Source organism: Rhamphochromis longiceps, linkage group LG1 (genome assembly GCF_057381845.1).
Source record: "Rhamphochromis longiceps isolate RC_006_pf linkage group LG1, R_longiceps_female_GT1.1, whole genome shotgun sequence".
NCBI lineage: Eukaryota > Metazoa > Chordata > Actinopteri > Cichliformes > Cichlidae > Rhamphochromis > Rhamphochromis longiceps.
Window position 1 is genome coordinate 33,271,116 of NC_140557.1, and position 144,179 is coordinate 33,415,294.

The 144,179-nt window shown below is 39.7% G+C and overlaps 6 protein-coding genes across 6 annotated transcripts; 1 reads left to right on the plus strand and 5 right to left on the minus strand.

Moving 5' to 3' along the window:
• Positions 1-1,956: 1,956 nt before the first annotated feature.
• On the minus strand, positions 1,957-14,548 carry apip (APAF1 interacting protein). Its single transcript, XM_085407583.1, has 8 exons — positions 14,462-14,548; positions 11,913-11,981; positions 10,574-10,674; positions 8,162-8,210; positions 7,951-8,068; positions 7,059-7,194; positions 4,824-4,991; positions 1,957-2,629 (listed from the first exon to the last, which is right to left on the minus strand). Exons 2-8 carry the CDS (start codon positions 11,976-11,978, stop codon positions 2,530-2,532), a joined length of 738 nt encoding a protein of 245 aa, XP_085263709.1. The 5' UTR covers positions 11,979-11,981; positions 14,462-14,548; the 3' UTR covers positions 1,957-2,529.
• Positions 14,549-25,388: 10,840 nt separating this feature from the next.
• On the plus strand, positions 25,389-30,296 carry cd44a (CD44 molecule (IN blood group) a). Its single transcript, XM_085407596.1, has 5 exons — positions 25,389-25,625; positions 26,915-27,706; positions 27,800-27,862; positions 27,952-28,030; positions 28,120-30,296. The coding sequence occupies exons 1-5, from the start codon at positions 25,553-25,555 to the stop codon at positions 28,295-28,297; spliced, it is 1,185 nt and encodes a 394-aa protein (XP_085263722.1). The 5' UTR covers positions 25,389-25,552; the 3' UTR covers positions 28,298-30,296.
• Positions 30,297-31,053: 757 nt separating this feature from the next.
• slc1a2a (solute carrier family 1 member 2a) lies at positions 31,054-53,184 on the minus strand. The gene is made up of 11 exons (XM_085412119.1): positions 53,021-53,184; positions 42,505-42,644; positions 40,623-40,775; positions 38,598-38,848; positions 38,394-38,502; positions 37,664-37,790; positions 36,484-36,717; positions 35,570-35,764; positions 34,998-35,132; positions 32,307-32,517; positions 31,054-31,398 (listed from the first exon to the last, which is right to left on the minus strand). Exons 1-11 carry the CDS (start codon positions 53,044-53,046, stop codon positions 31,327-31,329), a joined length of 1,653 nt encoding a protein of 550 aa, XP_085268245.1. The 5' UTR covers positions 53,047-53,184; the 3' UTR covers positions 31,054-31,326.
• A 3,455-nt stretch (positions 53,185-56,639) lies between these two features.
• pamr1a (peptidase domain containing associated with muscle regeneration 1a) lies at positions 56,640-73,693 on the minus strand. Its single transcript, XM_085412144.1, has 11 exons — positions 73,609-73,693; positions 72,322-72,492; positions 72,027-72,152; positions 68,857-68,971; positions 68,119-68,336; positions 60,909-61,106; positions 60,594-60,788; positions 60,272-60,338; positions 59,340-59,605; positions 57,923-58,263; positions 56,640-57,345 (listed from the first exon to the last, which is right to left on the minus strand). The coding sequence occupies exons 1-11, from the start codon at positions 73,691-73,693 to the stop codon at positions 56,770-56,772; spliced, it is 2,358 nt and encodes a 785-aa protein (XP_085268270.1). The 3' UTR covers positions 56,640-56,769.
• Positions 73,694-88,780: 15,087 nt separating this feature from the next.
• slc35c1 (solute carrier family 35 member C1) lies at positions 88,781-93,333 on the minus strand. Its single transcript, XM_085407607.1, has 2 exons — positions 92,685-93,333; positions 88,781-91,188 (listed from the first exon to the last, which is right to left on the minus strand). Exons 1-2 carry the CDS (start codon positions 93,331-93,333, stop codon positions 90,608-90,610), a joined length of 1,230 nt encoding a protein of 409 aa, XP_085263733.1. The 3' UTR covers positions 88,781-90,607.
• A 25,859-nt stretch (positions 93,334-119,192) lies between these two features.
• On the minus strand, positions 119,193-120,843 carry LOC146679053 (uncharacterized). The gene is made up of 4 exons (XM_085406661.1): positions 120,697-120,843; positions 120,270-120,552; positions 119,760-120,142; positions 119,193-119,205 (listed from the first exon to the last, which is right to left on the minus strand). Exons 1-4 carry the CDS (start codon positions 120,786-120,788, stop codon positions 119,193-119,195), a joined length of 771 nt encoding a protein of 256 aa, XP_085262787.1. The 5' UTR covers positions 120,789-120,843.
• Positions 120,844-144,179: the final 23,336 nt, after the last annotated feature.

Genomic DNA, 144,179 nt, shown 5'->3' on the forward strand with positions numbered 1-144,179 from the left:
GACCCATGGAAAATGAAATTGAATATTTCACCACTGAGACCTCTAAATACTTGTTTAAAGAAAAAAACCATCAGCAGTTATGATGTGCATTTTGATGTCAAAAATGTTAAATGCCACAAGTGAGATATTGCCTCAGGAGCAGTTGACTGTACCGGCTGGCTGTGATGAATCAACAATCAATACGATAACCTGTGTGAAGCTTAATCTGAAGATAATCTATCCCAATTTTAGCAAAGATTGAAAAGAATTTGACCAATGACTTTGACCCTTTGCTTAGACACTATAGCACTTGGATCTAGAGGTGTTAAGAGACTTCAGAAAAGAATGGGTACCTACACAGCTATGCTGCTTGGCCACCAATAAACTTTTTGAGGGAATTCAAACTGAACCAGTGAGCAAAAACAATCAATTATCTGAGCTTGTTTGATTGAAAGCTTAAAGGTTTCAAGGGTTTGTGCCTTCAGCCATTTAGAGCCAGTACCCCTCAAAAGCCGGTCTTTGTATAAAAGTGGTTCCTCAACAGTTATTGCAAACTTTTTTGTAATGTAATGTCATTTTAGGCCAAGATTCAAGAGAAACACACACAAAAAAGGCTTCAAACAGCACAGTAGCACCAAGATCCAATAAGCCCTCATCTTCACCCTTCAATTACATCCTTGAAAATGGAGCTGATGACACTCCAGTACTTTTGCTATTTAAGGCCTTTTAATACACTTTATAGACAATTAAAAGGTAAATTATTAAATACTAAAACAAATACTCGCTTTGGGACAGAGGTCTTCTTCAGAAGAGATGCCATGATTTGATAACAGAACGTAAAATGTTTGCAATCCAATTTTTTTTTTTTAAAAATACCTTGCCTTTGCATTTTATTAAACCTAAATGGCCTTTCCTCCCAATACGTATTAGAGTACAAGATCATCCTGGTCACTTACAATACCAGTAGTTCTCTGCTCCTGATCTCTCGGGGACAAGTTCATACTTCATCCTAATCCCTCTTCACCATCAAAAATAAACCTGTATGTGTTTAACTTTGTATTTGTGAGTCAGGTGTCTGTACCCACTCAGCCCCACTTCAGCGTGGTTTAATGTGCCACAGCAACCCCCTGAGCTCTAATATCATCTGAGTCTTTCTTCATATTCTATTCTTAATGCGTCTGTTGCTGCTGAACTTTTCAGGCTGACAGGCGATAAATATTAATAGGAATGCATAATGGAATGAATATTGGGAATTATAATATACATAATATTAGGATGAGCAGTCTGAGTCTATCAAAATGATATTGTCAGATTTCAGTCCAACTTTCACATTGCTTTATACTTTTGAGTTTTTAAATGCGAATGATTTTTTATTTATTTTTTTTTTTATAGATAAAAATCACTGAACAGCAGCTGCATAGAAAGAAAGAAGTAAAAATCAGAGAACTCATTTCCGTTGAGACATTGTGTCTCTGACATTGTGAGCTTCAGAATGTCATTTTCTGTGTTACAGGCTGGTGTTCGGTCTCTTTTGCAAATGAGCTTACCAGAGATCCTCATTAATCAGTTTGGGGGGGGGGGCGGTGTCTTGGCAGCGTTGGTGCAACACAAAAGAATATTTTTGTTTATGTTTTCTGTACATTTCTTGTTTTCACCAATTTTAAATAAGCCTGCGGCACATTTGACAGTGTTCTGTTTTGAATGAGTGTAGCGGTGGAAACAATGGGATAGTGGCAGCAGAGGGAGCTTGTTAAAAGAACAACAGCTCTGGCTTTCATGAGAAATGAGTATGCCGACGACTGAAGTCATGCTGTGCGAGGATCCGCAGACGCCGTGAGATGCCTGCACACAAATGCACATGCCTGTTCCTGGAATGGTGGTGTGAGAGCGAAACAACGTCCACGGGTACAGAAAGAGTTCTTTCATCCAACATGTGGTCACTTTTGGTAAACAGTGTTTGAGAAAAATGAGCAGCCATTTCTGTCTATGCTGTATTTTTTATAGGTTAAAGATGTGCTTTATTTACATATACAGAACGTCAGGTGTCTCCCTGGGCTTGCATTGAAAAATTAACATGAGAAAGATCGTGTTTTAGAAAGGAAAACTGGATTTTATTTAACTATAGCCGAAAACTTAAGAAACAGAAAACCTACACTTATTTTACACAATTACACATTTTATTGGCTTTTTTTTTCTTTTCTAAATCGATTGAAGCAGTCAGTGAAATGCAGCGTGATGTTCATGCCTGGCATACACCGAGACCTTGATTTCAGTCCAGTCAGACTTGAATAGAGAAACATTTGAACCTAAGGACATTGATTTGACAGCTGCTCACTCATGAGTTGTCCCACAGTGCTTCACAGTGTTCCTTCAGATTCTTCCAGATCGCAGGCATTCAATCTCCTTCAACCCTGAATCTACCCTTACCATCAAATTTCATCAAATTTGAAGCAGGCTGGCATGAAAGGCAAATGATTACAATCTGCTCTCCTGATTGAACTCCACTAACCTTTCTGCCACAAATGTCTCTTTGAAAAGCACCATCAAATATCAAACTATTCCTTTTTCTTCCATCGGAAGGGCTGAGGGGTCCAGTCCACATTGCTTCATCTGGACTGCAACGTCAAACAGGTAGTCGTAGCATTCGCACCTGGAAAACACAGGAAAGATGCAACAGAAATTATTAAAACTAATATGCTTTTGCAAGATTATGACACAAAATAAATAAATAAAGCCATAAGCAGAGATGGTCTGACCTTTGCACGTTAGTAGAGGGGATTTGTGCAGTCAGGTAAAAGTCTTAAGTCCTGGAGTCTAAGTGGGTGTTGTACAAATTAGTTGCTTATCACGTCATGTAACCACTAGGTGGCGTTTTAGAGCACCCGCTATTTATATTTTACTGTATATCAAATGTAGAACAAACAATGAACATTTGTATCTCTGATAATGTTTATCACATAATGCCAAATTCCTGTTGAGAACAGGTGAAACTATATCAGTGAATATTGACATTGACAAAATTTGCCATGCTGCCACAGACATGCCCTGCAACAAAACCTCGAAATTTTTACAAGTTAGCATAACAAAAGCTTTTAGATTAAACTAACCAAAGAACAAGTATATAAGATTCAATCAAAATGGGGTGTTATTGTGTTTATTCTGTCACACAGGCCTAGAGAATGGTCAGCAACCATTTGGCAACCAGTCAGGAGGGAAAAGTGTTCATCACCCAGCTGGTTGCATACTGGTTGTTGGGAACAGTGATCAAAGGGGAGGTTTGGACACTAGCATGTGGCTATGGTCACCACTAGATTGGTTGGAATATGCCAACTTGTCGGCAAACAAACAGCTTGCCAAGCAGTATTGAAACTGTTGAAAAATGTGATGAACTGGAAACCGAGAACGTTCACCTTGAAAGTGAAAGTCCATCATGCTCCATCAATTTGGAAAACATTCCCTTGTACTCAGAAAAAAGTCAGTGTCTTGCATGCAAACTATAGCCGACTGCAGGAACTTCTAAAATAATCAGAAACCAATCTTTGAGACAGATTTCACCTGATGAAAGCCAGCAACCACTTGGGAGTACACATTTTTCGTTAGCAACCAGAGGTTGGCAGAGGGTTGCCTTTGTGACTGTGGTCTGAAAATGGCAAAAACCTGTTAAATTCAAAGTAGTGAACTTCCTGTTATATTGAGGCAGTGGTTTCAAAAATATTTCCTTTTTCAAAGCCATTCTTCATGATGCCGGGGCATGGCGTTAAATGAAAATGCAAATTTTTCATCATAAAGCATCATCTAGATCTGAAGGCTCTTCTGAGTAAGCTGGTAACTGTGCAGGGGCGGGTCTAGCAAAGTGTTGGCAGGGGTCCATGTAGGGCATTAAAAGGGAAAGGGGGGCACAAGGAAATACTTTCTTATTCTCATTTAAAATGTCTCACTTTTAAAAAAATAATTATCTGAGTCTTACAACAAACGATTGATAGATTGATACATTTATACCATCAGAACAGTGTACATCACAGTCACAACAGTGTTTGTTTTCATTCAAAGGCTTTATGATTTTTCCTATAATGGCAGGCCGGTCTCTAGTCAAAATGCCCGGGACGATTTTTTTTGTCCCAGTCCAGCTCTGTATGCAGCTCATCTGCAGTCTGGTGTTACCTACATCTTCCTATTCAGAAGGCAGAATTTCTGAGTTCTGAGTACAATCGAAAGCACCACGACTGCAGTTTTTTGTGTTGCATGTAAAAAGCGAGGATAGAATGGCTAGGATAAAATCAGGCGTGGGATTTCTCTCGTGGAAATGTGCACATTATTTTTTCCTTTCTATTGGTAGGTGGCACAGTGCACTTGTGGCAAGTAAGCAAGCTAGAAGACTGGCAATCTTGCTGGGTATCCAGTTACGGAAGCAACACATTAACAAGAGAATTCTGAGTTAAACCAAAGTTACTTTCCCTAGTAACTAGTTACTCTGAAAGTAACGAGTAACTTGAAGTAACTGAGTTACTTTTGATAGAAGTAACTAGTAATGTAACTAAGTTACTAATTTAAAGTAACTTACCCAACACTGCTCATTAGTGATATGTAGATATGTTCGGGCTATCTTTTCATTAACCACAAGAGGTTTTGGACTGATTGGACAACGTATGTATGACTTACAACAACTTAAAATTTCATGGTGAAAGACAACCCTAATGGAAACTCCAAATCTTAACAATTCACCTTCTACGGAAAGTTTGACAAACTATACTAGAAATGTCAAAAACTTCATCAAAAGTCTTGTTTTGCATATCTTATCATGTTTATAGCAACAAGTGGAATAGTGCAGTGAAATAAATGCTCACATAGTCTTCGCTTTTTCCCACGACTCGCCCCACACATAGACACCATGCCTGCGGACAAGAACTGCACATGAATCTGGGTATTCTTCCATTGCCCGAGCCATCCGGTCTTTCAAGTCCTTCTCCTCTGGTGTATTTTCAATAATCGGCACAACCAGGAAGTCATCATACCTGTGTAAACATGACAAATGACACAAAGGCTGATAACTGCTAAAGTTGTTCCTTTTCACCCTTTTCCCACCAGAGTACAGTCAGATACATGCTCTATATGCTTGTTCTCGGAGGCTGACACTGCCATCAGCTTGCCAGAATCTTTGATTGGGTGGCAATCAAAAGGAGGCAACACAGTGAGGGTAAATCAAGCTTTGAACTTAAAATAGTTGAGCATGAACCCTGTGAGGAGTTGCTGTTTCTCTTATTTGCATTTTATAACCAGGTTTTAGACTGCTGATTAAACAAAACAACCTCAGACCTGTGCAGCATGTTAAAAGCTAAACAGTTCATCATTTAATATAATCTGCTGCCACCCTATTTCAACAGGGTTTAACCATGGTGCCAAAATTTCCTTCATTCATTCAGCTGTGTGGTTAGATAGCTATCAGTACATAACAATGAACACTGCATAAAAGGTTTCCTGACCAACATCAGGGTTATTGGGAAAGAGATGGCAATAAACATGGGCAAGATGATGATGTATAAATAGCCAACATATTAAAAAAAAAAAAAAAAAAAAAAAAAAAAAAAAAAAACCCTCTTCAGCACATACTGCGGTTATGCTTTTCTTAACCCCAACCAAAACAATAAACCAAACATGTTTCCACGGAAAGCTCGCTGAACTACTAGGCAAATGCTGGAAATTTCTACTGCCAGATTGAAAGTACACGAGCTTGTGCCAAAACCCTGCCTCGACTTAATCATTCTCGTTGGACAGGTTTCCACTTCATTTACCGTAATTGTTCTCAGCTCATGAGTTTGTTTGGGATACGTTGGATAACATAAAAATAAATAGTCTATACCAGGGGTCGGCAACCTGCGACTCTTTAGTCCTTCTATTGCGGCTCCGCGTGGTTTGGGAAAATAAATTACAAGTACTTAGCTGAAGTGTATTTTTTGTGTTAGTTCTTTTTAAACTTGTAGTTCTAAATTGGAAGATTATTGTGATTTTGAAATATAAAAATAAAATTATATTTTATTATTTTTCGTCGCTCAAAATAAGTGTCACACTCGCGGAAGCCGGTATACACGCTGAAACGCCATGCATTTACAGAGACTTTCAACCCCAGGTTGGCCAATTATGCACTGCAGACCACGCCCCGCCACACACATTTACCAGGTAAAATAAATATAAGTAAATAATATTTATGCAGAATTTTACAAATATTTATTTTTCATTTTTTAGTAAATGGCCTGTATTTGTATAGCGCTTTACTAGTCCCTAAAGACCCCAAAGCGCTTTACACATTCAGTCATCCACCCATTCACACACTGGTGATGCAAACTACACTGTAGCCACAGCGCACTGACAGAGGCGAGGCTGCCGGACACTGGCGCCACCGGGCCCTCTGACCACCACCAGTAAGCAACGGGTGAAGTGTCTTGCCCAAGTGTCTTGCCCAACGACCGAGACTGTCGGAGCCGGGGCTCCAACCGGCAACCTTCTGATTACAAGACGAACTGCCAACTCTTGAGCCACGATCGCCCCGTTGCATAGTAGCATAGTGCTTTATTCCGATATAAGGGTGGCGGCTCACAGCAGTTTTTGTTTGCTGGATCATTTTAGTTCAGCTGGGTGTCTTTCCTTTTTGTTATATTTCTTTAAGAGTTCAAAATGTGTTCGTTACATAAATAAAATGTAATTTTCTCTGTAGCACTTCATGGATTTCATAAGCAACACACTTTAGTTGTTCACAAAAAGCATAAAGGTAAAAAACAATACATACAGTGTTATCTTCATTTTAGATGTCAAAAAGTATTTGCAGCTCCCAGTGTTTTCCTTTGCATAGAAACCGGGTCCAAATGGCTCTTTGGGTGTTCAAGGTTGCTGACCCCTGGTCTATACGTAGCCTCAAGTTTAACATATCTAGTGTCAACCACTTCATTCAAGTTTGTGTTTCTACTCCTTTTCCGTGACCATATTTGCATAACAACTTTGTTACACCATGAGAAAATAAATAAATAAATAAATAAATGCTTAGAAGCTCGTTGGACTTCACTAATCCTTGCTGCTTGATTACATACCGATAGTTTGTGCCTGAGGTGCCCTTACGAATCCCCTTGATCATCTCCTGGTGTGTTATCCTGAACTCTTTGCCAGGATAGAGCAGCGTTGCCATGACAGCAGCCTTCGAGTGGGTGTGTATAACTGCCTGTGCCCCTGTATTTTAGCAAAGGAAGAGGAGATTTTGATGTGTGAGTGTTGTCTATTGGTACAGTCTTTCGCAAACGATAATTTAAAATAAAATAAAAAGTTGTACCCTTCCCCTAACAATGACCTCAAGTTAAACTATGCTTAAGTTACAACTTAAACTGTAATAGTTTTATGTTGTGGATCTCTTTTAAAGTTATTATAGGGTAGGCTATTTCATTAAAGGTTGGCTTCTTATTACAATTCCTTTATTAAATACTGCTTTCATGAGTCTGAGCTTGTCTGCTTGCTAATAAAATCTGTTCCATATGGAAGACATTTATTTTGTAGACAATCTTGTGCTCGTCAATTCACATTTAATCTCTAAAAGAGAAACCTTTCTGGGTATAAAAACAAACAAACAAAAGGAAACTTGACTTAAAATAAATAAAAACAGAACAAACTTCTTGAGAGTTTATGGTTTTCTACAATTGAATTTTGTTTCCATGACAAAACGGTGTACCCACTTAAGTGAACATAATCACAGCATTTAGTACATGAATCAGGAGCATGCACCACTCCCACATTTCATTTAGCTTTTTAAATTAGAAAACATCTGTAATTAAAGAAGTCTTTTCTTTTTTCTGTGTGCTGTACTAAATCATCACTCAGACTAAAAGAACTGCTTCATTTAAAAGATCACTTACAGATCTTTTTCTTTTTTTAATTGGTGTATGCAAATAGTGGCTAACGTGGGTGGTAAGCATTGTGCTAAGAGCGACTAACCTCTCATAGTATAGGCGTTCATAAAAAGTGGTGTGCACTGGCTCTTCTTCAATGTCTTCCAGGCAGGAGGACAGCTGATGTCCCTCTCCTCCATGTCACAAACAAACATATCTTCTGGCTGAAGAACAGAGTTTCAAAACTGTTGATCACTCACATCAATCTGCTCTCTATTGGGCAGAACAAAGTTTCACACCACTTACAGTCTCCTCACCTGGATTCTCTCTTTCTGAACACCTGATGGTGCAATGTAGATCTGGTCTCTGTAAGTTTTACAGCAAATACAGTTAATATCATGAGGATAACGTAGTACATCCTTCTGATGTGAACCTAGAAGTTATTTCTTCATAACTCCATGAGAAACTAAGGGTTTCCACGTCAGAAAAAAAAAAACTAGTAACTTAAATTTAGAAGGTATTGCATGGCGGCTCAAAATTTGACGTTACTTTTCCATGTTCATAATTCCATCAATTTTGGCACAATCTCCAACACCACTGGCTCAAATGCAGCCCTGAACCAAGACACAGCCTCCACTGTGTTTTACAGATGGCAGAAGACAATGCTGTAGCTGTCCCCATGCATTTTTAGTCCACTTCCTGTATACCACAGCCTTTTTTTCTCCACCCTTTCCCTTTCTTAAGAACCATTTCTGACGAGTCTTCTGCAAACACTAGATGGACCAACTGAGGGCTAGAGGCATCTCCAAGTTCCTGCATCAAGTCTTTGCTTTTCCTATTTCCTAAGGACATGACTCAAAAAAAATGTTTATCTGCTGAATATCATCTGCTTGCATTTTTAAGCCAGCTGCTTCTTTTGTCCTTTACTTGTCCAGTTTACTCAAATTTTTTAAATGACACTGCGCACCATGTGGACATACGTTTTCACTTAATAGCTTTTTTAAGAAATCACGTCACTGGTGCAAAATCACTTTATATTGTACCATCTTTTGTAGATTCACCTAAAGAAATTGGAACAAATGATTTCCAAGACGTACAAGAAAGTCTGTCTCTTGGAATCAAACTATATCCAAGGACAAAAAATATGAAAAGGGGTGGTTCAAGACTTTTGCAATCCAATTTCACTTTTTTCTTTTTCCACCAGTTAAACACAAAGTTGGCTCAGAGTTTGGCCGTTCAGCTGGAGCACTTTATTGCTCTGCCTTTCCATTTACTTGGAACCGTCTTTGAACTGCAGTGTAAATATCACAACTGTTATGTGTGTAAATATCATGTGACATTTCCCTAATACAGCATTCTCTTTGTTAGAAAACCTGGTATTCTATAGCCTTGTTCACAAGACCTGATGGAACAAAGCCTGGAGTGAAATGCAAACAAATGCAAGTGGCAGTGTTAAATAGAGAAACTCAGCTGATTCCCTCAAAATCTCTGAAACAACCTTTCTTTTTGCTTAAATGTTTTGTGCCTTGACATTTCCCAATAGAGTCTAGTAGATGGAACCATTGTTCCCGTCTTTATCTAGCAACAAACATTTCCAGATAGAGGAGTAGCTTATTGATTTTGAGTGCAAGTTTCGGTGAGGCTGCCTCAGGCTGTGAGTCATTTCTGAGTCAAACCAAAGCAGCTGTGAAGAGGAGGGTGGGGGGCAGGAGAAAAAGGCAGAAGAGCTTAAAATTCAGCCCTGCGCTTACAGCAAACAAAAAAACCCCGAACAACAACACACTTTTGTGTAAAACAACACTACTGCATAATGTATTCTGGCTGCCTGATCGATTCAACATTAGGTCCAATACATATGATTTGTGTTGTTTGGTGATATTTTCTTTTTATCATCACAAAATGCACTGAGGTGATAAATGTCATGGCCGTAAATTACCACGGCATACTCCATCTGTAATGACACAAGCCTGCGTCAAATGTGTCCTATTTTTTTTTGGCGGGCGGGCGGGCGGGGGGGGGGGGGGGGGGGGGGGGTATGATGTTAAAAATAAAAAAAAAAAGTCAAACTGAAAGATAGTTATTCTGTCAAACTGCAGGCTTTTTGAGGAATGATCCAAAGTGGAGCTTACAACTGCTCATTTTCTATTTGAATCTAAAGGTATAATCATTCAACAAGATGGAAAACTCTCCCTCAAATCATTTTAGAGTTGCCAGTGTGCATGAAGCTGTGGCTGAATGGTTATCTGGCTTCACTGGAAGTTTCATCAAGTTACCTTGCTGGCTTAAATAAATGTCTGCCATTCCACTCTTCAAAGAGATTTGCTAATGGGAGGTGCTTTCTTTGTAGCTGCCTTCCAAGACAACATAGTTCAAAGATGCTTGTAATAACCTGTCAAAGCCTACGGTTTGAATTCTGTTTCATTACAGCAAAACTACGGCCTTCTGCTTTTAACCTAGATTCACACACACTGTCAAAACTAATATAACAAACTCCCTATTAGCCTCACCGAATCCTGAATCACTGCCATGCACACACATCCACCAACAAAAAATATTTTTTGGCATCTTCGGCGTTTCCAAAGACATTCGTATTAACGGTGTGCCAATCAGTAATTTTAACAGGAAATATCCTTCACAGATGAGCAACAGAGGATAAGCCTCAACATTTCCAATATTTCACAATGCTCTGCATTGTAAGTTGAAAAAAAATTAAAAATTTACATACGAACCCTTGTTTCAGACTTATCCCTCCACCCGTCCCAGTCACCCATCCCAGCTGGTAGAAGAGCCGACATAACTCAGGAATGAGGACACGTGGATGGTCCTTGTCCTGTAACAGACGCAAAAGTGTAACTTGAGTAACAACAGTTGAACACGTTGCGTCAGCCAGCGTCAAGAAAAGTAAAAACTCATGCACTGCATTTTAAACTTTGAACGCTACAACATTTACACGGCGAACTTCAGTGTCTGCTGATACTTAAAATTGAACGGTATTTGCACATAAAGATAAAATTAACTAGATATTCACAGATAGGGTGGTTAAGAGCCAGATACTTTTTTCCCCACCTCAATATGAAGCTTTGTTTCCCCGGCACAAAAGAATAAATAAATACCAATTAAATTACAACTACCAGTAGCCTATTTGCTTTTAATGTTATACCAAGATACAATCACTTTTTATTGTAGCAAATCAAGGTTTAGTAATGTGGCAACTACATTAACAGTGGAATTTATGTCTGTAAGCAGTACTTCAAATTGCCATAGCAACAGTTCATAGAAAATTATTTGCATATAAAGACCAAAAATGAAAGTCCTCTTTTTTGACAGCTTTACAACCATATCAATCATGGCAGTTCATACATTAACCTTATTAGAAAAATGACATAAAAATCAGGCTTACAGCATTTTATATATCCATAATGTACATTATATAGATTTAGTTTACGAAGACAAACGTTTTCACCGATTCTTTTAACTACAGCACCCTTCGAACCCTCAGCTGGGCCAATAGATTTTAAACGCGCACATCATTAAGCCGTCTACCTCACTAACATCACGCATGAAGCTCAGCTGTAAAGTTACAACCAACAAACTACTCTCTGCATTGTCACTGGAATTCAGTGAGTGATGCAGAAATATAAATGTGACTGAAACTTGATTCTAAATCTGCTGCCAAGTCTCTTGTACTCTGGAATTGTAGCTACTAAAACACACAGTGCAACACCTAGAAAACCGACACAATCAACTCCTTTTATTAGCCCGTGGGTGAGTCATTTTTCAAACTAATTCAGTTAATACATCCTAAGCTCCAAGGTGTGACTGTTGTATTAGCAAGGATAACACAAAGTGCATCAAAATAATTAACTTCAATTAAAATGTTTATTATTTTATTTTATAATTTTTAGCAGCATTAACTTCCTGTCTTTTGCATTTTACTGTAACAGTTTTCAAATTCTCACAAGTTTTTAATCACCATCTCGCTTAAGAAAGGCATTTAGAAGACTTCAGTTTATACAAATACCTTAACATAAATAAATAAAAATCTCTCATGTCACGCACTACACTTGCCTGCTTTTCAGTGGTCTCTTGACCTGCATCTTGAAAGTCATCGCCGGTGCCGCAAAAAGACGACATCTCCTGTCAAAACAGTTAACGGCATTTAAAAGATGTGTCATAATGTCAACAGAAACTGGGCAACGTAATCGGTAACACTTTATTTGGTGGAAGGAGGAAGAGCGAAGTGATTTAAGGTCAAAAGGGAAAAGGATCAAGGAGGAAGAAGAAAGAATTACAGTTGGACTAATTTCCCTTATTCTTTATTCTCCCACATGTCAGTTTCCAAGAACTGACATGTGGTTTCCTTTGATCAATCTTAGATGCTGAGTAACATGTAAAAGGTTATGCTCCAGCTTGAAATCCCTTGAAAACACATTGTTAAATGTATTTTCCTATTATGCAAGCATTTAGGCTCTTTTCTTTCATTAAGACATAAATTTTCCATGCCTCACTAGATTCAGAACCAAATACAATGATTTATATTGCATTTCAGCACAGGCGAGTGAGAGCAGCATGGCACTGGCATTAATAAATAGAAAGCACTATCATTAGTTTCACGATGAAGTGCGAAGGAGTTTCTTTTATTTGGAGACACATCGTCAATGAGGAAATGAAAAGCAATCAGCAAAGCAGACCATGACAGACAGTCTTTCATATTTACAGCTTCCCATGGTCACACCGTCTGCACGGGCATTAAGCACTGCGTGAACGGTTTGTTTTATTTGTGACTGCCTTTACTTTTAATGGATGATTTTTTTTTTTTTTTTTTAAAGGAACTTCTTAGCAAATCTTTTGCTAAATATTAACACCCAACTAAAACAAATTAACACACTGGTTTAACATAGTTGCATAACCTAACTGTAACTGATGTCTGCAAGCTACAGCTATCCAGAAATGGCTGAAGTTGAATGTTGGATGAATTTCGCAGTGTGGATCACACTAATTACAGTTAACTGTTTCCTTTATTCTGCAGTACAGCACTAAAAGTCCATCTGTCCTGTATTTTTTTTCCTTTTTTTTTTTTTAATTTTTAATTAAAAAAAAAAAAAAAAAAAAAAAAAAAAAAAAATTAAAATGGCCAAAAGTTGCTTTCTGTCTTTGCTTCCTACATTTTCACATGGAAAGGTAAATTTATGTCACAGACATTCAAGAAAGAGATAAATAATAAACCTTTATTTCAAGTAAATATATAAGGGATAGGGATTTGTTTGTTTTTTTCCTCCATAGGGGACTTTTACATAATGAGGTGCTTGTTTATTCAAACATTCTTCTATATCACATTATTGAAATACCACAAAAAACACACAGATTCCTATTAAAGACTGTAACAAACTCATTCCACACTGCACAACGAGGAGCTTTGTTTTATGGCTTATCTGAGATTCTAACTGCACTGAAAGAAAGACATAGCGGTAAATAACATAATATACATACATGTTTCTAGCATTTGCGATTCAACGTGCAGTAAAACTTTTGGCTTGCATAGCAGGTAGTTACGTACCGGTCTACTATTACAGAGGGGAAAAGCCTATTTTATGCCACATGCCAAACACTGGCAGTACAATTACTTAAAGGTTGTTGTAAATGTGCAATTCCAGTTTGAGAAATAAATAAATAAATAAATACATATATTTATGGAAAATAAAACACAAAAGGATAAACCTTTAATATATTTTCTATCAGCCTTGTCATTCATTTCTGATATGCAGATTTTCACATCAAATATTAACTAATCCATTATATTCAAGACGTTTATCGTCATATACACCGCAAAACACAAGTGGTTACGCAGAACAATGAAATTCTTACTTTGCAGGTTCCCTTCACACAACTAAATAACAACTAACTAAAATGAAGAATAAACTTAACCCTGAGCATAGAGCATATATAACCACGGCGTACTTTTCAGTTCAGTTTCTAAAATCATACATACTGTCAATATAAATGCAGTTAAAGAACATACGTGGACTTCACATTTCACCTCAAGCATTACCCTGTGCACCACAACTACACAGGTGACTTTTCGGTTTGTGTTGCAGTTTCCAATGAAATACAGGCTGCTTGCTAACCTACATAATATATATTGTCAAGTCGAACATATACCATTTGCTACACTGTGATGAAAACAATAAAATCTGATTTATCCGAGTCAGTTTACACCGACAGGAATAATTAGACAGCGCTGCTGTGCAAAACATAGCTTTGATGTTAACTTTGACAAGTGACAGCACATATGAAAGTCTTCTTCTTCGAGGAAACATATGTTATCGCAATGCTCACAACTCAGCATTCAGTGTGAGAAGATGCTCGTTCATCTCAAACAAGGGAGGATTAGGGGAGTTCATCAACTAAGTTCCTGAGGCTGAGCTCAGTCTGGTTGCACGAAAAGTTTGCAGTTGTACCATTTGTGCTAATAGCTATGGCTAACATGTAGCAGTGACGATAGCTTCGAAAAATGGTTCCCGAAGCGTGAAGTCTCGTCGTCAAACGTTAAAACAACGACTCGTTTACCTCGACTCTGTAAGATCAGTAAAATAAAAGTGTAAAATACACCCACTTACTGGACTTTTGGTGCTAAATCAGTCTGTGTGCGATATCAGCGTTCGGACGTCATCAATACGCGACGTGCACAAGCGCGCGTGCAAATACACAACACCGGATGTGATGGCTCATAAACTTTGGCATTTAAACATTTTCGCAGAGCCATCTGCGTTATACGAGCAGGGGGGAATAAAATAAAACAAAACAAAAAGTATTAACCCTTTATGGGGCACTAGTTGAAATGTATATGTAAATTGTCAATTCTAACTCTAGGCTTGTTTTTTTCTTCACTTGTGCGACTTTTTTCAAAACTGTTTATTTTTATGCTGTAAATCAGGCCCAGTGAAGTTACTATATATGGTTACTCACTAATTTAGGGCGCACTTCTTTTTTTCAAAATAGTGTGTATATAAAAACTATAGGAAGAAACAAATATTTGAAGGAATATGTCTTTATGGACACTTTTTTCTTGACTGACACGTTTGCTTTTCACATATCAAAATGCAGCCCTGTCTAGTTACAGACAAAATCTTCACAAATTGCAATAACGTCCAATAAGATATTGTGGCTAAGCATGTATACGTTTTTTCAAAGGTTTATGTTAATTTAAGTTTATTCCCTGAACTGAGTATGCCTGTATATATAAATATAAAGTAGGCAGCTGCAACAGAAAAATTACACACTTTTAAGTCAATTTAAGTGTAAAAATTACACTGCTGTAAGGTCAAAACAAAAAAAATCACACATTTCACTATTTCTGGCTAGAGAATTTTCATAAATGAGTTAAATTTCTCAATGGATCACTGTACACTGATATACAAAGTTGTGACTATAACATTTAGTATGCATCCAATGCATTGTCAAGTATTGTCCTATATCTATCATAGGTTGTTTTGCTTACCAATGTAAGCTTTTTGTGGTAGTAGGAAGGGGTGAGAACCCCATTTGGAATGGGGCATTAAATTAAACCCATAAAAAGTAGAGTAACCATGCCAATGCACCGACATAACAGTTATTAGTCCACACCAGAATATCAAAGTGCAGTTTAATTCATTCAGCACATTTGTACCGGAATCTTTACTATACTATGCTGTGTATAATGTAGTATAATATATAATATGGATATATGGATAATATGGATAACAACTAAGCAAAGATGTGCAAGAATGAAACAATTTTTTTTTTAAATTACATATTGGTATAAAGACTATACTACATAACAAGGTATATCTGTAATAGTGTGCAGCCCTACAGAGCTGTGAAAATGCAGTGCAAGTCAGGACAGCATCCACAAACATTAGATGTTATGTTGAAAGAAATCTTCTGCCAAAACGTGGGGAACACTTGATTTATGTTGTTGGTCGTTGCTGTTGTTGTTTGGAGACTGTTGAGAGGTGGGGGTTCTCATGTGCAATCCTGCCATCTATACTGTTCTCCGATAAACCCACAGTATCATCAACCCAGGCGATTTTCAGAGAAAATGTATTCATAACAGCATGTTTTTTTCTTAGCGCAACGGAGAGGGAGTGAAAGAGACATGTACTGCTTTATGTAATAACTTTGTTATTGTTCATTACCAATAGCAGGGGTGTTGAACTCCAGGCCTCGAGTGCGGGTGTCCTGCAGGTTTTAGATATCACCCTGGGTCAACACACCTGAATCAAATGATCATCTAAAACCTGCAAGACACCAGCACTCGAGGCCTGGAATTGCCTACCCCTGCCTATAGCATCGTTGTCAGCTATATGGTTTGCCTGTTCAGACTATACAGCATCTGCTACCCTTAAATGCACAACAGTGCCTGTGTTTTACCTGAAGTCAGAAACTTACAGATTATTTCATAAGAATTTGTGCGCCTAGTCTGAACACGCTATCTGTTGGCTTGAAGCCTTTCCACACAGGCACTCCTCCCTCAGTTCATCCTTCTATCTTGTTGAACTCACTCAAAATCCTATTGTGTATGGGGAAGAGAGACTTCAAAGAGCCCTGTGGGCACTCTGTGAAAGTTCCCACATTGGTCACTTTTTAATCTGTCAGACATCAATGAGGGTTTTCCTCTAGCTGAGGTAAGTGGAGCAGTAGGATTTGTGCAACTGTTACCTAAAAATGGCCAAATAATAAATACATAGATAAATGCTCTAAATGCCATTAGCTAGATATTTGATGATCTTTCCTAAACTGACCCAAAATATACAAAATTTATACACTGAGACTTTCCTGGGTCAAATATGATCCATATTCATTCAGATGGATTTTAGAACCATCACCATGGAAAAAAGGTGGCAATAGGGAAGCTTGAAAATGCAAAACTACACATGCCATGTCTGTGAGTATCTTTTTATCCAGCAGTGGTGACAGAGTTCACTGTCATGGAGTATAGGAGTGATGATATATGATCATGTATTATGTCATAAGGAACAGATGTACACTGTATTGCCAAAAGTATTCACTCACCTATCCAAATCACTGGTAGTGTTCCAGTCACTTTCGTGGCCACAGTATTTTAATGGGAACGAAATATCTAACAATAATATTATAGTATAATATAATATTGCCAAGCAAGCTAGAAATGTATTTGAACAACAAGGAAAACAGAATTCCAACTTAATTAAACCAAAAGGATAACATGTAAATATGATAGGATAAAAAAAAACTTGTTCTGGGAATTTATTTTACATTATAACCAAGTATAATCTTTTTTCTTTTTCTTTTTTTTTGACTGAGGGAATTGTTTATACGCTGGCATAATTCCTCCATGTTAAACAAGATAAAAACATGATTACTGTGCTATGCTACTTATGCATAGAAATGTATTCTATGCATAAGTAGCTTTTCATTTTCATTAACCTAATCCTATATATGACCAAGCAACAGTAAAGTCAGACTATCCAGTAGGGTTTATTTTTTATTTATATTTTTTAATAAAGCAGAAAGCCTGTGAAAGAAAAAAAGAATCAATGGATCAACTTGACTTTTGTGACATATATGAACAAGCACTCATTGCTTGTTTGCTTTAAAGCAGTACTTCTTCATAAGGTGAAATAAACTAATATACAAAATTAACTTTTTGTTTATGGTCATTTAAGATTTGGTTGCCTAGTTGTGAAGTATGATGCAATTAAATGCTCCTACCGTTCCTATATTAAAGTAAGCACAGATGTTCTAATAATCCACCTCTGGGTTTTGGAGCAGTGTTGTTATGCTATTATAAACAGAGAAGCAAAGGAAACAGTTTAAGTCATTTTTAATAAAATCATCAATCAATCACAAAAAGTGATTGCTTGCGTTGCTTTTAAGTTGGAGTATAACCACAATGCAACCAGCGATGCGTGAAAAAATGCAAAAAAATGTGTCACAAACGAGTTGACTGATTACACCATCTGATTATTTACAAACTCTCACCAGTTCTCTGAGGATGAGTGCAGTAAGCCAGCGTTGTAACGTGATTGGAGACAGGTTCCTTCCCGCCAGGTGGGAGCAAACGTGGCTGCCCAGAGGCTGAGCGAATTGCATGCTCAACCTTTGGTTGAGCCATTGGTTGCTTGCACTACTTCCACGTGGTTGCCAGATGTGAAAAAGTGCAAACCAATCATTAAGATGATGCCACCTATTTTTACTCTTGTGTGACTTTGCCACGAATAGCAGAGTTTTAGACAGTATCATACACAACATGTATTTAATCATTAGCATGTCTCTTTATAAGAAGTACTTTCACTCGTTCTTTTTCCAAAAGGGTCATCACAGTGGCATAAACTTTACACCAAATGTTCCTGATGCTGTTTTCCCAATTCCCAGGTTTGGGTCTCTGTCCATAATCAAACAAAGGCTCGTTCACTCGTAAAGCAAATGTGTTAACCACTACACCACAGAGCCATAGTGTTTGTATGCTTTACTGAAAAGCATTGCTTAAAAACATAATCTGTCCTGTCTTTAAAGGGAAAAAATGATAATCTCTTACAAGAAAATACATATGATGAAAACACCTCAATAGTTTTTAGGGAATTCTGCTGATTAAGAAAACATGAGGAAAAATCTCTGCCGCATTTTAAAAAGCCTGAGCCAGTGGAGCAGAGGTTTGGAAACAGGGTTCCTACGTGAGACCATAATAAACAAGCTTTTTACACCAAGATCGAAATATCTTTCAAATGCAGATAAATAAAGCAGCAAAAGAGCAGACAACTTCAGATTTGTCCAGACTTGGCTCCCTCACCAAGTTATGAGAATCTGAAAATTTCATCACGCATGGCCCCCGCAGTCTTTGCAGTGCAAAAAGAATATTAGAATAAAACACAGTTTGCCAATAAACCTCATACCAACTGTGAAGCATGGTGTTAGAAATTCTATGAGTTGGAGTCTCTTTGATTTCACACAAACTCCTGGCAATGTTGGGACAATCAGTTGAGGATCTTGTCAGCAGCTGTCCTTTCTCACATGTAGCTCACAGCTCACAGATAGTCTGCTTTACACGCCTGGATAGAACCCGCAGGAGGCAGGACACATGACGCCCACTCGCTCGCTGTGAATTCACTAAATGGACAATTACCTGGACTATTTTTACATGGGTTCAATTAGACATCACACAGACTTTGAAGTTGTGAGCTGGCGAGGGGAAAGACCGTTTAATGTCTGAACCAACTGAGTCTGACATTTGCATTCTAACATACAGCTCTGCTGGGTAATGTCTGTGGTTTCAGGTACTGGTCCGTCAATGATTCATCTATAAATTAGGCCTCATATCAAAGAGAGCTTGAAGATAATGCGAGGCCATATTTTTAAAGTATTTGACTGGAGCTTTCAGCAGAATAATGATCCTGAGCACACCAGCAACCAAGCTACAACAAGAAACATTTTTGAATCACACTGAAATGTTGTGGGATATTTAAAACCTTTAGTACATGCAAGAAAAGAAAAGAAAAAAAGGGAAGGAGGAATGGCTGAAGATGTCAAAGTCAAAGGTCATATTAAAGATCTATAAGATAGTATGTTTGTTAAAGGGCCTGTCTCTTGATTTTATTTATTTATTAACCCTTTAAAACCGGTCAGAGTGGGCACGCTCCGTTTTGCATAACTATTTTTAAATCCCGGTAGCACTGCAACCACGTGAGCTAGCGCAATAAATTTTTTTGCATATGAAACCGGAGGAGTTGTACTTACATCTTATGCCATCAGCTTGTCCTCGGTCACGGTTTCCTTCCACATATAGCTTTGCTAAAACTGCATAAAAAGCGCTTGCAGCAACAAAAACATAATATTCCAGAAACTCGCTTTGCCGATCCGATCAGCTGTTCATAACACTTCCTACATCCATCAGCATGAACTATCGCACGTCCGCCATGACCTGCCCGGAACCGGAAGTGACGTCATTTTCGCGGAAATGTAGTTTTTTACCATCAAGGCCTCATGAGCCTATACTGGTGTTTTTAAAAGTTATGTTTGACTTTATGACTTTCTGTGTCGTTTCTGGGATGCTTAGGACTCATATTGCACTGCTGGAAATAGTTTATTTTGATGCATATGCTGCTTTTTTGCAAATTTGCACTATAATATTTATTTTCGTTTTTCCTGCAGTGTATAGAAATTGGTGTATTTCAAAAATAAAACTATGAAGACACTCAAAATAAATTTCCTGTGGTGGGAAACTAGTTTGTGCAACTTTTTTGTATGTACAGTTTTGAGGGATACGCCTCTTAAATTTCTCTAACTAGAAATATATGTTAAAAAACAAAAACGATTTTCAATTTTTTTGTAGTTTATTGCACTTTTTTGCAATTTATGTAATTACTATGCACTTAATGCATGCATATTATTAAAATTTAGGCTGTAATGGTTGTATTGATGTATAGCAACTTGAAATGCTCCCAAAAATGGCTCTACAACATGTAAAAATATAATATAAGCTCTGGCGGACTTGGTTCTATGGTCTTAAGGGGTTAATCAAATATTCCTTTTGGTGTACCGACAGTAACAAAGTGGACTGGCTGTTTGTTTGTGCAGTTTCCATGATGTGATGACTTTTCCCATGTTACTTTACAACTTAAAGGAGCGGCACCCTACCTGCAATTTTTTTGTTTCATGCCAGGTAATGTTTTATCACATGTTCAGTGAAGCACATAGTCGGCCAATTGCATGTTCAGCACAAAAAAATAAAAATAAAAATGCCTGCCTAAACAGAAACAAAAACACCATTTAGTAATTTAGAACAGGTTATATACATGTTCCTTTTTCTGAAACATTTCTGTACGTCCCTACCTAAATAAAACTACTGGCTGGTTGATAAGGAAGAAAATTATTTGGCAGAGTCCCATTCTATCTGCCCTCCAGTTAAACTGCTTTCCTTCTTGTTGCTTCCAGGCAATATGGGGCATCTCTGAGGTTGGAATGTCATCCAGATAGGGTCACAACTCATAACTGTGTACTTCCTCAGAATTGTTAGCAGGTCTGATCTGTTTTCCAGCGAAGATTAACCCATATAACAGAATTCCAGTCCAGAGCTGAACAAGGAAGTAATGGTTAGAACAAGCAAAAGATTTTTTTGTTGCAAGAGAAATGTGAAACGGAAGAGGAGAATGTCATTGCCTTCAATATACGGCACTGTGCAAAAGTCTTGAGAAATCCATCATTTCTTTATGAGCAATGCTTTAGTGAAACTTGCAAACATTCTTGGAAATACCGGAAAACTGGACAGTAAGGTGAAAACTACACCTGTAGATCAATACTTGTAAACCTACAATAATTTGAACCAGCCAATCTGTGAGAGACACATGGAACTGTTCACTCTGGTGGCTCAGAGACACTGCCCAGTGTTATATAAACAACACAGAAAAAGGTGATCTGCAGTGTGTCCAGCGGACATCAGCAGCAGAAGCTTGAAAGTCAATATTTGGTGTGATCAGTTTTATTCTTCAGCACAGTCTGAACTCTCTTAGGCAAGCTTTCTTGTCATTTCTCCATGCTTTCTGAAGAACATTCAAAGCTTTTCTTTTGATGTTGGCTACCTTTTGTTCCCTTCTAGGTAGATGTTCCCACACTGCTTCAGTAATGTTGAGGTCCGAGCTCTGGGGAAGCCAATCCATGGCTCATATTGTTTCACTGTGTGTGTTTCTATCGAGGTATGCTTTTACTGCATTGGATGTGTGTTTGGGACCATTGCCATGCTAAAAAAAACCCATATTTTTCTATGTACAGAATTCCATTAATTTTGACAAGATCTCAAACCATGACAGAGCTGAGAAGACATTCACTGTAGTACCTCATTCCCGACCTCCCTGATACATGCTGCAGATGATATGAGCCAACAATTTCTCATTTGGATTCATCACACCATGGCTTTTTGAAAGCACCCTTCCACTGAGGCCACTTTCTGATGAGGCTGCAGTGAACAGTAGATGGATCAACTGAAGAACCAGTGAAAACATTGTTCTGTTTTCATTTCCCTAAGGACATGACTTTTGCATCTACTGTATAGAAATTGTTTTTAGACCTGACACTTTTTCTTTTGTCATATGCTTCTCTAGTTACCTCAAATTTTTTAGAGACAGTTGTAGAGACTCATACTCTGACTATGATAGGCCATTGAAAATCTCCTTTCTGTCCCGGCTAACAGATGGATCCAAGTGCAGACAAACACGGGAGGTTCAACGTTCCAGCACCGACTACTCTGTGCCGCAGCGTTAAATAGTCCAGAGGGACGCTGCCTGATCAGCAACAGGTGTAGTAATCACTGCTGGCGGGTGGGCCAAGGGTGAGAGCCCACAATGAGCTCCACCCAGGCAAGCAGGAGAAAAAACAGAACAAACTTGTGGCCAACATGAGCAAGCCAGAGAGGCACAGGGACCATGACACTTTTTGGTGCATAAATCAACTATTAAATCAAAGTCGAATGAAAAAAATAGGAAAAGTATTATTTTTTGAAAGATTACTTGTAATAAAGTGAAGTTTAAAATTTGTTCTTTGCTAGGCTTTCTGTTATGTGTAGAAACAACAGTTGTTCATCCATTTAGTTGGGTAACTTTTTTATGCATGAAGGATTTCACAGATCAGTCTTAAGTGGCTTGAAAACAAAAAAAATGGTAAAAGGACTGGACAGAAAATGACTGAAATAGTAATGTCCAAAGAAAAACTTTGAAGCGCCTTCAGAAAGCCTGGAGAATTATTTCTCATGGTCATTTTAAACAGTATTTTTTATTTTGATGAGCATGTACACATAAGCAAAGTTTTTTTAAATTTTACAAATCTTAAATTCACAAAGTACATTTTTATTTATTAGGTTTTTTGTTTTGCTTTGTTTTGTTTTTTAGAGCTCTTCTTCAGTTGATCATATTGAGCATTATTGTTCTTTGTTTCCCACCATGGTATGTTAAATCCAAACACAGCGTTGAAAGCTCTGACTTAAAATAAAAGTCATGCAATCATGGTTTTAATTTAAAATACAATCAGTAGTTATGTATAAGCGTGTGGTCATGTCTATACAGTGGAATTACATGCAGAGTTATTTATGCATAAAAGTTTTAGAAACATCCAGTAAATATAGTTATTCCATTTCATCCATCCATCCGCTTCCGCTTATCCTTTTCAGGGTCGCGGGGGGCGCTGGAGCCTATCCCAGCTGTCATAGGGCAAAAGGCGGGGTACACCCTGGACAGGTCGCCAGTCTGTCGCAGGGCTAACACACAGGGACAGACAACCATTCACACTCACATTCACTCGCACATTCACACCTAGTGACAATTTGGATTAATCAATTAACCTATCCCCACAAGCTGCATGTCTTTGGACGGTGGGAGGAAGCCGGAGTACCCGGAGAGAACCCACGCAAACACGGGGAGAACATGCAAACTCCACACAGAAAGACCCCGGCCTGATGGTGGAATTGAACTCAGGACCTTCTTGCTGTGCGGCAACAGTGCTAACCACCGTGCCACCGTGCTAATTCCATTCCATTTCAATTAAACAAAAATGCTTATGGAAATGAATTCGACAGTTGCAGTGTGTAGGTCACTGGGTTTGAATGCCTTGGGATTTTGAAGAGGGGAACAATGGTATGAAACATGATAACAGTAAGGCAGAGGGAACAAAGAATGGTTGCTAATTGGTCTGCACAAACCCAGTGAATATGCCACTTGAAAAAAGCCATGCTGTTTTGTAAGTGTGCTACTGTTTGTCCATTCATGTATCCCCACCCCAATATTAAGGGCTCCTTTAATATTGTCTTAAGGATGATGAAACCCATAGTTGGCTTTCATAGGTGTGCTTCGTTTTCCACATTTTGCCATTGCTTCAACTTCTCCAGAATCCTTGGGCAAGATGCTAACCTCAAGTTGCACTCAGATGGATACATATTTGTGTGACAGAAAGCCCTTACATAGAAAGAGCATAGAAAAAAGTGCTGGTGTGAGTGGCTGAATGAGGTAAAGTGCTTTGAGTGCTCTGATAGAGTAGAAAAGCTCTATATAAGAACCAGTCCATTTACCATAGCTATAATCTGAAAGCTCAAAATACTCTTAAAAGTTCAACTGAACAATTTAATCGTGACTATAGTTCTACCAAACTATGTGAAAGACTAAGGCTTCCATGCATTGTACCTCATTATCATTGAATCACTTGCACCGTCTGGTTTGTGTTTTAGCCTGGTGATTCTTCCTACTGTGCATCATAGCTAATAAATTGTGAAATTCCATTCTTAACAGTAACAGAAACAAGCCTCTACTGGGTGTGGAATACAAGTCTGGACAAGAGCTCACCCACACACGCTGAGTAATTCATGACGAATGTCACAACTTCACGAATGCGCCAGAACACCTGAGGCAATAGTCTTGCTGTGACGCATGCATCAATTTCCATCAGATACCAGCATATCACAAGTGCTATTATATACAGCACACACTGCCTGCAGGAAGGTGATATTCAGCTGAGATTGTAACAAAAATCTTCCTAGTGAAGTCAAAAATTGGATATTAAAACTATGAAACCAGGCCAACAATGTATTGCCTTGTTTTGTTAAAATGCCAGGCTTCTTCTGTGACATGGTTATGGAAGATAGAATGATAAGAAAGCAGTGATAAAAAAGGATGTGTTGTCTCATGCATCTGTAGAACTGCACATAATGTATCATTTGTCTAACTGAGTCTTGAGCAGTTTCCAAGCCTCTCTTCTGTCATCAACAGATTTTTCCATTTCTGTGAAGGCTTTTTTACATGGTACCCAGAGTTTCACCCGAGTTTCCCTATTATTCAACTGCTGGTTGGATTGCATTACATAACACCCGAGCAATCAGTAATGATCCCTTGTATGTTTTTCTTTTCTCTTGCATGCTTCTAGCCTGCATTACCAGACATGGAGAGATGTAATCTTACACTCATACACTCCTTTCAAACAAAGGCAACAATGGCTAACTTTATTAGGCTTTTAACAGATTCAAATGTGTCAGAATAAGTTCCCGTGTGTATCTTTCTTGTTAAAAAAAAATCCACATGTCATACTTAAATGTAGGTCAATTAAAAAAAAAAATTGCACCTACCCCTTTAGTGACAGGCTCAGGTCCTTGCAAGTATTTCATGCAAACTGTATTTTTCCATTTCTTATATAATCTTAGTAGGTTTATAGATTAGGATACTGATACTGTTTTGACATTTGGTGCATATGTTTGTGCAGCACTTTCTTTCAACTTTTTCTGGCCCCTGTTAAACACCACAGAAACATAACAGAAACACATGGACTACTACACACTAAAAAATGTTCTTGTTTTGCCTTCATGTGATACAGCCCTGCAATAAATGATAACCAAATCCCATCATGCAACGCATTTGTTAGAACTTTCACTAGGCAAGGAAAATCCTGAGCAGGAACTTTACATTGATGTAATTTTGACATGAGTGCTGTGCCTGAGGGAGAAAAAAACCGTGAGAAAGTGGATAAGGAAGAAGGCGAGTCAAAAGGTGTGTCTGAGCTCTTGTGTGTTTCTGTGACGCTAGCTTTTGTGCTGTTATGACCTGCTGCTGTATAAAAAGGCAAAGGCATGATTTATCTGGCTCAAAGTATCAGTTCACTGTGCAATATAGTTCCAGCTGACTCTTAGTTACTTCCAATCCTTGATTTTAGCACCTTTCTCTATTATGAAGATGAGGAATCTTCTTTTGGGAGTTCTTCTGGGACTCCTTGCTGCTGTTCATTCAACACCTGTTAATAGTAAGTGGTATTTTTTTTAATAAGTATTGTAGTAAATTGTTTTTAGCAGAATTTTCAGCTTTTTTATTTCAATGTGGATTTGTCTTTGATAGTTAAACTGTAAAAACAACCACAACAAAGCTATTTATTAATTGATGATGAATGATGCTGTATAAAAAAGATTCCATCGCAAGATTTAGGAGCAAAGGGTGTTCTGTCTCAGACAAAGTAATTCCTTTATATCAACTGAAAGTTCACCACTTCCTGTCGAGCCTTTCTCTTTACCCCGTGAGTCAGCACTCTCCTGCTACTACCTAAATCTCTTTATATTTGAAGTATGGCACTTCCTTAACGAGTCACATTTCATTGTTAGTGCACAGGTCTCATTGGCAGAGCTCAATTAAACACAGAAGTCTTTGTGAAATGTTCTGTTCCAGGAGGTGCATTAATGAATTTGTCTTGAAACCAAAGATCAGCGAAGAGCTGTTACACATGTAATCTCATAGGGAACACCAGAGCTGAATGTGACTGGGCAGAAATGTAGAGTGGAGATGTGTGATTTGAGCTGAGCCGCTTTCTTTCATTCATCCTTCCTTTCTTTCTGTATAAATCTAAACTATACATAGTTTCATTGGTTTACTTACACTATTCCATCAGTGTATAAGTGGCATTTAACAACATAAAGCATTTTAAATATGGGCTACAAGGTTAAGGGGGACCTTTGGTAGTAGAACTGCTAACAACTCAATTCATGCTCCAAGATACTGCTAATGTAAGGTCTACTTGAAAAATACCAAGTAGTTGTAGATGTCAGGTAAATATAAGAATGAATTAACTTATAAAGTATCTTAAAATAGAAATATTTGAGAAAAGAAGCAATTAAATAAAAATTTAAATGTTTTCTATTCACCAGCGATTATAATGGTTTACCAGAAGATATGTGACTTCCTTCCTTTGTGACACAAAATCCTAACAATGGCTTAATACTTTTTGAAAGACAGAAAGCAGTTATGTTGGCCTGGTTTATTTGGCGTGGTATTAAAACTGATGCTTTGATGGAGCTGTCTCTCTTTTGTTAACACACTAATACACAAATAGTCACCTAGGTTAATTATTACTGTCTCTCACCACACCTTATCAAAGCGGGTCACATAACAAGCTAACACAAGACTTTGGGCTGAAGCAACATAAGCTCTGTGTGGTCCTTTTGTGTTTAACAAAGCTTGGTAACTTTCCTCCCTACTCATTTCAGAGCCAGTAGGTAAACACTTAAGATGATACATGGATTTTTTCCTTTTTCTTTGTCCTAGCTGTGACCCAGAACCCTGCCAACCCTGATGCAGGCTTTCTTGAGGATGCCATGACGGAGGGGTTCATTGTTGGTCCATCGCCTACGCTTACAACTGAAACACCCAAAATAAGTGCCACAGTTCAAGCATCACAGACACCGGTTTACAACTCTGAAGATATGACCGAAGGAAGTGCTGCTGGAAAGATCAGTGACATCTTAACAACGTCCATCTCACCTCATGAAACCACAACGCTGAGTATTTCAAATGCTCAGACCTCTGGATTCATAGAGAGTGCCGTGAATGATGGCAGTGGTTTAGGAGAGAACAGTGACGAATCACCGATCGCCTTCACACTCGATACCACAACAACGAATGCCACAAATGCACCGACTTCTAACTCCACAGACAGTTACATGTTTGAGGGGAGTGCTGTCGAATCAACAATACCCATCGCACTTGATACCACAACAGCAACGCATGCTCCGACGTCGGACTTCACAGAGCATTACATGTTAAAGGGGAGAGGTTCAGGATATACCTCACCTTCCCTCTTTAGCCATACCACCACAACATCAGTGACAAGTGAAGACCAGTCAATCAACACTTCAAACAACAACGTCTTCTCGCAAACTACTGATCCTACTGTCTCTACCAGTGACGTCACAACAAACCCGGATTCTGGTTCAGGGTCTGAACTGGTTTCTAAAAGCACCACTATGACATCTGGCTCGAGTGTAGAAACTAGCACTGTATCATCAATACTATCAAAACAAAATCGAAATTTTCAGCATCGGGAGAACATTAATAAAGGTAAATATTTTGTAATTAACAATAAGTACCTGTATGTTAAATTGTTGTGGTGTATATGGAGGGGTTTACAATTCTATTTTTATGTGCAATTAGCACCACAGACACAGACGCAGACGACAAACACTGAAACGACACACAAAGGACACGTTACACCTGGTGAGTCAGACAAAAACCACACTTCTGCACAATTAATACATGAATAACACTCATTCCACCTTTATAACACACCTCTCCCATATGACCAGATTGGATCATCATCCTTGGCTTTATCGTTGGTGTTGCAGCACTTGTAATACTCTGTGTTGCCATCGCAACCAGACACAAGTAAGACTCATATGTCAGAGAAACGAACAACATATCTGAGTAGATCTTCTCAAAGCACAGAATTTTAATTAATGTTTTTTATGTTGCAGGTGGAATGGACCAAACCAGGCAAATCTGACAGTGGCTTCAAATAACCTCTCGAACCAGAAGAGGGAGCGAGAGATGGAGACTTTCCTGCCTAATGAGAAACCCAAGGAGAATGGACATTCAGGGGAGTACACTGTCATTCCCCTGGAAGATGTTCCAGAAAATGGTCCCTCATACTGAGATCCAGAAACAAACCCTCTGAAAAACAGAACCGTGAGACTGTGTTTCAAGCACAATAATTTAAAAGAGGAACAAAATTGTCCAAACTGCGGAGCAAAAGGGGATTTGTGGACTCTCACACCTCTGATTCCTGTCTGAATGACAACAATATGTCTTTTCTTTTTTCCCCCACTGACTTTGAAAAACTTTGATGACACCTTTATAGCTGCAGTAAATTTTGATTAGTCTATTTATTGCATTATTACGTTTTTTTTCTTTCTTTTTAAATTTTTAAATTATGTGTTGGTCAGGTAAAGTGTGGTAATGTCATTTATTTCAAATGGAGCTAAACTCTCTACAGTGTTTTTTTCCCAGTTTTTCTTTGTAATTCACGTGGTTTCCTTTTTTCCAGCTGGCCTTTTTTTTTTTTTTTGTTAAAAGTGTCATTTGTTACAAAGCTATTTTCTGTAATAATCTTATTGAAGACTGTGTTGTGGACTGTAACTTATATTAAGCTGCTCTGTTGTTTTTTTTGTGGAATCTTGGAGTACTGAATGGTACTCAGGTCACTGAGTCTAGTTCCTCTTGAGAGCCTGCACAGCACTTCAGCAGTGGTAACATGCACTTACTGAACATTCATATACTGTACTGCATCCTGCCTTCTATGAGGAATAATCACAATGGTAGCTCATCAATAAACATTTATTTGCTTACAATAATCTTTACACACATGCATTGAAACATTTATACACTTTCGGTCCATTTTTCAGACGAATATTTTTGCTCTTGTGATGTGATGGTGAAGCACAAATCCCTTCACTCTTACTTCCATTTAGCCAGTCAGAGCTTAGCATGATGATGAATGTCAGACACAAGAAAATATTTAATGCATTCTCAGACAGACATGTGTACAGAATCCCAAACAAAGATACAAAATAGGAGTTTAATCATCTAAAGATGGTACAAGTCTTACATCTTTATAGAAAACACTTGCTATGGTAGGCCAGTTGACTAATAACATATCATCAACTAAAACAATGACCAATAATAAATTAAAGAAATGGAGAAGCATAAAGAAAATCAGTGACAAATGACTGGCTTACTGCAGTCTTTCCCTTTAGAGATACCCATATTCTCACATACTGAAAAACCCCCATAAGCTTGCTCAGAACCCTTAAGCAACCAAATATGCAGTGGGTCAGTAACAATTTGTACCCACACTGACAAATAGTGGACTTTTTTCCCAGAAAACAATTTGCAATCTTTCTTAAAAACAAACACATGTAATGGATTCTTTGTTAATGAATAACCCTAAGGTCACAACCTATTGAGATAACTAATGGCCCGTTAAATAAATAAATTAGCATTGTTCTAGCATAACTGCAAAGTTGTATATCATTATGGTCATTATATAAATTTTTTAAATAGCAAAAACCATTATGATGACAAAAATATCAAGTCTATACATTTGATTTGTACACTTTTTACCTAAAGAGAGTATATACACAAAGTGCAAGCAGGCACTTTTATTTATATATATATATTTATATAAGCTTCTGCTTATATGAAAAAGAAATGAATAATCCAGTTTCATCTAGTTTTGAACACCAGAGTGAAACTCACAAACATGTACATACTGAGCCAACATCCAATGACCTTGTTGTTACAGCGTCAGATTTATGCGAGTGCTGGAGGCAGAATTTAGTGTGCACTTGCTAAACAGACGTGACCATAGCTAATTAACTGAAGGTGTAATTACAAGCTTGTTATTTCTATCTAAATCTGTTTTGTAGATGTTACAAAACCTTGTGAAGAAGGCCCAGCCATCCTCACTCACAAAACTTCTGTTACTCTTTTCTATTCTAGCGCGACAATCCATACTAGCTTTCATCCAGAAATGCTTCAGTGATCATGATCATACTAACTGCACTCTGCAGGTGACATCATCAAGGCAAGGTTGTCATATAGTAAAGAAATAAACGGTTTGAAATAAAACACTGGACAATGCACTGGTCTGTTGAGAGTTTGAGAGACATCCCCACTTCTTCTCATTAAACCTCCAGTTTTTTGTTCCTTTTCTTTTCGTTAATCTCCCCCACTCTCTGTCAGAAACACACTCGTACACACATGATTTCTAGGACACAGCAGACTTTTGATTATTAACAGAAACTCAGTTATCCATACATTAAGGACATACATACAAAAAACAAAGAAACAAACATATGGATAAATAACTGGGAGGACACCCTTTATGTAATCTATTTGAGCTTTACTCTCAGCAACACATTCTGTACTTTGTGTTGCTACATTTAGAGGCCACGCTCTCTGCTTTTAAATCCTAATCTTCACTTATCAGCTCTGACCTTGTGTGTGACATCAGGGAATAATCCCATGAGCTGAACAGTCAAAGGTGATTCAAGGTTTAACTGCCATGACCTTTCTCTGCAATTCAACAACAAGACACTCTTTGCTTTGGTTTCTTTTCTTTTCTTTGCCATAAGCTTACAAATTGTGAAACCGCTGATGGTATCAACAATTCAGCAATAAAATCTGTCAGATTCTGATGCCTTTTATATCACATGCTCCTCGTATATAAGTTAAGCAGCAAGGCCATCAGTCACACACCCTCCTTTAAGCTACAAAGAAAATGGTTTGGTACAAAAGAAACATGACATGTTGCACAGAGTAGAAGAATTTGTTTGCGTTGACAGGACAGGTAGCTTGCAGCAGCACCAAGTAAGGCCCTGAGTGTTGTCAACTGAATGTTGTCTCTACAAGTGCATGGAAGTTTATTACAGTTTGTGCAGAAGTTATACAAACACAAGATCTGATCTAGGGTGAAGATTTGATCCATTCAGTTACCCAGATGGATAAAGGTATTTTCAAAATCTGTCCGACTCCTGTTAACCTCCCCTTAATGCTTTCTTTTCTTTTCTTTTATGTCTTCTTCTTAATATGATTGCTTTTTGTCGTCGCTTGTATTTTTGCAGTTGTGTCGGCAGAAGGTAAAAGTAATACTCATGTAAGGTGCAGCGGCATCTGAATCTGCTTTACCCGCATTTCCATGGGTCTTCCTCAACAAGAGAGAATTCTGCAGTGTTGCCATTTTTGCCCATGGTGACCTGTAAGCAATTATCAAGAACAACTAACTGTTGTGACCAAGGCACTGTTACTGACAGACTTTCAGTGGTTGGGAGCAGAGAAACCATTGCTTCATTACATGTTGGCCATTGACCTTGGGGCTGAGTTTAGTTAGTCCCCGACAGACAAAAACACGTTGTCATGCAGTGATAGACAAGTACATTAAGTCATTTTTCCAGAGTTGGCCATGTATTTAATGGATTCTCTCCCCAACCAAATTACAATAATGATATTCATCACTATACAGGCAATGAACGTGAATAATTTTTTTTTTCTGTTGTTTGTTTAGAAATCTAGCTACAGTATAGACAGGAGGCATGAAACAGGCATTTCTTAAATGAATGCATCACTTTGGATGATTGATGATGATATGGAAAAAACAGCAGTCTTTATGTATACCACTGGCTAAAATCACTTTGAAAATATGGTTAAAAATGTAAGAACTAATAATTTGGTCAGGGCTACCATAAATACATGTCCAATTAAGTAAGCAAATGAAATAAAACAGAAAAATATGCCACATGTACGAGACAATGAATTAGATTAGTGTTGAGCCTTTAAAATAAACTGATTCAGTTTTTATAAACAATAAGAACAATGTATGATGTAGAAGTGAACAAATTTTGATAAACCTGGTATCACAAAAACTGCTTTTTCATATGATCAACAGGTGAATAAATAAATATAAAAAAAATATTTATTTAGCTTTTCACCACTTTAAAGATGACATTTTTCAGTCAAGAATGACTTTTACTATTCACACAGACACCAATATGCCAACATAGGAAGCCACAGAGAAAAGAGTAACAGACACAAAAAGAAAGACAAACACACAGCTGGGAAGGATGCGCTACATACAGGTCTCTATGTCCGTTAACGTGAAATGTACCTTGCAGTCGTCTATCAACACTGAGTTGTGGTGAGCGTACATATTCTGGTTGGTGTTATTTTCAAAGAACGATTGTGTCTTTGCCATCTCAAAGTCGTCCATCCGGACCTGCTGGGCGTCAAAGGAGTCAAGCTCGTCTTTGGAAAGGTGGTACACGATGCCTGCTCCATAGGAGTCCCCAACCACATTAACAGAGGTACGGAAACGATCCCTACATGTTAAAAAAAACAAAAAGAAAAAAGCACTAGATGAATAAAAACACCATCCATGCATGCATCCATCAATTGTCTACTGCTTATTTGGGGCCAGGTTGTGGGGACAGCAATCTAAGCAGTGACACTCATATCTCCCTCTCCCCAGCTACCTCCTTCAGTTCTGGGGGAACACCGAGGCATATACAGGCCTGGGTCTACCCTGGTGCCTCCCTCGGTCCTCACCCAGGAGATGCCCAGGAGGTATCCTTGTCAGCTCAAATCACCTCAGCTGGCTCATTCTCGAGGAGTAGCAGCTCTACTCCGAGCCCCTCCTGAATGACTGAACCAGCCAGCCTTCATAGAAAGCTCATTTCCTTACTTGTATTTGTGATCTCAGTGTTTGTGACAATCCAGAGCTTGTGACCACAGGTGAAAGTTGGGACGTAGAGCAAATGATAAATCTATAGTTTTGCTTTTATGCTCAGCTCTCGCTTCACAACAATGGACTGTTACAGCAGCACCAATTAGTTTGTCAAATTTCTGCTCCTCTCTCCCACCACTTGTGAACAATACTCCAAGATTCTTAAAATACTCCATTCCTTACATAAAATCACTTTATTTTGTTTTTAGGGAGTTTTAAATGATGATTCATTTTATCAAGGGAAAAAAGCTAAACCTAAACCTAATTTGGCCTCTATGAAAACATAACAATTCCCCTTGCTAAATCATGAATTAAATGTGATTAACCACATTTTTGGTAAAGCAGGGTTCAGTTTCACTAGTCAAACCGAGGCCTCATTCCTGCCACTCCTGATAAATCAAGAAAGCTCATAAATAAAAGCCATGATATAAAGAAGCAACTTAGAAACAAAGTCACTGACACCTATCAAGAGTTCCAAAGCCATCTCTAAGGCTTTGGGACTTCAGTAAACCACAGTCAGAGTCATTATCCACAAATGGAGAAGACTTGGAACAGTGCTGAAGCTTCCCAGGAGTGGCGGGCTGACCATAATTACCCCAAGAGTGCATCAACCACTCTCTCAGGAGGTCATAAAAGAACCCAGAGCAACAGCTAAAGGACTACAGTCTTCATATGCCTCAGTTAAGGACATAGTTCAAGTTGCAACAGTGAAAAAAAGGCAAAAATGCCATACATGGGAGAGTTCCAAGGCGAAAAACGCCTGCTGACCAAAGACAACATAAAAATCATCTTGATGGAGACTTAAGAGAAAATATTCTGTGGACTGATGAGATGAAAGTCTTTGGAAGCTTTGAATCCCATTGCATCTGATATAAAACTAACACAGCATTTCATAACGAGAGCATCATACCAACAGTTAAACATGGTGGTGGAGGTGGTAGTTTGATGGCCTGGGGCAGCTTTGTTGCTTCAGGACCTGGACAACATGTCATAACTGAACCATGAATTCTGCTCTCTACCAGAAAAAACAGGAGGAGAACGTATGGTCCATCAGTTCATGCCCTGAAGCTCAAGCTACCTTGAGCAGCACCTCTGAATAGCTAAAAAAAAAAGAAAGAAAACAACCTCTGAATGCAAAATGAAGGCTCTGGAGTGGCCTAGTCAAAGTCTGGACTCTTTAGATGCATTTAGATGCTTTGAAATGATCTTAAACAGGCGGTTTATGCTCAAAAACCATCCACTATAGCTGAATTAAAATAATTCTACAGGGAAGAGAGGGCCAAAATTCCTCCAAGGCAATGTGAAAGACTCTTGCTGTCAAGGGTGGCAAAGCCAGTTATTAGGTTTAGGTAGGTAGGTAGGTAGATTTGGATAGCTTTTTTCTTCTTAATAAATGAAAGATCATTTTAAAACTAAACTTTTACTCCAGTTATCTTTGTTTAAATTTGTTAAAGATTTGAAATGCTGAAGTGTGACAAATCCCCCCAAAACAAACAAACAAACAAACAAACAAACAAACAAACAAACAAACAAACAAACAAACAAACAAACAAACAAACAAACAAACAAACAAACAAACAAACAAACAAACAAACAAACAAACAAACAAAAAAGATCTAAGGAAAGGGGAAAATACTTTTTCATGGAGCAAATGTGTAGGTGCTAGAACTTTAGACATTTACTGTGGTTATGTGTTTTCTGAAACAATACAAATATTTCACTGTGTGACTCAATTAAATGGTTTTTCATTAAAGAACTTAAAACCATAACAACCACAGTTATAACAGTGATTACACATGTTAGAGGCCAGTAAAACAGGCACTCTACTCTTTTAATATTAGCAAAAATGTGTACATACAAATAAAATGATTACTTTAGCACATATGCTTGGGAAATTTACAAAAAAAAAAGATTACTTATTTGACTACACGTGATAATATATAGCGGGAAGGATTTGTCCTTATTATTGTAACATCTAAAACTGCTTACATAAAATTTAAAAAGTAAGAACATTGAATGGTGTTAGAATATGTCTGCATGCTTTTGTCATGATAGCAGTGTTGATGTGGCGCTCACAGAAGCCAGTCGACAGCAACCAGGAGGCTGATGTCCTGAGTGGGCAGCCCTACTGCTGTTAGGATCAGAAGCATGGTCACAAGTCCAGCACTCGGGATACTAGCTGCTCCAACACTGGCCAAGGTAGCTGTCATGCTAAATAGGAGAAATTTTCAAGTGTAAGGTTTTAATACACACACATCCTTACTATCTGTACACAGCTAACACCCTATACTATCTCTACAAAAGGTTTTATGATGACAAAAGTATTTTGATAACTAAGTATTGAAACTGGGAACTGTAAGAGTGTACACTGTCTAAGTAAATTTAAACCACAACCTTATTCTACACAATGACTTTTCCTGTAAAGTGAAGAGGGATAATGCAATAAAAGAAATAATGTGTTTTAGTAATTTGGACACCATGTCCATAGGACAAGCTTTTACAAGAGTGTGGACGTTCTCCCCTGTCTCCCCAGTTTGGGTTGAGAAATGGTGACTGTGTAGGCTACAGCATGACTGACAATGCTTTTATACTAATCAAAGAACAGAGGGACTCCTTGTGTCCTATGGATAGGAGGACTGTAGGCTTACCTTACGGTAACAATCTGGCCCCAGTCGAGGCTGATGCCATTCATCTGAGCGATGAAGATGGCAGCAACAGCCTCATAAAGTGCTGTGCCATCCATATTGATTGTAGCTCCCACCGGGAGGACAAAGCGTGTCACTCTCTTGTCAATGCCCAGGTTTTCCTCTAAGCATCTGAACGTAACAGGCAAGGTACCAGCACTGTGGCAAATAAAACAAGACGAAGCTTGTTAATATGACATGAGAATGAGATTCAGCTTGGAAATTGTGCACCCAATTTGACACTATAAACGTGTAGGAATAAAGAACTCTGCAACAAATAATAGACTGTCTGTTGAGAATTAATTTGCCTGAATCACTCTTTATATTCCATTGATTTTTAAATTTAATTGCACCATTCTTCCATTCAAAATGAAAATAATTTACTCCAAACTATGGTAATTTGATTCATATAAGGTCTTTCAGGCGTTTTACTTTTGCAAACAATCAAAAACTTTAACTTGTTTGAATTTAAGACAGAATATCATAGAAATAACCACAGCTGTGACTCCAAACTTGCGTGGCTTCTTTCTTCTAAGGTTGTGGAATGGTGAGCTGGAAGGAACTGGGAAAAAGCTGAGCTCACCGCTGTAGAGGGAAGCGTGTATCTGGTGCCATTAATAAAACATGGAGATATTCCATGTGGAGGCAAAGTGAGAAAGTGTTGCTAGCAAGCTAATTCCATAGTTATCACTCCAAAAAAAACGGTTGCCCTGATTATTTAGCATCTGTGATGGAGTATTTATAAAAGTATTTATAAAAGCATATATCACATTGAAAAACAAAGCCTGATTTCTAGACAGGGATACTGTGGTCCTCTGAGGGTCAAGGAGTCTGAATTCTACAATGTTCAACACAAACAGATGCAAAATTCCCCATACCTGGACGCTGTTCCCAGTGCCGTGACCCAAGCCTGGAATATTCCCATGAAGAACTTGTAGGGGTCTTCTTTTACTATTATAAAATATATCAGTGGAAGAAAAATTCCTCCATGTATGATAAGGCCCACTATCACAGTAACCATGTACATTCCCAGTTGTCTTGCAACCACCTCCAAGTCAGCAATAGAGATGATTTTTCCACAGATGAGGCAAGCAATACCAACAGGGGAATACCTGAAGACAGAGTGTGTATTTTGGTTACAAATATGTCAGGCACAGGAAAATATAGTATATAGCATTCATGTCTGTGAAGGTTCTCAGTCATCCAGGTCATTGTAGTCAAATGAGCTTGCAAAGAAAAGCGTCTGGACTTCTTTAAGTTGCTTGAAGACGTTTCACCTCTCATCCGAGAAGCTTCTTCAGTTCTAAGGTCAAATGGTGGAGAGTCTGGTGAGATATCTGGGACTCTCCACCATTTGACCTTAGAACTGAAGAAGCTTCTCGGATGAGAGGTGAAACGTCTTCAAGCAACTTAAAAAAGTCCAGACGCTTTTCTTTGCAAGCTCCTTTGACTATATAGCATTCAGCTTAGATCCTACAACAAGTTGCTTCATGCTGTACACACATATATGTATATATATATATATATATATATATATATATATATATATATATATATATATATATATATATATATATATATATATATATATATATATATATATATATATATATATATATATATATATATATATATAAAAGAGAATAAATTGTTAGGAATAGGCAACACAGTTTTGCTTTGATTTAGCAGCATGTTGTTATTCAAGTGGTTTGATAGTGTACAAGGCTCCTGTATTTACTCGAGAGTCTCTTTTCAAGCTTTAATGTTCCCCACAATAGAAGCTTTAGGCCAATCACTGGGCTTTTCAATCCAGATAATGAAAGTATTAAAGAGCAAAAATACTTATTATGGAAACCAACGCAACCTGTTGAAATGCATTAGGAATATCCCTTCAGGGAGTGGCGTTTTAGTGTTAGGGGCTTAAAATGGAGTGGGGTGAACTGCAGGTGGGGGGCATGTACTTTTAAGTTCTGATAGCTTTTTTCTACCTTTTAAAAATTGGGGCCTGCAGCTGTTTTAACCTTGTGTGGAACAGTGCTTGTGATGAACTGAACTTACCACATAATTGCACCAACGAGCTTCATAACAATCTCATTGAGTACGTTGAAAAACTCCAACATTAGCTTGGCCTTTTCGCCCATTTTCCCCATAATAACTCCAAAAGCAACAAAGAATCCAATTAAACCTGTAAGACACGGAATATGATAATTTAGTATAAATTAATAGAAAGTTAATCATTTTACTTGCTCGGAGGAAGAATTATTCAGACATATTACTAGACAGCAAAGCAACATTCTGCTATGTACAATACCTAATTTTAGAATATATAAAGTACATTTGTATGTATTGTAGACTAAATCTAAAGTGACAGGCAACCAATCATTCATTTTAAGTACTGTACAGAATGAAAGGCTGTCCTAGGTGTTGGGAATGTTCAAAATACCAACTAGAGCATTTAGTTATAGCATTAATGAAATGAAATGCAAACTAAATACAAATTAAAGTGTGTAAAGAAAATTCAGCCAATGTAAAGTTATAAGTCTTTCCTAAGTTGGTAATAATGTTAATAAACATGAGCACAATGGAGAGGGAGACACCCTACATTAGGCGCCCCTGGTGAGGAGCTCAAAAATCTGTGTTTGCAGACACAGATGCCAATCGATGCCTTTGTGTTATCTGAATGTTTCCCTTTGATGATGGAACTTTTTTTTAAAACAGAACTTTTGTTTTACATCAGTAACCCTGCTAAGTGATTCCATTTATGCACTGGGCGTGCTTTCAAACCTACCCAGGACATTCATCCCACTCTTGAACTGAAGTGACCTTTTGACTGTGAACTGCGGAGGTGCTCTGGTCCTGTTAGTGGGTACTGGTACTTTGGTGGTTACTGTCTGGATCTGGACAGCAAGCAAAGAAAACAAGAATCAGTTGGAGGAACTGACATGTGAATCACATTTTTGCGGTGGACGAAGACCATCTGTGAAACTCCTACCTGCTGGAAACAGGCCTGCACTAAGTTCTCTGGGAAAAGATTTCGGATGAGATCAAATAAAGCATCCACACTGGACACATCGTCGTTCTTCTTTCCCTGTCCAAGATTGGCCCTAAGCTTGGGGTTCCCGGGATGGATGGCCAGCACCAGGACCACTCCTAGGACAGCCGCAATCACCGTTGTCGACATATAGTACACCATGGCCCTGGTGCCTAGTCGCCCACTGGATTTGGCATCCAAACCAGCTAGTCCTGTTGGCAAAGTATGTTTTACAGGATATAATAATATTTACTCAGAATGACAATAATGAATCAAAATAGGCACTAAGATGTCATTAAATTAATCTGTTTAAATTAATCGGCTACTGTAACCAAATTGCTAAAGTCCTTCCAATAAGAGCAGCATGTGGCATGTGAGCTCTAAAGTCCACTTTCAGATACATTAGGATAACATACAGATGGGAAATAAATCAAGTGATTTAGAAATATTAAGTATGAAGTCCAGCAAGGAGTTAGGTCACAGAATGCCATTAGAACAGCTCAGCTGCGCTGTGACAGTCTCAAACTCTGAACTTGCCAATGATTGATGTTTAAATGAGTGCAGTAAAGAGTGCCATCTAGCATGACATGTTTTCATCATAAGATAAAGGTGAGGACTAAGTAACCTTTTACTGATGGATGCGACTGCGGTGGCAAAATCAGGAGGTGTGTAGGAATAAAGGGTTAATGTTCTTACTGTAAAACTGCCATTTAAGTATGAGCAAACTTACAGTGCTTAACAAATTTATTAAATCAAGTATCATAAAACTAAGAAATCACAAATATTTCAGACATCTGTAAAAAAACACATTTAAAACGTAATAATTATATTGCTATTTGTTAGGCAAACAACAAACTGAATTCGTGTTTTTCTACCCGAATTTGAGCCAAACTTCTCTGAGAAGTCTGACATTATCAAGCATAACATTCAACCAATAAAACTAAAGTTTGCTTTTTAGGAATGGAAGTAAATAAATGCATCTTGATATAAAAAAAATAATGATAATAATCATGTGCTTTACTATTTTCTGTATGTTTACTAAAACACTAACATCAACAAACAAATTATTAGATTTTATAATTAAAAATATAATTTGGATTTAAGAGCATGCACACACTGATGGATTAACCATTATAGAAACATAAAAACTCATTTGATTTATTGGTATTGCTAGTTTAAAGCAGCTGTGGCCATAATAAAAGCACCGTATCAGTCTGAGAGAACACATTTTGCAACTAAAACTAAAACTTAGGGAAACATAACTGCTGTAAATAATGATGGGGTGTACAAAAAAAGACATTGTGCCACAGAACTGAATCTTTTAACTAGAGACTGATACAGTATCAGTTTGCTAGTATTATTTGCTAATATATTGGTCAGCAATATTTAGTTTTCTTAAAAGTAATTTGATATCTCATGTTGTAACCTCGGATATTTTTGAAATGAATAAATATAAAGCTATAACACAACTATAAGGCATAAAAAGGTCAAACACAATCCTATATTACAGTCATTCTGCTCAGCTTGTTAAAAAAACACCTGGCTCACAGGGAACTTACTGTAACTGTGTCTCTATGCTTCACACCAATGCGACTTTCAGCTCTATTTTTTTCTTTGCACAGTAACAGACTGTGGCTCATGCATTCACTAAAAATAGATCCCAGTGTAGAAAAACAGTAACACCTGTGTACTTGTGCAGTATGAAATCAACAAAATCTGTTCTGTGGCTCTTTTTCCTCCCACTGCTCCCCCCCCCCCCCCTTTTTCTTCTTCTTCTTCTTTTTTTTCTTTTGCCAAAATGTAAAAAAAGCAATTTTAAGATCATTTTTTCCCCAGTTTACCAGGAAAAAAAATACACCCACTCTCACATCTCTGCTGTTGCGACTCAACTCCAAGGTAACAAGTAGCACCGTTGACCTCATTTCACGACAGTTGTCAGCAAATTCAGCAGAACATCGTATGTTCGAGTTACTGTGCCTCACCCACCTGTGACCAGACTGGAAACAACAAGAGGCAAAATAAGCATCTTCAGCATCCTCATTAGGATCTCTCCAGGAAAAGCAATGATCATTATAACATCAGGAGGGAGAGGTGATATGTGCCGCAGAAGCATTCCGGAGATGGAACCCAGAAACACACCTGAGACAACAAATAAAAAAGAAAAAATCAAACACAGAGCCAGTCATTTGTTTAACATCACCTGTCCTCCCACAGTCACTGTGTCATAGTATTACTTGTAGAAAGGTGATAAAGTGTGACAAAGTGTGAAAAATCAGACTTAATAAGGTTGCTTATTTTTCACCTTACAGCAGCTAATAAAGTAATGACACCAAAAATGTTATCACCTTGACTTCAGTCTAAATATTTTTCCAATTACCGTACATCTGTAAAAAGTTTGCAGGGAAAAAGCTCCAAAGGATGACATAAAAGTTACTGAAGCTTGTAAACTATTCTTCTTATACACTGAAATTACGTTTCAAAGTTAGTTCCTACTTTAGCGTTTTGCACGGCAGTCTAAATGCAATACAACCTAGGCTGTCATGGCTGCCTGCTAGTTTAACATCAAGAAAGAAGCTGTGAACATTTATGCATTTAAATGGCACTCAGGAGCACACAGTGAGAGCACTGATAGAGCAAGAATTAAAAAGGGAAAAAAATATTGGCTGCTTTTTTTACATTGAGTGGAGGGGATTTTTTTCCCTCTTTTTCCCCAAAGGTGATTTTCTTCTAGAAATGCAGTAAAGGTCAACTGCAGCTGCTTCACTGGTCGGAGCCAGGTGTTGCCATTCTCCCCTGACTGCGTAACCTCGGGGCACACGATGAGAAACACCTGCCTCTTATCTGCTCTAACAGCTGATCAGATGTGGGATCAACAACAGGAGGTTCCATTGAATAGAATTGTATTTATTTATTTAATAGGAAAGGTATTGATTTGTTTAGTTGGATTTTGTACTAAGAAGGTCAATAGACTCTGTGTACTTTAATGGGGAATATCTGTGAATGACGTTAACATGGCACCGTGCTTGCGGCGTCTCTTGTTTGTTTAGTTGTTTTTCAATATTTTCTTTTTGCCTAAAATTTCCTTTACAGATTGTTCTCAAAAAGTGCACAGTACAGTTTACGATAGTTCCATTTACACAACACAAAGCTTTTGCAGCATGAGGAGAACAGTGATGGCTATGACAGTCGAAATATCCTATAGCTTTTTTTTTTTTTAATATTCTTCCATCACGCACCAAAACATTGGTCTCATAAGAAAAATGGAAGGAAGAAGTTCCTTCTGTACTCTCTGGGCAGCGTTTGGCAGTTGACACACAGTGATGGATTGGTATGTCGACATACCTTGCATGATGATCCAGATGAATCTAAGTTTGTGTAAATACCATCATGATGATTACACTACCTATATGTATTTTAATAAGTTCCCTGTCATAGAAGAGCCCAATAAAACAGACTGGAAAAAAAAAAGATCTGATAACATTTTATTAACCTGGCATCATACCTTACAGGATGTGAGGCTTTATTTGCTTTTATTTATTTATTTATTTATTTATTTATTTATAGGGTCACTTCACAGGCTATAACAACTGCTGGAAACTCAATCCTCATTGCAGATTTCTATCGTTGCCCTCCTGCTGACAACACCTGCACTTTTCCATCTGCACTTGGAAACCTGCCGTTCATCTAGAACACAATTTCTCTCACTCTGTTTTAAAATCACCCATGAAGCATGTATCCAATAGGGACAGTTACAGTGTTTTTTCACATCTGTAAGCTAAAGGTCTTGGACAGCCTAAAACTGCACAGTGTAAATGTAACCATGAATAAAAGCATATCGTGGAGGAATGAATGTAAATAAATAACTTACCAAGGATGGTGAGAGTGAGAACCATGTTCTTCATAATCTTATCACAGAGGGTTCCACATGGATTCTCAGGTGGGTCTACCCCTGGTCCCAGATGGCTCTCATCCATCCTGACCTCAACTTGCTTCTGCATTTTGTTGGCACTGGAACAGGTAAAGAAGGAAGATGTTATAATAATAATTGAGACCCATCATGACATCTCCGCCACACTACTATGTTTTTAGTGTAAAGCAGAACAAATGCTTAGTAAACAAAACTGCATTGATTTGTAGCTAAGAGAACACATAATCAATGTTTAGATTGCACTCAGATAAATTGTAATTATAGCTGAAATGCAGGAACACTCAAGTGCGATGTCCGCACGTGTTAATGCAATCTCACATACTGAAAATATATAAAAACAGTAGTGTGTGAATAGATGAGAAGGCACGAAATGTCCTTGGGCAGGTTAGTTGAAAGCCACTTAAAGATAATGCTGTTGTCACTGTACTAGCAACTACTGCTAATGCAGTAACGGTCAGCACAGATGATGATGGGCTCTATGAATCTCACTGTCCCCCCATATCCAGTTGCTCCTCATTGCAACTGATTGACACCGTAGAGGGGGCTCATGCCCATCTACTGTATACACTCAAGTTTCAACAGCCAAAGGAAGTTGCAGTTAGAAGAAGTAACATGAATACAACCCAGTGTGTTGCAGGTTCAAAATCTGCGAGGAAAAGCTGGCAAAATAAGGAAGAAATTGTGCTTGTAATTGATATTACACTTCTGGACAAAAGCACTGGGTCACCGACACACTACACCCACAGGAGTTGCTCAGTCATGGAAACGCATACCAGAAAGCACCTGATGCACGGTTTTTGTGCTGATGCTAAAACCACAGGAGGTTTTATTAGTCTGCATTCAATGAGTCACCAGAGCTGTGGCGACTTCACTGTCCACTATGTAACTCCGCACTCTGTGTGTTCTCCTGCTTTGCAGTAAGACCACTCACAGTTAACAGAGAGTATCTGGCAGGGAAGAAATTTCACAAACTGACTGTTTGCAATGGTAGCATCCTCTTATGGTAACTCACTCAAATTCAGTGAGCTCTTTAAAATGACTCATGCTTTTATAAAATTTGTAAGGGCAGACAACATGGCAAGAGGGTTGGTTTCATCACATGGTAGCAAGAAGACTGAAAACACCTGAATTCAAGGACTAAGCCCAAGGGTGACCCAGTATTTTTGTCCATAGAGAGTATGCTGAAATACTAGCTGTTAAGAGAACAGATGGCTGGATGGATTGATGCTTCTATGCTTCTGACATGTTTCTTGGTTCGCCTCTGCTGATCAGTCTCTTGTCTCCAGGAGCTTTTCTATGTGGAGTATGAATGTGCTCCCTGTGGCTGTGTGGGAATATTCTAGTTTCCTTTCACAGTTGGAAGACATACATACTGAGTTAAATGGTGATGCTATTCTGGGTAAAATACTACCTCTATATTTAATTTAAACAGAGAGCAATGCTCTGTTTAAATATATGAGTAACTTTGACTTGAGGTTTAAAGGTGTTTGAGTGGTCAGCAAGTCTAGAAAAGAGCAAGTGGCTAGCTAAGTGCTGGAGTTTTCTGCAGCTATTGTATAAAAATACAAAATGTATATATTTGCTTCACTGATTCATTTTTAGTTTTGAGGATATTTTCTTGGACATGGTGCTTTGTGTTAATTTCAGATAATGAGCTCATCCATCTGACTATGTACTTCTTTATTTTACTACCTTTTGATGCCTCTGAAGCAACAAGTATCTCAGGTTTGTTGTGGTCTGGAGTAAAGCCTCTTTGACTTAAAGATCAACTCTCAGCTGTACAGCCTTTAAATCCTGTAGAGCACAGACGTACACAGTTATGCAACAGCGCGTGCCTGTGTCATTTGGGCAACCATGACCTTGATGACACGAACAACTGGAATGATGTTTTAAAACAATAAACTCTAGAAAAATCCCTTTTCACCTACTAGTTAAAGTATTTTAAATATCCTGCAGATGAAAATTCACGGGTAACAGGAAAGACAAAGCTTCAGTAATGTGTCATATATGTATATCTGCTAAATCAATAGCATATTTGATGATTCATTATTTAAAAAAACCCTTCTGTCTAAGACATGTAAGTGGGCAGGGAACATGCAAGGTAAGGACAGAACAACTGCCAAGTCAATCATGCCTGTCTGATACACTGTGCTCTGGCATTAATGACATGTAAGCCTTTTAAAGAGGATAAATTTAGCACTTCAGGCATTCAAGTGATTGAGTTATGCAACAGACAAGGGCTTCCCAGGAAAAGTCAAAGTGTCACCACTACCTACCTAAAACTGTTATGTATGCATGTGAATGCTAACTTAATCTATAGTTTGGTATTCAAAGCGAATTTCTTCTTTTCTGCAGAAGGAGAAAATCAAAAGCACTGGACAAATAATTGGATGTGAAAAATGAGTAAGCAGGGTTGGACAGTGACCTCACAAGTGAAAGGTCTTCTGGAAAGTGCAGGCTAGGTAATAATTTTATGCTTTTACCATTAAAAGAAACACACCCCTTCAATGTGAGGTTGATTCAGAGCGAACTGAAGAATAGAACAGCAACAATGAAAAACAACGTTATCTACTAAAACATCACCAAGGACAGCAGGTCTACTGTAGCTGTACAACAGACAAAAGATTGTCCTTATAGCTTTTGTTTCTTAAATGCACTTACTGTATAATGCATCAAGCCCGTGCATAAAGTTGCATGATCCTTTGGAAAGTTTCACAAAAATTGCTAAAAAACATATGAAAAAGTATTTTGAAGACACACCGTTCACTGCCGTTACTCATCTCATGAACTACCACCACATCACTACATCCTGCGAATTGTGCTTACCAGTTGGTTTGTATGCTGCTTGAAGTTGGAATTGTACTTGTAGAGAGGCACTACACAACTACTGACTTCAGTGAAAAAATTAACAAAATCATGGCTCATGCATTGGTAAATCCTCCAATCAAAGCCCCCCCAAAAGTATGTTTTTCTCCCTTTACACAAAAGCACCTTCAGTGCTTAAAATTCTGCAAATGACTTCCTCTTTAGCAATTGATGTACATCCACAATCACAGATGCCCGTTCATTCAGCTGCAGGAAGGTGCATAAAGGTGACTAACCTGGAGGTCTGACAGAAGCCTCCCAGACAGGAGGGGTGGAGTCACCTTGCTAAGATTAGCCAGAGAGTGGAAATCCTCGTCGCCATCTTTATTTTGTCCCTTCTATTTTTGCGGGTTTTTTTGTTTTTGTTTACTTTGTATTTGAGACAGAAAGGTTGCATGTATAAGTCCTTGGGGCAATGCAAATATGCAAAGTCTATTCGAGAGTATATAATTAATACTTTCAAATTCAGGGGCTGCACAAATACCATTCTGTACAACCCATTTTACTCATAATGACAGTACTGTAGATTTCATCATTCAAAGCCTGCTTTTCATGGCTGACACCTTTCATAATAGGAGTACTTCACAAGCTCTATTAACCAGTTTTTTAAATGTAAATGTACATTTTGGTGGAGATTAGGTAAAATCATAAGCATGGCCGTTTTACATAAGCAGTGCTGCTACCGTCTTTTCCCCTTGAAATTTTCAGCTTCATATGGCTCATGCTGCTATGTATTTATATCAGGTGCTGCATTTAATAATGGCTAATCAAATGTGGCCCGCTTATTAGTACTGCCTTATGGCTTGTTGCAAACTGATTTATTTGTAACATGATTTCGCTTGAATGTTAATCGCATGCTTCATTAGTACATTTGTTCAATTAATTGAAGGGTTTATGTCAAATTCTCAATTAATATTAAGCAAGAAGTTTAGAGTAAACAAAAACTTCCAAATTAGTCAGCAAAAAAGCTTGAAGGAGAAGTCATTTAGCAGAATAACGCTGGTTTATTAGAGCATAAGGGAAAAACTGATTGCAGCTTTCGTGTTATTTTCATTTTGGAATATTTAATCAGACACAAATTAACACTCGTGTTTGAGTAAGATTTTGTGTCTCTCGTCAATTTTAAAGGCAGTTTTAGCATGCAGGGAGCGTCTGTCGGAGTCACAGCTTAAAAACAACAAGACTGAGATGATTGTATGACTTTGTTGAAGGAAAAAGTAAATCAAAGTAAATTAAACCCTATATATGTCTGTTATAATCCAATAACATAACACTGAATGTTTCTCTAATTCTACCGTGTTTAAATCAAGCAAACTTAGCATAGCAACAGCAGCAGCAGGTTATGCGTTTATTTGAGGTATCTGCAGAAGCTCGTGTGTTTAACACAGCTTCGACATTGATTGGCCCCAGTCTGATTGTTCTCTTGCTGAAAGTTCTTTTGGTCTAACAGGGTGACATGAACATGTTACATGCACTCATTGGTAGCAGGACTCCAGCCTTTATTTTAACAAATTAAAAAGAAAGATAGAACAAAAGTGTTGGAGTGATTGACTTTAGGTGGAAAAGATGATTACAGAGATGTGCATGATATCAGAGGAGCATTTTAACAACTTTGATAGTCGTCACACTGGCGAGAATCAAAGGAGATTTTTATTCAAAGGCTACATAGCTGTTCTAAGAAGTTGGCCTATTTTCCGCGCAGTTTGCAGAGTTGCTGGTTATAAGACAGAGTGAGGATTCCAATTACGGAGCTGCTCTCAGAGCATGAGCTAGGAGAAGAGATGGAGTCAGAGCACATGGCAAAGCATTTGTTCGTGCAACTCCGGACCTAGCCCCGCCTTTTTCTCCTCTCAGCAACAAGCCCGCCTCATGCCGCAACACCTGACAACACAAGCCACGCTTAGACTGCAGGTGTCTATAATTAACTAATCTGTCCTGAGCCGCCCTAATCCAGTGCACATACACACCGAAATGGATCAGGCACACTTGGAGAGCAAGTCTTAAGCTGTCATAGAATAAATTTCATAAAATCATTAAGATATCTTCTTTGAATTCCACAGCTAGATGGTAATATTATCAGATTTAGGAAAAATAATAATAGTAACACTCACTAATTATAAAAAAGAGCAAGCTAAGAACACCAAGCCCCACCCTTATCACAACTACTACTGCCCCTTCCAATCTACACAAATACCAGCCATTCTTACATTTGCAATCACTCCTGACTGCAGTTTGCAGTGCAGATGCTGAATTTCACCGCAAATAACCACAAGTCTGATTTTATTTTTAATTGTAATATTTGGTTTTGCAATTTAATGACATGCACGTTAAAATTCAAGCAATTCCAAGTGTCTACTATTTGCATTCAGATGTGCAAACTATATTTGTGCTGACCTCAGCTATCTAAAGACAAATTCAGTAAACCAAATGGCCATTTTATAATTGAATAAATGTTTAACTGAACAACTTATTGTTTGATGAGCAATAACATCAAGTGCGTAAAATTTAGAACAGCTGTTTCTTTTAATCTGATGAAAATAAAGCAATAGAATGGTGTGCACAGCTTGTAAGAGAATTACTATCAAATGGTTTCCTTATTGGTTTAATGTTCATTAGTTAATCAGGTAGCTATTGTGCATATAACTGAAGAGGATAAATCAAAGCCCAGGAACTGTGGGTTAGGGTTTAACAGTAATTGTTGTTGTCGCTAATGGGCCAGAGAACGAATGGCACAATGAGCTTTGGAGTATTTATATTCAGTTGCAAATGTGCAACACAAGATGCATGAATGCTCTTTTTATGTTTTTTTCTGGAGTCTGCATGGAACATGCAGGCTTAGGTGGTGAATTGAAGTTTAAGGTCCGAGCAAAACACCAAGTTGGTTCATCATCAAGTGATGAAGTGTGAGATCATGGGTATATACTTTGTCATGGATCCCAATTTCACTGTTCAGTCAGGCTAACAGTAGCAGATCTGATCAAAAAGTAGACAATTACATCAGCAAACAGTCTGTATTTATTTATTTTTCACCCCAATCAAGGTCGGGGGTTCGATTCCCCTGAACAGCAACCCTGAGGTACCCCTGAGCAAGGTACCGTCCCTACACACTGCTCCCCGGGCGCCCAGTGGCTGCCCACTGCTTCACTGAGTGAATGGGTTAAATGCAGAGAGGGATTTTCCCCACGGGGACCAATAAAGTACACTTTCTTCTTCTTCTTCTTTAAAGTTTGGTTGAATGAGTATTATGGATAAAGCATGGTGGCAGCATGGTGGCTGGTGGTTGCAGCGATTAGCACTGTTGCCTCAAAGCAAGAAGGTCCTGAGGTCAACTCCACCACCTGGCCAGGGTGTTTTTGTGTAGAGCTTGCATGTTCTCCCCATGTTTGCGTGGTCCTCTCTGAGTAATTAACTCCCACAGTCCAAAGACATGCAGTTAGTGGCATTAGCTTAATCGAGGATTCTAAACATGCCCATAGGTGTGAATGGCTGTCTATCTTTCTGGGTTAGCCCTGCGTCAGCTTGGTGACCTGTCCAGGGTGTACCCCACCTCTCACCCTATAGTAACTGGGATAGGCTCCTGCCTCCCTGCGACTCTGATGAGGATGGGTGGATGCGAATAAAGTATGCTTTTAACTAAAACCAAAGTCATTGCTACACAACTTATAATAGGACCCCTGCTAGTATGTTCTCATATTTACGGGACATATTTTAAGCAAATTAAGAAAGGAGGAATAATTGCCTCTTTTTTTCTTTGTAAATGCTACAAGGTCAAAGGAATACAACTTTACTGTAGTGCTTATTTCTACAAAACACACATTAAGTGAAAATGAGTAATTTCAGTAGGATTTTTTTTCTTTTTTCTTCTTGGAAGAAAATAAAGTCCTGTACAAAGACTAAATGTCTCATCGAGACAGATGGCATTTTTACTGAATCACATTGCAATGTCCGAGATAGATATGCAGAATCTGTTCTATTCAGAGAGTCAGAGGAATACTAAATCAAAGCACTTTATTTCTTTTATGCACCAAGAAGAAGTAATGAAGTAAGTTATGTTTTTTATTTGTCCTTTGAATTTTCCTTTACTATTGTGTATGGTTTTGCCTTGACCACTCATTTGTATTCTGAGCATTTTCAAACTAATAACACACACAAAACAGTCACCACGGTGTTCTGAAAAATAGCTTTGACACTTCAAAGATATAACAGCAGCACGAGACTTTAGTGTATAGACACCGCCAATCAGTCACGTCTGCTCACATCCTGCAAATACTTTTATCAAGAGATTCTGTGTAGAGAGCAAACCAGAGATAGTCTATGCAAAATGTTCACTTAATATCGCAAAACATGACATCTGAGAAATCCATCTTGTTTAAAATATGTGTTGTAAATAAATAAATAAATAAAAATAATAACTTAAATCAGTTCATGATAGTTTACTACTGTAACATCCTCAATTGTAAGTCATGACTGATGGACTTGATGATTTATTTATTATTTGTTGTTTTTTTTAACAAAGACATGTATATGCCTTCAAACTGCAACAAGCTAAATGTCATATAGAGTGAGTGTTGTCACTGGCTAACAGCAGCCCATCATGCTTTGCATAAGTATGGATTGCAATCATGATTTACCACTACGACTGATGATCATATTTCAGTGATGATTTTAATGACACGTGTCTCGTAAGAGCAGGATTTCAGTTGGATCCGAGCCAGGGCTTTACTCCAGCTCCTGATTATGAGAGTTAATTGCTCTTACTTATGCAGGAGATGTACAATTAAAACATTTCAGATCGGATAAGGGGCTCTTGACTGGCTCTGCCATCATGCTCTCCACTTCAGAATGAGAAGCAGAGGAGGAAATGCTGTTTCTACTCAGACTCGTTTCACAAAGTCCACTTTTCCCTCATCGCACAAACTCAGGCAAAATAAAGCTAAATTATGCACATGCGCTTCTTTCCTGTTCTACCAGGCGTTGGACAAGAAGACTGATATTATTTTTTTTTGTCACTTTGCATTCAGATGCTGAAAGTGTGTAGTCTGGCACTAGATGCAACTGGCACTGATAATAAACAACCCATTCATTAGCTCCAAAATCATAAGCATACCATGTGTCAGGTTTTGTTTTGTGCTTTTTTTTTTAATAAGGAGGCATCATGAATTTAGGAGCTGATGAAAATGACTTACACCTCTTCCCACGCTGCACCGGTGTGACGTGTTTTATAGACAGTGATGACATTTTCAGTATCGCATCTGGTCTTTTAAAATCATTTCAACATCTGCTACCAACTGCACAACTGAAGCTCACTTATAGAAAACTGGGGGAAAAAATCTAAAATGAGTGTTTGCATCTGTAAATTATAGTATGGCACATGTCAAAGTTCCTCTTGGTGCTTTTCAGCCTTCCTGTACTCTCTGTGCCTACTGAGAGTAATTGCACTTTTAAAGGTTAACAGTTTCCCTTATGCCTGGGGTCCTGAATAGACAAATGGAAGAGTTGGAATTTTAAGCCACAAAAAGATTTTAACTAGGCAAAAGACTTAGAGGAGGTATTGATTTAATTGTAGAGTAGAGAAGGTAATTCTACCCATTTATGAAATGATTAAAAACAGATTATTGTTTCATAACCAGCTCGCTTTTCTTTGCTATTGTTTTTTAGTAAGTCAGTAACTTCTGCAGATGCTCATCCGAAGCATCCCCATATCGTAGCAAAGAAATGAGAGATGAAGCTCTGATCCTTTTGCATCTGTGGAACTTTAGTTAGGTTTAAATATACAGTAGCTGAGCGTCACCTATAGGAAAAAGATGATGAAGTTCTCAGTGATTATAATAATACTACTTGGTATCAAAGGCTACTTAAATCTTTCTTGAAAATTTCACACACAGCGTTAAGAAACAGGAAGTCGCTACTCTGAATGGTTTTAATAATGTAGAGTGTTTTGCAATCTGCTTCAGCTCGAATGTGCTTGGACATGTAGTCCCAGACAGGAAATCCCTGACAGTTGTATCTTCAGCTTGATCTTTTACCTGTAAATGTCATGGCATTTACAAGGGCTGCCAGCCAATAGAGAGTCCTTTAATAATACTAAAACAAATGAATATTAAAAACTAATAGAAACTAATGTATAACAGCCATCGAAACTACTGAAGCCACCCTGGACAGGTTTGGCAGTCAGTCACAGGGCTGATTTATAGAGACAGACAGCCATTCATGCTCACATTTAGACCTACCTTTACAATTTAAAGCTGCCAGCCAGACTTCCATGTCTTTTAACTATGCCAGAAAACTAGAAGAAACTGGATAAAACCAAACCCAGGACAGGGGGACATTTTAAGCTGCATATATGAAGGCTCCAGTCTGCCAGGACCCAACATAAATGGGCACTGTGTGCAGAATTTAAGGTATTTGCATGACTGCGTCCAAGTCTTCTGTTGCACCAGTTGGAGGATTTTTATGTATTTCAGCGTATTTTCATATTTAATCAAATACTGCCACTTTGTTAAAGGCACTGGCATCTCAGAGATGTGCCCAAGATATTTCAGCATATTCTGCGTAGGCGTTGGTGCAGTAAACCAGGTCTTGGCAATAGTGAGATGGGTCTGACTCCAAACTCATCACATTTGGATGCTTGTTGAGCAACCCCTGGCATCATGTTTAAACACACTTTGTGGCCTTAAGTGCAGAAGAAAAAGGGCACATTTAAACCTAAACCACTACTTCTTAAACTTAACCTGAATGAAGAACAGTTTAGTTAAAGCTGTAACAGCAGCAGCCACATTTCCCTCCCTCCAATGGTAATATACTAAAAAAAAAGTTGATAAATATTTTAAACCAGACTATTCTACAGCACTTTTGACCAGGGCCCACTACTGCTTCGTCACCCTTATTAGCTTACACTCCCTGACAGAAGAATTTTAAAAAACACTTTTTTAAAATTAAACTAAAAATAGAAGTGGGATTTGCAGTGTAGCCCTTTGGGATATCCTTCTGAACGTCATCCCCTTGCAGCCCTGTCTCCAGTTGAAGAATGTGGTGGGAGTCAATCGCACAGAGCAACAAATCTTTAATAATGCACAGTTGGCCAAAAGCAAGCAGTTTTCCATTCCTCTAAGAAACTGTCAGCTACATAAAATGCATTATGATTTGTTCCTCTCTTCAGATGTGAGATGTAAGTGATTCGTTTTGTCTTTTAAAAGGATATTTGTTTGTGGCTTAATTCAAGTCTTTGTGGATGGATGATTTTCACTGGCTAGGCACTTTGTCAGTATCCACTGCTGACCTACAACAAACAATTGCCCTAAGAGCAGATGTGGGAATACAACCAAGCACCAAACATTACATTTAAAGTATACCTAGGACTCTGTCACAGCACTAAAAAAAAAAACAGTTTGCAGATTTTTCTTGCCAAATAGTTACAGACAGCTTACCTCACTGTGACCAAAAAAGAACTTTTCCTGACCTTGAGTGGACTCCATATGTAGTGACTTGTACACAAACCTGCTTTCCAGTTATATGCCTATGAAAATTTCCTGTAAAACAAAGGAGGGTGTTGTTATTCACCTCTCCTCTTCCTTAGATGTAAAGTGCTCACCTGTGGAAGTCTTCTCCTTGATACATTTATCGCCTTTCCTGCTCAGCTTCCTTGTAAATTTCTTTAAAACTGAAGCAGCATCAAGATTCTTTGGAGAAAAGGTAGCTGCTTCAGCGGGATCCACCTACTCTAAGGTATGGAAATCCAAGCAAGCTAAACAAACACCCTGCACATGCACAGTGAGCGCACTGATGCACGCACAGAGGGCTGTGGATTTGAGATTAGAGGTCAGTACCTCCTCTCAGGTGTGGCTGTGGTGTTCTCTCTTTTAAAGAGTAACAGAAGAGCAGACTTTCCACCCATTTTTAGCCTCATGACATCATACAGTAAAATGGAAACCTTGGGAGACCTGTGACATTGCAAAACTCAAGGTTTCCAGTTAAATGTAAATAATAAGAGAAGGGGCTATGAGTGCATTTGCAATATTTGTTGTTGAGTAGGGTGGGTTTCTCGACAATTTCTGAATGAGCAGTAGATTCTTTTATGCGTTACTGTCTAAGGCATTATAAATAAGAATATTGCATTTTCTCTGGTATCTCAAGATCAGAACTGCAACCATAAATAAGACGGCCAGCAGTTGCTTTAATTCTTGCAGTTCTCCCTGTAAGTTGCAGAGACCAACTACTGTGCTGCTCACTGTTTAATTGGCCAGCCTGAAAGGTGTCCTGCACAAAGCTGTAGAGAGCACAGCGGATGTCTGTGTCTCAGGAGTAAGAGCTAAGTTTAGCAAATCCTCTCAGTGTGTTTCTCAATGACAGCACATGTTGGACGGTCTTGCAGAGAAACTCACGAATGCATAACCTTACATGCCAACATGCTGCAGACACACAGGCACTGCTCATAGCGTATGTGCTGTGACAGATACATGCGCACACAGTGTGCTTCCATGCATCTGGACACATGCACAGATTGTAAATAAGTGCAAATTCAGGGAATTGTTTCTCAGTGTATTTTCAAGTACTGATAATGATGACGTTACTAAATTTCAGCTACGAAAAAAAAGCAAACAAACGCCTATTTGCACAGCTACACTCATCTTTAAGATGGTCAGAGGTATTGAGCCTTAAGTTGGCAGAGATTCAGTAACTTGTCAAACTTTACTTGGGTGAAGAGAGCGAACAACAGGGTGGAGATTGTAACTGGGCTCTTTTGCTTTGAGAGACGTATTGAAGTAGCTCTTATTTCAAACTCCTGATTTGTGACGGTCAAGTCCATTTGAGTTTTGAGACAGACTCTAGAGTTTGATCGAGAGAAACATTTTCTTAAAATGATCTGTGAATTACAAAAAATAATAATAATAGCAATTTCTTTTTTGTCAGTGATAATGCCAATAGCATGATTATACGCTACACTATAACCAAAGGCGCCAATATTCTTACCTGTGACAGTCAAATAATACTATTTAAACATCAGAAAGTATCTTAACCCTCTCTGCCTCTGGTATCAACACAGCCTGAAGGTATGCCTTTTGTCATTTCTCCCAAGTACATCATTCTATTATTCAATTTTTTATGCCTGCCAGTGGAGCTGGGCGATATGACCAAAAATATTTATCACGATATACATTTGAAAATTTGCAATAACGATATAACTGACGATATAATTGACACTAGACAAAACACTTTACAACTCCACAACTTTATTAGTGCAAAAAAAACCCATCAATGTATTTTCACTTAAACAAGCAGCTGTTTTTTAAGTGCATTAAAGTTATATAAAAAGTTTACAGTGCAAATGCAAATTCCTTGCTGACAGTTTAACCAAAAGGCATTTCCAGTGGAAATTGGCCGACATATCCTCAGCATAACCACGTATAATATCCACAAAACTTAAAAAGAGGTTATACACACGTAATACGGTAATACTATGTTGAAGCACAGTACGTATCACTCCGCAGAGGCTCCTGCCTACGATAGCCGTAATGCTCCGACAATCCATCAAGCGGTGCGGGTTCCTAGCTTAGCAAAGTCGTACTAAAACATTTGACAGATTTTCGTGCGCCGTGTACGACATAAAATTATTTCGAGGTCAGTAAACACAACCAGAATTCATACATAAGGCACACAGGATTATAGGGGGCACTGTCGATTTTCAGAAAAATCAAAGGATTGATTTTAAGTGTGCCGTATTTTCCAAAAAACACAATAATAACGACGGCCCGCTAGCATGCTCTACCAAAAATAGTGCTTTGTTGTTTATCTGACAGACGAAAGCCAAACCAGTTCCACACCACTGAAGTTTTACAAACCAATTGTGGTTCATCTGTTTCATTCAACGATTCGCTTTCTCCCTTCTTGTTCTCCGTCATCACCATGCTTTTTCTGCCATGTGCATATGAAAACAAAGGCCCTGCGCATTTTACCCATATTCTATCGTGATATTTTATTTTCTTATTGTTGCCCAACATTATACTGGTATTACCGTGAACGGTATGATATGGCCCAGTCCTAGCTGCCAGTCAGTTTGTTCCTGATAAGTTAATATAGGCTAACTATTTCATTTGCAATTGAAATAATTCTAAAGTACTTTATAATGACTGAAACAATGTGCAATAAAAATAATAATAATAAAATAATGATAATAACAATAACAATAACTTTATTTTTGGAGCAGTGTGTTTGAAAAAGTGCTCATACGTGTCAAAACGTATAAAAACACGAGCATATATCATACACTCCTTCCTGTCACACACTTCCACACATTAGATGTGAAAAACAGCCAAGAATATTGGGTGAAAGATTAAGAAAAACCTAGAAAAAAAAGAGTTATCAGCAAACAAAACACAGATTCAGCCACCTTGATAGGGTAGGAAGGCTCAATCTGTGTGCAGATGCAGCTACAACCTTAAAAATGTGGTGGCCAATGGTTATAAAATAAGAGCATGGAACAGTTAAAAGACCCATATTCAGAGAGGCTGATAGGTGGAATTGGGTCTCAGCAGGTTTACTGTATATGTTTGTAATTAATGAAAAATAAAAATGAATTTTGAATTTCACTGGAAGACAGTGATGTTAGTTTTTGTTAGCAGCCTACTTGGTATGTTCTGGACCAGATGAAGATGGGAGGACTGCCAAATGTGAAAAGTAAGTGAAAGTAGTCAAGAAAGCACTGGATGAGCTTTGAGATATGAGATTCAATTTAAATGCTGGTCAAAAGTACTCACAAGGTTCTTTGCAGATGGTTTTTGTGTCAAATTGTGTGATACAATTATTTAAACACAATTCATTTCCTAGTTGTAAATAGATTGTAAATATAACACAATTAAAGTTTACTTGAAATGGCAAAAAGTTAAATGATGCAGAAATACACATTTTCAATGCATATTGTGCAATTTATATTGTAGAAAAGCATGTTACATGTTTCACACAATATACTTTATAAATCAACTAGCTTTACTAAAAAAACAAAACAATAACTGCTTGGAACTAATGTTTTAGATGTCAATAATTACATAACTACCCGTGTTTTGAGAATAAATAGGTCAACAGTTGTCTGTCTTTTTTATTACAGCAATTTATTCTTAGAAGCATGAGGATGTGTTTTATATGGGAGTGATCGCTGCAGGTGCAAACACATAATAGAGTTCTAACGATCACATGGTAGTATAGGAAGTAGGTATGCATTAGGTGCTTAAAACCAGTTTAGTTTAGTTTGTTTTGCATAATTAGCAGCACTGAAATATACAGAACTCAGATTTAATTATTAACATTGCTGAAATTCTGCCTTTTATAAGATTGTACCAAAAGCACCTATTTCACATGTTGCTCTATCCAGTCTTGAAAGTTTGCAATTTGTGTGTGAACTGTGTAACTCGGTTGGTTGCAGTTGTTTTTCTCAAAAGATGTTGCTCTCTCTAAACCAAGCAGCTGCCAGCCTGCACTAGAGGCTCGGTGAGTATCCTCGTGACCTGACAAGACAGCCCTTGTGGATGAAAACACAGCTGGCATGGTTGTGATGCCTGGAATAACAATTGGGCAGGCGCTCTGAGGACTGGACGGTTTGCTAATGACACACAATGAATTGTCACTGATCGCTGTGGTATGTGCCCCTCCTTGAGCAAAATCTCTTTCACAATGAGTAACATCAGTCAGCTCAACAAGTTTTGTCAGGCTCAAGGTTGCAGAGTGGCCCAGGTGCCTCGGATTGCTTGGTAAAATCCACCTCGCGGTGTAAGCCTCCTGCGCAGTCACCTCCCCTCCTTGCGTTTTGGGTAGACACACAGGCAACACGCGCTCTCTGATCTTGGCCTTGTCTTTTAGCTTAAGCACAGCCACATCAGAGTCTGGTGAGGAGAAAAAATTTGGATGGACTACTATCTCTGAAACCTGCTGGGGCAGAAAGAGAAGATGAGGGAGAATTGGAAGTTAGACTACTGAGTTGCATGCCAAGTTTTGTTGTTTTTGGAATACACATCAAGATTAGATTATATGCATGCAAGATGTGCAGAACCAAAGAAAATATAGCTGCATTCCATGTAAGCTTTAAGTGCATATCAAATATGCACCTTATCCACTTTATACCTTTACAAACAAATATATATCCAAAAAATAACTTCAATTTAATTAAGACTGATTTTTCTTTTTCTTTTTTATCAACTGTTGTGCTGCAGAATTTATAAGCATTTCTGCACTTTATGACTTACAAAAAAAGAAAAAACTAATGTAAGACCACATATTTATGAGCACTGTTTGGTCATTTTCAGGCCAAATGGTGGCTTCTAGGTTTAATGTGGGGTGAAAGTGAGATGACCATTTGCCATATAACCTGACCTGCAAAGGATTTACTGATATAAAAAGGCATTAATGAATATTTTTTATTTGCATATTACATGCTCATCCATTTAGACTGCATTGTTTAGGCAAGTTTAAACAGTAAAAAGTTGTCATGCATATGGGACTTTACCCTCAGGTGGTGCTGGCTTTTCAACACATCCCTGGGTGTATGGTATTGCTTGCCTATGACAACCTTCACATGTTCAGGCTGAATGTGCTGCTGCTTGTTCTTGTCTACCACACACTGAGCCACCACCAGGACTCTATGCTGGGCGACAAGAGCTCCACTGCAGGCCAGGAACCAGAATGTGGACTCCTCTGAGGCCCCCTGCTGGTCTGTTATGATCCTTCCAGGGGACGTGTAGGTGCTCACAGTGTGATCAGGTGGTGAGCGGATATAAATGGCTGCGTGCCACGGCCACTGAGCGTCGGAGAGGTTATGTCTGCTGAAAGCGTCAAATTTGCCACAAACTGTGACATCAGAGAGGACAAAGAACAGAAACGTATTAAATTTTACAGTGCAGATGTGAAAGTGGCTTTAAAATTAGAATCTAGCCCTTAAAAACAGACAGACAGGTAAGAATGATGATCAGTTGACTTCCAGAAATGTCAAAGAATTACTTCAAAATCAAAATAAGTCTGCGTAATTTTTTTCTTAATAAGATGTCACTGTGACCAAGATGATTCATTTAAAAGTGTCGTGACTCGTGTAACTGCAGAAGAGTCACAAAATTGCAATATAAATGTTACAGAATGAATCTAATATCTGCGGTAGGTTGCTTCTGAACTCAAACAGATCATCATTATTTCGTTTTAGTCAAACTACAATCTTTCAGGTGTAAGAGCTAAGTTCACACATCAATTTAGCTTACTTAAGAATATACTTCTGAAATTTGCTAACAACGCTGGAATGTATTGGTCAAGAAGAAAAATAAAGCCAAAAAGTGCAGTTCCTCAAATGACCACTTTAGGTTGGCTTTTTAAAAAACCCACCAAATTCCTACCATTTGTTTTTGGAATCATGTTATGAAGCCTCAAGATGAGTGTTTCCACCATCACCATCTTTGTTGCAAAAAAACTTGATATTATGAGGAAAGGCTAACGGGTAATGTGTGGTTAAAACTGGTTAACTATATGTAACTAACAGCCTGTCAGATGAGTCTATTCCTCACTTGTAGTCAGTGAAACTAATACTTTTTCTGTACACAGAAGTACAAAAGTACACATTTGTCTTGCATGCAAAAGATCCCTGGTTTGAGACCAGGAGGAGACACAGGCTAACATACTCCTGGTACTGTACCAGCCCAAAACCAGGATAAATCAGATTGTTGTTTCAGGAAGGGCACTCAGCATAAAAGCATGTGCAAAATCAAACATGTGGCTCCACCTGCTTTGGTGACCCTTTGCAGCTAAAAGTATCATCTCCATAAGCACGAGTTAGCTGGTATTTGTGTCTGTGCAATGTACCAATATGGTGTTTTATATTTCTCTGTTTTTTAAGAGAGATTTCACTTAACAAGCCAAGCGTAAACTTTTGCTGATCTCACCTGGTGAGCAGGAAACATAGTGCCCACTCCACCTTCCAGTCTTCAGACAGGTGCGTCGAGAGCTTCCTTTGTTTCGATAGAGAGGTGAAGCACACTTGTAGTCGATGCTAGTGTAAACTGGGTGAAAACCTCGAGGTATCTCAGCCAAAGAGGTGTCATCATTTTTCTCTCTGGACAATCCACCGGATGTTAGTGGAATAAAGCCAGCGGACAACAAATCATCCACGCTGTATCTGGATGAGAGGTGAGTCTGGTCTGAACGCTGTCTAAAAGAAAGAGATAGTTTGCCTTTAAAGCTCATCTTTTCAGTGTGATAAGCATTGTGAGTTTTTATACATATACATACATCTTGTTTATCTTTTATTTACCCATATACAGATTTGCTTATTCATTGTTTACAAACTGATATTTCCAATATTTTTTGAGCCTCCAAATTCTACCAATGTGCTCCCACTCATGTCCTTTCTTATTTTGTTTTAGAGCTAAATGACATTTCATTTTCAATGTGTGGATTTACTCAATCATAAAACCAAGAAGAGAATAACCTATGTTTGCTTCAAGTTCTACTAGTGCTTAGCATCTGGGACACAATAAGGGGCATAAATGACTTCTTCTTTCACATGCATGCTACATTGCTTTTTTTGAATATGCTGCACTTAAGTGCGCGATTCTGGTCTTTGAAGCACCCATGGCATGAATATGAGCAAAATTCAAAGATGTGTCAGGGCAATACACCAGATAGCTACATAAACTGCTGTCACTGCTATCAAATCAAAGAACAGGGAAGAGGAAAGTCTGTCGGATTGTTCAGTTTTTTTCCTCACAAAGTAAAACCATCACAGCAATTTGTATAATGACAAAGTAACATAAAAAAAATCCAAAATAATAACTTTAGGTGTGCAAAACTCATACATACACACATATAACATTACCTTAGCAATAGGTGTGGCTTCACAACACTTTGCCGTACAAGTTCAGAAACTCTGGGCTCTCGACAGACTGTGAAGGTAAATCAAGCAGGTGGCAACAATAAGTAGATGTGTATGTAAATGATTCTGCTTAAAAATATCAGGGACTTAAATACTGTAGTGACAAACACATAAGAATGTCTAATCTTTCTTTATAAACTTCCCAGTTTACAATATATTACAATGTAATACTCTATACTCTATTTTTTTTCCTCATGTAACAACGAGGAGGAAAAGCAGCTACAACCTAAATCTTTCTTCCTTTTTTTTTTTTGAAAACTATTACCTCTAACACACTTTGGTGACCTGCTACTCCAGGATCCATTAGAGAGACAGGTACTCTGGTGGTTTCCACTTAAAATGTAGGAGGTTTTACAGAAAAACTCAATTGTCTCAGCACCTCCAGCTGAGTCAAGAGCAGGTCTGTGATATCCGTGGAGCAGTTTGGGTGGAGGAGCGCACCGGACCAGGCTTGTTGGACCTGTATGCAGTTGAGACAAAAGAGAGAAAAATGTATTTCCTAACTGTCAATAATAGTGTGCAAACACTATAACAGAACACAACAAGCACCATGGGAGGAGTTAAAACACACAAGAAAAACCTTTTACACATGAGGGAGCAGTGCCACTCCATGTGCCATTAGGTAGACAGGTCCTCTGCTGCATGCCAATCAGCCTGAAAGGTGGATGGCACCGGTAGTTTACCAATATGAGCTCCTCTTCTGGACCATATACAGGCAGCAGGTATCCATTCACTGGTTTGTCTGGTGCTGCGCATGCTACATTCTTGATGGCTGACACTGTAAAGAAATTTTCTGACTGTGATAAATGAAAGATAACACTGAATAACCAATAAACATAACATTTATAAGGGTGCACATTATTATATTGACATAATATAAACAGCTAAAGTAACTTATATCTATCGATAGATAGTATCTATCTGTGTAAATCTCTTAGACAGACAGACAGACAGACAGATAGATAGATAGATAGATAGATAGATAGATAGATAGATAGATAGATAGATAGATAGATAGTAGGGGTGCAACGATACTCGTATCGATATTGAACCGTTCGATACAGTGCTTTCGGTTCGGTACGCATATGTATCGAACAATACAAAATTTGTAATTTATTTTATCAACTTTCCTTCTGACAATGCTGTCTGTGTTGAGCGCTCAGTGAATCTGCGTTCGACTACTCCGCCTAGGCTGCACTGTCGAACGCAGATCCACTGAGCACTCAACACAGACAGCATCGTCAGAAGGAAGAGCGCAGGGCAAGCTAGCGAGACAGAAGTTAAGCTCTCCTTGCAACATGGCAAATTGAACCTTCCCCACCCTCATTCAGATCTGGCGTTTGGAATTATTTTGGTTTTCATGTGACGTTTGACCCTGAAGGTAAGCGCGTCATGGACTAAAGTAAAACAGTATGTTGGATGTGCCACGCAATGCTCAATTACATGGGTGGGAACTAGTGTGTTAGCGCAGTTAGCTTGTTAACGTGTTGGCTGTCTAGCCCCACGCACGGGGCGATCAGGGGTAGCTCGTTAACGGAGATTTGCCGTGTTGTGGCGTTAACGTCATTTCAACGAGATTAACGCTGACAGCACTAGTGGGAACACAACGAATATGACTGCACATTTACGCCGACATCATCCTAGTGCAAAGACAAGTGGAAGCAGACAAAAACAACAAGCATGCATGCTACAAACTTTACCCGAGTCATTTAGACAGCCGTTAGCACATGATTCTCCTTATGGAGACCTGATATGTTTAATATTGTGGCGAGCTCAGACAAGGTGGAGACAGAGGTATCGTTTGGTCTTGCTTCCCGTGAGCTAGCTAGGGAGCACAGCCGTTTATTGACATCTGCAGAAGAACACTGCCGCTAGCTAACTGGGGTCCGTTCTTCGTACCTTGCTTACTACATCCAAGATCAAATGACACATCCAAGATCAAATCATCGCGCTAACTTTGAGCTCGCTATTCCGGTTCTCCGAACACACCTGTTGTTGACGATTAGTATAGCTGGATGAAGTAATGTGAGATCACTGGGTGGCTTAACAGGGGCTACGCATCGATAGTAGAAACATTGATCGGCAACCCTTTGATTGGTCGGCGAAAATGTCGAAGGAACGCGCTCAGCATTTTTCGGCAGCAGAGCAAGAACTCTTGATTGAGGGATTTCAGGAGTTTCAGTTTAATTAAAACGCAAGGGAACACTGCAAAGGCTGCAAAAGCAAGGAGAGAGGGCTGGCAGAAAGTTGCTGACAAATTAAACTCGTAATTTATTAATAATAATAATAATAATAATAATAATAATAATAATAATAATGGATTGGATTTATATAGCGCTTTTCAAGGCACCCAAAGCGCTTTACAATAACACTATTCATTCACTCTCACATTCACACACTGGTGGAAGCAGCTACGGTTGTAGCCACAGCTGCCCTGGGGCAGACTGACAGAAGCCAGGCTGCCATATCGCGCCATCGGCCCCTCTGGCCAACACCAGTAGGCGGTAGGGTAAATTTATTATATTATATTATATTATATTATATTATATTATATTATATTATATTATATTATATCCTCTTTCACATTAGAGCCACGACAGGACCCACCAGAACATGGGAACAAGTAAACGTGAAATATAAGAATATCCTACAGAATGGTAATATTTATCACTTATATTGCTTTTAGTCTCTTGAAAAGAGACCCTGAAATAAACTGTTTGTTTGTTTATAACAGCAACCAAGAAAAGGGCAGAGCAAAAAAAGACAGGTGGTGGTCCTGCACCCCCTCGTCAACAAGTTGGTTAAGTAAATAATACCCTCACGGGAAAATCGATATCTCTCTAGTCGCGCTGAGCTAAAGGATCCTGTCTATCCCGCAATATACGCTGAATTCTGAGAACTCTCCATATCAATCTTGCACCTTCCACAATGGGTGGCTCGCGTATACGGACAGGACATGGCTGCGACAGACTTCCCAAATCCACCTTCACTTTTATAGCCATGGTCTCTCATCCTGATTACACGAAGTAATTTACTATTACTACTCTAAAATATGAATTACATCTGTAATAATCAAATACATGAAATAGAATGATTAATAGTACATTTCCCTTTTTTTAGGAAATGACCTGTATGTATCTGTATGGAATCAATAAAAGAATCAAATACTGCATTATCTTTAGTTACATTGATACTATTTATTTATGGTAAAACAGTGGTAAAATATTGCTGTTGCTTTCGTATACATGAAGCGGACATACCTGAGTGGCCGCGATCTAATCCTGTTTACATAAAGTAAACCTGCTCCCGAGCAGGTTTATGCTTACGGATCTGTTGCTATGACAGCAAGTCCCGGATGAGCTTCGGAGAACCGAACGATCCAAGATCAGGCGAAATCGTCAACAATCAAATCCAGCTAACTTACTTAGCAAGGTACGAAGAACGGACCCCTGCTCAGCGCAGCAACCACACAACAACAACACACAGGGCGCCCTCTGACCCCGGAAGGACACACCGTCGCAGTGAGAGGGCGTCACCTGTCACTATGGCAAGATAAACAAAACATAACTGTACAAACAGAACCCCGAACAGCCCTGACCCGCTACATAGCCCCCACTTAAGGGGTCAGTCGTCCTTGACGACCCCATTACCCCACAAAAAGTCCTGCAAATGTCCAGGTGCCTTCTTTTGGCGCACTCGGGTCAGAACATGGGGTGCCACCATCATCCCACTTCTGACACCAATGTGGTGAGCTCAGACAACGAGGAGACGGAGGTGTCGTTTGGTCTTGCTTCCCGTGAGCTAGCCAGGGAGCACAGCCGTTTATTGACATCTGCAGAAGAACACTGCCGCTAGCTTACCACAAAACAGAAAAGTTAGGACAAATCAGACTATAAGGCAAAAAGAAAGTGCAGCTTTATGGTTTCTTGGACAAAAGAATTTCTGTGGCTGCAATATGACGAGCTAAATAACCAGGGCTGCACATAAGTGTTTGCAGGTGCGCATTCGCTGTCAAAATAAAATAAAAAATACGCGCACAAGATATGAAGTTGCAACGCGTGTTTGCATACATAAGATTTTCTGGAGGAGGACAGACATTTGTTTAGAACTCTTAAAGATGTCGAAGAAGCAAGCTCCTTTAAGCAATTACTTTGGTGTTCCTCCACCTCCAAACAAATGTCAGAAGGAGTCCGAACCACAAAAGAAGCGCGTATTCTCGGAAAAGTGGTTGCAGGAGGTGAGCTGGCTTCAAACAAATGATGAACGCACAGAGATGTGGTGCAGAATGTGCCGTGAAAATCCCACTCTAGCGGACAAAACAGGGCCTTTTAAATGGACGCAAACGCGCGTTGCAACTTCTTATCTGGTGCGCGTCTTTTATTTTGACAGCGAATGCGCACACGCGAACCACTTATGTGCACCCGTGTAAATAACATAATGTTCTGCCGGGTGTGTTGTTGGTTTTCTCTCGATTTCTGAGTCGACAAGCGCCTTTGTTACTGGGACCAGTCTTTTTAAGAAAGGCCCCCATTAGAACCCATGAGAAATGCAAGAAATGCATTATTGCTCAGTCTGCAATATCTTTCCCAGAACAAACACCAATTGCAAATAACATACTCAAAATAAACCTGAAAAATCTGTTTAGAACAGCGTACTATGTTGCAAAGAGTGAACTACCACTGGCACAATTTAGCAGTCTTTGCAAACTTCAAAAAGCAAATGGCGTAGTTCTTGGTTCCACTTGCCTCTTACCCGTGACTTCAGTGGAAATTTCAAATTCAGGATCTGACACAGACTGATTCATGTCCTACACAGTTCTTACAAGTTCATAGAAATTTCTGTTCAATTAGAACCAAGTACAGTGGGGCAAAAAAGTATTTAGTCAGCCACCGATTGTGCAAGTTCCCCCACTTAAAATGAAGACAGAGGTCAGTAATTTGCACCAGAGGTACACTTCAACTGTGAGAGACAGAATGTGAAAAAAAATCCATGAATCCACATGGTAGGATTTGTAAAGAATTTATTCGTAAATTAGGGTGGAAAATAAGTATTTGGTCACCTCAAACAAGGAAAATCTCTGGCTCTCACAGACCTGTAACGTCTTCTGTAAGAAGCTTTTCTGTCCCCCACTCGTTACCTGTATGAATGGCACCTGTTTGAACTCATCATCTGTATAAAAGACACCTGTCCACAGCCTCAAACAGTCAGACTCCAAACTCCGCCATGGCCAAGACCAAAGAGCTTTCGAAGGACACCAGGAAAAGTATTGTAGACCTGCACCAGACTGGGAAGAGTGAATCTACAATAGGCAAGCAGCTTGGTGTGAAAAAATCAACTGTGGGAGCAATCATCAGAAAATGGAAGACATACAAGACCGCTAATAATTTCCCTCGATCTGGGGCTCCACGCAAGATCTCATCCCGTGGGGTCAAAATGATCATGAGAACGGTAAGCAAAGATCCCAGAACCACACGGGGGGACCTGGTGAATGACCTGCAGAGAGCTGGGACCAAAGTAACAAAGGTCACCATCAGTAACACACTACAACGGCAGGGAATCAAATCCCGCAGTGCCAGACGTGTTCCGCTGCTGAAGCCAGTGCATGTCCAGGCCCGTCTGAAGTTTGCCAGAGAGCACATGGATGATACAGCAGAGGATTGGGAGAATGTCATGTGGTCAGATGAAACCAAAGTAGAACTTTTTGGTATAAACTCAACTCGTCGTGTTTGGAGGAAGAAGAATACTGAGTTGCATCCCAAGAACACCATACCTACTGTGAAGCATGGGGGTGGAAACATCATGCTATGGGGCTGTTTTTCTGCCAAGGGGACAGGACGACTGATCCGTGTTAAGGACAGAATGAATGGGGCCATGTATCGTGAGATTTTGAGCCAAAACCTCCTTCCATCAGTGAGAACTTTGAAGATGAAACGAGGCTGGGTCTTCCAACATGACAATGATCCAAAACACACCGCCCGGGCAACAAAGGAGTGGCTCCGTAAGAAGCATTTGAAAGTCCTGGAGTGGCCTAGGCAGTCTCCAGACCTCAACCCCATAGAAAATCTGTGGCGGGAGTTGAAAGTCCGTGTTGCTCGGCGACAGCCCCAAAACATCACTGCTCTCGAGAAGATCTGCATGGAGGAATGGGCCAAAATACCAGCTACTGTGTGTGCAAACCTGGTAAAGACCTATAGTAAACGTTTGACCTCTGTTATTGCCAACAAAGGTTATGTTACAAAGTATTGAGTTGTATTTTTGTTATTGACCAAATACTTATTTTCCACCCTGATTTACGAATAAATTCTTTACAAATCCTACCATGTGGATTCATGGATTTTTTTTTCACATTCTGTCTCTCACAGTTGAAGTGTACCTCTGGTGCAAATTACTGACCTCTGTCATCATTTTAAGTGGGGGAACTTGCACAATCGGTGGCTGACTAAATACTTTCTTGCCCCACTGTATTTGAGTTGATGATTGTAATTTTTATACAATGTTGTAATTTGTTTTTCAACAATTTTTTGATTAATGTTTTGTTTCCTTTACAATATTATACTTTAATGTATTATATTGTAAAGGAAACAAAACAGGAAACAAAACATCAATCAAAAAATTGCTCTCTTTTTTATTCGGGCTACTTAAATTTATTTTGGGCTACCAAAAACTGAAGAGTCCCTGCCCGAAGGGCTACCAGGGATTTTGAAATTTTGAGAGCCCTGAGATATATTTATTTTTTTAATTACTTTTGTTTCAGCAACATTAAATTTAAAAACTGTACTTTTGAGTTAAAATATATATATTTATAATTTTAATAAATGACAAATTAAAAAGGCATGAACATTTTTTTTGTATCGAAAAAATATCGAACCGTGACACCAAAGTATCGAACCGAACCGTGAATTTTGTGTAGCGTTGCACCCCTAATAGATATAAAGATAGATCTTGTAGGACTATGAAGCTCAATGTTGCACTAGAGATTATTACTAATAATAGGGCATCTTCTGCATACATGAAAAAAAATCTTAAATCATTCTCTGGATACGTCCCTCTATTTTTTTCCAACAGAATTATTACTGAAGACTGCCATAACTCTCATTCATGCCGTGGTGCTTTGATATGTTGGGATTAGGAAACCACAGTTGATGCCCAATGAGGGAAAAGACTATAAATGGGACTGAAGTTAGATGCATGATTTGCTTTAAAGGCGGTAAATGGGGCAGAGAGGAGCAGGTATGATAAATCTGTGTCATTGACTGTCCGTCTCACATCACTGCCCTATGAAGGAGGCTGCACAGACACAGATGAAGAGTGAAAGTAAAGGTACGTCGACGAAATGTGCTGCATAGAAACAAAATACATGAATAGTGCCATGTATTTGTTATATGTATATCATAAAATAGACGCTATCAGTCCTAACAGCTTTGTACAGGTCTGCTGTAACTCTTCCCTCTAATTATAATAAAAAATGCTTTTTCTCTAATTTGTTAACTGCCTGTGTGCACACTGAGCCTAACACATTTGTATTGTTTGTTTTGTATGTGGATTACATAGAGGAAAAAAACCCTTCACACAGAGCATACGCTGACTCATATACCGTGATAACAAAATAAAAGGCCACGTATCGTAATGTAATGTAATCCAATATAAATCCAGTCTGCCTCCATGGACAGGCTTTAAAACATTATTGTGACCAATTGTATTACGCTGCATTATAATGTTAAGTGTTTGTGTTATATTGTCTGTCCTGCGGCAGTGTGTATGCATTCACATTGCTTATGATTAATACCTACCTGAAATTTTCTGAAATGTAAGAACAAAGCCATCAAAGTTATTATAGCCATCAGAGGTGAAGAGAATGTGTAGGAAGTTCCCGGAGCTTTTTATTGGAGGAGGTAACTGATCCCCACAAAACCGACCAATCACAGGAGAAGTCAGGCTGTCACCATCACGGACCTCGACGTAATCGTAACGACAGCTGTGGTCAGACTCCAAACTCAGCAGTGAAAATCTGCAGCAAAACAATACAGAAATGATGTTTGTCACCTGATGTGAGTTAATCCCCATGCCAAGTCTGATGTATAGCACGTTAACAGGACAGATATAAAGCGGGATGAATGAGTTATACTAGTTAACGGCAATCCAAAGTATAGATTTGAAAGAAATTTCTATATCTTATGTTAATGTTCTACTATGTATTTTTACTGAAAAGTACATTATTTTCCAAAACAAACAAAATGATACCATTTGTTTTGTAACTGTTACCCTGCTTTGAACCCAAGAATGTCCTCACTCTAAAGTACGCTCATCTCCAGCTCTTTTATTATTCCAACACAGTCAATTGCAACCGCCAGATTGCTTGACTCTCTCCTGTATCATCTGCAGCTCAGCAGTTCTTTATTACCTGAGGTCACATTGATCCCTTCTGAGCCTTTCAAATAGAGACTTAACTAAATCTTTTCTCTTTGATCAAATCATGTGCCTTCAGTGTTGAATGATTTTCATATCAGATCTTTGGAAAAGTTACCTACCTGAGCTGGATACTGCTTCCCCTCTCCATTTGCACTATCCATTCACATCGAGCATTTGTTGGGTAACTCTCCAGGGCTATGTGACCCTGAGCTCGCTGAATGATGCCTCCACATGCTACCAACAAGAGAACTATAATTACTTATACTTATACCCATTAAATGTGTACTTATCTCAGTGGCACTGAGCATTTTGACTGTTGCAAGCTAAGCCCCATAATTTGACATGCTGTGTAAGAGGGCAGATAATACCAAAAAAAAAAAGGAAAAAGAAATATACATATATGTGCGTGTGTGTGTGCGGGGGGGATTCGGATAGTTCTGATTATCATCATCATGCTGCTATTAATGCTGTTAAGAAAAAGAAAGACGAGATACTAAAGCCATGTTGAATTGATGTTGACCAGTCTTCGCTAAGGGAATGGGGTTGTTTAGAATTTTAAAAAAATATCCCAGAATAAGATCATTCAGTCTATTCAAGGAGTTGGTCAGCCTGTGTAGAACATTCTGTAAAAAGCCTGTGTAAGAGAGAGATTGCCCAATGTCCAAATGTCTTCTTTTGTGTAACTCAGAATGTTAGAACATGACAGAATAACACCTGAGTGGCAATTTCCCCAACGCCATTAAATGTAGAGAATGGAAAAAGTACCATGTGAGAGAATAGGAGTGGCAACTAAGTAAACTTTTTTACTTTGCACTAATATCAGCTTCATGTTGCACTGAGTCTCACACTACAGTTGGTCTAAATTATTACGTGGTGGTTGTTGTTGTATCTGTATCTGTAGTTGTGTATATATATTTTTTTTTTTAAAGTAGTATTCATCCATCTTTTTATTCTTTTTGTGAACTTGAGCTCTAAGTAGACACTAGGCTGCATACAGTTGTAGGCAAACCAATAAAAAGCACTGTCGCCACCAAATGTCCATAATGTGTATTGCAACGAAGGTTGTGTCATTTTGAAAATTCTTAACCATAGATCTGATTATTAAACAGCTTTTCCCGTATATCCTTTGCTGCATACATGAACTGTACATACTTTGGAGATGCTAAAGATATTTATTTTACATTAAATGGTGGTGATGTTTCCTCTTGATGTTTTCTTCCCTTTACACAACACTCTGAGCCACAGGATGTCATAGGGTACCAGCATCTCAGACAAAAACAAAGGTTCTTATGTTCCTTGGAGACATGTATTAAGTAATTTAATTAATTTAATAAAGTAGTTTACTAAAAGGACAAGGTCTCAAGGTTATTAGCCCTGCGACAGACTGGCGACCTGTCCAGGGTGTACCCCGCCTCTCGTCCTATGACAACTTGGATAGACTGCAGCACCCTAACGCCTCCTCACCACAACCCTGATAAGGATAAGCGGATAAGAATGGATGCATGGATGGATGGATGGACGCCTGTTATTCAGTCATAAGTCACTTTTACATTTTTTGTTTTACCTGCCTTTCAGCAGAATTGTTGCATTTGTGGCAACGAGCACTGTCAGCATCAACTCTAATGAATTGTAACTAAGGCCAGGGTCTGTCAGTGTGTGTGTGTGTGTGTGTGTGTGTGTGTGTGTGTGCTGCACAGTGCTATTCAGCATCCTGTACACAGCTTCTTCCACAAAAACTGGGCTCTGAGTAACAAAAAAGGAGAATTGAGGATTGTTTTCATCTTAGTCCAAAGAAGAAATAGAAGCGGTGAGATGAAATATCATTATGCACATGTTTCTGCTTGGCATTATTCGCAGAGCAGCTGTCTGTCTCTTAATATGATTGCATGTATTTGTACTTCTGTTGTAGTAAATAGTGTTAGCTACTTATCATGTATGCAGGGGGATGAATAATAGGACTTCTCTGCCTCACTGTTCCATGTAAATGTCAGATCATGAATATGATTTACTGGGTTAGTGCTCATAACTGGTATCCTGGTGCACATCTTATCACAGTCACAGAGAATGGAGCCCTTTGGCCAATAAAGAAAATAATTAAGTCAGTTTGTGTCTTAGTTATTTCTTTATTGGTTGTGATAGTTCTTTTTAGTATTTTTAGAGTTATTTGAATGAATTTATGTAAAGTCTTCAGGTATGTATACAGTTTGTATGCAGTGTATTCAACTGAGCACTGCAAACAAGCCGGATGGTCCCACTCTTCTTTAACCCAGAGGATAACAGCGTCCATGTTTTCCTAAAAGAATCTCAAATTTAGATTCATCTGACCACAGAACAGTTTTCCACTGTCTATTTTAAATGTGCTTTGATTCAGAGAAGCTGGGATCATCTTCACATATGTCTTTAACCTGTATCTGCAGTTGGCACAGTGAACTTTGATTTCCGGAAGTGTTCCTGTTGTGTGTTTTTAATGCACTACTGCTGGGGGCCAGAAGATCACAGGCATGCAATATTAACTTCTTGATCTTATATCTTATGCACAAAGATTTCTCCAGATTCCCTGAATCTTTGAATGGGATCTTCTGACTCTTTACAATTTTACAATGAGCAACATTATTTTGAAATTGTTCCAAAATTTGCAGATTAAAGTTTTTGCAGACTGGTGAACCTCTGCCCATTTCAACTTCTGAGAAACTCTGCCTCTTTAAGATGCCCTTTTTATACAGATAAGTATAAAAAAGTGAGAGTACAGACTCTGTCAGGGATGCTGTCTTCATACAGAGTCATGTTACTGACCTGTAGACAATTAAACTAACTAATTATATAGCACGTCTCCAAGTATTTCTTTTTAGAACCAGTTACTTTTCCAGCCTTTTGTGGCCCCATCCCAACATTTCAAAATGTGCTAATCACTTTTGTGAAATAATAACTCATCAAAGTTTAAATATTTGATGTCTTCTATCGTGAATAAAGTGTGGATTCATGAGAGGACACATTATTGCATTCTGTTTTGATTTACATTTTACATAGCATCCCAATATTTTTGACTAAATATAAGACACTACACTGGCAAATGTGACATAAAATGAAAATCCCTTAGAGAAAAACAACCTGGGATTGTAAAAAAAGATCAGCACTGCACTTATCTGTTCATTTTCACTTCATAATGTAGGCTTTGCATGATCTCTGTTTTCCTATCAGCAATCACATTTAAGAATATGATTCATAATATTAGACATTTCTGTAGCTTGGTCAGGCCTCACAGGAATACTTCATTAAAGCACTTACTCACTTTTACAATCCCCTCCACTCCAGCCTTGACGGCACTCAGTACAATACTTCCCATTCACGAAGAAGTCATCATTAGCTCTCCATGTTCCATTGTTGCAGGTTTTACAATTCTCAAATAGACTGCAGCCTGGAGAGAGACAACGGCAGAGCAAAAAGTAATAATCGAAAACATTTTTTAAGATAAATTGGAACTCCTAGTCATTTGCAGTATACCACAACAGCTCTGATATTTTTTCACAACAATATATCATGTAATATGTTTTGTTTAGAAAAAACAGAAAAGGACAAGAATTTACCTGGATGAACAATACAGGGGTCACATTCATCCAGGACATTGCGGCAGCAGGGAACAGTGTAGCCTACCCTTGTGCCTTTTGATGGACACCGACACTGGATCAGGTGGTACTCACAACACGGGCGACACATCACGTTCCACTGAGAGCTCGGGCAGTTGTCTCCCCTCAGGGCTGTGAAGGAAAAGGAAAATATTTAGATTTTAAATCTAAGAGCTGCCAGTGGAAACCTCAGCATAAGTAAAATAAGTAATCGTAAATTATGTGTTTGTGATTGTAGAAAAATAGTCAACAGTACCAACAAGTCCCTTTCAAATATCGTCTGATGAGGCAGATCAAACTTCCAAGAACATATCACATGACGGAATGGCACCATATTGATCTTTTACAGCAGGTAAAAAACATCAAAATCAAACAGGGCTATACGAGTATACAGTGTGTGTACACCAAATCTCAGTTTGCCCTTGTTTAACCTCCTAGGACCTGGCATCCACATATGTGGCCATCACATTTTGACCAAAATACTAAATTTTGCTCTACAAGGGCCTGATATCCACTTACGAGGACATTATACTGCTACTGTTCTATCGAAATTTTAAACAAATATCCTCATATGTGGCTCTCATTTTTCTTAGAAACAAAAATTAGGTAAAAAAAAAATAGGTAATTTTGTTTTTACATTCATCGATATGCCCAAAGATCAAAGAGAAATTAAAAATGCATGCTGTGGAAGAGTTTGGGTCTTAGGAGGTTAAACCTAGTGTCACATTGATGCTGATCACATTGAGCAGCTTGAGAACGATCCAAATACATCCCAAAATCCAATTTATGGTGCTTCATTTGGAGCACTAATGAATATACCTGCTGTGTAATGGTAGTTTTCTCTCAAACAGAAAACTGCAGTCAATCAGTGAACATGTTTCTCAGGTTATAGCTCCCAAAGGGCAACAAACAATTACAGCTTTCCCAGGTTTAATTCTACTCACAAAGGCAAATGAATTCAACTGTAAAAGTATCCCAGCTTTAGTCACTGGTATGCCTGATATCTGTATCTGTGTACGTTTTACTCTTGTTTCAGTAAGCCACACTGAGTGCATAGCATGAAGTGACTGAAGTCTCAGATGAGCAGAAGAAGTGACTCATAGTTATAAAATAACTCCACAATTAGTCAGCAACTCAGTCAGCTGGCTTATTTCTTGTTAAAACTTTTTTTTTCCCATAAAGACACAAAAGTTCACAAAGACGGTCTCATTGGAATTTCAGAATCAGAATATAATGTATTTTACTTACCGTGTGTCCAGCCCATTAGACACAAACTGAGATTTAGGAAGAGGTGGAAGATTAGGGGGACGCTCTTTGTGAGGAAAGGAAGCATGGTGGCTGCCAAACAACAAGAAACCTCCCGAGAAACTCCAAGAAAGGAGCAAAAGCTTGATGATATCCACAGTATCCTGGTCTGTCTGAAGTGTAACTGGCTATAGACGATTCATTTTCCTGTGTTAGCACGGTGGACGGAAATCTTTAACCCATTCCTTCCGTTGTGCTCTCATCTTGTGAAAGATTGCATTTGGTCTGAAGTTGTGCACAACTGTACTGGGTCTGCAAGCAGTTCCTGTTCCTCTCCTCTTGTTATGAGTCCGGTGTGTGCGCTGAGTAAGAATGGAAAAATATTGGCAAAGGTAGTGGAAAGTGCATTTAGTGGGAATAAAAAGACGATAATGAGAAGAACAGCGGAAAGTGATGAAGAAAGTGCAGGCAAAAAATATCCATCAAGTCCAGTGAGGAAGGTTTTTAAGGGAATCTTTCTGAAGCTGCAAGTTAGACACTCAAAACCAGTTGTTTTTGCACAGAAACACTTCATGATACAATTGCAGATTTTCATGTGCATCGACCCAAATGCGTTTACTGATAGTTCATCATGCACCAGCTGTCATACTAGACGTGACAGCTTCACAACATCTTGGAAAACGAATAACAGATGTACTCTCTAAAGTTGTTATGAAATGTTTATGTGCCTGAATCTATGAGGCTGACAGCTCATCACCGCCTACTTTATGTCCAAGGTTTCTTTTCCATCGCCTAAGCTTTTAGTATTTCCATATTTAAGTATCTGTTTTCATGCTTTCCCTTACAAGCAGGGCGTGAACAGACAATTTGAGACTTTAAAAGACATGAGGTAAACTTGTTGTGATACCTAATATTCTAGATATTACAACAAATTTAACATTGCTATTAAATTCTTTTTGTTCTTTTTTCTTTTTTTTCTAAACGAGTTAGAGCATTGAAATTATTCATCTTGAAGATGTGGATGGTGTTGCCTTTCACTTCTTTTATTTTATAAATAACAATAACAAAAAAACATGGTTTCATCACATATGTTGATATTAAGTTGATCTACAGTACTTTGCATAGATTTTACATGTCATGTTTGAATGTTTTATGTTCCTTTTAGTCGCTGTAATGGTTTTTGTATAGTTGTCTGTGGGACTTTTCTGTTGTTTTTTGTTAAAACGTTAAATAGACTGGCCTAAGAAAAGCTCAGGAGAGATAGCATTGGAAACTTTTAAAATTAAAAATAAGTAAACTACGCTTTTATTTTTGAAAATCTAACTCACTGAGGGGTTTTATTTTGAAAATCTGATCCATTTCGGATGATCAAATTTATTTTCTAAAGTTAACTTCGGGTTTTCTAGCTTTACAATTTCACACCATTAAAGCAAACAGTTAACATTTAATATGTAATTTGAGTCTTTTATTTTGTAATTCTGAACATCCTGTAAGTATGCCTCAGCTTTTAGTCTTAAAAATAGAAATGTGGTAAATTGACACATACTTACACAGGACGTTTCTGCTCTAAATCAGTGTTCAAAGTGCGTTGTACTTCTAACATGATTCACCGAATTGCTTACATTCATAATTTTTTTTTTCTATGCCCAAGCGATTTTATCTAACATTCACACAGTCGTAAGTCGTAAAATGGCTGCGCGTCAGGCAGATTTGGACCCAGACTCAGGACCCCTGACACAAGGAATTAACTTCAAACTCAGCTATAGTCCTGGAAAATCACAGGAAACAACCCAAAACATACACAGAGCAGGGAATTAGCAGAACAAACTGAAAACCTGAAACCATGTCACATAACCACGAGGGAGGACACAACAAAGGGAAATGCACGATTCAGACAATAAATACACACCAGATACCGAGTACAGGAAACAGGTGAGAGACGAGCTAACACTAATCACAGAGGATGAGGCAAGGAAGTAGAACTAAATACAAAGTGAGATTGACAGAAGAAATTACTGGTACAGAGACAGAAAATCAAACAGGAACATTGGGAGTAGCTCAGTTCAGTATCTGGACCAAGACATGCAGAACAGAGGAGCTGGAGATCCAAACACCAACCTTTCAATTGGTAGCCGACCAGCTCTGCTTTCTGAGCTCTAAACTGAAGGCTTTTGTTTTTAAAATCTCACTCATTTTAAAATAAACTGGTGGCTTTTAATTTGAAAGTTTGAAAGGCTGCTGCTCCCTATTGTCACTGTTTTCTATCGTTCATCAGCATATCTGTGTATAAGGCAGACATGGGAAGCTTTAAAGTGTAAATATCAGCTTAAATACTTGGAGTTGTGATGATTTGCCTTTAAACTGAAATATATCAACTAAAGTTAGATAACTTACTCAAAAATATAAGCATTTCTGTTTCCCACACATTATGTCTAACCTCAAACTTGCAGCCAGTCAGGGATGCTGGCAGGCTGGAGAATAAATAACTTTAAATTGGCTGAAATGTGTCAAAGTCCATTTCAAGCAGCTCCATGTATATCAGTTATTTTGAAGATCTAAGGCTTTAACAACTGGTTTGGCTTCACATACAGTATATGCTGAGATTTGAAATGTCTGAGACTCTGTGGTGTCAAGGTTATCATGGATGACACATCCAATATTTAATGTTGCAGGTTGTATATATCGTTAATGTATTATATTAATTTTCATAGAAGTGTTTAAAAAGAGAATGAGCTGGAAATACACGTATATCCAAATAAGCTACACAGGGCTATTGTCTCTATAAATGTGATTATATTTAGCTTAATGAATCAGGGCTTTCTCTTATAGATACATTTGCACGACTTGATGCACTTGTGCACAGTTTGGTCCAGTCAGCAAAAAGTTTGTCAACATTAACATTTAGTGAATTAAACTCATGCTGATTCTTATATTAGTTCTACGAGAAGGCTGCCACACAGCCAACTCACAACAAGTTTGACAAGCTTAAATTTCTTGACAGTAGGAGTTATTCGATAAAATCCAGTTCATCTTGTTGCAAAAGCAATGTAATGAATCTTTATTTTTATTCTTGAACATATTTCCAGTCTTACCTAGCCCGTTACTGAGCCTGACATCTCAACAGCCGTGTAGGTTTCATTTAAAAGAAAGAACTGAATTATGTAGTGCACCTGTAAAGTACCTCCCAGGTTTTCTGGCAGTGAAACTGGCCTTTACAGCTCCGTCTCTTATATTATATTATCCTGTGGTTACATGCCATTTGACTTTCTGAAGCTTCTGTTCTCTGTCCGTGACTCAACATCTTGACTGGTACATTGACTCAAATTTTAAAATGACACCACAAAATTCATTCTGTGTTTGCTGGGGATTAAACGGTCCTTGAGCGGCCTTTGAGGAGTCTCTCATGATGCAGAGAGCTTTCTTCTTGCATTGATCCTTGAAACTGGTTTCCAAGTAGGGGAGTGAGATCCTGATGACCCCTTCAACCATCCTCACACACGGCAAAATCTTCGTGTCAGTCACCATGCAACTTATCAGAATGCTCTCAATAGTACTTCAGTAAAAGATGGTGAGGATTGTGTATATATATGTGTGTGTGGCTGCGCGTGTGTGTGTGGCTTCAGCATCTTAAGTACGTGCATCCTCTACCTAAGTCTCCTTGGCCAGGCGTGTGGTGTTGAGTTCCACAAGAGAGCGTCTCTGATGTAGACAACCAGGAATTTTGTGCTGCTGACCCTTTCCACGGTCAAGCTCTTGATTTGAAGTGGAGCATGCTCAGCTTTTGTTGTGTCCACAATCAGGTCTTGGGTTTTGTTGACACTAAGAGACAGATTGTTGTCTCCACACCACACCAGCTCCACCACTGCTCTGCCAGATGTTTCATCCTGTCTGATGATGGGTTTTATACTGCTGCATCAAACTAGACGAGCTGATTTGTGCTAAGAATTTGGCAGTGCAGTCGTGTGTCACCAAAGAGAGCCTTGAGGCGACTGTTGGTGTGATTTGGTATTTGATATATACCAAATATGTTTTTTTTAAAAAACTGAATTGAACCTAATTTAACTGAACATGAAAAATGATCCCCTACCCCACCCTCTGCTACAGTTTCAACTGAGCCTGGTCATGCTAAATCCTTGGCTATCCGTCACTCTGTCTTTACAGCTTTTTGTAAGCAACAAATACGAAAATCTCAATGGTTGTAATGACCCATCTCATTTTAGGAAAACAGATTGGACCTCGCTTACATAATATTCCGACTCCTTACGGAATTAAAAGTGAAGGGGCTGTGTTAGCTTTTATTGCATGATGAGAACCTGTTTCTACACGTCATGGTTTTTGATGGAAAACATCACAGTAGCAATTAACTCTGCCATCAGTGAAGTGACAACCACTATTTGACCACCACTTTGAGCAGACAGACATGAAGAGGCCTGAGTGATTTCTTATGATACGTGCAGCCTTTGAAGTGGCAGTCATTGCTGAAGATTTTTTCCTCATTCTGTCATGTCAAATCTGACCTAGAGAGAAAGAGATGAGGAGTAGGGGATTATGTATTCCGCATTATGGCACAGTTATAAAACTTTCATCAGTGCCACAAGGCCAAACTCACTGTTGAGATGAGTTCTTGACATCAGAGACCAGTGTTTTTTAGCTCATGTAATTACGCACAGTGCTCTTTCAGCTATTTTAGCCCTCTGTTGCTCAGAGAAATATTTCATTTGGACGTCAAAGACTGTCTCATCCAACCCCACTCCGACATCCACTGGCCTCCATCTTGTGACAATAACCAAACTACCCAGTGAAACACAGAGACCTCTCACCATACACAGTAAAAAGGATTGTGGAAGACATATGATCGCGATACACCAGTTACATGAACCTTGCTGTTAATGTCTTTACCACAAGACTTAAAGATGTCATTTACAACAAAATTAAAACTGCAATAATACATTTAAAAAATGTTTTTGGAAGAAAATTCCTTAAATACATGAGACATATTGATCAGTATGCCTCACATATTTAAAGAGTTATTCATTTGGAGCATTAAATGCTAGAGTTGGGGACTGAATTAGATGGGTCCTACGGAGTACTAATTCATATGAAGTCATTCAGTGCCAAATTTCAGTATAAGAGGACATCTAGGCTAAGAACTACAAACACACATGGCAATGGCGGCAGCTGTGGGCCAAAAGCAGTCTCATCTGTGGTAATGCTTTTTAAAATTCAACACAGACAAAAATCTCTGCAACATTTGTAATGCTAAACTGAGCTAAGCTAAACTGAACTTTTTCCACTTTGTTAGTTGATGAAAGCACTTACATAGGGAAAGCACAGTCTTCTGCCCTCAGCTGAATGTCTCTATCCAGCTTATGCAGTGAGCTAAACATAAAATGGCTTCAGTAAACACTCAGGAGACCGCGTGCCATTCTTCGGAGCTTTACTGATCCTTATTTTCCTTTTTTGTAAAAAGATTATGCCTTTTCAAGGGCGTCAGATGCAGGAATTTACAGAGACACAGCCAAATGGACCTTCCCTGTCGAGCGCTGGGAGAAAACCACTGCTTGCGCTCTAACATGGTGCTACCCTGTCAACCCACTAGATGGCAGGCTTTGCCCAGACAAGATCAGGAATAAACATATTTTCTGACATGTTGCAACAGTTAATTACAGAACGAATGATTATGACCCGCCATATAACAAACTTATAAAAAACATGCCTTAGAAATAACAGGAGGGACAGAATACTCCCCGCCTGACGTCTGCAGGACGTCACACCAACTAAAGCTGAATCCCACTATTACAAAGGATATTAAGAGTCTTTCAGACTTAGCTCTTAGGTACCAACAAGACGACTTCACTGATGGGTCTCAGGTACACTCTACATTCGCCACTGCGGATGATCTTGACTTCAATCTTCCTTACTCTGCCATCTTGACTGGGGAAGGTCTTTGTGACTAGCCCTAGTGGCCAGTCAATCCTGTTTTCTTGTCCCTCTTTGAGCAGGACCACATCTCCAATTTGTAGATTGGGCTTTGATGCCCTCCACTTGCGACGACCCTGTAGTCCGCTGAGGTACTCTCTCCTCCATCGTCCCCAGAAGATGTTGGCTAGGTACTGTACACGTCTCCATTGCGCTCTAAACAGGTCCTGATCGTGGAACTGACCTGGTGGTACTGGGGGCGCACCAACCTTTTGTGTGAGTAGCATGGCAGGAGTGAGAATCTCAGGATGCTCTGAGTCAGCAGAAACTGTGGTAAGTGGCCTTGAGTTGACTATTGCAGTGACCTCCGACATGAATGTCACTAACACCTCATGTGTGAGCTTTGCATTTCCGTGCTGCAGCAGCATTACGTCAAGGATCCGCCGACTGACGCCAATCATGCGCTCCCAAGATCCAGCCATGTGCGATGCATGTCGATTTGGAGTTCTCTGCAAGCACTCACAAAGTTTGTGCCGCAGTCGGATCTGAGTAGTTTAACAGCACCTCGCATGGCAACGAAACGGCGCAGAGCATTAATGAAAGATGAAGTGTCCATTGCTTCTATCACTTCGATATGTATGGCACGAGTGCTCATACACGTAAAGATCACTGCCCATCTCTTGGCCTCTGCTTGACCTCCTCGTGTCTTTCTGACTGTAACAGGCCACGGACCAAAAACATCTAGGCCCACACACGTGAAAGGAGGGTCTGTACACATTCTGTCTTCTGGTAGATCTGACATGATCTGCTCTTGTTGCTTGCCCCTTAATCTGCGGCATATGACACAGTTGAAGATGACACTACTGACGGCTCTTTTCCCACCCACAATCCAAAAACCTGCAGCTCTGATTGCACCTTCGGTGAAGTGTCTGCCCTGATGACATACTTGTGCGTGAAAGTGTCTGATTATGAGCTGGGTTATGTGGTGTTTACTGGGAATGAGCATGGGGTGTGTCTCATCTGTTGACAGTTGAGCTCTTGCGAGCCGGCCACCGACCCTAAGGACTGCATCAGCGTCTATGTAAGGACTCAGCTTGCTAAGTGGACTTTGTGTGCGAATGGACTCACTCTGCTCCATGCGCTTGATGTCATCCGCATACACCTCTTTTTGAATTGCACGAATGATAGTAACCTTGGCCTGCTGGAGCTGTTCTTCTGTAGCATAGTTGTTGCACTTGTGCCATCCACGACATGTGCTCTCTGTTTCACCTTTAAACGACTCGGCAATGTGCAGCAGTCTGGCAATAGTTTTTAGCAGACGACTCCAATTTGAGAATCTCTCGAACCTTGTGGTCCCGAGCTCTTTTTTTGACAGAAAGGTGGCACAGGATACGATATCTGGGCGCAGCTCAGTGTCGTTTTCAGGGCAAACAAGGTCAAAAGGTTCTTTCTGTATTTGTCGTTGGCCTGAATCTGTAAGGAAGGCAGGTCCGCTAAGCCATGTAGAGTGAGACAGATGCTCAGCGGGCAGTGCTCGTGTGGCATGGTCAGCTGGGTTTAGCTGTGTGGGTACGTAATGCCATTGGTGGGTCTGGGTAGAACGCCTAATGCGCTCCACACGGTTATGCACATACACATAAAAGCGTCTTTTTTCATTGAAAATATATCCAAGGACCACCTTCGAGTCGGTGTAGAAGTTCACCTCATCGATAGTAGTGTGAAGCTCCTGCTGGACCATTTCCGCCACTTCTACAGCCAGCACAGCAGCACAAAGTTCCAGTCTTGGAATTGTGATGTCTGGTTTTGGAGCCAGCCTGGCCTTTCCAAGAAGAAACCCAACTTCACTGAGCCCATTGCCTGCTGTGAGTTTCAGGTAAGCGACGGCTCCAACCGCTTTTGTGGATGCATCACAAAAAACATGCATTTCTTTTCTCTGAGATTCAGATAGTGAGATGGATGTATACATGCGGGAGATCTTGAGCTGTTGTAAGTGCTTTAGGGAATCTTTCCATTGTTGCCACTTGTCCTGTTTCTCCCTCGGCAGCGGTGCATCCCATTCGCTAATGTCCATAGAGATCTCTCTCAGAATGGAGCGGCCTTCGATGCTGACTGGCACAGCGAAGCCGAGTGGGTCATACAAACTGTTGATGACTGACAATACACCACGTTTGGTGAAAGGCCTGTCATTGATTTCAACTTGAAATGACAATTGGTCTGTCGACAGGTCCCAGCCTAACCCAAGGCTGCGTTGCATGAGTGGGGCGTGTTGTCCACGTTGGAGTTCCTGCGGGCCTGTGGCTAGATCTTCACTTGGGAAGGCACTGACGACTACAGGGCTGTTGGATGAGATCTTGTGAAGGCGGATGTTAGACTGAGCCAGCATCCTTTGTGTTCTGTGAAGGACGTCAATCGCCTGGGTCTCAGAGGGAAATGACTTTAGCCCATCATCTACATAAAAATGGCGCTCAATAAATTCCCTTACATCACTGCCATATTCTTTCTCTCCTTCCACAGCAGTCTTCTTGAGTCCATAGATGGCAACTGAGGGGGACGGGCAATTCCCAAAAACATGGACTGTCATGTGAAACTCGTCCACTTCTCCATCGAGGTCGTGATCGCGGAACCACAGGAAACGCAGATAATCACGATGGTCCTCTCTGACCGTGAAGTTGTGAAACATCTGCTCCACGTCAGCCATCACAGCATGTGGGTCACCTCGGAATCTGAGAAGCACGCCCACAAGGCTGTTATTGAGATCTGGGCCTTTACACAGTACTTGATTCAGAGACACATTTTCGAACTGGGCGCTTGAATCGAAGACTATTCTGATTTTTGCTGGCTTTTGGGGGTGGTAAACACCAAAGTGTGGGAGATACCAGCATTCTTGGTGGGGTTTGAGAGGGGGTGCCCTTTCTGCATGACCTTTGTCGAAGATCCTTTTCATAAACTCCACATAATGATCTTTCATCTCCGTCTTTCTCTTTAATGTCTTCCGTAGGGACATGAGGCGGTTGAGAGCCTGCTCTCTGTTGTTGGGTAAGCGACGTCGGGGATGACGAAAGGGCAGGGGGGCGACCCAGTTATTTGCATCATCTTTAGCAAACTCTTTGTGCATAATGTTCAGAAACGTCTTATCTTCTGCAGAGAGTGCCATTTTGTCATCATCAGTAGTTTGTTGAAAGATGTGTTTGCCCAGTTCATCTTTGACCTGTGTGCTCTCAAAAAGGGGGCATTCTTCTGTGATCTTCACTTTTGTGTAGATTCTGTTGCCACAGGGAGAGAGAAAACTGGGGCGGCCATTATCCAGTATGTTAGTCTTGTAGGAGTTCAATGTGGGTCTGTGAGCTCCCGAGAGGCAAACATCCCCAACAATTACCCATCCAAGATCAAGCTTTTGGGCATAAGGTGCTTCATTGGGCCCATTTGCCTGGCGTCGAACCTTGTGAGCCTGAATTACATCACGGCCTAAGAGGAGGAGAATATCTGCCTCTGGATCAAGAGGGGGTATTTGTGCAGCTATGTGAGCTAGGTGATGATGAGCAGCTGCAGCTTCTGGGGTGGGTATCTCACTCCTGTTGTCAGGAATCTGATTACACTCTGTCAGTGTTGGTAGTGGTATGGACACTTTTCCGTCCACACCCTCAATGACAAAGCCGTGAGCTCTACGGCCTGTTTTGTTCGTTGTGCCAGAGCATGTTTTCATTGTGTATGGAAAGGCTTCACCATGTACATTAAACATGTCAAAAAAGGGAGAACGAGCCAGTGACACATTACTTTGGTCGTCTAAAATTGCGTACATTTTCGTTTTCATTTGAGGGGCTGTGCTGTGATATACTTTCACCATGCAAATTTTAGAACAAGACCGTCCTTGTTGTCCCTGTCCACATACCTCAGTGCAGTTAGATGTAGTCACTGTGGAGCTCGGGATGTCTGGCTCCCCGCCGTGTGCCTCTGGTGTAGAATCAAAGCTCCCACTTCTCCAAGGGGGTGGCCCGGCATGCATGGCGGAGATGTGGGTATCGCTTTTGCACTCCAGACAACGAATATCAGCTTTACAGTCTTTGGCCCTGTGTTCTGTTGATGAGAGACACTTGTAACAGATCGAAAGCCCTTTGAGCAGACTTTTCCGCTCATCCAGTGTTTTCATCCTAAACCCTCTACATTTTGCAAGTGAATGGGGCTTCATGTGTACTGGACACCGTTTGTCGGGATCAAGAGAGTGAGTGTTAGATTTGTTGCTGGGTGTGCCAACCTGTGTTTTGTTTGCTGTTAGCGGGGCTCTAAAATGTGATTGTCTCACCAGTGGCCTTTCTATCCTCATGTGCCCAGTGCTGTAATTTTGTAGGATAAAGCTGGGGTCAGTTTTCATTTCAGCATTGCTATTTACGAACTGGACAAAGTAGGAGAAAGGCGGATAGTGCACTCTGTGTTCTTTCTTATACTTGGACCCCTGTTTGATCCATGACTCTTGCAGGGTATGTGGGAGTTTTTCCACAATTGGGTTCATGCCTCTTGGAGTGTCAAGAAAGCTGAGGCCTGGCAGATATCCTTCGTTTTTTGCTGCTTCAAGTTCCAGGAGGAGATCTGCAAGTTCCTGTAGAAGGTGATTGTCTCTCGGAGTAACTCTGGGAAAGCTCTCTAGGCGTTTGAACAGAGAAGCTTCAATAACTTCTGATGAGCCATAAATCCTGTCTAGCCTTTGCCATAAACGCTGAAGACCTGTTTCTGGATTGTTAACATGGACAGCCCTGATTCTCAGAGCATGCTGGAGAGACTCCCCACTAAGCCACTTAGTGAGCAGATCGAGTTCTTCACTGCACTTTAGGTTTAAATCTTCAGTGGCATTGTGAAACGTAGATCTCCATGCTAGATAAGTCTCTGGCTTGTTATCAAACACTGTCAGTCCTGCTGTCAGTAGGTCACGACGCGAGAGGAGGGCAGCGAGGTCTGATACATCTGCTTGTCGTTGTGGTTTGGCTGCTCCAACATAGTTGGACCAATGGGGAGGTGGAAGTTTGGGCTGCCAAACAGGTGGAGAACTGGGGGGGTACCCACGCGCAGCTGCTGCTGATATGTCCGGCCCTGTAGTGTGGGTGTTGTCTAAGTCACATTTTTGCTCTCTACTGTGTTTTGACTCACCTTCCATATTAGTGTTATTGTGGAAGTGGGTATCTACATACTCTTGAGTGCGGCTGACAGCCGCAGCTATTGTGGCAGGAATGTCTGGTGGCTTCACAGACTCTGCTTGGTCCAGAACTGCAGCCTCTAGGACCCTTGCAGCTGCAAGTGCTGCTTCTGCTTCTCCCTCCTGCTTCAGAGCATTTAGCGCTGCCTCCATCCGGGCCTTTTCGACCTCCATGTCTATTTGGCGTTTGGCATATTCTGCTCTTGCTCGAGCAGCTTCGGCTTCAGCTCGTGCTCGTGCTGCAGCAAGGCTTGCTGCTGAGCTGTTTGACCGGCGTGAAGCTGCTGAGCTGTTTGACCGGCGTGAAGCTGCTGATCTGCATTCCGACCTGACTTCCAGCTGTGAAAGCTGCGAGGTGTCCCCGTGGTTGGACATGATTGCTGTCGCTGGAGTGTCTCAGGATCCTGGCAGTGCACTTGATGCGTGGACAATCTTTTTACTCTTCTGCCCTCAGCTGAATGTCTCTATCCAGCTTATGCAGTGAGCTAAACATAAAATGGCTTCAGTAAACACTCAGGAGACCGCGTGCCATTCTTCAGAGCTTTACTGATCCTTATTTTCCTTTTTTGTAAAAAGATTATGCCTTTTCAAGGGCGTCAGATGCAGGAATTTACAGAGACACAGCCAAATGGACCTTCCCTGTCGAGCGCTGGGAGAAAACCACTGCTTGCGCTCTAACATGGTGCTACCCTGTCAACCCACTAGATGGCAGGCTTTGCCCAGACAAGATCAGGAATAAACATATTTTCTGACATGTTGCAACAGTTAATTACAGAACGAATGATTATGACCCGCCATATAACAAACTTATAAAAAACATGCCTTAGAAATAACAGGAGGGACAGAATACACAGGAAAAAAGTGTTTGCATGAATGGGTGAATGAGGCAAGCTGTATAAAGTTTCTTTAAGTCCTACAAGTAGAAAAGTGCTAATTAAGAACTAGTCCATTTACCATTTCACCAAATTTATTATAAGCATGCCATTCAAAATAAACACATTAGTTAGGATAGTCTGTTAGTATGTAACCATCTCACTATAATGATTGTAGAGTGCGAATTAATGTTTTTACCCTAAAGCTTGACTTAGACCTACCTACATAGTGAATGGAAACTATTTTTGTCCCTACACTGCAGTCTTCCACGGCGTTGAAGTCATTGTGGCATTTGTTGATCCGACGTGGTTACATAGAACGTTGACGCATAGGATTAAAATTGGGTTCCAGTTATGCCGTAAGTTAAAACGTATATTTGACGCAAAGTATAATTCATATGTCACTCCTCTTAAACGCGTTAATCAATCTGGATGAAATTACTATATAAACTGCCTGGGGTACCATGATTATCAGCATCTATATCTCTTCAGGGAATTGCAGTTTAAAAAGAAGAATAAATATTTTTATTATTCATTTTTGGGTGTTTATGAACAACCATTTTTCTATCTGACTAAAAACAGTCATATGTATTAGTGATAAAAAGAATAACATTGTAGACTAACTCACATGTCTGTGTTTTAATGCCTTAGCAAAGCAAACAAGCAATGCAGGCCTGACAAAAAGTAACCAATGATAGTACATTACTTTTTAATACTGCACTATGCAAACACTATGACTGTGACTTCAACATGACCGGTATTGTCAGAGAGTGACCAAGGCAGCTGAGGGGTTGCTACATGGAAGGTTCAACACAGCCAGGCTTTCTTTGGCTCGACAAAACCTAAATCCACAGCCGGTGATATTGTGATGGCGATTATCAACTTTCTCCATTAAACTGGGCCTTCTGCTTTAGGATCTGTGTGTGCCCACATAAAAAGGGGTGCTTCACGTGCCACATTACTCTTTGTCAAAATAACCCTGCACCCGCCAGTCCTTTTACTATCAGATGTTTTGATGACGATAAAATTGTGATAAAAATGTATAAAGAATAGAACAAATAAAAAAGTAAATCCAACTCTGCTGTAACTAAGAGATTAATGCTGCATAAAATTGTTAATCTTGAGATTTGCCACGCAGAGTGATGAAATTAACATTTTAATTCAAGCTAATATATTGATTTTAATGCTGAGTGCACTGTTGGTGATGCTGTTTATTTTTAACATGATAGCTGCACTTTAGAGTTCAGAATCTTTAAAGTGGGTAAATTTAAACATTAATGACTACTCATTGTGTTCAGCTCTGACTGTCCCATACAAAGGCGCTGTGAAAATCGCTTTAGTTTCTCAGCAGATCAAAGGAAAATGTGTTTTAGGTGAACAGATATTCTACTGCATGACTTTTTAATTTTGGGGGAGCTTTAGGGTCCCTATTAATATATCAATCATAAAATTTGACACCCTGCCCCCCCCCCCCAAACAGATATTGGTTTGTTGCTTCAAGACAACACTGTGCAACAAGGGTAGTCAAACACCAAGTTATTCTATAATAAGCTTTATTATTACAACAAGGATGAACAAACAATAAATAAACAATGTAAACATTTCACAGAACAATAAAACACCAAAATACATGCAACATTTGACCCTAACCCCATGCCCATGCACACACACACATACACACACAAACACACACACACACATTGTGTTTCCATCACATCTGGGGACTTTACATTAACTTACATTTATTTCCTGGAGACTTATCCTGACCCCACCCATCACAAGTCCCTGCCTGAACCTAACCCAAACCTTATCCTAAACCTAACCTTACCCTAACCCTGACTCAAGCCTTCACCCTAAAATTTAATGATTTTCCTTGCAATTTGTCCCCATAAAGTAGGCGAGACCTCACAATGTTTGTAAACAGATTTGTGTCCCCACAACAATAAATAATACACGTCCACACACACACACAATTACTTTACCAACTGACCCCTGAGCGCCCAAGTGTCCCTGAAACCTGATTCAGGGATCCACTACTTCACTGTCACTCCCCGAAAGCTCGCTGTCCTCACTTTCTGAGGACAGAAAATGCACATTCCCTTGGTTTCCTTCAATAAAAGGTTTTTACGTCCGTGTCCTGTAATCACCAGTAGATTGTAAAGTAAAAAACATTGACTATGATCATATAAATGCACACAAACACATCTCTACACACATATGCTAGTGCATTTTATTGCCTGAAAAAAAACTAGGCTAACTGCACAGTGTTGCCTTGAGGCAACGAATGAAAATTAAGTTTTACTGTATAAATAAATTTTAAAAAGTAGAACAAACAATCAAATATGCTTCTTAACATATTCATGCACATACAAATATTTTTATATACATTTATTTCACTATAAACATGTAAAATAGTGATCTTTATCTTACCTCCTAATGGGGATGCCTCTCATGTACTGCAGCTTGCAGAAAGGGACCCCCCCCAAATGAAAGTCACACCACCTTCAATTCATCATTTTATTGGAAAGAGATGTGCCTGGTAGCATTAGTTGAGAAAAAAAAAAAAGTTTTTTTTTTTTTTGTGAGGCATGAAAATGTGGTTTGCTGCCTTAGGGCAACGCTACGCAGTAGAGGGTTAGGGCGAAGTACCGAAAACATCAGTATTTTTTGCATCAGCTGAATGCATGCAAGTTTCAGTGCTAATGTGATGCAGTCTTAGCGGCTACAGCGTTACAGCTGGGCTTCATCCACGATGTTGGTAACAACTTTCACATATAAAGCATACTGGCCCAGCAGAGAGTCTGTATAACGCAACATGCTGTAAATAAAGAATCGGTGAAAGTTCAAGACTCTAAACATGACTTGCTCCCATCTAGTTTATGTATTCAGCATAAGTTACCATGGTGATTTTTCCTGGTGAAAAGAGAGCCACCTTGATAGAAGGTAGAAGAAAACAGACTTTAAGCTCTACATAGCGTTGTAGCACACATCTTTGGTGTTGTGTTTAAGAATTTTCAATCAGAAAATATTGACAAATTTTGTAAGAAAAAAACAAAACATAAATTTGTTATTTTAAAATAAGTAAAGTACTGAAAAAAGGTTATTGAGAGATACTAGAGAACTATGTAGATAAATAAATATACTGAAAATGACTAAAGTTCATCATATACATTTAATAAAGAAACATTGTTTTATAAGAGTCATTTCTTAGCTTTTATTCATTCATATCAAATAGCTTTATGTTTCAGGGAAACTTCTCCATGTGCCAAGAATCAGCCACATTAAGTGGAAGAAAATATGTCACAATGACTGATCTTCTTTCCCATGTCCCAAATGAGCTACTGACATGACAACCAGGTTCATTTATCGCACAGGGAAGTGAAAGGGAAATGAGGAAAATGAGGCTGGCCTTTAACATTTTCTTAACAAGTGTCACACAGGAAATGATGTCAAAACTCAAACTTTACTACATTTGCTCTGGACTTTTGATCTATGGAAAATGTCTGTATAAAAATTAGTGGTGCAACGGATCAAAAATCTCACGGTTCGGATCGGATCACGGTTTTAAGTCACGGATCGCATCAATTTTCGGATCAGCAAAAAAAAAAAAGAAAAAAGAAAAAAGACAAAAATTGAACATTATTTACTTATTGAAGTATTTTTTTTTCATTCCACGCAATTATTAAAAAAAAAAAATGGTACAATATAGGGAGTACAGTCTTTGTATCTACCACTCAATTCAATTCAATTTTATTTATAAATCTCCAAATCACAATAACAGTCGCCTTAAGGCGCTTTATATTGTAAGGTAGACCCTACAATAATACATACCGCTCATTATATCGTACTCTGCTGTGATATAATGAGCTGTCACGGTCACGTAGCTTTCCGTTGCCCTGGAGGTCCACCCATTTGTAGTAGTTAGGGCAACAGAAGATGCCTGGGACAGTTCAGCCATAACTTAAATCTTCTCCTGCTCATACATGCTTGGAACGATCTTGCCACTAAAGTGGACGCGAACGGGATATCATAGTTTAAACCCCTTGTTTTGCACAACGGAATACGGCCTCCAGTCTGCAGCTAAACACCCCAATAGCTTTTGTAATAGCTTTAGCCCGGTCGGACTGGGCAGCAAAGGGCTGCTTAAATACCGCAAACTCCTCCGCTCCTCCACTTGGACCGCTAGCGCTGGCCATAACTATAGCTTGACCCACCACGCGCACCATACACATACTTTTTTTTCCTCTTCTTTTTCGAATCTTCGGATCACGTGCGTACCAAACCGTGGAGTGGGATCGGTTCGGATTACGGATCAACCATGATCCGTTGCACCACTAATAAAAACTATACATTTCATTTGTCAACTGTAAATCAAAAGAGTACATGTGAAAACTATCATTTCATTAGCAAAGAGACCATAAATTACAATCTTTCATTCTGTTAAACTTAAATGCTGCGATGATTTTATGACACCTTAAAAAGCGAGATCACAAATTATAAAACCTTTTCAAGTAGCTTCTTTTGAATAAACCAGGTGCAGTTATAGTAAACTGTGGCATATGAAAATACATATTCACATATTCAAACAGGTCCTTTTCCTGATCTGCTTCACATTTGTTTGGAAATGTGATTATGAAATGAATATATCTCATGACAATATTTACTTTTAATTTCCAGTATTATTTAGTTCAAAAGCAAGTAGTAAATGGTGTACAGTTCAAAACTGTAACAGACTAAAACATTCATGGACTGCTTTCCTTAAGGATAAAAAAGGCCTGTAGTAGATCAATCAGTTACACAAGGTTTCTGATTACCTTGTCCCTCACATCTTCAATAAACTTCAACAAATTACCAATTCCCCTAACCTCTCGACATTTGTCACATAAAAACAAACAAAAACAAAAAGACAGGTTCCACAAATATCATAATTAACTTACTTTCCTTTTTCCTCTGGAATAAAAGTTACTTCCTTTGTACTGTCACAACATTCTCAGCCCACATAGATAAAACGCCAAAGTTTAATAACTTACACTGCTTGGTTTTCTTTATCCCCTGAAAGCAATTTTTCCTTTGCTGAGTCCTGAGGGACTGTGTTGGGACTCTTCTTCATTTCTAGACTTTTTACCCAAGTATAAGCAGACGAACCACCAAGAACCATCATGTTACTGGTCCACCACAGCAGGGTTTTAGTGGAAGAGTTGTACACTACTGCGATGACTGTCTGTGCACAGGCCTTTGCAGTCCCTGAGACATTATGCGTGAGCGGGCTTGTATATTTGATCTGGAGCCCTGTAACATAGCCTATGGCGAAACCAAACACTCCTCCGAGAGTCATCATTCCCCAAAAGCTGATGTCAGTGAGACGGCTGAACTTGATGAGCTGGCCCAACTCTCCGAACACAAGGATGAGAGGGAGGAAGAGGACGCAGGCGTTAATGTTGTTATAGTAGGACAGTTTCCAGATGTTTCCATCCAGGGCAGGCATTACCTTCTTAGTATAGATGGCATTGAGAGAGACGCAGGCGCTAGCCAGCACCCCAAAAAATATGCCTGTCCAGGAGAGGGACCCTGTGATGCCTTCCTGGTCCACACCAAGCCAGAAACCACCTGGAAAGCACAACATACAATCAAATATTTTAAACACTTAAATATCTAGTATTTCATTTTTAATCTACACCCATTCAGTGTAACCCTATCCTGTCACTGTAACACTGCGTGTGGCAAAAAAAACCCCAGCTCAAAACAATGTGACAAAGGATGGAAACTGCACAGTCTTAGGGTGATATGAAGTGTTGCAATGTTTATGAATGTTAACATACACGAGGTATGAGTGTATGCATGTGATCAGTGTGAATTGGGAGGGTGAGCAGAGCAGAGAAGAGCCAATGAGAGGTTCTGGTAAGGCTGTTTCATGGTGCCTTAAGTCCAGCCTGTTCAGGTGTGCTACATAAACTAGGTCAACTCCACCCACCAGTTTCCTGGAAGTGATTAGAACGAGAAAGCCAACATGGAAAGTGAGCCCTGTGGCTGTCACATGTGGTACAGCTCTGCACACGCACGCAGTTTGTGTCAGGAAACAGGGACACACCAGGGAGTTTATTTCCCACTTCCAGGTTATTGTAGAAACTGAGTTTCTGTGACAACCTGACCTACTTCTAAGGTGCATGAAAAAAATATAAAAAAAGAGAAAAGAGTGTAATCTGACAATGTGAAAATTCCATGACAATGCCCATTTCTAGGCTATCCCAGTATGGAAACATTTTGAATAGTATAGTATTAACACTATAACTTTTCCCTCCCTAAAATTTGATGCAGTTCTCTAAAATCGAGTATTATCCAGGCTGTATTTACAGCACAGCAAACTAAAAACTTCTATTGGCCTGCAAACCTTCTGAGTGTTATATTTCATATTTTCTTCGTTTCATACAGTTCTGTGCAAAAGTCTTAAACAACCCTTCATTTCTTCACATTTTGCAAGCGAAATGTAAGTAGGTGCAGAAAATTTGCAAAGATTTGCACATGGGTCACCATGGCAGGCCTGAACTGTCAAATCATAGTATGGCAGTGAGTTTTAGAGAGGAACGAAAAAAGCTGCCTGTCAGCAGCTAGTGAGTAGTAACAAATGCTTTGTCTTTTGAGATGTGGCGAGGTACGATAGACGTATTCCAGGCTAGCAGTTATCCATGAAATGAAGGTAAAATTTTCAGGTTCTCCACTCACAGCACCGTCTTCCTGTTTTTACTTTTGTTGCTCCCGCCTCATAAACGTTTGGCCAATATGCAGACTGAAAATTGTCACGTGATTTGTAGTGAAGCATTTCGCTTGGAGTTTACAAACTCACGAACTGATTCAGACCAGAGTAAACGAATTACAGCTGAGAAAACGCTCTATTTTAAAAGTGAGATATAGATATATATATAGTCGGTATTATTATTATTATTATTATTATTATTATTATTATTATGCAGAACCGAGTGTCCGTTTCCACCACTGTTGGTGTCATTTAGCTTTCTGAAAGGAGAAACTAAGTGCAGACTTATTTACAGCCAGTGACCAATTATCACGTGAAAATCATTATAAGGAACATGTCAGGGTAAACGCACCTAATATGATCCCACAGCACGCCAGAGCCCTGAAAGACGTGGTTTGTTTCAGGATAATGTATGATAACAGCACATTGAAAACTGTGCTCAGAGAGCGGCCGATCGTGTAGAAAGCCACCCCGAGATGTTTCAGGCACAAGTTGTTGAAGGTGATCATGCCGATGAACACGATGGACAGCGGTAGGACCTCCCGGGACAGCTTCACGTCAAACCTGACCGAGGGGAAGTCGATGAGTCGGGGGCACATTTTTGATAGCAGCTGCATGAGCCAGCAAAGTGCCACAGTGACCACACACTGATAAAAAGTGACGAACAACGGCGCGTCCAAGTCTTTGTTGTCCAGCAGGTGATTATTGAGGAACACCATCGTTATCGAGATAAACCAGTATAGCGCAACCACAGCTGCTATTCTCACTGCTCGAAATACGAAAGTCTCTCTGGATTCGTCCCGGTCCATCATTTCAGAACCGCTCAAAGCCATCCTCAAGATGCTGGAGCGCTTCAGCTGTGTCCTGTTCATGAGTGCAGATGAAGAAAACGAACCTGAGTAAAAGCTGGGACATTTACATGAGCTAATACGCCGCTCAAGACCAGCAAACTGACTGTATGAAAAAGCCAAACATGACTGCTGTTTGGTCAGTGCCGTCATCTAAGAGATTTCCGATCTGATCTTTTCAACATAAAAGCCCAATTCAAGCCTGTCAGAAATCGTTTCGTATTCCCATTAAAAATACTTTGCAAACAGATTTTATGTTTTACTCTGCTTTAACAGGCTAATTGCTAATCTTTGGCTTCTGTTGTTAAAAAGTGAATACTGTAAATCGTTATTATTGTATTCTCTTCTTTCATTAAGTGAACATTTGCTCTAAGCTTTACGTTTACTTTGAAAGGCTTCGGCTCCAACCGGAAGACTCATTAAACGCCACAACTTCCTTGTTTGAACGACCTCTATTTAATTTAAAGACATGCCCAGTTTGTCCCTGCCAAACAAACAACTGCCAAAAATCTTTGTATGTACAGGACATTTGGCATGTACTTACATACTGTTTTCAAAACTGTTAAACTTATGGCCAAAACAATAACACAATGCAAAACTTAAAAAGACAGCAAAATTCAACAGCAATATTTTATTGAAACATATTTTAAATCTAAAAATGCAGTTTAACCAGCCACAGCTGATTCTCATTGTAGATGAACATCTACACAGGTGTTACTCCTTCAATTTTTCAACTCCTTCAATTCTGGCATGCCAGAAGATTATTTCCTAGGTGTATTGCCCTAGATGACATAAGATGTGATATGGATGAGAACCTGTGGCCAAATGGAGAAGACCGAGTAGATTAGCATTACTATTGTATGTGTATCAGTGGATGGTGTGTATACAAATTCTTGTATTTTGGGATTACTTAGTGCAAAAAAATAAAAATACATAAACAAATATTAACGAATTCTGCATGATGTCTGATTCATTCCAGTAACATATATTGAAATTATAAAGAGAGATGTGTCCTTGTTTTACACAAGAAAACACTGTGTAATGCTACATGTTGTTAGTGTTTTTTAGCTCATTGTTTTGTGGGTGACAAAGTGTGTTTGTCGACTCTCAACCTTAGTGTTCTGGAAGAATGAGTTTATTTGAGACCTGAATAAAGTGTTTTGGTAGTTGTAGTGCATTTTGAATGTGAAATGAACTGCTTTGCCAAGCTGAAGGTCAGTTAGGAGAATTGTGTGAAGAGTTTTGCAAAAGTGACCTAAGTATTGAGAAATGTGTCCTAGCGGCTGTAAAAAACTGTAATAGCACCAGTTATTGTGCTGTGTTGTTTTCTGAATCCTGACTGATGTTGGGAAAGAACTGAATTTTTGTCCAAAAAGTCTTTCAATTGTTCACTAATGAACTTTTCTAGAACTTTTGCTAGAACACACAATTTAGATATGGGCCTGTAGTTATTAACATCTGAAGGATCACCTCCTTTCAGCAAAGGGAGAACATAGGCAGATTTCCATATTACAGGGATCTCACTGTTTGAGAGGCTAAGATTAAAAATGTAAGTTATTGGTTCTGCTATAAAATCTGCAGCCAACTTAAAAAAATAGGGATCAAGTTGACTGGTCCTGCAGATTTATTTAGATCCAACAGATTTAAAGCCCTGTGGACCTCAAAAACATTTAGTGGAGAAAAACTGAAGGGTTGGACCACAGATTCAGTTTAAACGGTTGCAGAGAGAGCCTCTTGTTGATTAAGCTGTTTTAAATCTGGATATAAAGATTCAAATAGAGATCCTGAAGAAACAAAATGCTCATTAAAGCAGTTTAGAATGTCACATTTCTCTGTTAAAGTGCAGGAGTCTTTTACAACAAAAGTTGGCATCTCATTTGTAGTTATGTCCCCATAAGAAGATTTTATTATTTTCCAGAATTTTCTAGGATCGTTCAAATGTTTAGTAGTATTTGAAAGATAGAATTCTGATTTGGCCTTTTTAATTAAGGAAGTAGAACAGTTTCTGAGCTGTCTAAAAATCAGCCAATCCACTTCGGATTTAGTTTTTCTGGCCTTAGCCCAGGCAGCATCCCTTTTTTTGAGTAGACTGGAGAGCTGAGGAGAAAACCAAGGGTTGTTTCTGCATTTTACTCTAAATTTGCGGATGGGGGCATGTTTATTTATAATTTTGATAAAAGTATCATAAAAATAATTCCATGCCAGCTCAAGATCAGTTGTCAGGTAGATTCTACTCCAGTTATAGTCCCATAAATCATGAAAGAAAGTTTGCTCACAGAAATGCTTAAAATCTCGTTTAAAAACTATTTGTGGCCTTGATTTTGGGAGCTTCGATTGTCTGACTACAGCTACCACACAGTGGTCACTGATATCATTTGCGAAAACCCCAGTGTGAGAATATTTATACGGCATATTAGTTAAAAATAAATCAATAAGTGATGACTTTTCTGGGCATTTAAGATTTGGACGAGTTGTGCTGTAAATTAGTTGTGTGAGATTATATGAATCACACATGGATTTAAAACTGTCTGAGGCAGAGGACAACTAGTCCCAGTTGAAATCTCCGGCCAGCACAATTTCATTAAAATCTAAAGTAGATAGTTGTTCATTAAGTGAAACTAAAGCCTCACTACTAGCTGAGGGGGATCTATAACAGCCCACAATGGTAATAAAATAGCCCTTGAAAAGTTGGAGCTTGAGGGCAAGAAGTTCAAACTGTTTACAAACAGATACCGATGAATCGACAGTAACATGGAATTTGCTTTTTACATAAATTGCAACACCGCCACCCTTTCTGGGGCGGTCGCAACGGAAAAGATTATAGCCCGTTATTGCAATGTCTTTGTCAGTAATTGATTTAGTAAGCCAGGTTTCTGATAATATAAGAATATCAGTATCTAACTCTTTCATCCAAATTTTCACAAAATCAAGTTTGGGAAGAAGACTTCTGAGTTTTAAAATCACAAGGAGTACTTAAGCATTTGCAATCTGGACCGGGATTAGGTTGCACATTTCCAGATAAAAGAAGCAGAAGAACAATAAAACATTTTCTTTTCACAGATTTTTTTTGTAGGATTACAGACTGATTTCTCTTAGTGCCCAATCTCTTTGGGGGGATGAGAGGATTGGGAAATAAACCAGTGATATGGAATGAATAAATCAGTTAAATCAGTTGAAATGAGATCTCTGCTGATGATCACGTTTGAGAAGCTTCTAAAAGATGTAAAATCCCACCTTGTTCCCTTTGAGAGGAGTAAGAAGTATGGTGTCTCTTGCTCCACAGACTGTTCCTGCACCTCATGTAGACAAAAATCTGTCAATAAAAGCAATAAAGGAAAAAAGGCTACTGAGGATAACATGCTGACTGATAGATAGACCCGGTAGACCTGTGGTAGAGCCTGGTTGTGGCCTGCTAGGTGATAGTGGAGCCTGGCTGTGGGCTGATGGTGGAGCCTGGTTGTGGCCTGCTGGCTGATGGTAGAGCCTGGTTGTGGCCTGCTGGCTGGACCAGCTAGCTGATGGTGGAGCCAGGTTGTGGTCTGCTGGCTGGACCAGCTAACTGATGGTAGAGCCTGGCTGTGCGGCCTGCTGGCTGATGGTGGAGCCTGGCTTGGTGGCCTGCTGGTTGATGGTGGAGCCTGGTTGTGGCCTGCTAACTAGGGTTGCCAACTCCCTGAAAAATAAATAAGGGACACCTCGTGGCCAGGGCCAGGCAACCCAGTTCACCCTTCCCAGTGTGGTGAATTTTGTCGCTCTTTTTTTTGTGTGTGTGAAATTATTTTTTAACCATTTGACTTGAATTTGATTTAAGCAGATGCATATTCTTTGTGATATGACCATATGGGAAACAAATGATCATTTAGCCATTTATTTTTAGCTCAAAATGACAACATTAACACAGTAAAACAGGTCTCTTTCTTAAACAGAAGCCTGTCATGCTTAACTTTTGAGAATATAAGTAAATCTTTCTTTAAAAGAACTCTGTCCTGCTTAACTTAAAATTATATGGAGGCACAACTTGTAGAACTTTGGAAAGCTCAGCCGAGCCTTTTCGATGTGGCATCACAAAATTATCACGACCACAACAACCGTGAAAATAGTTGGATTTACATTGCTGCTCAATCACACCTGCCTGATCAATGTTTTTCATTAGCAATTTAGCAAAGTTGATGGTGGTGGCGTGTGTGTGTGAGTGAAAGACAGAGAGGGGGAGCGACAGATTTTCTGTTATAACCTTCATTTTATGGAGGCACAGTGTGAGCACTCAGGTCGCATCAGAGCATCGGGCGGTATAGTGTGAGACCCTGCACGTGACCTACCAACTTCTAACCCCTGCGAGTCAATCGTGCAGTTTGAGCAGGAGCTGAATAACGTGACTGAAAAAAATCGCACAGTGTCTGCCCAGCTTTAGGTGTACTGTCGTCCGAGACTTGCACCACAGTGTCGGCGTTTGTTTCCCTGTTGGCCATGCTTGTTGTTGTGGTCATCTGTTGTCTTCCGGTATTTTCTCCGCAAGCGACCTTTCCTCAACCAATGAGATGAGCAGTAACCTGAATTGTCATACTCGAATTGTCATAAGTGTGCTGTCAGCTCATTGGTCACAAAGCAGGAGAGGGGCCGGGAATTATGTTTTCAAACAAAGCGTTAATTCCATTAACATTTATAGACTACTTTTAATTCTCACTGTATTACGGGACAAAGTGCGTCCCTTATTAGCTCAATACGGGACGTGTACTTTTGTTTCGAAATACGGGACGATTCCGTTTTTTAAGGGACGGTTGGCAACCCTACTGCTAACTGATGGTAGAGCCTGGTTGTGGCCTGCTAGCTGATGGTAGAGCCTGGTTGTGGCCTGCTAGGTGATAGTGGAGCCTGACTTTTGGCTGGTGGTGGAGCCTGGTTGTGGCCTGCTAGCTGATGGTAGAGCCAGGTTGTGGCCTGCAGGCTGAGGGTAGAGCTTGGTTGTGGCCTGCTAGCTGATGACTATTAATTGTTCTTTCCCTTCCCACATACTGTCTATCTGTCGCTCTGCTACTCCTCAGGCTCTCCAGGTGGCTCTGGCTGAACACCAGGGGGATGTGAACTACCTGACTTCAGCTGTGGAGCTGGTCTTCCACAGCAGTGGCAGCCATGTTCCCCATAGTAGCCTGCTCTCTCATTTTTTAATTAAAATATTAAACCTGTAAATAACAAAACGTCATACTATATGTTGTTTGCCAATTAACTAGGGTCTAAGGTACAACAACACCTGAACTATCATCTTGGTAGAGGTGCATATATCCAAGCATATCCTCTACAGGCTTGCTGGAAGTCCAAGCACAGAGACAAAAATTTTTATTTCTTAATACAAATGAATGAAGTCACCATCACCCAGTATTCATAAGTGAAGCCAATTTATTTATAAGCACTTTTAAAAGTAACAAGGGTGGACCTGTGCTGCACAACTAATAGGATTAAAACAGAGGAGTAATCACATAAGGGGCAGTGAGTAAAGATGTGTCCACATGTGGTTGTTGGTGAAATCCAAGCCTATAGATAAGGGATGTCAAACTCACTTTGCATCGAGGGTCACCTGCAGCTCACTTTGATGATTAAACATTGATTGAAAACAGTGACTATGGTTGCCGGTGTCTCTAGCTTCACATGTCTGAGAACAGAATCACCAATTACCAGAGTTTGACCCGGGTGTTTCGCCGAGTGGGGAAAAACGGTTAGACACATGAACAAGTATCATTACTGCTAAAGGAGGCCGAGGAGTAACTAAACATCTGACACAATAAGTAGGACAGTGCAGGACGGACAGGTGAAGTAGCCATGGTGATAGTGAGTTAGCTACGAGCTAAGCTAAGTTAGCGAAATAGTACACACACAGTGAGTGAATACTTTGGTAGTGAGTACACAGAAAGTGTGCTTCGTATGAAACACATGAAGATTATACTATGAAAAAAGAATGTATTTAAAATAGGGATGCACCAATACCGATACTGGTATCGGGTATCGGGGCCGATACTGTAAAATGTGTGTGTACTCATATTCGTAAAAGTTAACCGATACCATGAACCGATACTAACTTATTTCATTAATCAGAGGGTGGATTGTCATTTTTGTTGTAGTTTTTTAGATTGGCCACTAGGGGGACATCTCGTGCTAAACAGGCACAGGGTTAGACGAGTGAGACTGGCAGCTTCAGATTTAAAAAAAAAAGAGAAACTGGAGGCTGCTGTAGCTAGGCTAAACAAAATGTCAGCAGTGTTGACCGGAACAGCCAACTTTAACTCAGGTTTTGGAAAAGCAATGAAAAATGTCAATAGAAAATCCACGGGCAGTTAAAATAACGGAGGCTCTGACTCATTTTATCGCTCTGGATGACCAGCCAATGCCGGTCGTGGAAAACATAGGATTGCACCATCTTCTCAGCATACTCGAGCTGCGATATGAAATTCCCAGCCGCCGACACATCAGGGAGATAATGGTGCCAAAACTTTCTAAAGAGGTAAAGACAAGCAGTGTGTGCGCGATGTCAGTCCTCGGTTTAACGGCACAGTGGACTGATGATCCACGGGCAGATGGGGAGTTCGTTCGTCAATGCCAAATACTTTCGTTATTTTGTTTGTTTGTTTACAATATGAACACTCTGCAACAATTTAAAAGTTTATTTTATTCTCAAACCTAATTTGTATTTATTTTATTCCCAACAGAAGTATTAATTTATTATTCTTAAAGCTTGAGACAGTGCCAATAGTTCAGTGATATTTTGTTAAATTACAATGTGGAGACTGCAATAATTTAACAGAAGTGTTTATTTTTCACTTGAAATTTTTTTGTGGTCATTTTTATTAAGATATTATTATCGGCAGAGAATAAATAAAACCTGTCTTCCAATTCATTGCATTTGTGTGTATGTGTGTGTGGTAGAAGTATTGGTTTTTGTACTCTGTATCGGTAAGTACTCAGATCCAAGTATCGGTATCGTATCGGTTTGAAAAAATTGGTATCGTTGCATCCCTAATTTAAAAGTTTTTAATTAAATTGCTAAGCAGATAAGCTACTCAAAAACACCACCAAAAACACAGCAGAGAGAGCAAACACCAATATGGCATGATTCAGAGTTGTAGCAGAAGTCAGGGGTGTGCAGGGTGAAGAGAAGAGGGGAAAGCTAGTGTCCTGTGTATCGGGTAATCTCGGGGTAGTTTTGTGAAGCGCCTATTGAGGCTTGCTTTGGTTAAGTATGGAGTGAGATTCGAATTCGCCAGATTCTAAATAAATTGGGCAACCAAACACAGCTGATTCCCCCATCACATTGTGTTGTGGAATTGGATTAAGTCCCAGTTACATACTTACTTGAGCATTTCTTCTTCGATGGAACCAGCAAGAAAGAGAAGATTTTCCCCAGTCTGGCAACATTTAGATCTCATTTTGTGTCATTATCCAGATGTACATAAGCATGATTACACACTTAAACAATCATACCAAAACTCTGTCCTGATAGTTTCCACTTTCTCTTTTATATCAGACATACTGAGAAAATATTCGGGATAAATAACCATGAAAACAATTTATTTATTAAGTTTAGAGGTTTTCACATCACATCATTATAATCATTGAGCCTATTTGACTTTAATCGTCCACTTGATGGCGCAGTAGAGCCAATGAATCATCACAATGCTTCGAACCATGAGTCGACCAGTTGGATGGAAAGCTTCAGTTCATCACAAGGCTTCATCTCACCATCACTAGTGTGCAGGCAGGAGTGGTGAAATGGAGCACCCAAAGTGCAGACTCCGGAGACAAACGTGAACTCAAACAGCTTTAATGCTGAACTCAAACAGAACAAAACTAAGACTACGTTCACACTGCAGGCGAAAGCGCATCAAATCCGACATTTTTGACCCTATGCGACCCATATCCGATCATGGTATGACAGTGTGAACAGCACAAATCCGATATTTTCAAATCTGACCTGGGTCACTTTCGTATGTGGTACTGAATCCAATGCAAATCTGATGTTTTAGAAAGCAACTGTTGTTTGAATGGTCATGTTGCATTAAAGCTGTCTTTTACATCACTGACACAAGACAGACGCCAATTATCAGCGCCCGAGAAGACATCAAGAACGCTTCCTGGGCATCCAGTGTAGATGTTAGTGAAACTGTTGGGAAGACAATGTTGAAACATGAACATTTTATTTGTACTTCATAATCTGCAACTATCCTTTGAAGCACCGCTCTTCCCTAAAACAGCAATAAGGATATTTATTAGGCCATATGTAAATAACACAATAACTTTATAACTTAAAGCATAATTGGGAAACAAAGTCCAAAAATCTTTATAGGCCATCAGTCAAACAATACTGTTTGGTCTGGGTCTAAACAGAGCGCATTGTGTGTGACATCTTCTTTTGCGCATGCAGACCACTTTGAGGGTTCACACGAGAGCGTGTTTGCTGTCACATTTTATTTGTAGTATGAACAAGCAGACAAAAAAAAATCAGATTTGATGAAAAAGTCAGATTTGATGCGCTTCCGCCTGCAGTGCAAATGCCGCCCAAGAACCCAAATAACTTACATAGGCAGCCAGAACACACAGCATATACAATGGCAGATCACAACACAGACAGTGAGAAACACGGGGCTTAAATACACAGAGGAGCAATCAGGGAATGGGAAACAGGAGGGAAACACAGCTGGGGCAAATCAGGCCTAACGAGACAGGGGAAGCAAAACCAGACACATTACAGTTTTTGCCCACTGCTTGAACACATTTTGCAAAACCCCGCTCGCTGTGCCAAAACTGTACACACAAGTACACATGACACAACACTGGGAAATATACCATTCACATCTGTGCCAAATTGGAACTCTACTCCCAAAACCTAAACTCTGCTGTCAAAACCTAACATTCCTTTGTCAAAATGTAACTCTGTTGACAAAATGACACATACCTGCACCATATGCAAACACTCACAGATCAGGGGGAACACACTAGTCTGCTGTACATAAAACACTGCAGTCCTTGATTCCCATTGTTTATTCAGAAGGCACATTTACAGGAGACACATTTCCAAACAACCATAAACGCAAATAGACCTACTCAATACTGTACATTGCAGTACCATGAATACAGGTACAGCAAATAAAACAACAACAACACAATAGTACTGCAATAGAAAAAACACTATACTGTAAACACAAAAAACCATGACAATTGTGCATAAGTGGGCTCATGGATCCCGCCGTCTGTTGGGGTCTGGCCACAGGACCTCATCAACATCGCAAGCAATGTCCTCTCCCGCTAGGCACCGGGGTAAATATCCTCTTGCTCTCCCTCCATCCATGCTTGCAAAGTTCTTGGAATGGCTACGCTGAGGGCTTTTTGTAGTTGGCTAATTGGTGTTCGGTTTTGCAAGTAGGTGCCTTCAGGTGTGTATTTGAGTGGTTGCAATTACCCGATGTGTTTTGTATTTTGGATACATGTGTTTTCCGAATGGCACCCTGAGATTTCATTTTGTGAGCGAAGTGTCTTATGTATGAAATAGAGTGTAGCATGCAGGACCATGTGTGTTGCATGAGGGAGTAGGTGTGTTGCATAATTGGTACTGGGGTGCAAAGCAGCGCTTTTGTTTAAGGTAGGGGTACATGTGTTTGAGGTATGGTAACAACAGCTTCACGTTGTGTTACTTTAGTCTAAGCATGGGTTTATAGTGTTCAAGCAACGGGCAAAAACTGTAATATAAGACATGGACCTTCAAAGTAAAACAGGAAACAAATAGGTACAGACTTGACACAGGGATACAGCAGACAGGGGAGACAGCAACTATGGATCACAGACAGAAAACCAGAACACAAAAACTCTAACAAAACCCACACAGAGAACCTAAACTAAGAATAATCCTATGACCTATAAGGCAAAGCTAGAATATAATGAAATAAACAAAAACAAAGAACCAAAAACAAAAAACACTGGGTTGTGGTGAGACAGGAATGGAATCTTGCCAGAGCTGGATTCGGCATGCTAAAGGATTCTTTCCTCGTTGCCTTGGAAGGGAGCCCATAGCATGTAATGTGGATGAAGTCCTGTGCCTGACCCAGCACAAAGGCGTAATGCTGAGACAGGATAAATTATCTGAATATGCTGTAAAAATATATAATTTTTTAATGTACATATAACTTTTTTTACTGCAGTTCTTTTTTTTTCTTTTCTTTTTTTACAGTCTTTTCTGATTGCCTAAGCACATTTTTTGTAACTGTTGGCTATTTTTGCAAAACTCTACACACAAATAAGAAAACCTGTCACCCATTTATCAAAACATTGTAGTTCTCTTGCAAAAGTGAACACAGCTAGATTAACTCTTAACACCTTCGTAAAAATGGTGTTTCCGTATCAAACAGCACACACAAGCCATCATCTACTAAGCACACAACGCGCCAACTGCACACTGATGGCTTTTGTTTTCTCTGTGTACAGATGCCAATTTGAGGTCACACTTTTGTCATAGGTCCATAAACATAGACGGATCCAAACGCCCCTAACCCTCCCCCCTCCTCGTCTTCCTCTTGCTCCTCCTTGTCCTTGTCGTACTTGTTTTGACGTGTGTTTATTTACACACGTCAAAACAAACACAAGTGTTTATTTGCAAGTCAAAACAAAATAGTAATTTCACTGAGGAAAAAAAAGAAATCAGTCTACATCGTGTTGTCTCTCTGGATCTGGCCACAAAATTTTGTCTACATCACATGCAATGTCCTCTAGCCAAAGGCACTGGGGAAAATATCTTCTGGAATTTTACATCTATGGTATTGTTGTGTTTCTCATTAGAATATGGCAGTGCTACAGATCTTAGTGCAAAGTGACTGTACTAACCGATTCTCATTTCAAAATGTCCTTATGATCTTGCTACAGTGTAGCGGCTCGAGTTAGGCTGAACCCGTTGGCCAGCTTCCCTCAGGGTCACTCCACGGTTGATTACATGGTCCACTATTGTAGCTCTGATGTCATCAGCAATTCTATTTCTTACTCTTCTTACCCTTCCTCCCCCTCCCCCCCTCCTCGTCCTCCTCTTGCTCCTCCTTGTCGTTCTCTTCGTCCTACTTCTTCACCTCCACGTCCTCTTCCTCGGCCTCCTCTACTTCTCACTCTTCCTGCTCCTTCCATTGTACTCCACACACAGAGCTTACCTGTGTTATAGTGCTTTGGCTGATTGCAAAGTGAACTAATTATCTAAAAAAGTTTTCACATGTGGCAGTGTGCCAGACAGTTGGCAAAATAGTGTAAATAATAGCCATAAATGTGTATAGTTTTGCTAGGAGTGTGTTGATCATTTGGGAATTGAGTGTAAAGCAGTGAGTTGTGTTTACAGTTCTGCAAAAAGAGTGCTGTGCAGAGGATTGTAGCTACAGGTTTGCAAAGTGTGTGTTACAAAATGGCAAACTGAGTGCAAAGCAGTGTTTGTGCTTTTAGTTTTGCAAACTCAGTGAGTGGTTTTGCTATAAGTATTAATAGTTTTAGAAATTGTGCTATAGGATTCACAGTTAGGGTTTAAGCATTCAGCAAAAACTGTATTCTGTTTCTTACTCTTCTTACCCTTCCTCTTTCCCCTCCTCGTCCTCTTCTTGCTCCTCCTTGTCCTCTTCCTCTAACTTCCTCTAACCCTCTTGCTTCTTCACCTCCACGTCCTCTTCCTCCAACTTCTTCACCTCCACGTCCTCTCCTTCGGCCTCCTCTGATTCTCACTCTTCTCACTCTTACTGCTCCTTCCATTGTACTCCACATAGACAGCTTACCTGTGGCCTGTTTATAGTGCTTAGGCTGATTGCAAAGTGGACTAATTATCTAAAACACTTTTCACATGTGAAAGTGTGCCAGACAGTTGGCAAAATAGTGTTACAGTTTTTTCTGATTGCTTAAGCACATTTTTTGTAACTATTGGCTAATTTTGCAAAACTCTTCACACAAATAAGAAAACCTGTCACCCAATCATCAAAACATTGTAGTTCTCTTGCAAAAGCAAACACAGCTGGATTAACTCTTCACACCTTCGTAAAAATGGTGTTTCCGTATCAAACAGTACACACAAGCCGTCATCTACTAAGCACACAATGCGCCAACTGCACACTGATGGTATCAATACAAAACACATCTGGCTTTTGCTTTCTCTGCGCACAAGGTAGGCTATGTCAGTTTGAGCTCATACTTCTGTCATAGATCCATAAGCATAGAGGGATCCAAACTTCAAGTACATCAAAACAAACACAAGTGTTTATTTCCAAGTATAGGATTATTTGCAATCGCCATAATGACTATATGGGTTACTTGGTCTGCAGTGAACATGCTTCCTCTGCCCCCAGCATCTGGTCATCTAGCAATTCTGTAAAGTAACAATTTCAGTATTTTTACATCTATGGTATTGGTGTGTTTCTCATTGGCATATGGCAGTGCTACAAATCTTAGTGCGAAGTGACTGTACTAACCGATTCTCATTTCAAGATGTCCTTATGGTGCTTGCTACAGTGTAGCGGCTCGAGTTAGGCTGGACCCGTTGGCCAGCTACCCTCAGGGTCATTCCACGGTTGATTACATTGTCCACTATTGTAGCTCTGATGTCATCAGCAATTCTATTTCTTACTCTTCCTACCCTTCCTCTCCCCCCTCCTCATCTTCCTCTCCCCCCTCCTCGTCTTCCTCTTGCTCCTCCTTGTCCTTGTCGTACTCTTCATCCTACTTCTTCACCTCCACGTCCTCTTCCTCGGCCTCCTCTACTTCTCACTCTTTCTGCTCCCTCCATTGTACTCCGCACACACAGCTTACCTGGATTATAGTGCTTAGGCTGATTGCAAAGTGAACTAATTATCTAAAAAGGTTTTCACATGTGAAAGTGTGCCAGACAGTTGGCAAATTAGTGTTAATGATAGCCATACATGTGTATACTTTTGCTAGGAGTGTGTTGGAAATTTGGTAATTGAGTGTTGTGCAGTGAATTGTGCCTACCGTTTTGCAAAGTGTGTGTTACAAAATTGCAAACTGAGTGCAAAGCAGTTTTTGTGCTTTTAGTTTTGCAAACTCAGTGAATGGTTTTGCTATAAGTCTGAATAGTTTTAGAGATTGTGCTACAGGAATCACAGTTAGGGTTTAAGCATTCAGAAAAAACTGTAATGATAGCCATACATGTGTATAATTTTGCTAGGAGTGTGTTGGAAATTTGGTAATTGAGTGTAAGCAGTGAGTTGTGTTTAAAGTTCTGCAAATAGAGTGTTGTGCAGTGAATTGTGCCTACAGTTTTGCAAAGTGTGTGTTACAAAATTGCAAACTGAGTGCAAAGCAGTGTTTGTGCTTTTAGTTTTGCAAACTCAGTGAGTGGTTTTGCTATAAGTATTAATAGTTTTAGGAATTGTGCTATAAGAATCACAGTTAGGGTTAAAGCCATCAGAAAAAACTGTAAAATGTGAGTACAAGAATAAATGAATGAATAGATAAATATTATTTTCCAGCTATCTCACAGTGTTTTGTATTTATTTTTGTAGTGTCTAATCTTTGCTAAGTTGTGTTTGCACATTGGCTGGTTTTGTGTGGCTTTTGACAGTAGTGGTTGATTTTGAGTAAAGTTCAAAAAGTTTTGGGTCAAACGTTTGGTTTTGCAAGACAAGTTAAAGGTTATGTGAGTGTAACTTGAATTTTACACTTTGTGTTTAGTGTTTTGACACAAAGAGATGAGATTTTAGGAAATGTGTTTTAGCAATTCAGAAAAACTGTAATGACAAGTACATTCCTGTCAGGTGAGTTCCTGTGTTCAGACTCTCACTGGACCTGAGTCATTACCTGTTACACTTGTGTGTTGCCTTCCTTGATGACTCTCACGTGTGCTGCGTGGAGGCCTCTGTGCTGCGGGCAGGCTGTATTTTCTGCTGCAACATCTCAACAGGAAATAATAAGACTGGTGATCTATTCATATCAGTAACATCGGCAGGTTTCTAGTGCAGGAAGTAATAAATTCAGCCCTCGTGTTTGCACTACAGGTTGCTTTCATGAGTATTTCTGTTTTTGTGGTGGGGGGATTTTTCCTCGTTCCAATGATGTAAACAAAAACATTCATTGTGCTTTCTACAATGGCTAGTAATCTTTTTGTCCTACTGTTCATTTACAGTACAGGAAAGGTTTTGTTTGGTTATGATTGTTTTGCAAGAAATACTTCAATTACAGTGGGGTAGTCTTGATTAAAATGTTATATGAGAACTGTGGCACCATGTGTGACCAGATATGGGCATGTAGTCATCGCCAGACTGTCATCAAACGTGAAGTTTGGGACAGACTGGACAAAGTACACTTTTAGAGATGAAAATCTTATGTCCAGTGGTAAATGATCAAAATTCCACCACAAACATGGCTTTGACCAAGATGTCCCTTTCTGAAGTAACCCCAACAAGTTCCTGAAGTAACCAAATGGAATTTAACCAGTGACCTCTCACTTTGCAGGCGAATGTGTAAACCAGCGATGCCTGGAAAACACTAAAACTGTGCCAAAATGCCATTTTACATTCAAAATGATGGACTTCCAGACTTCCTCTTTGGATTGGGCTCACTGTATCTGTGTGTAATAAATGTCATACACGTATTTCAAGCTGTAAATAAGCTGTTAGAAGTTCTACTAAAGTTTCTAAAGTGTTGGTGTAGATCCATTTCCACAGTGCCAGTGACTTTAAAAAAAAGTTACATTTTACAGTACATTTTGACCTGATGTGAAGAATGCAAAAAATTTCATTAGTTTGGAAGCATGTTTGATATATGACATAGGTGTCAAACTCTGGCCCGCGGGCTAAATTTGGCCCACAGCCTAATTACATTTGGCCCACGAAGCCATACCAAATTATTATTAGAGCTGGCCTACTGGTATTATACAGCTAATATATATATTGTTTAGTATTAAGCTTTGCTTGTTCCATATTCAGTTTTTCAGCAAAACGTGTTTGAGTCCATAAGAAAAGATTCATTCTTATATCTGGAGGAAGATATTTTTTCAATGAATATAAATGTTAGCCCACGACTTTGTTCCAGTTTTGAATTTTGGCCCACTTTGTATTTGAGTTTGACACCCCTGATATATGATATATTTGCCTGACCAATAAAATTTTATTATTATTATTATTATTATTATTATTATTATTATTATTATTATTATTATTATTGTTGTTGTTGTTGTTGTTGTTGAATGGGGCCTTTCCCCTGTGAGTGGCCAGCTCCCAGCTAAAATGTGGATTTTGTGCCATCTGGTGGTCAGGATTTATAAGGTCAGTGCTTTATCATAGCTTAAACTGTGCAGGGTAAAGGCCTCAGTTGCTGGGAAAAGCACAGGGCCCTGTTTCAGGAAGCCGGTTTCAGAGGTGTGGACTCGAGTCACATGACTTGGACTCGAGTCAGACTCGAGTCATTAATTTTATGACTTTAGACTTGACTTGAAAAAATGTTCTAAGACTTGTGACTTGACTTGGACTTTTACACCAATGACTTGGGACTTGAATTGGACTTGAACCGGTTTACTTGAAAAGACTTGATATTTTACCCCAAATATAAAATTTAACATGCATATTATATGGAGATTGAAAATGTGACGTCATTCACGGGTAGAACCGCAAAGGATTCTGGGAACTCGTGGCAAGCGGTACTAGCGCACGCAGGCTTTCAATTAAAATCAGTCACACAGCGATAAAAAGAAACACAAAAATGTCAAGAAGCTGTTGTATTATTAACTGCAATAGCCGGTCGCATGACAGCCACGGGAAGCCGACGGGTAAAGAGATCGGTTGTTATCGGATTACGTCGTTGAAGAGAAATTGTTCGAGCCATGTTTCCGAAGTAACAAAGAGGCGACTGGATTGCAGCCATTCAAAGATCAAATATAACGTCCTAGAACACTCCAGCTCACAGGTTAGTCTGCTCCAAGCATTTACACAAAGGTCAGTCTGCTGTTGTAGTTAATGCGTCATTTTTCTTAACATAATTGGTGATATAGGTTACAAGCAAGTCTGGCGCTGAACAGAAATTGTCGCGCTATGCTCCTTTATTTATTGTGCATAAATAGTAAATTGTCCTGACACAATATTGCGTTTCGCTTCTGTTATTATGGTACATTGACAAAAACATATACTTTTATTCACAGGATAAAACAGGTTTTTTGTATCACTAATTGCCCAGTACGATTACAGCATACAATATTATTGTCACTGCTACATTTCTGTGATGCTACCAGAAATTATTTCCACTACTAATTAATTACCGTTGAGCTCAAAGGTTATATTAATAAACGGTTAACGAATGTGTATTTATGAAGACGATTTGTGAGACTGGTAAACTTATGATACGTACGATGGTCTTTCGTTCTACACGGTGCATTTCAAGGTCCTGCACCCATCCGTCGGTAAACTGTACCTGGGCTTGTTGCAGTGACCGGAAGTTACTAAACTTCATGAGTGTATGCACTCACTCCAAGAACCGTATAATTATAAATATGCATATAAATATGCTAAGATGAGATAGCTGACTTCATCTAACTAGCAAATGTTTTCCAGGCTACGTTGGTGATACAGTTTTTTTTAATGTGTATGATATTTTTGTCATGCGATTTTAAAGCTGGTCCTACAACCGCATCCAAGAATAACATGCAGCTTATCTCAGAACTGTCGGTGAAAATTATTCTTGGAGCTAGGTTTAATTGAGCTGCATTTTAAAGAGGTGCAATTTCACAATTTGTGTATATTTTCTAAGTTCACTATTTTGTATGTGTTGAGAAAAACACAGATTTAAAATTACATGGTCTAATATTTACATTTAGCATAACTGCAACATTATTTTTTCGTTTGTTTTTTTTAAAGACTCGAAAGGACTTGAAATTCAAAGTTTCAGACTTGTGACTTGACTCGGACTTTTACACCAGTGACTTGAGACTCGACTCTGACTTGCCTGACATTACTTGAGACTTGACTTGAGACTTGAGGATAAAGACTTGAGACTTACTTGAGACTTGCAAAACAATGACTTGGTCCCACCTCTGGCCGGTTTAGTGGAAAAACTGAGTAAGTATACCCTGAGTTAACGAAAACTCTGGGTTTTCGGTTTCACAAAGCGAGTTCAGCTGAAGCCTGAGTGAGTCACTATGACGACACACGCCGTGAAGCTAACCTGCCCCCTAGCAGGTTTACTACAACTAACCCTGACTGTCCCCGCCTCTTTGTCGGAAACCTGACAGTAGGAAGTGTCGGACATGGCGTGCCACTTCCTTGAAGAGCCAGTAGATCGTGAAGCCCAAATTCTCCGCAGAGCTCACCGCCGGGAGAGAGTGATCAGAGCACGTTTGGACATTTTATCATTTCCTGATGATTTTCTGTGCGAACGTTACCGTTTCTCAGCACAATCTATAAGTTATGTGAATAACATCCTCAGGCCATATATTACACATGTGACACATCGCGGACATGCTCTCAGTTCATTACGTATTATCTGTATTGCACTTCGGTTTTTTGCAAACGGGAGCTTTCTGTATAATATTGGTGACGCTGAGCACGTTTCCAAGGCTACAGTCTGTCGGGCAGTCAGGAATGTTACAGTTGCACTGAAACGTCTCCTGTACTCGTTTGTGGTGTTCCCCGGTCATAGACCCACAAGATTTATCAAAGAGGGATGCCACAAAATTGCAGGTATCAGGATGACCAAAACTTAATTTATGATGTGGTGATACTTGAACTACTACTTAAATTGTACATTTATTTTCACGGTTCCCAGGCGTGATTGGCTGTACAGATGGCACTCACATTCCAATCATTGCTCCTTCAGTAAATGAAGGAGACTATGTGAACAGGAAGTCTTTCCACAGCATTAATGTGCAGGTACATAGTTCCCTGTAGCATTTCAAACTAACAAATCATTTCATTATAGTAATGGATGCTAATTTGTGTTCTCTGCACTGTGAAGATCATATATGATGCTACCAACATTATCACAAATGTGGAAGCCAAGCGGCCAGACTCTGTCCATGACTCACAAATATTCCGTGAATGTACACTGAGCACAAAATTTGGACATGGTGAGTTGAGAATACTTTAAAATATATAAAGACCAATTGCTTCAGGGACATTTGAACTGAAGTGTATCCTTCTGTCTTAGGAGAGTTCACTGGCTACTTGCTTGGTGATAGGGGGTATCCATGTTTACCCTATTTGCTTACCCCTTACCCTGACCCTGAACCGGGCCCACAGCAGCGATATAATCTGGCTAATTGCAGGACAAGAGCCAGAATTGAAATGACTATCGGAATGCTTAAGGCCCGGTTCCAGTGCCTGCAAAGACTCAGGGTCACCCCAGAAAGGGCATGTGACATTATTGTGGCATGTGTGATTCTTCACAACATTGTGTTACGTTTCGGTGTTGTCGGTGTGTTGCTTTTGGCGTGACTGTTATGTGTTTCCTGTTTTACTTTGAAAGTCTGTGTTATCTTAGTGTTTTCAGTTTACGTTTTCCCTGTCTCGTCAGTTCTAATTTGCCCCAGCTGTGTTTCCCTCCTGTGGTCCATTCCCTGATTGCCCCTTCTATGTATTTAAGCCTTGTGTTTCAGTGTGTCATGGTCGCGATCTCCCCCCGTTGTAAATAGTTTGACGTCTTGTGTTTGGTTATAAATAAATAGTCTGTTGTAAATACTTTCGTCATGGGATATTTTCGTTTTGGGATTTTGGTGGAGGGCCTTCGTGGTTTATTTTTCCTTATCTTTGTTTTTCTGCGTTGCACCCCGGTTGCCTAGGCCGGGGTGTAACATATGGGGGCTCGTCCGGGATCGCTGGAGGGTCCGAAGGAGGGACAGCTTCGGCCTTCTGTCTTCGCTGGAGGGTCCGGGGACCGCTCCAGCCTTCATCCGCCTTCGCTGGAGGATCCGAGGGACCGCTCCAGCCTTCTGCAGCTGGTGGGCTGCGTGTCCGTGTGTGCAGCTGGTGGGCTGCTCATCCGCCTTCGCTGGAGCGTCCGAGGGACCGCTCCAGCCTTCATCCGCCTTCGCTGGAGGGTCAGTGGGACCGCTCCAGCCTTCGTCGTCTGCTGGAGGGTCAGTGGGACCGCTCCAGCCTCTATCAGTTTCATCTGCCTCCGCTGGAGGGTCCGAGGGACCGCTCCAGCCTTCATCCGCCTTCGCTGGAGGATCCGAGGGACCGCTCCAGCCTTCTGCAGCTGGTGGGCTGCGTGTCCGTGTGTGCAGCTGGTGGGCTGCGTGTCCGTGTGTGCAGCTGGTGGGCTGCGTGTCCGTGTGTGCAGCTAGTGAGCTGCTCGTCTGCCTTCGCTGGAGGGTCCGTGGGACCGCTCCAGCCTTCATCCGCCTTCGCTGGAGGGTCCGTGGGACCGCCCCAGCCTTCGTCGTCTGCTGGAGGGTCCGTGGGACCGCTCCAGCCTCCATCAGCTTCGTCTGCCGTCACTTCAGCCTTCGTTTGTTTGATCAAACATTTCACTTGGGGTTACATGTTTGATTTTTGGGTGGGGGGAACTGTTACGTTTCGGTGTTGTCGGTGTGTTGCTTTTGGCGTGACTGTTATGTGTTTCCTGTTTTACTTTGAAAGTCTGTGTTATCTTAGTGTTTTCAGTTTACGTTTTCCCTGTCTCGTCAGTTCTAATTTGCCCCAGCTGTGTTTCCCTCCTGTGGTCCATTCCCTGATTGCCCCTTCTATGTATTTAAGCCTTGTGTTTCAGTGTGTCATGGTCGCGATCTCCCCCCGTTGTAAATAGTTTGACGTCTTGTGTTTGGTGTTTTGTTATAAATAAATAGTCTGTTGTAAATACTTTCGTCATGGGATATTTTCGTTTTGGGATTTTGGTGGAGGGCCTTCGTGGTTTATTTTTCCTTATCTTTGTTTTTCTGCGTTGCACCCCGGTTGCCTAGGCCGGGGTGTAACAATTGCCACAATTAGAGGAGAACACTGTCCTTCTGAACCAGACATCAGCAGTGATCCAAACCATGAACATCCTGACCCTCCCACGGACATACAAGATGGAAGAGCAGTCAGAGACACCATATGTCACAATCATTTCTTTTGACCCATCACCTCAACATGTTGAAAGAAGAATAAACAGATTTTTTGTTCAACTGGCTTTATTGGTCACCTGTGTTTCCTGTACACAAAGTATTAAAAGATGTAAACCTCATAAAGTGTCTCTGTTGCTTCCTCCTCTGTAACAGCTGTCAATGTTTCTTCATTATTTTCCTGTAGTAAAGAAATAAACAACATTGCTGTTCTACTGTAAACTCATCTAATCTGTGGAGTATTACTCACAACTGCATGTTGGTCTGGCTCAACAGGAGGCTGCACCAGATGCAGTACACCATCACCATCAACTGATAGAATATGAGGTTTATACAGGTCACTTAAACTTACAAGGGACCAAATGGCAATTAACAAACATACCAAGCACCTTACACTTCATTGTCATTATGCTCTCAAAGACAACCAAGACTGAGGGAAGGCAAAATCAGTCGGAAAATTACTTCACTACAAAATAATCCATTATGGTGAAGAGTTTATCAGATGAATGAGTGGCACTGCAAAGGTGACTGTGAAGAAAGGATGTATGCACATCATGTATTATTTTGAATTTACCCCTTATGTCGGCACTTGTGTCTTGCGGGGTTATTGACTCAGAGGATGTCCCCGCAGAGATGCCTTCGGCCACAGGGCGCCCACTGTTTTGGCTGAGGGCCAACTGCTCAGCCTCTGTGTAGTGGTGGTGGAGGACCCCCACCTGTTTTTCGGGCCTCTGCTTTTTTTCTGTTGGCTATAACGGGCCACATTTGAGCATACAGAGTAAGCAAATATGTACTTGTAATGTGCTCAGATAATTTCAATAAGTGCTTACAGAAAGGAAATTAATGTAGCCTCTAACTGCAATTGATTTACATGGGACAAATTGACCAAGCACTATGGCTCATAATACAATTACACCTCACCTGTTTGGACTATATTTTTATATTTCATTTTTACTTGCTGCCAGGCACGTTTGGGGCCTGTTGGGTTGCACCTGCGCTCACATCACATCACAAAATAAAATGTATAAAATAACAAATAAAATAACATATGATAAAATAACGTGTTAAATGGGTGGAAATCCCTAGATCAATGTTTAAATTAACACTCACGCATTGTTCACTCTGTCGGCTATGTTTTGCCATGCATGCTCCCTTTCTTTTGCAGCTGTGGCTGTGTTACTTTTTTCCGCGGAATTTGTATGTTATCGGCATATGCTGCCATCAGAATTTCGGCCTCAAGCGCTGTGACATACATTGACCGCGCCTTCTTTCCCTCCGTCTCCATGGTGACTCGCTTAATCTGTGCTCCGCTTATCAGGGCCTTATGTATCCTCGTCCGCGCGCTTCACTTGGGGTTAAAGCAACTCCGCGTTGACTGAACTAATTGTTATCAGCCTTTCTGAAACCGAATATTCCGAGTTGGACAGTTCGGGGTTACTCAACCCTGCGTATCGTTTTTCACTCTGAGTTTTCTAAACCGGCTTCCTGAAATAGGGCCCAGGTGTATTACAGTTTTTCTGAACTGTTAAAACACTAAACCCCATTGTAAAAACTAAACTGTCAACTATGAAAACTCTTTCATCAAATCAATCCCACAGTTGCCAAAATCTAAACACTATTCATCTGGTTAGGACACCATTTGCAAATCTCAGTCTCCCATTTACCAAAACTCTAAACACAAAACACACTTAGCAGTGTGGTGCACTTGTTGTCATGTGAAGGCTGTGTGCAGGCAGGAGCGGGGAAATAGAGGACCCAAAGTGCAGACTCCGGACACAAACGTGAACTCGAACAGCTTTAATGCTGAACTCAAACAGAACAAAACTAAGAATCCAAATAACTTACACTGGCAGACAGAACACACAGCATATATGATGGTAGATCACAACACAGAAAAACTGTGTCCCTGCTGTACCTATACTCGTTACACATTAAGGATCACCAGTGTTTTTCATTTAGGCAGCGACTGTCCTTCTTCTCTCACCCGGAGAATTCTTCAGGCATCTTCCCGCCTTTGATAAATGCCTATCTGGGATAACCACATGTATTCAGGGTTTCTTTAATATAATGTTCTTCAGCTTCTCTACCTGCTGTCTATGTGTTCACGCTTTGTTGCAGTGACCCGATGCCACCTAATTTGCACTCCAATGGATGATTAGAGTTAAATGTTTAAGAGTTAACCTTAAAAACATTGGTTTATAGACAATGTTCCCTGGCACGGTCTCTGCGCACAAAAAATCTGCGTTGTGCACAAAATAAAATCTAACCTGAATTGAAATTAAAATTAATACTTTAACAATTCTATTTTGCAGTGTTAGTCAGTGACTGGCTGCTCCCGTGTGGGATTAGAACGATGCCACCTTATCCCATAGTCCAGCCAATAATGCGATTCACAGTGGTATATACGCAGCCAATCACCGTCGTTGACAGGCTATGACAGCGTCCTTATGTGCCGACACCGGTGTTTTAGCTGGCAAAGCGGCGTGGCTGATGTGGAGTGAAGCCACGTTACAGTTTTTTCTGATTGCTTAAGCACATTTTTTGTAACTATTGGCTAATTTTGCAAAACTCTTCACACAAATAAGAAAACCTGTCACCCAATAATCAAAACATTGTAGTTCTCTTGCAAAAGCAAACACAGCTGGATTAACTCTTCACACCTTTGTAAAAATGGTGTTTCCGTATCAAACAGTACACACAAGCCATCATCTACTAAGCACACAATGCGCCAACTGCACACTGATGGTATGAATACAAAACACATCTGGCTTTTGCTTTCTCTGTGCACAAGGTAGGCCATGTCAGTTTGAGCTCATACTTCTGTCATAGATCCATAAGCATAGAGGGATCCAAACTTCAAGTACTGGTGTTTATTCAAACACATCAAAACAAACACAAGTGTTTATTTCCAAGTATAGGATTATTTGCAATCGCCATAATGACTATATGGGTTACTTGGTCTGCAGTGAACATGCTTCCTCTGCCCCAGCATCTGGTCATCTAGCAATTCTGTAAAGTAACAATTTCAGTATTTTTACATCAATGGTATTGGTGTGTTTCTCATTGGCATATGGCAGTGCTACAAATCTTTGTGCGAAGTGACTGTACTAACCGATTCTCATTTCAAGATGTCCTTATGGTACTTGCTACAGTGTAGCGGCTCGAGTTAGGCTGGACCCGTTGGCCAGCTACCCTCAGGGTATTGTAGCTCTGATGTCATCAGCAATTCTATTTCTTACTGTTCCTACCCTTCCTCTCCCCCCTCCTCATCTTCCTCTCCCCCCTCCTCGTCTTCCTCTTGCTCCTCCTTGTCCTTGTCGTCCTCTTCGTCCTACTTCTTCACCTCCACGTCCTCTTCTTCGGCCTCCTCTACTTCTCACTCTTTCTGCTCCCTCCATTGTACTCCGCACACACAGCTTACCTGGATTATAGTGCTTAGGCTGATTGCAAAGTGAACTAATTATCTAAAAAGGTTTTCACATGTGAAAGTGTGCCAGACAGTTGGCAAATTAGTGTTAATGATAGCCATACATGTGTATACTTTTGCTAGGAGTGTGTTGGAAATTTGGTAATTGAGTGTTGTGCAGTGAATTGTGCCTACAGTTTTGCAAAGTGTGTGTTACAAAATTGCAAACTGAGTGCAAAGCAGTTTTTGTGCTTTTAGTTTTGCAAACTCAGTGAATGGTTTTGCTATAAGTCTGAATAGTTTTAGAGATTGTGCTACAGGAATCACAGTTAGGGTTTAAGCATTCAGAAAAAACTGTAATGACAACGTGTACAACCACTGGAGATGTGAGCAGGACAGATGGAATAATTGAGGGGAAAAGTGTGGACTTTATAACAGTCTTTAAATTGTGTTGATAGGCCAAGTAAAACCAGAGTTGTGATAAAAAGAAATGCAATGTTTGGTTTTCTTGCTGAATACTATCGTTGTTTATATTTACTGTGGGAAGAAACGATAAAAGCGGCGTTTTATAAGAAAAAAAGCTCGGAAGCTCTCTCCGCCTGTGAGCAACAACAACCACGCCCCCTCTCCCCCGCTGCCCCTTTCTTATTCGTCCAAAAAAGTACAATGTCGACCAATTAAAAAATGATATGTCAACAACTTGGCATCTAGTTGTTAAGAAACGGGGGGAAGTTTTAGGAGTGATGGCGGTGTTTTGAGATGTGAGAGATTTCAGACGTTTAGCACAAATCTTGTGTAGTTAGTGTGTAGTGTAGTCAATAGTTTTGTTGTGTGTGTCAGAACAATGAGGCGACTGCTGAATGTTACAGGTGTAACAGCAGTGATACATCTCCTGTTGTCAGGCCTGCAGGTATCAGGCTGTTGTTCTCCTTTATCTCATAGTGGACAGAAATTATTTTTTGGAGTGGCACAAATAATTTGTGTGGCATCAAATTTGATGCAGAACAGCTGATTGTTCTGTAAATAGTTTGAAATGTTTATTTAAAAATGCATTGGCTGCATTTAAAAAAATAGCTGCAAAAAACTTTGTTTGCTAAACTCAGTTACTTTTTTGATGAAGTAACTATATAATTAATTGCCCAACATTGGTCATTATATACGGTATTTTGCAGACAGAGAGCTCCAGGACTCTCTCCCAGACCACAGACTCATACTCATAATACAAGTCAGAGCTTTACAAAAAGAAAAAAGAAAGAAAGTTGTGTTTTCGAAATTGGAGTTCAAGTTATTTTTACTTCCAATAGTTTTAACATGTCAATGACTAGATTTTTTTTACATTTTCATTGTAAGTGGGCTAAAGTAGTTAATTAAATGTAGTCTAACATAAATGTAACTCCTGTAATTTGATTTGATTTTAATAAACCATGTAACTTCAATCTTTATTTATAAAGCACTTTTCATACAAAAAAACTTGGATGGATTCGATGCTGGCATCACCACAGTGCACACGTCTGATGTCACTCACAGTGGTCCAAGGGATCGCTCAGGGAGTTTGTGTGTTCGCTCAGACACATGAAAAATTTGAGGGAATATTGGTGGTGACCATGGTGGCCATTTAGAAGTCGGCCATCTTGGATACAACTTTTGTTTTTTCAATCCGGTCGTTAAGTCTGACGTCACTAGCCGTGTCTGGGCCTAAACTCCGCTACAGGTCCATATATCAAACGATCACAATGGCATTACTGAGAGTTGAAAAACTGTCTAAAGTCTTTCATCTTTAATAAAATGATCAGCGTTCTGCTCTACCAGGTGTAACAATTGAGTTTAACATCCAGGCATCCATGAAAACGGAATTTATGACATTTAACGGAGTTAGAAGTTAGCAGGAAGTTAGCTTGCTAGCTTCTATCTAAATACAATATAGCATGTCCTGACTGCGGGGTTTTGGAAACAATTTAAAACGTACAGCTCTGTTATCACTTCCAACATAAATGAAGACAGAAAACTAAACAGCAGTGACGTTTGTAGGGTTACTGAAGTTTGGCTAGCTGGTATATAATGATGTGCTACGTGACTGCTAGTGACACAGCTATGTTAGCATAACATAAACAAGCTAACTTTTTTTCCACTCGATAAAAGTTAACGTGAGTGTTCTCGGTGCTCAGGAACAAATGTAATCGCATAGCAGGATGCTGTAAAAGGACCAAACTTCAGCCAGGAGAACAACTGAGATAATCCATCCACAATACGAGGTTAGTCATTCATATACTGCTGCATGGGCTGGGCTGTAGTTACATCCTAAGGTTTTAAAAACTGAGCTTAAATAAATGATTAACGGTAATAAAAGCCGAGGGAGGTCAACAGTGATCACTGACTGTTTTAGGAGCTTTTTGAGATTAAATAGAAGAAAATACATAACATTAAACATGTTAACAACACAAAAGCCATATTACAGTTTTTCTCGATTGCTAAAACACATTTCTTGAAATTACGCCTCATATCCTCACAACAGTAAACACAAATCCATAACCTCTCACTCAATTCCCCAAACATCCTATTTCCAGGTCAAAATGAAGCTCTACACCCAAAACTATTCACTCCTGCTGAAAAACCAAACTTTGCCCTCAGACATCAAACACAAGCCCTCAAAAACACACACACTACAACAGAGTTTTGCACACTGGTACAATTAATTCAAAACAATAGTTCCAAAACAATTAGGTTGCTTATGGTTCTCCCCTTCAAAACCCTTGTCACATGATAAACACAAAAGACGCAACCAATGTATGTACAGTGGCACATTGTCATTCATGTACTATACAGTACAACACACACCAGAAACATTATCCCACCTCAGCATCTTGTCTTTGGTCTGGGTCAGGCCAGAGAATCTCATCCACATCACAGGCTATATTGGCCCTAGCCAGGCAGCGGGGGTAAAATCCTCTTGCATGCCTGATCCACCCCTGGCATGCATCTACTGATATGTCTAGGCAGGCCTCTTCCATGGCCTGAAGGAGGTGAACACGGACATAAGGTTCTCGGTCATACACTTTCCACCGCCATGCCGAAAATAACTCCTCTATCGGGTTTAGAAAGGGAGAGTATGCAGGCAGAAAGATATTAGAAAACCTTGGGTTATTGGTAAACCAGTCACGAACCAGAGCAGCGCGATGGAAGCTGACGTTATCCCACACAACAACGTAGTGAGGCTGCTCTGGCTGTGCTGGTTCCCTGTAGTCCAGCTGGAACATATGTTGTCTTAAACCATCAAGAAAAGCAAGGAGAAGCATAGTGTTATGGGGTCCTAGTACGGCATGGTGGTGGAGTACCCCTCGTTGGCTGATGGCTGCGCACATAGTGACATTCCCCCCACGCTGACCAGGGACATTTACAATAGCCCGATGGCCAATTATGTTCCTCCCCCTTTTCCTTCTTTTGGTCAGGTTAAAACCTGCCTCATCCACAAAGATTATTTCATGGGGAACAGGCCGTCCTTCAATCTCAAAGATTCTCTGCAAAACACATAACACAGTAGAGTCAATCAGTACCCTGAACCACAGTTCAAGAGTGCTGAAATGGCAGCATAAACTGCCATGCTGTGATGGTACACAATACTTTATACAGTATCAAAACTCATACCTGAACATATTCCACACGTTGGTTCTTCACTCTGTCAGAGTTTCGTTCGAAAGGGACTCGGTATGCCTGTTTCATCCGGAATTGATTCTTTCGGAGGATGCGGTCAATTGTGGAGAGGCTGATGGCATTTATGCCTCGAAAAAGATGATCATCCTCAATCACTCTCCTTTGAATCTCTCGCAGGCGGATTACATTATTTGCAATTACCATGTTTACAAGTTCCCTCTCTTGCTCCTCCGACAAAAGCCTTAACCTGCCTCCACCAGGTGGTCGTCTCTGTGTCCTACAAAAATAGAAGCACTCATTACTGTAACTGTCACACATTCATTTTACAGGAAAATAATGGAAACATACTGAAACTCAAGACACATAAGTTCAGTAACTTACAAGTTACTGTACAAAGCAGTCTTACTGCAAGTACACCTACCTGTTTTCCTCCCTGAAGGTTCTGATGATGGAGGCAACAGTGAAGCGACTCAAATTTGGTTGTACTCGTTGCCCAGCCTCCCTCATAGTCATCCCATGGACAAGGACATGGTCAACTAAAGTGGCTCGAATTTCATCCGAGACTGACTGTCTTCGTGCCCTTGCTCTTCCCCTTCCTTGTCGCCGTCGTTCTCCACCTCCACCTCCTTCACCACGTCCTCCTCCTCCTCCACCTCCTTCACCACGTCCTCCTCCTCCTCCACCTCTCCCTCCTCCTCCACCACCTTCCTGTTGTCCTAGACCACCTCCTCCTCCTCTTCCACCACGTCCTCCTCTTTCACCATGTCCTCTTCCTCCACCACGTCCTCCTCCTTCACCACGTCCTCCTCTTTCACCATGTCCTCTTCCTCCACCACGTCCTCCTCTTTCACCACCTTCCTGTTGTCCTAGACCACCTCCTCCTCCTCTTCCACCACGTCCTCCTCTTTCACCATGTCCTCTTCCTCCACCATGTCCTCCTCCTTCACCACGTCCTCCTCTTTCACCATGTCCTCTTCCTCCACCACGTCCTCCTCCTTCACCACGTCCTCTTTCTCCACCACGTCCTCTTCCTTTGCATCTCTTTGGATCCATTGTTTCAAACCTGAATGAGCTGACTTTGGCCCTTTTATCTATCCATCGCAGGTTCTGATTGGTGTGTGCTAAATTTTGACTCCTAGTGTTTCCACCTGGTTAATTGTGTGCTAATTGAGCTCAAGCTATGCTGACTTAAGTTAACATTATTGCATGCTAGTGCTTTCTAAATGACTACATGGTGTAAGCACTGTAAAATGTAGGGATTTGTGTGTAGAGTTTTGCAGTAACAGTTCACCAAATTTGAGTCATGTGTCAAAGCAGGGAATAGTGTTTATAGTTCAGGGAAATGGGTGTGCTTTTTGACCAATAGCGTTACGGTTTTGAAATTTTAGTTTAGAGGCCTGGTTATAGTGTTTAAGCAATCGAGAAAAACTGTAAACGCAGACTACTTTAGTAGGATTCCTCACGTCATCACTTAACGACCGGATTGGAAGAGGGCCATGTGACACATCAAACTTATTGGTAATGTCACAAGAACAACAATTGAGTCTGATGAAAAACTTGTTCCAATCTTGTAAGCGGAGTTTACTTTGACTAATATTTTGACTCAATATGCAATTACAGAAGACACAACTTTATATTATTCTGTGAATACTCTGTGTCATTCCCCAAGGAAAAAAAATCAGGGAAAGTGTTTGGTTTTTTTGAAGAAAGGTAAGCAGGCAAGCAGAAGACGAGAGATTAAGAATGATTTAGCTTTGAGCAGCTGTAAAAGGCACTGAGCCAGTGTCAGATCAGTAACAGTATATCTAGATGACCTAGCACAACACCGTGACACACCAATGCCCCTGGACACGTGTGGCCCTTAATTTTAGAAACAGCCAGAGAGCATGAAGCAGCAGCAGGTCCCTCTGCAAATGAGCTGTAAGATGTGAGCTTATATAATGGCAACCAAAGGTTTTTCCAAGCAATCATTTACACCAATGACAGTTTCATCTGAAAACTGAGCAACACTAACGTTAAGTAGTGTTAGTCTTCACTTCAGCCAATTTTGGACCAGAAGTCTTCAACCAGGAGGCCTTGAAGTAAGCATTTAGAGGAAGCCAGTGCACTTCAGGCTGATGACATATCATTTTAAAATGCTTCAATAACACTGCTTCTCAATTTAAAAAAAAATGATGCATTTATTTAGCTTTTGCTAGTGAGGATACATCATTAGCCAGCACACCAACATACCTGTGTATACTGTCATGAATGTTTTCACGGATTACAAAACCACCCAGTATATCCTACAAGACCGTTAGACTGCTGTATAATATTTCAGAACATCAAAGAAATACTAACAGAAAATGGCTATTACATTTTATGTCATTGTACATACAGTATCATAAACCACTTGTCATCTAATACATTTTAATATGCTGCTATTAGTCCTATTCAACCAAGGTGCTGTAATTACGGTGTTACAGTTTCACACACACAAGTACATGTGGCCACTTACTTAAAACTTTCACAATTATCAATGCAATTGCGTTATTTACCATTATTATAGGGTGCCTGATATGGGCAGAAATCTGTGCCATCAGAAACTGAATTTGAATAAGTTAAATTTGAATTTGAATTGCTCTGATTGAATCTGAATTGTAACTTGAATAAATGCTTTTGAGAACTGAATTTGAATTAGTCCAATTTGAAATTGAATTTATGGTTTGAAAATGATCATCACTAAATTGAAATTGAATTTTATATTTTGAAAATGAATTGATTTGCTTTGAAACTGCATTTTATCCTTTAAAAATTCAGCTCTCGAATAATTTCAGTTTCACTTCTCACCATTCAGTTTCAGTTCTAAAATTCAATTTCAGTTCCAAAATTCAGTTTTTTGGAACTTACATCAAGCGCAGATTAATAGAACTACGTTTTACTAGCGGACCGAAAGTGTTACCGACGGGAATCTACAGCGTCTTGAGCTGAATTAAGACTTCAGAAGTCATTCGTCATGTCGAATGACCAGCGGATAAACTCTCAGGTTGGTAATAAATGTATTACATGTATAAGAACAAGCGTCATGTTAACAAATGACAGCCGTAAGGTAACTTTTATGCTTATTGCAGCTGCTAGCTAAAAACGCTAATTTAGCGTAGTTTGCCCTGAATTCAGCTTTGACCAACAAATATGATCGACTGTTTCTAGTAGAATTCCAAAGTTGTCATCTTGTACCCTCTCAGAGTACCCCCTCTGTATGCTTGCAGAGACCCCTACAGTAGGGAAACATGCAAAACAGTGTCCAAACCTTTGTATTTTAGCTTTATTTATGTCTTACACAGCATCCCAACTCTTTAGCTAACTATTCACTTTAGCTAAAGTGAATAGTTAGTCTAATTCATTAGTGCAGCATTACTGGATCATCTCTGTTTGAAGTGATATAATATGATATACAACTATCACTGTGTTTAACTACCATAATAATTCTTAGGGTACTGAGTGCATGCTTAATTAGATTTTTTTTTTAAACATACTGCTCCATTACTATGTTTGACAGGCTGAAGTTGTCGGGTCACCTCCTAAATCGACCATCTTTTACAGGTGTTTTGTGCCAGAAATGGAGTGTCCACTGAAGACTGAAGATACTGAATCTCTACGCCTTGCCATTGATCCCTCTTGTGCCTTCATCTAGACAAGAGACATTAACTTAACCACTCTCACATGCTCTGTACCTACATCACCTTCCCTGACAGCCGTAGCTTGGCTCATCTGAGGGTGAAATTATAAGAATGTGTTATTTTGCAAAGTGAAAATGAAGACTGCCCTGAGGCTGATGGGAAGGAAGAGGCGAAGGCAGAGTGTATTAGAAAAGTGATACAAAGCTAAGATTGCATTTTTAGGCTTTTTTTATACCATGGGAATCATAAATACTTCAACAAAATGAAGCAAATAATGCACTCTTAAGCTTGATACTCGAAGCAAAAATCACTTAACCGTGAAGTAATTGTAGACTACTACATGCTGAAACATCTGGGTCAAAATGTGAAATTTAAAAATGCACACACTCCTGGATAACAAGGGCAGCTCTGGCTTAGGAGAAAGAGTGTGCTGTCTGTCAATCTGAAGGTTGGTGGAACCACCGCTCTGCCCCATTTTAGGAGTCAAATGCTCAGGTGTTGGTTTTGAAATACTACTTCTGTTGCTTTTACGTTTTAAATCTACAGGATATTTCACTGCATTCCATATCAGTATAGATAGGCACATATACTAGATCTTGTTTTGCTCTAAACAGGACAAGAAAAATCTGTGAATATTAATATTTGAATCATAGACTGTATATAAGTAGGTAAGAATAGACAACAGCATTGAACAGCAGAAGAAACAAGAATGAGGTGTTTTAACACAATGTCCAAAATGAAATCACTAAGGCCGCTGCTTGAAAGCAGCGTAGTTACAATCAGCAGTATTAAAGCTCTTAAAACCCACTGTTAATTTTCACATATAATGCACACAACGTGGCATTTATCGTTGAGAACAGTAGGTGGCAGCAAATAATCATGGATGTTGGTTCAGTGGCTTGCAGCAGCAGCAGTGTAAACTCGTGCTGTCACGTAGCTTGTGGACACACGTCCTTGGGCTAAATGATGGTAACGATTATCATAATTCATTGATTTTTTTTATCATTTCAATGAACTCACATATAGTAGGAATAGGCTACAACAAAAATCACAGGATAACAACCCAAACACCACCAGTGGTTATATCTGCATGTCATACAGGTGTGTAAATATCTCACACAGCATGCTTTTCTCAGACTATGCTCTCTTTCTCTGTCTCATAACAGCAGTCTTCGCTCAACTACAGGATGCTCAGCTGGTCTGTTAAGTCTAGTCCTGAGTCAATAATACCGTTCCTTAGATGTCTTGAGAGTCGTTGAACTGTATTATATGCATCAGTGCTTTATTTGGTTTGATTAGGCTGTGACGGATATGACGGAGATAACAAGCGCTGAAAGGTCACAAGCTGATTCAGACAAGTGACTTACAAATAGAGATCTAAATAGAGTAGTTGTGTGACAGTGTAACAATTCTAAGGCACTGTATCACATTTTTGGGCTTTTACATCGCCTAATTAGGCAGCGCTTCCTCCTCATCCACATTTTTCTTTCTCCACCCACATGTTCACTGCTAGCACACTGTCCGAGTGCAGGTGTTTTTCTAACGTAAGCCCCGGTTTGCAGTATTAGTACGACACTGCTGTGGGAGTTTAAAGCATACTTCACTACCAGACTTTGTGTCAAACCCAGTGTCTTCCTGCTGTCATTGTTCTCCTGTTCTACAGTTGCGAGCTTGCTCAGTCGCTGGAAAATTGCTGTAAGTGACTGTGTTTTTTTGTTGGTGTTATATTTTCTGCTACAGTGCACAGCAAGCCACTTTGCTGGTGCACGACAGTTAGCCACTGAGTTGTTAAGCTATGCCCACGGACTAAATCCTCCTCCGTGAACACACAGGTAGTTATTGTGTAGCCTGATTCAGCCTTTACAGCACATCCGTCAGTGGGTGTCTGATCTCACATTGTGCTTGTTTTTGCTCAGGGTTTTTAAGGGAGAGAAATTTCTTGTTGTAGAAGATTTAATATTCACGAAATAGCTTGCTTCCCAGAGCCCTGCCAGCTGGGGAGATTTCCACTATTTATTAGCCGGTGTAGAGATCTAAAGAAGAAATCAATCTAGTCAGCCTAGGACAAATTATCCTATCCAGCTTGACAATAACAGGAAAAATACAGGGAAACCATAATATAAAACACACAGAGTTAAGACTTTGATTTTAACTGAGATGAAATTTCTGAGAGTCTGCAAACATTTATAATCCAATCAAGTTCACTTGTGGACCATCGGGAGCTGATTTTTCATACAAATAAAGATTGGTACACAAAAAAGAAATAAAGGAGTTTTAAGAAAATAAAGATCCAGCTTGCTAAGTTATGAAAGTTTTTCTCATGACCTGAATGAAAGACATTTAAAAAAAATAGTCAAACTGTTATATGTTCAGTTAAGCTAAGCTAAAATCATATGAAAAAGAACATTTTCCCAGAACGACACAATTCCTGCAAAAATTTAAGTATTACTGCATTACTGCTTTCAAAGGGATTAAGAGGGGAAGTAGGAGTCAGATGAGGCCATTTTCATTTATTTATATAGCGCCAAATCACAACAACAGTTGCCTCAAGGTGCTTTATATTGTAAGGTAGACCCTACAATAATACATGCAGAGAAAAACCCAACAATCATATGAGCCGCTATGAGAAAGTACTTTGGCGACAGTGGGGAGGAAAAACTCCCTTTTAACAGGAAGAAACCTCCGGCAGAACCAGGCTCAGGGAGGCTATCTGCTGCAAATGGTTGGGGTGAGAGAAGGAAGACAGGATAAAACACATTGCGCAAGACAGACACAGATTAATAACAAGTATTATTCAACGCAGAGAGTTCTCTTAATACATAGTGAGTGAGAAAGGTGACTGAAGAAGAAATATCCAATGCATTATGGGAATCCCCCAGCAGCCTACACCTATTGCAGCATAACTAAGGGAGGATTCAAGGTCACCAGCCCTAACTATATGCTTTAGCAAAAAGGAAAGTTTTAAGTCTAATCTTAAGAGTGCAGATAGTGTCTGTCTCCCGAATCCAAACTGGAAGCTGGTTCCACAGAAGAGGGGCCTGAAAACTGAAGGCTCTGCCTCCCATTCTACTTTAAAATACTCTAAGAACAACAAGTAGGCCTGCAGTGCAAGTGCTCGAATGGGGTGATGTGGTACTACAAGGTCATTAAAATAAGATGGGGACTGATTATTACAAGACCATGCATGAGAGGAGCAGGATTTTGAATTCAATTCTGGATTTAACAGGGAGCCAATGAAGGGAAGCCAGTATAGGAGAAATATGCTCTTTTGGATTTTTATGGAGGTTTTAGGACATCTGGATAATAACAAATTACAAAAATAAAACAAATTGTGCAAATGGAAGAAAGCAGTCCTACATATGTATTTGTTTAATATGTGTTCAACACCTATGTTGTGGCTCAGAGTGACTCAAATATGAGGGTATCTAGGTCATGCAACAGGACAATGAATCACAGCAGAAAATTTACAACAGAACAGAATCAAGATGTTGCAATGTCTAATAAACTGAAGAAACATTCCAAACCTTTCCAGTCATCAAAACTCCTAGATATCTCAGTTTTAAAACTGCCATTACACACTCCAGCTCACACAAAATTCACAGAGGAACCCGAGAGTATAGTTTTTTCCAGAGAACCATGAACTTGTCTGCATTATACCAAGTATTACAAGGTGCCATCTCGAAGATATGACATTGTGCATACCCTCCAGATGGACCCTTTTACCACAGGAAGCAAACTGTGGCTATACAATATCCTACAGCTTAAAGATATACGTGATTTATATTGAGTAAATTTTGTATATTGCAATTAGAAGGACAATATTAGACTTCTTTTTCTTGTATAAAGTTTAAAGCTCTTTCTGTAAATCTCTTAGTCTGTTGTGATGCAAAAATGAGCTTGCATGGGTTACAGGTTATGCTGGGTTACATGAATAATGCCACTGGGATATGGTTACTTAGCAGCAAGTAAAATACCATCAGTCATACCACATCCTGACTCCTACATGCAAGCATCAAGGTCATAATTTATGGATGTTTTTTTCCCTCATTCTTTCCATTAAATGTTAAGCGTGTCATTCAACAAACATCTGTGATGGATGATGGCCACTCAAGAAAGACATAAACTCCCATCATCTAAATGCCCCTCAGTTACATTTTGCTCTAGGTCACTGGAATGCTCCATATAAGGGAAAATGCTCTATGTATAATAGCACGGGGGAAAAATGAAGGCATGATGACCAAAAAATGTGATAAAAATGTGAATATTGAGGAAAAACAGGCAATATACGTACTGCATATACGTGTTTCTGCTATAACTGAATCAAAGAATTGATGTGCTATTAAAGCAAAGAGCAACAACAGACCTTTAAACAGATCACCAAACTGTAGAACAATCTAAAACTTCAGAACTGCAACAATTTTGAATTCTTTTAAAAGTGATAAATAATTTAAAAAACAAAGACACCATATCCATAAGATTCTGTAATACAGGATAGCCGTACTGTCTGGCTAAACGAAACGTCGGACCAAGTGACAATGTTTCTGTCTTCCTAATGAATCTTCACACAAGTAAGCTTAATGGATACTAGACTGGTGGGGGTGAGGTGTGTGGTACAGTCCACAGGGAAGCTTAATTTCAAACACATATAATCCTCCCTTTTGGACCAAAGTTAGTTTCTCAGAAACTCTCATGAATTTTTGCTTTATTTACAATACGTAAACTCTGAAAAACTGCAGCTTGTGCCTCCGTATACTGGCTCCAGGTAGGATGCATTTCCACACGCAATATTAACGCTAAGCAGTCAAATAGTTATTTCCCGTCAGTCGGTGATGCCAATAAACACCTTTTACCATTTGCTCATCTATAAGCCCCGGCAATAGACTGGTGACTCATCCCACCTTTCCCCTTATTTCAGTTGGATTAGTTTCCAACCCTCCTGTGATCCAGAATTGGATAGCTGGTTAAGAAAACAGATGGATGAATGTTTGAATTTATGTTGCTGAAGCTTGCCAGGAATTCTTCGTGAGGACATTGTCTGCCGAGTGGGTCTAAAGCCAGTCTCAGATGTGACAAGTGACGTGAGAGGCATTTGCTTAGAGGGGCACTACTTTGGTCACCAAAGCACATAAACCATCCCAACCTTGCAAGACTTTTAGAGCCCAGAGTGGAGGACATCCACCTCGAGAGCTAAGACCATAAAACATGAATGAGCTATCCTCTCAGAATTAAATAGCACCATAGAGCTATTAAGGATCCTTTTAACTATTCAGTATACAGCAACCTGTCCATCGTCCTCTCAGCTTGATAAAATGAAATACATGCATATGTCCTATTTATCACTGTGACATGTTTGGGTTTTCTCAGTAGGCTGTCAGGCTCCAAACTGCTGTCGTCAGAGACCAAGGCGAGTGTGATGACTCATCCCTTTCTGGAAAACATAATGTGAAGAAGCATGATGACAATGGTGCTGCCATTTTGTTCAGAAACACCTCCTGCTCCATCTGTTTTCTCCTATTCATTCAGGTGGAGGATAGGAGAATCATATCCCAGTGTACTTTGGGTGACACTAACCCCCTTCAGGCAGGCCACATGTCAAACAACATAACAAAAGCTCAGACAGCACAAACAAATCAACTCGTAATTATAGGCAACTTGCAGTTTCACTTTTCCTTTCAATGGAAGTCCAAGGATGAGGAAAAAAGTGAAGCAAAACCACATGGAAAGCAACAAAATTCACACAGACTTTCTTATTTTAGCTAAACTTTTTATCGCCATGCTCCTCTGTTCAGTGCTGTTCTGTGTGTTTTTTTAAATTTCATAAACCAGTTAAACATTTAACTTGCATTTGTATGTATGAAATGATGCAATATAAACAAACCTGAACTTGAACTACCTTTCAGTTTTTTTCATGTTGATCTGCAGTCTGCCAGCTAATCCCTCTGTGTCATCTTTATTTTGACTTACAGTTCCTGACTTTTTACGCTCCTCATTTGCCAAAGGTAATTTATATATTTTACTGCCCAAATTGTCTTACATGTAAGGCACATGTTCATCTGGAGTCATATAACAAAGAAAGCAAAGAATATATGCATTCTATAAAATTATGTCCAGTTTTCATGACATCTTTCTGGCTCAGCTAATTATTAGTATAGCACAGTCAAAGTTACAAGGTTAGTCAAGTCAAGGTTACATGGAGCTAAAGTGGTTTTTGTACTTTAGACTTGGATTTCCACTCACTTGTATGGCAGTCCAAGCGCTTGGTTACTTATCTTGCTTGTTTAGAACTATTCTCATACAAGCCTAAAATGTGCTCTTAGTGGTGAGAATGAGCGATTTGTGCTAGATCAATAAAAGGACTCCTGTGTAGCAAACCACCGGTTTGCTCTCTGTTGGATTTGTTCATCATCAAACCTTTCTTTTCTTTGGCTATATTTTTTCTGTTGTTTTGTTTTCATTGCTTAACTAGTTTGTCAACATTCTTTATTTTTTATTGCAATAATGTTGATCTTCATTTCTTACTTATTTATTTATGTTTTCAGTTTTATAAATGACTCTTTTGCAATAGTACTTTAATCACATCAATTCCCAACCACACAGGGTGGCAGAAACTAAGCCATTTGTGATGACTGCAGAATTATTGCAACTGCATGAAAAAAAATAGTCGTATAAATAAATCAATTACATCATATTAATGTTTTTTTTTGTTTCTTAACTATAAAGCTACCAATTCTCATTAAAAATATACAAACCTATATCTTGAACTCAAAATGTGCTTTTAGTTCTTGCAAGAAATCTAAACAAGTTGACAAGTCATCACACCATAAAAATCAACTTGAAATGTGGCAAAGAAAACAACAAAAAACATCCCCGTCGTGAAGTGAAAGCATCAAGCATCAAACAGAAACAAACACAATGACTCATCTATAGAATAAAATGGATTTCTGTCCGGATTTTCTTTCATCACAAAACTTCACTTTTATGACCTTTCTTTCTTATTACACAAACAAGCTGTTATTGTTTATTCAGCACGCTATAAAGGAAGAAGGAAAAATAAATACACAAATCTAAAATACAGGGTGGGCCATTTATATGGATACACCGTAATAAAATGGGAATTGAAAAAAACAAAAGTTGTATCCAAGATGGCCGACTTCTAAATGCCCACCATGGTCACCACCCATCTTGAGGAGTTTGCCCCCTCACATATACTAATGTGCCACAAACAGGACTTTAATATCACCAATGTTATTACCCATGTTATTACGGTGTATCCATATAAATGGCCCACCCTCTATATTACAAATGCAGCTGCTGTAGAACAGCGGGCAGTGAAACAGCGGTGGACACAGCAGGACGCTTTACACATGCAGTATGTAGTAAAATCTGAAGTAAATTAGGCACAAACAGTAAAAGGAAAAGATTTCTACTGTAACACAGGTCAAATGCAGTGCCACACAAAATAAATGCTTTATTTAATTCAGTCAAAAGAGGTCTTAAGTGGACTGGCTCATCTTTGACTCATTTTTACTTATTAGTTTTTCTTATCAAGATTTTATTTTGTTAGCCACACTGTTACCACTTTGTCATATGCTTTCAAATGTTATTTAAAATGTCAAAATTTTAAGATTCAAGATAATAATAATGTATTTATATCTATATAATAATAATAATATAGATATAAATACATTGGGTTCATTGGGCTTTGTTCAAGAACAACAGAATAAGATAATAAAGTGAAGTCAAGTGTAAAAGAAATGCAATGACTTGATCAGCAGTTGTTATTTTGGGAGGATTTTAGGTGGAACTCGATTTAAATCAAGACACAATTAAGTCCATGATGGAAATCATGAAAGGGGGTACGTCTAATATTGGTGGCTATTCAGTACGTTAAGCTGTAAATACTTGATCAACTTTGTACGTGTATTTTCTTGCATCCTTCCATCCCTCAAAATCAGTCAGTGAGGAAAATGACTCATCAGCGTAAAAAAAAAAAAGATTAAATAAGTGGGGCAGCTGTGCATATGCGTGTACACACAATTACTGTGTGTGTGCCTGTGTGTGTAGCAGTGGGGTGCGATAGGGAGGTAGAGCAGACTGGTTTTTTTTAAAAAAGCCATATTTTCCACTCTCTTGTGGCCCAGCCGGTGTTTCTGCTGACATAGTGAAATATTGATGTGGAATAAATTCCCATCTAATTAGAGTGGCTGAATTAATCGGGAAGCGTTTAATTAGCAGAGTTTTCGTTTCAGTTGAGGGGAGGTTTTGATCTAAGCCATATGGCTTCTCCCTCTGATGTGCTGTGGTTCATAGACTTATAAATATGAACTACTTTGTTAGAAGCTTCAATGAAAATGAGTTTTGTGGTGACACAGGGTAAACTGTGTAATAAACACAGGTATAATGGGATAATTGTAATGGCTGTTTAAATGGTATATCTGTTTTGTTGCTCTGAAAACTGACATGAATTGTGGAAAATTAATGCACTGCCACCTCTTGCACTGCTCATTTAAATTTATAAAAAAAATACACAGATGTCATATTTGATATTAACTTTTGAGGAATTTACATAAACAGCAATTTAATACAGGCTTTAATTTTAGATTTGTTTACTTGTTATTTATCAAAATGTAAGAGTTAAAAGCCACACTAACAACTGCTTGAGGATGTACTCACATAGTAACAGTGTTGCCTTCTATATTACCCACCGTGAAACTACCTTCCAGGGTTTTTCCTACGTAGAGGAATTTTTGGCCAAAGAATAATAAGCCAGAGCCAAAATAAAACCATGTGCATACTAATTTTTGAACCAGCATTGTTTGTTTTATTTTCATTTATTTATGTATGCTTGTTTGGTCAGTTATGTACATATTTGCACATCTGTGTAACTGTCAGGAAGATAAGTGTGTTAATGTGCACACTTCTCATAGGGGTGCAACGATACACAAAATTCACGGTTCGGTTCGGTTCGATACTTTGGTGTCACGGTTCGATATTTTTTCGATACAAAAAATGTTCATGCCTTTTTAATTTGTCATTTATTAAAATTATAAATATGTATTTTAACTCAAAAGTACAGTTTTTAAATTTAATGTTGCTGAAACAAAAGTAATTAAAAAAATAAATCTGATTGAGGAATCACTCATCTTTGGAAAAGAGAGTTTATTACAGAGAAATGGCTCTTTCCAAAATAAAAGCTATACTATACGCTTCTTCTGGGCTATATTCTCAGCAGCATATTGTAGCGGGTCAGGGCTGTTCGGGGTTCTGTTTGTACAGTTATGTTTTGTTTATGTTGCCATAGTGACGAGTGACGCCCTCTCGCTGAGACGGTGTGTTCTTCCGGGGTCAGAGGGCGCCCTGTGTGTTGTTGTTGTTGCTGTGCGGTTGCCGCGCTGAGCAGTTAGCTAGCGGCAGTGTTCTTCTGCAGATGTCAATAAACGGCTGTGCTCCCTGGCTAGCTCACGGGAAGCAAGACCAAACGACACCTCCGTCTCCTCGTTGTCTGAGCTCGCCACATTGGTGTCAGATGTGGGATGATGGTGGCACCCCATGTTCTGACCCGAGTGACTTTTCCCCCGCCGGTCGTGACCGGCCGGTGCGCCAAAAGAAGGCACCTGGACATTTGCAAAGTGAAAGCAAAAAACAAGCGCAAAAAACAAGCGCAAATTCAAACGCGATTTCAATATGTCACATATTGACAGTGGCTCACCGATGCCAATGACATAATTACCCAGCTACATTTCCGAAAGAATGCAAAAGCATTGACATATATTTTTCCTTCCTACAATAGCCCGACGGGCAGGGCAGAGATAGATTTTGGTAGCCCGACTGGAAAAATCACTAGCCCCGCGACGTCGGGCTAACGATTTTGCAAGCCCTGTGTTACAGGCATGGCCCTTTAAGGATGAAGCCTGATGGGAAATGTATTCGGGATGTGTGTAGCGGGACTGCCTGGTGTGTGTGTGAAGAGAGAGAGCGGAGAAGGGGAAAAAGTAACGGTTAGCTACAGAAGAGACGAAAAGAAAATAAATAAAAGGAATATAATAACTCCCTCGACAGCCAGAGTTGTGTCGGCGATGCTCGCTGTGAGTAAACTGTTTCAGCCCACTGTACGCGGTGTTCGTGCCTTAGAGAAGAAATAAAGTTCGGTGAAGCAGTTTCCTACGCCTCCTTCGATCTTTTTGCTAGCGGAGTTGACCTGTATAGTAAGCTGTTGCCGGCTACGAGTCAGTTACGGAACCTTCAAGTAACTGCCAGAGGTTTCCTTACTACGGTTCGGGGCCGCGGATCTGGCGCGGTAACACCTGTATCTGATTGAGGAATCACTCATCTTTGGAAAAGAGTTTATTACAGAGAAATGGCTCTTTCCAAAATAAAAGCTATACTATACGCTTCTTCTGGGCTATATTCTCAGCAGCATATTGTAGCGGGCCAGGGCTGTTCGGGGTTCTGTTTGTACAGTTATGTTTTGTTTATGTTGCCATAGTGACGGGTGACGCCCTCTCGCTGCAACGGTGTGTCCTTCCGGGGTCAGAGGGCGCCCTGTGTGTTGTTGTTGTTGTTGCTGTGCGGTTGCCGCGCTGAGCAGTTAGCTAGCGGCAGTGTTCTTCTGCAGATGTCAATAAACGGCTGTGCTCCCTGGGTAGCTCACGGGAAGCAAGACCAAACGACACCTCCGTCTCCTCCTTGTCTGAGCTCGCCACATTGGTGTCAGAAGTGGGATGATGGTGGCACCCCATGTTCTGACCCGAGTGACTTTTCCCCCGCCGGTTGTGACCGGCCGGTGCGCCAAAAGAAGGCACCTGGACATTTGCAGGACTTTGTGTGGGGTAATGGGGTAGTCGGGGACGACTGACCCCTTAGGTGGGGGCTATGTAGCGGGTCAGGGCTGTTCGGGGTTCTGTTTGTACAGTTATGTTTTGTTTATGTTGCCATAGTGACGGGTGACGCCTTCTCGCTGCGACGGTGTGTCCTTCCGGGGTCAGAGGGCGCTCTGTGTGTTGTTGTTGCTGTGCGGTTGCCGCGCTGAGCAGTTAGCTAGCGGCAGTGTTCTTCTGCAGATGTCAATAAACGGCTGTGCTCCCTGGCTAGCTCACGGGAAGCAAGACCAAACGACACCTCCGTCTCCTCCTTGTCTGAGCTCGCCACAATATTAAACATATCAGGTTCCCATAAGGAGAATCATGTGCTAACGGCTGTCTAAATGACTCGGGTAAAGTTTGTAGCATGCATGCTTGTTGTTTTTGTCTGCTTCCACTTGTCTTTGCACTAGGATGATGTCGGTGTAAATGTGCAGTCATATTCGTTGTGTTCCCACTAGTGCTGTCAGCGTTAATCTCGTTGAAATGACGTTAACGCCACAACACGGAAAATCTCCGTTAACGAGCTACCCCTGCATGGGGCTAGACGGCCAACACGTTAACGAGCTAACTGCGCTAACACACTAGTTCCCACCCATGTAATTGAGCATTGCGTGGCACATCCAACATACTGTTTTACTTTAGTCCATGACGCGCTTACCTTCAGGGTCATAGTCACATGAAAACCAAAATAATTCCAAACGCCAGATCTGAATGAGGGTGGGGGAGGTTCAATTTGCCATGTTGCAAGGAGAGCTTAACTTCTGTCTCGCCAGCTTGCCCTGCGCTCTTCCTTCTGATGATGTTGTCTGTGTTGAGCGCTCAGTGGATCTGCGCTCGACAGTGCAGCCTAGGCGGAGTAGTCGAACGCAGATACACTGAGCGCTCAACACAGACAGCATCGTCAGAAGGAAAGTTGATAAAATAAATTACAAATTTTGTATTGTTCGATACATATGCGTACCGAACCGAAAGCACTGTATCGAACGGTTCAATATCGATACGAGTATCGTTGCACCCCTAACTTCTCACCCTCAGTGGTAACCAAGCCAGGAAAATCTGCCTGCATGCTGATGTTAGAAGTTAGAGTACCAAGAAAAAATATTTGCCCCTTTCCAAATTCCTTAGCTTTGTTGCATTTATTACATTTTGAATATTTAAAAAATTTGATATTAGATGAAGATAACCAGAGTAAATACAAAATGCAGTTTTTAAACTATTACATTTACTAAGGGGAAAAAACTAGAAGAAATGCCTGGCCCTAGTAATTGCCACCCCTTGTTAAATGATAAATTAAGTGTGATTAGCCACATGTTTTTGGAAAGCGAAGTTCAATTTCACTAGCTGCACCAACTCCTAATTACTGGCCTAATAGAACATGCCTGACCAAATGAAGTAGGTTAAAATATTTCAAAAAGCAACACATCATGTCATTAACTTTGGAAATAGGTGATAAACAAAGTCATTGGCAATGATCAGTCTGGAAAGACTTATAAAGCAATTTCTAAAGTTTATGGACTTGATAAGAGCCGTCATTCCACAAAATCCACGAAAATCTGAAATAGTGGTGAATCTTCCAAGGAGTGGCTGGCTAAACAAAATTAGCCCAAGACACATTAATGACAGAAAACTTGAGCTTTTTGGAAGCTTTGAGTGCTGCGACAAAGAATATCACACCAACAGTCAAGCACGATGGTAGTACTACAACGATCTGGAGCTGCTATGCTGCTTCAGGACTACTTGCTGTAATTGATGGAACCAAGAATTTTACTGTCTTCAAGAAAATCCTGAAGATGAATCACAAGTTGTCCTGAATATGTTTGTTATGCTGGGCAATGATCAGAAACACATCATCAAGTGGACCTCTGAGTGGCAAAAAAAAAAAAAAAGTTTTGTAGTGGCCTAGTGAAAGTCTGCATGACCTTAGACAGGCAACAACATGAAACACGTAATGCATTTTGAAACAATTCTGCATGGAAGTGGGCCACATTTCCTCCACAGAAATGTGAAAGACTCACTGCCAGTTACCTCAAATGCTTAATTGCACTGTTGCTGCACAGCAAGAAGGTCTTGAGTTCAATTCCACCATTAGGCCGGGGTCTTTCTGTGTGGAGTTTGCATGTTCTCCCCGTGTTTGCGTGGGTTCCCGCCGGTTACTCTGGCTTCCTCCCACCATCCAAAGACATGCAGTTAGTGGGGATAGGTTAATTGGTTCATCCAAATTGCCCATAGGTGTGAATGCAAATGATTGTCTGTCCCTGTGTGTTGGCCCTGCGACAGACTGGCGATCTGTCCAGGGTGTACCCCGCCTCTTGCCCTATGACAGCTGGGATAGGCTCCCGCGACCGTGAAAAGGATAAGCGGAAGCGAATGGATGGATGTTATGGCTATCCATCTAACATTTGAGATATCTTAATTATTATCTATATGAGCTAATGTGTTAGGGAATATTATCATAGTTTAGAAGAATGTATGAGTACTGAACTGTATGTTAAACATCTGTGGCCTTCTTTATCTTTTTTATTTATCTTTTTTCTGACTAAATCATGTGTGAACATTTGAGTTTTGAGCTGGTTTCCAACACTGAAGTAAATCAGCAGCAGGTGTTTATCTCACACTTCCTTTGCTCTTTGTATTCTTGTGTTGTTGTTTTTTTTTTTAATTCCTTCTTTTTAGATAAAGCTATCTTTTAATTGCCATTTTGTAAAACAGAACTAGGTTACTCGGTGTTCTGTTTTTCATTTATTCCCCACTCTTCAGTGGAGTGCCATACTGTTGGGATGCAATAGGCACCTTAGTTAACACACTCTTAATATGCACTCAGACAAAAAAAAGTAGATGTGAAAAATCTTATTGGCATTGCTAACTTCCTGTGGTTATTAATGACTTATTTTTATCCTTGAGTGCTCCACTCCCCCTGGCAAAGTGATTAACTGATTCCTTGTGAAAATATATCCGTCTTTTCAGTAAAAAACTCTGTCAGCCTCATCAGTCTGCAATGTATTATTTAAAGTTCATAATATTCCTGCCATGAGGATTGCTCAGGTGGCTTTGTCTCCTCCATCCTCTCTTAGTTATCCTCACCACACATAATGGTTATTTCAGAATAGAAACTACAGGTTTGTAACATCACCAGAGTCAAAAATACATCTGCTTAAGTAAAAATAACAAAAATATAGAAAACACATACAGTATGCTAAGCCATTATATCCTTTATCTGTGCATGTCAACATTTAGTGAATTCTTCAGTCCTCATGCAAACATAATAACAATGTCAGAGTATGTTCTGTGTGACTCCACTACACTCTAGGAAAAGAACATGAAACTACACATTTGTGTCTGAGTAAAATAATCGGTAAGTAGTCCAAGAGAGGCTGTTTTTCTGAGTATAAAACCTGTTATATTCTACACACCAAGCATGAAATATGTTTTACTGAACACATTTTACAAAGACATAAACATACATAAGAAGAACTTCTGTATGATCTGAAGGCAAAATCAATACAGGGAGTGCAGAATTATTAGGCAAGTTGTATTTTTGAGGAATAATTTTATTATTGAACAACAACCATCTTCTCAATGAACCCAAAAAAAAAACCTCATTAATATCAAAGCTGAATGTTTTTGGAAGTAGTTTTTAGTTTGTTTTTAGCTTTAGCTATTTTAGGGGGATATCTGTGTGTGCAGGTGACTATTACTGTGCATAATTATTAGGCAACTTAACAAAAAACAAATATATACCCATTTCAATTATTTATTCTTACCAGTGACACCAATATAACATCTCCACATTCACAAATATACATTTCTGACATTCAAAAACAAAACAAAAACAAATCAGCGACCAATATAGCCACCTTTCTTTGCAAGGACACTCAAAAGCCTGCCATCCATGGATTCTGTCAGTGTTTTGATCTGTTCACCATCAACATTGCGTGCAGCAGCAACCACAGCCTCCCAGACACTGTTCAGAGAGGTGTACTGTTTTCCCTCCTTGTAAATCTCACATTTGATGATGGACCACAGGTTCTCAATGGGGTTCAGATCAGGTGAACAAGGTGGCCATGTCATTAGTTTTTCTTCTTTTATACCCTTTCTTGCCAGCCACGCTGTGGAGTACTTGGACGCGTGTGATGGAGCATTGTTCTGCATGAAAATCATGTTTTTCTTGAAGGATGCAGACTTCTTCCTGTACCACTGCTTGAAGGTGTCTTCCAGAAACTGGCAGTAGGACTGGGAGTTGAGCTTGACTCCACCCGAAAAGGCCCCACAAGCTCATCTTTGATGATACCAGCCCAAACCAGTACTCCACCTCCACCTTGCTGGCGTCTGAGTCGGACTGGAGCTCTCTGCCCTTTACCAATCCAGCCACGGGCCCATCCATCTGGCCCATCAAGACTCACTCTCATTTCATCAGTCCATAAAACCTTAGAAAAACCAGTCTTGAGATATTTCTTGGCCCAGTCTTGACGTTTCAGCTTGTGTGTCTTGTTCAGTGGTGGTCGTCTTTCAGCCTTTCTTACCTTGGCCATGTCTCTGAGTATTGCACACCTTGTGCTTTTGGGCACTCCAGTGATGTTGCAGCTCTGAAATATGGCCAAACTGGTGGCAAGTGGCATCTTGGCAGCTGCACGCTTGACTTTTCTCAGTTCATGGGCAGTTATTTTGCGCCTTGGTTTTTCCACACGCTTCTTGCGACCCTGTTGACTATTTTGAATGAAACGCTTGATTGTTCGATGATCACGCTTCAGAAGCTTTGCAATTTTGAGACTGCTGCATCCCTCTGCAAGATATCTCACTATTTTTTACTTTTCTGAGCCTGTCAAGTCCTTCTTTTGACCCATTTTGCCAAAGGAAAGGATTTTGCCTAATAATTATGCACACCTGATATAGGATGTTGATGTCATTAGACATCAGACATCCCATCCGGGAGGGGCTCAGAGTAGAGCAGCTGCTGCTCCACATCGAAAGGAGCCAGCTGAGGTGGTTCGGGCATCTGACAAGGATGCCCTCTGGGCGACTCCTGGGTGAGGTGTTCCAGGCATGTCCCACCGGGAGGAGGCCCTGGGGCAGACCCAGGACACACTGGAGAGATTATATCTCTCGGCTGGCCTGGGAACGCCTTGGTGTTCCCCCAGATAAGCTGGAGGAGGTGGCTGGGGAGAGGGAGGTCTGGGCCTCTTTGCTTAGGCTGCTGCCCCCGCGACCCGGCCTCGGATAAAGCGGATGAAGATGGATGGAGATGGATGTCATTAGACCACACCCTTTCTCATTACAGAGATGCACATCACCTAATATGCTTAATTGGTAGTAGGCTTTCGAGCCTATACAGCTTGGAGTAAGACAACATGCATGAAGAGGATGATGTGGACAAAATACTCATTTGCCTAATAATTCTGCACTCCCTTTAAATGAGGAAACATGTAGCTGAATCTTTATTGTACACTTTACAGTAAAACATATGTACAGTCTAATGTATACATGACTTTTCATAAAAAAATAAACAGACATCAAACAGACCTGCTCATCACAAGATGGAATGGGATAAAAATGAACTTGTACAAACTGGTGCAATACATCACAGAAATAAGAACATCAAAGATAACCTTAGATAATGACTGAATCGCACTGCACATTAGGATTATCCAAAGGTGTGTTCCCTTTAATGTTCAAACTCATAAAGTATCAGCAGACATTAAATTTGATTGATGAGAAAGTCAAAAAACATAATCTTCTTTACTGTCATCAGTCCATCAGCTATGAGTGGGATGATGGAAATAAATATGACAGGCAGTAGTGTGATTTACGAGTTGGGACTGTTTAAGGTGTGAATGCATACTGATGACTGTCACACATATCAGAAAATATGGGAAATACATATTTCCCTCTACAATAAAAGTACAACTTATCTGCTTGCAAAGCTGATATTATTATCAGTCCTTCATTTTACCATAGAGTGTGATATCTCAGACATCACTGGTACATTTTTCAATAGACTGCAGTTGGCACAATATAGAGTATATAATAGGATATATCTCAGAGTTTCACTGACTCCGAGCTATTTTTCTAACAGATATATCTGCTGAGCTGTAAATGCCTAGTATGTTTTAGCTAGCTGTTCAATTACTTTCACTTTAACACATTTACAGAATATGGTACCTATTGAAGAAAGACCATCATTTTATTCTTACCCCAACCGGTTGTGACAAATGGTCGCCCCTGCCTGAGCCTGGTTCTGCCGGAGGTTTCTTCCTGTTAAAAGGTCGTTTTTTCCTTCCCACTGTCGCCAAAGTGCTTGCTGATAGGGGGTCATATGATTGTTGGGTTTTTCTCTGAATGTATTATTGTAGGGCCTACCTTAAAATATAAAGCACCTTGGGGCAACTGTATAATAAAATTGGATTAAACTGTACTAACTGAATTTCATTTAGCAATGATTTATTGGCAAATAATGAACAGGAAGAAGACCGTTGTAAGTGAAAACCACTACCAGATGAGGAACATTTATTTATTTATTTCAACAATGCATTATGATAATAAAGAAATCCTGGCTCAAAAGACACATTCTCACATACTTAAATTAAGATGCACTTGTGCACTATTTTGTTTCTTTTTTCAAAACTATTTTCAACATATAATGAAAAACTAAAGAATAAAAATGTCATCCTGATCTCTATGGAAAAACATGAGCGCCACACAACATTGTAATGTTAGAAATGATAAAGAAGTGGCAAAAAGCAGCTCTCGGTCAACAGTTAGTCAACATTCTTATGGGAAGAAATAGTGTCTGCGACTGCTGGTAAGTGCAATTTGGGCTGGTTCCATTTATATTCTTTGATCAGGTATATTGAAGATAAATGGCTTGCTGTGTTTTTCTCTACACCCAGACCTCCCTGCTGTGGTAAAATAAATGCTAACATTAGCATGTGAATTTAAGACAAGGATATATTTACCTGCATTCCTACCAAAATCTTGAGGGAATACCTTGGTGAGAGCATGCTGTTTCAGGCGCTGGCAAAATGATGCTGATGTATGTTCCAGCAAGGTCAGTTTCATTAATATATTAATACATTTCAAAACTTGTCATACCCTGCACATTGGTTTCTAATAATTTATCACAGGGGCTATCATTCTATCCCCTGTGCCATTAGCAGTGATGTATACACTCAACTGATTGCAAACAAAGTGCATTGCTAGATGATACCATATTTTGTTACAGTAAAAGCTGAGCAAGGTTATATTTCATCTGACAGTAAGGTAAGCATAACCTTACTCTTTTCTTTTGTTGTGTGTGTGTTTGGTTGGTACTATTCTCTCTTGACTTTGCTCTTACTTAGGTTGGGGTTTCATTGAAATGGGGAGGCTATGCTCTTCATGTATTGCTCATATAAGTGTAAATATAGATTTACAGCTATTCTGAAAACTCAGCCATCTACTTTAGTTGTCTTTGCTGTCAAAATGTCATACTGTCCAACTTCAGCTAGCATATAAAGTATCCAAGTTTAGCCCTGAATGTTTTAAAACAAAATCGTATACTGTATATGGATAACAAGCATTTGCATATTGGCCTTTCAGCCTCCTGCGGCCGAACTCTGCCTTCACTGGGCCTAGACAAAAAGTAGAACATTTACACTAGCAGGATAAATAGTCTATCATGCCACTATTATCACATTGCGAGCAACCGCACTTCACTTCAGAGATGCAAACTGGTAATGTATGTATACGCTGCTACCTGTTTAGATAACAAGCAGAGCGATGAGGATTATCACAGCTGCTCAGCTTGCATGGCAAACATGGCAGTGTTTGTTTGTCAGTGGGATCTGTCTGTTTGCTTTGGTAGGTCATTACCTCTGGAGTTCAAAAATGTACGTGGATGACCTTTTTATAAAGTTTCCATGTCTGTGCATGTTTATTCCATGTCAAAATTGCCCCAGTTTGCTCAGGTTCATAAAAAAAAGTCAAACATTTTTATGTTTTCATATAATAGAATGAGGGTGATGGGAGAATATTGGCTTTAGCGGCTAACATATACCATAATTATCTTTGTTTGCTGTTCAGTAAGTATGATTAGAGAGCCTATTTTTTCCTCTTTAAATATTCATAAGCCAACAGCAGAGTCAGTATTCATGTAAACCATACATTTTTGAAAGTTGCATATTTGTATGGGTACACTTTTTTGTTGTGTAGCAGAGAAAATGTTTGCACTGATTCATTAGCTGGGCAAGATTAACTTTCAGATGGAGACTGTCAGTCTGAAAATTATATTTTAAGGAAGGCCTAAAGGAGAAAAAAAATAAAGGTCTCACAGACTGTATTTAATATGATACAAACATTTAGATTTACACCTCACAACCTCCAGGAAAGACTGGAATCTACACAAACAGCTTAGATAATGCTTTCCACATCATTATGTTGGAGCCACAACAGTTGAAATGTTGACACTGAGACTTGCTTTGATATGTCACATAAAAATGCAGTTTGGGTATTTGGCATCCCAACACTATAACTGTTCTATCTAACGCTGATGTAAACAGAGTCTCCATCTTACAGCATCAAGGAGAATACAAAGCTATGCATTACAAAAATCAAACATGTCACTCAGCCACCTGGTTCAGATAAAATGACCAGTTTATTCTGCTCTTTCTTATCGTCCATGAGCACAAAGAGCCGGGGTGTGGGCTCAAGTGAATGTCCGCGAATCTCTTTTGTTGCCAGGTGAAATGTGACACCGATGAATGAACAAGGAGAGCGATATCACAGCCTCATCTTTTATCCTGATTTTTTTTCTCCACAAATCCCCAACACAGAAAGTGTCAGAGAAGAGGTCAGCACACACCCCTCTGGTCTCTCCACCATGTCACACTGAAGTCACTGGATGCTCAGTTGTTGGATGCAGACAAGAAGATAAATATGTATGTATGTATGTATGTATGTGTAGTTTAAAAAAAATAGCTGAAGTAAAGACATCATTTGAAATACAGCCAAGCAAATGAATAAGCTTCCGTGTGTTAGATTCTTATATGGCAACACAGTCTCCCTTGAGGATTGCATAAAATGTTCATTTAATCTTTCTCACATTATGCTACATAATTAACCCCAAATGGCCAAAGACAGCTTTCAAATGTCACCATAGAGGTTATAGAATTGATCAACTCCTTTTAGGTGTTTTCTGCTTATTCTGCGCCTTGGGGAACTAAAATTCATCTTTATTGTCTGCTGAAATAAAAAAATGCAAAGAAGCCATCTATTTTCATTGGTTTTCTGTTACGCTCAACGCTAATGATGAGCAAAGCAACCCAGAAATCAATCCAAGAACTGATACTTGGGTAAGTAACTTGACTTAAGAGGTCCTTTCATGGACACACAAAAGAGAAATGGTGAGCAGC

Bases quoted from the DNA above. Each gene is read 5' to 3' on its own strand.
- apip (XM_085407583.1), bottom strand. From the start codon at position 11,978: ATGTCGTCTTTTTGCGGCACCGGCGATGACTTTCAAGATGCAGGTCAA. The intron at 10,675-11,912 runs GCAAGTGTAGTG...CGTCTGTTACAG, and splicing joins AAGAGACCACTGAAAAGCAG to GACAAGGACCATCCACGTGT. The intron at 2,630-4,823 runs GTGAGCATTTAT...TGTGTTTTCCAG, and splicing joins TGGGAAAAAGCGAAGACTAT to GTGCGAATGCTACGACTACC.
- cd44a (XM_085407596.1), top strand. From the start codon at position 25,553: ATGAAGATGAGGAATCTTCTTTTGGGAGTTCTTCTGGGACTCCTTGCT. The intron at 25,626-26,914 runs GTAAGTGGTATT...TCTTTGTCCTAG, and splicing joins TCATTCAACACCTGTTAATA to CTGTGACCCAGAACCCTGCC. The intron at 27,863-27,951 runs GTGAGTCAGACA...CCATATGACCAG, and splicing joins CAAAGGACACGTTACACCTG to ATTGGATCATCATCCTTGGC.
- slc1a2a (XM_085412119.1), bottom strand. From the start codon at position 53,046: ATGTATCAAGGAGAAGACTTCCACAG. The intron at 38,849-40,622 runs GTGGGTGAGGCA...CTTTGCCAACAG, and splicing joins TGTTTCCAGTCTGGTCACAG to GACTAGCTGGTTTGGATGCC. The intron at 32,518-34,997 runs GTGAGCGCCACA...TTTAACATGTAG, and splicing joins GTTGCTGTCGACTGGCTTCT to GGATCGTTTCCGTACCTCTG.
- pamr1a (XM_085412144.1), bottom strand. From the start codon at position 73,693: ATGCTTCCTTTCCTCACAAAGAGCGTCCCCCTAATCTTCCACCTCTTC. The intron at 60,339-60,593 runs GTAATAGTTTTC...TTACCTTCACAG, and splicing joins GTCACCAAAGTGTGTTAGAG to TCTGTCGAGAGCCCAGAGTT. The intron at 58,264-59,339 runs GTGAGATCAGCA...CTGATGTCACAG, and splicing joins CTATGTTTCCTGCTCACCAG to TTTGTGGCAAATTTGACGCT.
- slc35c1 (XM_085407607.1), bottom strand. From the start codon at position 93,333: ATGACGGCACTGACCAAACAGCAGTCATGTTTGGCTTTTTCATACAGT. The intron at 91,189-92,684 runs GTGCGTTTACCC...TGTGCTTTCCAG, and splicing joins GTGCTGTGGGATCATATTAG to GTGGTTTCTGGCTTGGTGTG.
- LOC146679053 (XM_085406661.1), bottom strand. From the start codon at position 120,788: ATGACTATGAGGGAGGCTGGGCAACGAGTACAACCAAATTTGAGTCGC. The intron at 120,553-120,696 runs GTAGGTGTACTT...CTATTTTTGTAG, and splicing joins ACCTTCAGGGAGGAAAACAG to GACACAGAGACGACCACCTG. The intron at 120,143-120,269 runs GTATGAGTTTTG...TGTGTTTTGCAG, and splicing joins AACGTGTGGAATATGTTCAG to AGAATCTTTGAGATTGAAGG.